Below are 144,179 nucleotides of genomic sequence, written 5' to 3'. Positions count from 1 at the left end.
TCTGGTAAGAGTATTCTACCTACCTTCTAGATCACTTCAGACAAGTTGATATACCTGGTTGCACTTGATCAGTGAATTCCCCGATTCCTTTGTGAGGAAGATCCACCACAACATTTGTGCATTAGTTAATTCAAGTGGACTTTTTTACTGTGTTTCACTTATTATAATTATATTATCTTTTTATCTTTTTATACAGATTTGTTATCCAATTTAGCGCTACACTATTTGCTGTTTTATATTTGTGTCTGTAGTATGCCTGTGAAGGGGCGCATGTTTCTGGTGCTTAGAACTGTCCCTGCACAAAGTGTCATTTGTGCAGGAAAAAAAGTCTTTTAAAATCACTAGCGGCTATATTGTCGGCTCCCTGTAATACAGAGAACACTCAATGAGCGTTCTCTGTATTAGCGGACAATTCATTCATTCATTGTAAAAAAAAAAAAGCGTGGGGGTTCCCCTAAATTCAATTACCAGGCCCTTCAGGTCTGGTATGGATATTAAGGGGAACCCCGCATCAAATTTAAAAAGAAATTGACGTGGGGGTCCCCCTAAAAATCCATACCAGACCCTTTATCCGAGCATGCAACCTGGCCGGCCACAGGAAAAGAGGGGGGGACGAGAGAGCGGCTCCCCTCCCTCCTGAACAGTACCAGGCCACATGCCCTCAACATTGGGAGGATGCTTTGGGGGTCTGTTGATGGGGACAAGGGCCTCATCCCCACAACCCTGAGCGGTGGTTGTGGGGGTCTGCGGGCGGGGGGCTTATCAGAATCTGGAAGCCCCCTTTAACAAGGGGACCCCCAGATCCCGCCCCCCCTGTTTGAAATGGTAAGGGACCATTTCACAAAGAAAGTGTAAAAATGGTTAAATAAGACAAACACACTTTTGAAAAATTACTTTGTTAAAAATAAAAAAAATTAAAAAAAAGATTCCAGTGGTGGTAATCCACTCTTGCTATCCAGCGATAGATGATCATATCCAGCGACAGGGGATCTCTTAGTCCAGCGCTGTCCATACATCCGTCTTCTGTCTCCACTCCGGAGACACTGCGGGGATCCCAGCGCTGACGTTTGTTATATTAGGAGGGCGGGGCCACCCGTCACCTGGTCCCCTCTGACGCTGGTGAGGGAAGCCAGGGGCTCCCCAGTGGGGTATGGGTGACCCCGCCCCCTCTGATGTAACGCAGGTTTCCGCTCTCTCGTCCCCCCCTCTTTTCCTGCGGCCGGCCAGGTTGCGTGCTCGGATAAAGGGTCTGGTATGGATTTTTAGGGGCAACCCCCACGTCAATTTTTTTAAAAATTTGACACGGGTTCCCCTTAATATCCATATCAGACCTAAAGGGCCTGGTAATTGAATTTAGGGGAACCCCACGCTTTTTTTTTTTTTATCAATGAATGAATGAATTGTCGGCTAATACAGAGAACACTCATTGAGTGTTCTCTGTATTACGGGAGCTGACAATATAGCCGCAAGTGATTTTAAAATACTTTTTTTCCTGCACAAATGACACTTTGTGCAAGAACAGTTCTAAGCACCAGAAACATGCGCCCCCTTCACAGGCATACTACAGACACCCCCCAGGTACCACATTTAAAGGAATATTACACTTTTATTGTTTCACTTTAATCATTATTAAAATCACTGGTAATCACAGGCAATTTTTAAAACTTTTTTTTGCATTGATCCATGTCCCCTGGGGCAGGACCCAGGTCCCCAAACACTTTTTAGGACAGTAACCTGCATATTACCCTTTAAAATTAGCACTTTAGATTTCTCCCATAGACTTGTATAGGGTGTTCCCGGCTTTTGGAATTTGCCGCGAACAGCCCAAATTGTTCACTGTTCGCTGAACAGGCGAACAGACAATGCGACTCGAACTCGAAGCTCATCCCTAATGTGGAGTATTTGTTTATTTTCTGGCAGTATCATGTGAGTATATGGGGAAGATTTGGGCCACATCAATTTTAGAAAATTGTAGTCATATATTATATAGTGTGTATTGGGTAGATGATTAGTAGTTATTATTATAAGTACTCTTCCGCAGCAACACACTGAGGCCGCGTACACACGGGCGGACTGTTCGCCCAACTTTGTTTGTCAAACAGTTTCGGCAAACAGTCCGCTCAAAATTAGCATGGACGGACATGGCCACACACGGCACTTTTTGAGCGGACTGTTTCAGCGAACTGTTTGCCAAACAGTTCGCTCAACTTTTGAAATGAACGGACTCGCCCACGTAAGGCAGAGGCAAATCCGCCCATTTCGAGCGCGTGTACAGGTAGGCGGGGCCCGCGAAGGAGACGTCGCGGGCTCCGCCGCCTGGAATGTACTTAAAGGGGAACCCCAACGCCGAAAAATTCGGCGTGGGGTCCCCCCAAAGTCCACAACAGACCCTTGTCCGAGCACGCTACCCGGCCGGCCAGGAAAGGGGGGCGAGCGAGCGCGCCCCCCCCTCCTGAGCCGTACCAGGCCGCGTGCCCTCAACATTGGGGGGTGCCTTGGGGAAGGGGGGGCCGCGCGGCCCCCCCACCCCAAAGCACCTTGTCCCCATGTTGATGAGGACAAGGGCCTCTTCCCGACAACCCTGGCCGTTGGTTGTCGGGGTCTGCGGGCGGGGGGCTTATCGGAATCCGGGAGCCCCCTTTAAGAAGGGGGCCCCCGGATACCGGCCCCCCACCCTATGTGAATGAGTATGGGGTACAATGTACCCCTACCCATTCACCTGTGAAATAAAGTACAAAAAAAAACACAACACAGAGAAAAAATATTTTATTGCACAGCTCCGGGGGTCTTCCGTCTTCGGGGGTCTTCTCGCCGGACTCCTCCGCTATCTTCGTGTAGCTCTTTTACTAGCGGAGGAGCCCGGCTTTCTTCCTCCCCGCCGCCGGCCTCTTCTCCCGACTTCGGGGGTCTTGTCCCCCTCTTCGGTTCTTCTGCCGGGCCACCGCGCCTTCTTATAGCTCTTTTACAGGCGGTGGCCCGGTCTTCTGTCGCCGCTGCCTTCCGTTCTTCTGTCGCCGCCTTCGGTTCTTCTGCCGGGCCACCGCGCCTTCTTGTAGCTCTTTTACAGGCGGTGGCCCGGTCTTCTGTCGCCGCTGTCGCTGTCGCCGTCGCCGCCTTCCGTTCTTCTTCTTCTTCTTGTTCTTCTTCTTCTTCCCCAGGAGATGTTGACACGTCGCTCTCTCCGGCCGGAATGCCAGAGCCGCGCTGTGCGGTCACTTATATAGTGACAATGGGGCGGTGTCACATGGTATATGTCACATGGGTTGGTCACATGGGTTGATGTCACATGGGGACTATGACATCGTAAGGGGGCGGGGTCACCATGTGACCAACCCATGTGACATATACCATGTGACACCGCCCCATTGTCACTATATAAGTGACCGCACAGCGCGGCTCTGGCATTCCGGCCGGAGAGAGCGACGTGTCAACATCTCCTGGGGAAGAAGAAGAAGAAGAACAAGAAGAAGAAGAAGAACGGAAGGCGGCGACAGCGACAGCGGTGACAGAAGACCGGGCCACCGCCTGTAAAAGAGCTACAAGAAGGCGCGGTGGCCCGGCAGAAGAACCGAAGGCGGCGACAGAAGAACGGAAGGCAGCGGCGACAGAAGACCGGGACAGAAGAACTGAAGAGGGGGACAAGACCCCCGAAGTCGGGAGAAGAGGCCGGCGGCGGGGAGGAAGAAAGCCGGGCTCCTCCGCTAGTAAAAGAGCTACACGAAGATAGCGGAGGAGTCCGGCGAGAAGACCCCCGAAGACGGAAGACCCCCGGAGCTGTGCAATAAAATATTTTTTCCCTGTGTTGTGTTTTTTTTTTGTACTTTATTTCACAGGTGAATGGGTAGGGGTACATTGTACCCCATACTCATTCACATAGGGTGGGGGGCCGGTATCCGGGGGCCCCCTTCTTAAAGGGGCTCCCGGATTCCGATAAGCCCCCCGCCCGCAGACCCTGACAACCAACGGCCAGGGTTGTCGGGAAGAGGCCCTTGTCCTCATCAACATGGGGACAAGGTGCTTTGGGGTGGGGGGGCCGCGCGGCCCCCCCTTCCCCAAGGCACCCCCCCATGTTGAGGGCACGCGGCCTGGTACGGCTCAGGAGGGGGGGGAGTGCTCGCTCGCCCCCCTTTCCTGGCCGGCCGGGTAGCGTGCTCGGACAAGGGTCTGTTGTGGACTTTGGGGGAACCCCCACGCCGATTTTTTTCGGCGTTGGGGTTCCCCTTTAAGCCCATTCCAGGCGGCGGAGCCCGCAACGTCTCCGTTGCGGGCCCCGCCTACCTGTACACGCGATCGAAATGAGCAGACCTTCCTCCGAGCGGGAACAGTTTGCTCATTTCGAAAGTAGCCTACACACGGGCGGACTGTTCGCTCAAACACAGTTTCAGCGGACAGTTTTTCGGAATTTCCGAAAGACTTTGTCCGTCAAACTGTCCGCTGAAACTGTCCGCTGAAAGCCCACACACGAGCGGACTGTCCGCCCAAACACTGTTCAGCGGACAAGGTTGGGCGAACAGTCCGCCCGTGTGTACGCGGCCTGAGACAAGACTGAACGCCATGTCATATCCCCAACACACTGAATGGCTGAGCGATTTGATTGGCCCTTTCCATTAAATGCTTTGAGCTCCATGTGTCTTTCAGAGTGACAGAAGCTGACCCCTAGCCGTGAACAGCTGTAGTTATAAACTGCCCTAATCCGCATTCTTGCATATTAACATCAACAAGTTTCCTTCAATATGCACAATTAGATTAATAGATACCACCTTAACAACCTTTTGGTCAACAAGACCCCTTTGATAGGTGTAACTGATTGGCTCGGACAAGTCACTCAGTCAACTGAAATCTGACCTGGTCAATCTTGTACTGTATGTGTCCATATAACACCATATATAAAATACATGGACATACACACACACACACACACACACACACGTACATATATATATATATATATATATATATATATATATATATATATATATATATATATATATACACAAAACACACTACATATACCCCCCACTTGGGTCAGTTCTAACTACTAGAACTGACCCATATCATTTAAGGTACTGAATGCTTTTGTCATGGTTATGCAATAGAGTTTGCCTGCTTACCTGTTTCCATGTGTTCATCTCTAGAGAATGGCCGACCCTCACCTGACTGCTTTTGTAATCCTTCCTCTGGCATGGCTCCACCCTAGCTCCTATCAGAGAACTCTATATTAACCTGTGCACTGCAAGCCAACCCTGCTGATCAACTTTTGTGTGTTTGGCTTCCTGTTACCTGCCGTGTGCTCTTCTGTTGTTCCATTACCGACCTTGGCGTGTCCTTGACTATCCCTGTTTGCCTGTGATCCTGACCTATTGGCGTGTCCCTGACTATTCCTGTCTGCTTGTGGCCCTGACCTTGGCTTTATCCCTCACTATCCCTATCCTCCTGTTGCCTACTGTGGGTGCGAGCTGGGGGACCCTGGGGTTCGCGACCTGGAGCCAGTTGCAGCCCAGTCCATCCTCACCACTAGAGGCTCTGGTGAACACCTGCTGGCTCTTAGACTCCGCGCCCCAGGGAATCTTGCGCTGTAACCCCGGTGAGATCTGTCTTGGTGTTCTGGCGGCCCTGCCTTCCTTATCACCTTGACTCCCGTTCACAGCAGTCAGCCGTAGGGTCCACAACCTCGCGGTGCACTCCTGATCCCTACGGTGTGCATCTGTCACCTGTCCTCAAGGTGACCTGACAGCTTTACAATGGCTCATATAAAATATGAAGTTGATACTGGTTACATCTCTCTTCATCCGAGTCACGGCACCAATGTAGTGATATATTATATAGTGTGTATTGGGTAGATGATTAGTAGTTATTATTATAAGTGCTCTTCCGCAGCAACCCAATTCTTCCAGAGAGATACACTTTATTGAATTCCAACACAGAACAAAGTCTTGCAACAGATGACAAAATCCAACAGAGTACTATGACATGTCTCCTAGACCTGTGCCTTCATAATCACACACCCAGACAAGACTGACTGAATGCCAGTTTGATTGATTATAAGCCATAAGGATTTCATCTCTTTATTTAGAGCCACTTTAACACTTATTTTTCACTTTGTGGACTATGTACTTGTTCACAATTATGGACACATATGATTATGGTTATGATTCCTATATGATTATTTCACTATATTCATGTGTGATGTTCAGTCATGCACAAGTCATTAGAAATCAGTAGGGATGAGCCAAACATCCCCCGGTTTGGTTTGCAGCAGAACATGCGAACAGGCAAAAAATTTGTTCAAACACGCAAACGCTATTATGCCTTGTACACACGGTCGGAAATTCCAACGGAAAATTTAGGATTGGATTATATTGTCGGAAAATCCGATTGTGTGTGGGCTCTATCGGACTTTTTCCGTTGGAAATTCCGATGGGAAAAAATTTGAGAGCAGGATCTCAAATTTTCCGACAACAAAATCCGATCTGACTTTTTCTGATCGTTTGTAGAGAATTACGATCAGACAAAGTGCCACGCATGCTCAGATCAAATTACGAGACCAAAGCTATTGGCTAGTAGCCTCAAAGTAGTCCCGTCGTAACGAACGACCACCATCACGTTCCGAATGATCGGATTTTCTGACAACTTTGTCCGCCCGTGTGTATGCAACACAAGTTTAGGACAAAATCCGTCTGAAAAAATCCAATGGATTTTGTTGTCGGAATGTCCGACCGTGTGTACAAGGCATTAAAGTCTATGGGACACGAACGTGAAAAATCAAAAGTGCTAATTTTAAGGGTTAATATGAAGTTTATTGTCATAAAAAGTGTTTGGGGACCTGCCCCAGGGGACATGTATCAATGCAAAAAAAAGTTTTAAAAACGTCAGTTTTTTGCGGGAGCAGTGATTTTAATAATGTTTAAAGTGAAACAATAAAAGTGAAATATTCCTTTAAATTTCGTACCTGGGGGGTGTCTATAGTATGCCTGTAAAGTGACACATTTTTCCCGTGTTTAGAACAGTCGCTGCACAAAATGACATTTCTAAAGGATCTCGGGTCTCGGCAAAACAGATAAAAGTCATTGAAAAAAATGGCATGGGGTCCCCCCAAAAATCCATACCAGGCCCTTTGGGTTTACGTACCCGGGTGGCCCTGTCCATCCTCTGATGCCACGGGGAAACCATTGGGAAATCCCTGTGCATCAGAGGGGGACGAGGTCACCTGGGTACGTCACCGAGTGGCCCCTCCCTGAGTTATAAAAGAACTGTCATCATGCTGAAGAGTCATAAGGCAGGTGTCTCGCATGGAGGCGGATCTTTTTTATTTATTTTTTCGGTCCGTCGGCAGAGTGAGAGAAGAAGATGAATGGACTTTGTGGAACATTTTTTTTATTTTCTAATAAAGGACTTGTCGCAAGATGTGTCTTGTGGTTTTTCAACATTTTGACACTTTTTTTGAGAAATTGTATGGGTACAATGACAATAACATTTCAACAGGGGGGCAGGATCTGGGGGTCCCCTTGTTAAAGGGGGCTTCCAGATTCCAATAAGCTCCCCATCCGCAGACCCCCACAGGAGGGGGGCCCCCCTGTTTTCCTGCGGCCTGCCAGGTTGTGTGCTCGGATCAGGGTCTGGTATGGATTTTTTGGGGGACCCCATGCCATTTTTCTTTTAATTTTGCCATGGGGTTCCCCTTAAAATCTATACCAGACCTTAAAGGCTTTAAGACCTTTATTGTTTCACTTGAAGCATTATTAAAATCACTGCTCCCAAAAAAGGCAATTTTTAAAACTTTTTTTTTGCATTGATACATGTCCCCTGGGGCAGGACCCAGGCCCCCAAACACTTTTTTATGACAATACTATGCATATAAGCCTTTAAAATTAGCACTTTTGATTTCTCATATAGACTTTTAAAGGGTGTTCTGTGGGTGTTTGCCGTGAACATTCCAAATTGTTCGCTATTCGGCGAATAGGCAAACACCCGATGTTCAAGTCGAATTTACGTTCGATTCGAACATCGGGCTCATCCCTAGAAATCAGTAGTCTATTGGTTTTCAGTTCCTGTGTATATACAGTGATGTTTCACATTAGCGCTGCATGTATTTCCATTACTGCTTGTTTGAACTTGTCTTTCACTGTGCTGGCTGCTGCTTACCATTTAGAGTGTCGGGGTGGTATTTCCCTTTAAAATAGTTTTTTCGTAGCTGCAATGTACTTGTGCTTTCCCTCAGAAAAAGCAGCAAACCCTAGAAGGATTACAAGTTTAACAGAAAATCTAAAGAAAGATACAATCAGCGCAAACACACACCTATATGACAAATGAATGATATTGCAAGACTAGAAATAAAATCAAAGCAGTGCAGGGCAATCTTATATAAGCATCCTCTTATAAAAATAATCATAATCCAGGACTAGATCGCCAGTTAGTAAAACACTTCAGAACCAGATACCAAAATAATAAAACAGTCAATAGTACAAAAGAGGTCTCCATGTGAATGTGAAGGCATCCACTTGCCCCCAGGGTGACTAAACCCACCATCAACAGGCAACATGCTCGCTACCCTCATAAAATGGACCCCTGAGCAAAACAGGATGGTCAGTATGTGCTTGTCCCATTTCAGTGTATACACATAGAGAAGCATTGGTTCACAATGCTGAAGCAAATCCCAGTCACATGTGGATAGATAAAATAGACTGCTCTCTGCTTAACCTAAAATGTTATCTTTAATATCAAGTAAAACACTCACAAATGATCCTCTTGACTAGATGTGTACAGCTAGTAAACACTCAATGAATCAGGATAGCAGCAGATGAGCTCACACATTGTAGCTCCTCCTCCCATTCACGTCATGTCTTACGCAATTCTCCGGCCCTTTGTCCATTGACTACAATGTAGAGAATATCTGTTCAAAGTGGAGCAACCCACCGCGCCGCCTCGGGCATACCGCATGGACTGGACTACGGGCGTTGCCACCGAGGAATCTGTTGTGTATTCTCCTGTGGCGAAGCCTACAACTTCTACGCTGATTACTACAACCAGTGTCCCGGAGGGAGATGCTGTCACCACCGTTACCGGAGAAGCCACTCCAGATGTCATGGACACTACCTCATCTACCATTACCACAATTACTGTGCCTGCTTTGAAGAAAGTGGGCTACATCAAGGCCTCCTGCGGCTGTAGTAGAGGTCCATCCCATAACGGAAACCTGCGTTACATCAGAGGGGGACGGGGTCACCCGTACATCACTGGGGAAGCCCGGCTTTCCCCTTGCTTCAGAGGGAGGGCAGGGTCAGGTGATGGGTGGCCCTGTCCTCCTCAGTTAAGATGTGTCAGGCTGCTGGGATTCCCGCAGTGTCTCCGGTGGAGACAGAATGGATGCGCTGCGCTGGACGATCGGGAAAGATCACCCATCGCTGAACCATCGGGAGGGATCACCCATCGCTGGATAGCAAGAGTGGATTACCACCGCTGGAATCTTTCTTTTATTTTTTTTATTTTTAATAAAGGACTTTTCCCAACTGTGTCTGTGTGTTTTTTAACAATTTTTTACACTTTCTTTGTGAAATGGTAGGGGTACTTTTGTACCCCCTTACCATTTCAAACGGGGGGTGGGATCTGGGGGTCCCCTTATTAAAGGGGGCTTCCAGATTCTGATAAGCCCCCCATCCACAGACCCCCACAACCACTGGCCAGGGTTGTGGGGATGAGGCCCTTGTCTCAATAAACTTGAGGACATGGTGCGTTGAGGGGTCACAGACCCCCAAAGCATCCTCCCAATGTTGAGGGCATGTGGCCTGGTACGGTTCAGGAGGGGGGTGCTCTCTCGTCCCCCCCTCTTTTCCTGTGGCCTGCCAGGTTGCGTGTTCGGATAAAGGGTCTGGTATGGATATTTAGGGGGAACTCCACGTCATTTTTTTTAAATTTGATGCTGGGTTCCCCTTAATATCCATACCAGACCTGAAGGGCCTGGTAATTGAATTTGGGGAAACCCCACGCTTTTTTTTTTTTTTTGAATCAATGACTTTCAATGACTGTTCTCTGTATTAAGGGGAGCCGACAATTCATTATAGCCACGAGTGCTTTTAAATTACTTTTTTTCTTCCAGAAATGACACTTTGTGCAGGGACAGTTCTAAACACGGGAAACATGCGCCCCTTTACAGGTATATTATACACACCCCCCAGGTACGAAATTTAAAAGGAATATTACACTTGTATTGTTTCACTTTAAGCATTATTAAAATGACTGCTCCTAACAAAAACAGCAGTTTTTAAAACTTTTTGTTGCATTGATACATGTCCCCTGGGGCAGGACCCAGGTCCCCAAACACTTTTTATGACAATAACTTGCATATAAGCCTTTAAAATTAGCACATTAGATTTCTCCCATAGACTTTTACAAGGTGTTCCGCGGCTTTTTGAATTTGCCAAATTTCCCAAATTGTTCGCTGTTTGGCGAACAGGCAATGAACTCAAAGCTCATCCCTACTAGTGACGTGTGGGACTACTTGGAAGTACCTAAGCCCTTCAGGAAGCAAGGATATTCCCCTGCTATGTACAAACATTTCACTGGGTGTCTTCAGCATTGGAGCTTTGGGAGACACATATACTCTGACAAGGTTGTCATTTGCCGGCTGGGACGTACCTGTTCGCCCCATTTTCCCAGCCGAGCCATTGTGCCGATGTACATCGACGTGCGCTGGTCAACATGTGGTTAAATAAGGAACACAAAATTAAATAAAAAACATGCCTAATGGGGGCCCTAATTATGCCTGTGAAGGAGCACATTGCTGTGCTGTACAAAAAGTGTTATAGCTGCACTGGCATTTAAGAAGGAAAGTGTTTACAATTTATAACAAATGGCACTGACCAACTGAAGTCATTGACCTTATATGGTTATGTCCATATATGGTCAATAATGTCAGCTGGGAAACCTCGCCCCCTTGTATATAGCAGCTGTCATCCACCAGACTTGTCATTCAGTGAGTGGCAAGTGAACACATGTTCATGTACATGTCTCAGAGGCAACATTTTTTTTATTTCAGTGGGTTGGTGGGATCAGGCATCATGATTGACAAGCATCTGCTTTGTTGAATGATGTGATTGACAGTGGAATTACAAGTGACTTTTTGGGGGATTTTATTAAAGGATAAAAGGTAATATCTAGGTAATATCTAGGTGCCCCTTATTGTTAAAGGGGGCTTACAGACTATAAATACATATTTTTATAAGTGCAAACTATTAATTCCCCTTCAAATCTGTATTAAATCTAGTTGCATACAAAAGTATTTGGTTGTGCACACATGCAAGTCCTGGTGTGGGGTCCCCCCCCCCAAATCCATATCAGGCCCTTTGGGTCTGGCATAGATTTTAAGGGGAACTCCATGCCAAAATGTAAAAAAATTGGCGTGCCCCCCCCCCAAAAAAAAATCCATACCAGGCTCTTTGGAACTGGCATGGATTTTAAGGGGAACGCTACACCAATTTTAAAAAAATCGCGTAGGGTCCCCCCAAATTCATACCATGTCCTTGACTTGTAAAGGTATGAGCAGACACCTTTTGTTTAAGAGGCCTGCTGATATATTACTTTTAAATCTTTGGTGCTGTGCCAGGTTCCCTATAAACATTTTAAAAACAATGAAACATAGTACTGAGGAAAAACTGTTAAACTGTGTTGGTTTAAATATATTGTTAGCATACTGGAAACAGATGTGGCCAGCTAGAAACAACTTAAGGAAGCAGCAGCCAAGGCAGAATGACAGATGCCTCCCAAGGAGAAATGGTATTTGAAGTCAGTATCTTCTGAAGGAGTCATCCATTTATTTGGAATACAAAAATATTTCTGCCTGAGTTTATGGCAGGAAGATGAACTGGATACCCCGTATAGTACACATGTGTCTTCTGTGCACCAGATGTGAGCTGTAATATAGCAGCTTCAGGGCAACTATTCATAACAATATTTTTACATTGCAAAGAACATGAATTAGTTATGGCCCCCAAATGAAGTGTGACATTGGTTCAATACAGAAATAAAAAAGACATAGGAAATGTTGTCTTACTTTGTATAACAAATGTTTGTACAAATGGTTTAGCTAATTTTTTGGCTGTTGACATTTCCCTTGGAGTCATTGTTTTACTGGTGTGTTCTGAATGGAAAAATAAATGTCCATAGCCATAGCGACTGCTTGGGTAATGTCATGAATACTATTAGTACACTAGGAACAGATTTTAGAAAACAAATATGAAAAAATTCAGAAGTGGGACGATCTAGAAAACTATTTCATGGTGGGTAGCACTCTCCCCTACCAGTAAAAAGGGTCACTGGTTCAAAACCCAACCACAACACTGCCCGCCTGGAGTTTGCATGTTCTCCCTGTGCCTGTGTGGGTTTCCTCCAGTTACTCCAAAGACATGCTGGTGGGTTAATTGGCTTCTGTCCAAAAAAATAATAATAATTGGCCCTAGTATATGAATGTGAGTTGGGGACCTTGGATTGTGGGCTCCCTGAGGGTAGGTACCATTGATACTCAGGTTTAACTGGATGGACTGGTGTCTTTATTCAACCTTACTAACCATGTAACTCCTGTAAATAGCTCAAATTTCCCTGCGTGTTCAACTGATCCTTACCCTCAGCAAGGGAAAAAAAGAACTCAGCATGTGTGATGTCGTGAGCAGCTCTGTCAGAAGGTGCAACATCTCCTTCTTCACATTAGCTGGCCATCCTAGAGAATTTATGGACTGCCCATCTACTTATTTAGCAGCTTTTCTATTACTTGAAAAGTACTCTATATTGTGCTACATGAGGCAGGACCTGAGGAACAGATCTTATTTAATGCGGCTGGTGAATAGGCATGAGCAACAAGACAAATCATCGGCCATTTTGGGGATCAAAAATAAGGATGCTATTATGCAGGTATAATATGTGGTTGGGATTATCATTTTCTTTATATTCTAGGTATAGTGTTGAGACAAAAACAACCTCTTCTGGATAATCTATGTGCACTGCAAGTACTTTAACAAACTTTTTTTCCACATCCCTCCTTTTTTCTGTTCTGAAAAAATTTGCTATTTTTTCACCAAGTGCTTTCCATCATTCATTCCTGAATAGGAGGGTCTGCACATATTATAATCTCCTGGTGCTGTATCATTTGCACCCTTTAGCAGACAAGCTTAGGGTAGTATTTCACCAAAAATGTAATTCCTATTGCAAAGGGGTGCCAAAATTTTAAGTTCTGACTGTGTGGGAATCACAGAAGGAGGACATTACTTTTTTAGGGGCATTCTGTACACCAATGGAGTACAGAAGACCTCCAGGTTGCCATTATGCATCACATTTTTTGACATTTAAAAAAAAATTACAATAGCTGCAGGTTAAAATGTAAAAAGAACTTGCAATAATACTAAATTACAAAATGGCAGACACCTTTTCAGCTCCAAATCTCCAACCCTAACCCTTGACAACCTCACAGCCTTTGAACACCTTTGCGCCCAGGGTCCCCACCAATTACATCTAATCTCCTCTATCCACCGAATCCTCCATGAGTGGACCCCCTTAAATGAATCTACACATCTGTATATGAGTAAATGGTCTCAGTTGTTGGATAAACATATCCCCCTACAGACTTGGGATAAGATTTGGGCCTCTACTTTTAAATCCTAAAGTGTGTCACGCAAAGGGAAACGGCAATAAAAATTCTCATGTTCTGGTATAGGACCCCCGATGTCATCCACAAATTTGATCCCTCAGTCTCCCCGCGCTGCTGGCGTTGTGGGCTTGACGTCGGGTCACTATTCCACATCTTCTGGAAGTGCCCCCTGATACGTCCTTTTTGGTTGGAGGTGGAATCGTTGGTGATGGAGGTGATGGGGGTGTCCCTTCCGATCGACCCCCTACACTGCTTATTAGGTCTCCCTATCCCAGGCCTACCCAAAAATACAAACTGGCTGATCTCCTATATTCTATTAGCTGCTAAGAGGCTTATCCTGTTATGCTGGTTGTCTGGCGCAACCCCCCCGGCCTAGATTTCTCCAACTGGTGTCCGAGATATGGAGAATGAAGTACCTGATGGCCTCGGTACATGACTTGGTTTCCCAGTTTGATAAAGTCTGGCAACCCTGGGATCGGTCGGAATATGGTGCTCCCCCGTCTGTACACCCTTAACGGCCGCAGCCGCTGGTAGGAGCACCTCCTTTCCGGCTTCTGCTCCCGTCCTTCCCTCTCCCATTAACCCTCGTTATGTGTTAGTCCAGGTAACCCACTCCCCCCTCTGAGATTCACCATGACGATCTTATGGATGTTTTGTTGCTTTGTTTTTCTCTGGCCTCCGGCCTATTGTCATATGGATTTTTTTGTCATTCATAAACTGTTTGTTATTTATTTTAACTGTTATATTTATACAGTTCACTTTTGTGCCTGCATTTGTGGACATTAATATCTAACTTCTCTAGTTAACGTTTATGTTATACGCTATGTTTACTTCTGCTTATCGAGTATCTCATTGCTCGATTATATTGTACTTGCTTTGAAATTTAATAAAAATACAATTAAAAAAATAAATAAAAATTACAAAATGGCTTGTGCAGCAATAAGGCAATGGCTTGTGAATAAAAATTGTCCCCTCAAACAAAAATATGGTGAACCACAAAATGCACTTACAGTGGATATAGAAAATAATCACCCTCTTTAAAATAATCACATTTTGTTGCTTTGCAGCCTGAAATGAAGACAGATACCATTTTTGTTTCATCCAGCTGTATTTACTGGTGCAACTTATAACATTCAGTGAAAGATACAGCACCAACACGTCAGGAAAAAAAAAAATTAAAACCAGAATCTCTGGAGTTGGAACAAGGATCACCCCTTATGTCGGTCCTTTGTTGAACTACTTTTTGCTGTAATTACAGCCTTTAGTTTGTTGGGGTATGTCTCTGCTGACTTTGCAAATCTTGATTTTTGCTATATTTGCCCACTAAAGACTAAAATTTAATTATTTGGCATGAACACTAAACAATATGTCTAATGAAAATCCAATACAGCTCACCATCAAAATAACACCATTCCTACAGTAAGCATGGAGGTGGTAATATCCTGTTATGTGGGTGTTTCTTTGCAGCAGGGACTGGAGCACTTGTCAGGATTGAAGAAAAATGGATGGGGCAAAGCACCATCAAATTATTGAGGAATCTGCTGCCCTCTGCCAGAAAGTTTGCAATGGGAAGAAAGTTTACCTTCCACATGCCAATGACCCAAAGCACACAGCAAAAATGACCACACTGACCACACAGTGGTTAAAGGAGTAAAAGGTGCATGTCCTTGCATGGCCTAGTCAGAGCCCAGACTTAAACCCTATTGAAAACTCATGGAATAACTTCAAGACTGCAGTCCACAAACCATCACCATAATTTTTTTTTGTTTAAGATTTTTAATTAGAAAAATGAATTAAGATGGTACAATATATATAAATGGAAAAATGTACACATGGTAATTCTGTGCAGGAATGTTAACATTACAATAAACACAATATAGTCAAGTCCATTATAACAATCACTGTGAAAGTAACTAACTGCAGGAACATAAAAATCTAAACTCTGCAGTGCTTATATTACAATGTTTCGACCAAAAAGAGCAGAGTGAGTATTGAAAATGGGGTAGGATCCTGCAGGGAAGAAATGAAGCACTATATACTGGGTAATCCAGTGGAGGCTAAAAAGCTGAGCCAGTACCATGGATTACCATGGGGACGGAAGAGTTTAGAAGTGAGAAAATTACCACCTTGGACATGATATCAGACAACATGCTACATAGTTGAATGAATCCGAGCCCAAGGTTTGGGGGTTTAAGAGAAAAGAAGAGAAGAAAAGGTAGCAGGAAGGGAGGGGAGGAAGGGAGTGGGGGACCCGCAGGTGTGACCCGACAACTGACATGGATGTGGGCAGGATAGATGCAGTGGCTAGTTACCATTGCATGAGGATCAGTCACCATCAAATTTAACTGAGCGTGAGCAGTTCTGCAAAGAAGAGTAGGCAAATATTGGAAAGTTTAGATGTGCAAAGTTAGTAGAGAAATATCCCAACAGACTAAAGGCTGTAATTAATGTGATCCAACAAAATACTGACATAAGAGGAGGGTGATCTTTTTTCCAACTCTGACATGTTGGTTTTATATCTTTCACTTGGATGTTATATGCTGCACTAGTAAATACAGCTACACAAAACAAAAACTGCATCTGTCTTCATTTTAGGCTGCAAAGCAACAAAATTTGATTATTTTAAAGGTGGTGATTTTTTCTATACTCAATGTATCTGTATACTGCACAATATCTATGAACAAAGAACCATATCATCTGGCTCTATATAGAGACAAAACCATCCACTGTATTATAGAAGACTTTGACAGCAATTAGCCATCAAATATCCTCCTACAACAAGCTGCTGCTACAGGCTTTCCCCCACCAAGTAAGAACAAATGAAAACTGTCTGTGATACCTTTTTATTTGTACTAACGTTTACATATTCAGCTTTGCTGCAAACTGACCTCCATTTGCTAAATTGACCCAGACTCACCAGTAAGCTATCCCACCTTCCTGGAGAAAACCACACACATGTAAATTGCAAGCTGATACTCCACCTCAGAAAAAACAGTTGATCTCCTTTATCTCCTCCCCACCACCACATCACCAGAAGAGTGACAGGCAACAAATTAGAACAACATGATGTATATTCTGTACATTATGGAACCTTGAAATTTTAAGTCTCAGTATGACCAATATACATTACATTGTGCATTTATGACTGGGATGCAGTAAGTCTCCTTATAACTTGTATACACTGTATATTATGTGACTAGGATGTCTACCAGTGGCATGTACTTTACTACTACTACATTATGTGACTTGAAGGAACCGTGATGTCCGAATACCGGTTTTTCCTCATCATGAAGTATTTCCACTTCACAAACAATGAAGAGTTTGATGAGGCCACGCATCCTGCACCCAAAACTAAAAAAAATCTGGGAGGTATGCCAAATTATCGTGACCTATTTCCAGCGGACCTACGTGCCAGAAAGGGATGCCAGCGTGGATGAAAGTTTGATGGCATACAAGGGACACCTAAGCTGGATGCAGTTTATTGCATCCAAAAGAGCACGGTTTGGCATCAAATCCTACATGCTCTGCAAGTCATCCACTGGGTACATCTGGAATTCGGTCATTTACACCGGTAAAGGCACCAAGTTCAACCCCAGGTACAGTGGCTATGGGATGGCCACATCATCAGTCCTTACACTGCTGGAGCCATTGCTGAACCAGGGATACTGTGGGACCATGGACAATTTCTACACATCTCCGAAATTGTTTGAGGTTTTGCTACAAAACAAGACCGATGCGTACGGTACCATTAGGCCTAACCGACGTGACATGCCATCTATGTTTTCCAAGAAAAAAATAAAACATTGAGAAATGGTTGCCTGGCAAAAGGGTAAGATGATGGCAATGCGATGGCGAGACAAGAAGGAAGTATGTCTCATGAGCACTGTGCACAATACCTCCACTGCCATGGTCCCAAACAAATGTGGGAAAGATGTGCTGAAGCCACAAGTCGTGATAGACTATAATTGCACTATGGGAGGGGTCGACAGAGCCGATCAGGCAATGATATTTTATCCGGCTATGCGCAAACAGAAAAAAAATATTATAAAAAGATTTTCTGGCATCTTCTGGAACAATGCCTTTGGAATCCATATATTCTGTACAGAGCAAAGAGTAAAAAGCCTCTTGCTCATTCTGAATTTATCTGAAAGGTGGCTGAGCAGATTTTTGTCAAACACCAGACGCCATCAGTAGCTGTCAACAGACCTGGACGACGTGCTGTTGACGTTGCCAACCCAGAACAGGTCATCACTTTATGGACTACATACTGCCAACCACAAAAAAAAACAACACCTACCAGGATGTGCGTGGTTTGCTGTTCAAAGAGAGATAGCAATGGAAAGAAAGTCTGAAAAGAAAGCCGGTTCCATTGTATGGATTGTGATGTTGGACTGTGTGCTGTACCTTGTTTCAAAATGTATCACACTCAGGAAGTTTACTGAATTTTCTTTGTTTGACCAATTTCATTATTTTGCATTACATTATTGAATAAAATTATATTATTTATTAGATTATAATTCATGATTTTGTATTTCAATCTTTATCACATCTGGGATGTCTACTAGAGTCTTGTTTGGTCAGGTTTAAGTAAGTAATTACTAAGAATTGCAGGTCTATAATACATAACACCAAATTTCCATGCAAAACATTGTACGGCTTTTGGTACAAAATTCCTGACATAATCATACCGCAAGGGAGGTTAACAATAAATCATTAGAAAAAAGAAACCCTGGTGTTGGTGACTTTCTTCATTTTGGTTAGATTATATTTCTTGGCATGTCAGATGCCCTCTCCTCTACTACTCTGTGTGGTTTCATCCACCAGCCCCTACACCAATACAGGACACATCTGATCTTATGCTCTTCTGTTGTAGACTGCTTTTTAAAGAAAAAAAAAAAAAAGAAAAAAAATGCTGAGTCGCTTCTAGTGGTATAGCTTTAATAAACAGCTTTCATACACATACTGGTGGGATCACAGTCCCCGGTTTAGGATGAATTATAAATTATAATGAAATGAATGTATTTTTTTATATACCGTCTAGAGTACCCATCACAAAAATTGTGTCAGAATTTCAAAATTGCACAATAAATGCTAATTTAATTTACAACTGACACTTGTAATAACATATTAATACAATAAGTTCAGGCAAGCATTCATATAATGAAATGTATTTTGACAAACAATGAGTGACCGTAACAATGAATGTCAGAGTCCATACTCAATGGCTATTGTCATTTTGCTATTACCTGCTTTATTCATGATGTCATGGTAACAAAAAACAGGTCTTTGTACAAAGTTTATGTAGCTTCCTCGTAGCAGCATTCTATACAATTAGCTGTCATGTTAACTTAACATTTGTCATGGAGTTTTGTTACAGCGGACCACCTAGGAATTCTTAAGAAAAAGACAAGTTGTCTTCCTTCTTTTTTGTGCATTGCAGTTCTCATGAGAAACAGAAGACAGTGTAGGCCATACCCTATACCAATTATAACATATTTTTGTTTATTATTATTTATATGTGATCTTTTTCTGTGCAAGCATACATACAGAATCTCACAAAAGTGAGTACACCCCTCACATTTTTGTAAATATCTTATTATATCTTTTCATGTAACAACACTGAAGAAATTACACTTTGCTACAATGTAAAGTAGTGAGTGTACAGCTTGTGCACATTTGCTGTCCCCTCAAAATAACTCAACCCACAGCTATTAATGTCTAAACCGCTGGCAACAAAAGTGAGTACACCCCTAAGTGAAAATGTCCAAATTGGGCCCAATTAGCTATTTTCCCTCCCTGGTATCATGTGACTCGTTAGTGTTACAAGGTGTGAATGGGGAGCAGGTGTGTTAAATTTGGTGTTATCACTCCCACTCTCTCATACTGTTCACTGGAAGTTCAACATGGCACCTCATGGCAAAGAACTCTCCTAGGATCTGAAAAAAGAATTGTTGCTCTACATAAAGATGGCCTAGGCTATATGAAGATTTCCAAGATCCTGAAACTGAGCTGCAGCATGGTGGCCAAGACCAGACAGCGGTTTAACAGGATAGGTTCCACTCAGAACAAGAGTCGCCATGGTCGACCAAAGAAGTTGAGTGCACGTGCTCAGCCTCATATGCAGAGGTTGTCTTAACCACTTAAGATTTGGAAGAGTTGGCTGCTGAATGACCAGGCCATTTTTTGCAATTTTTTTGCGATTCAGCACTGCGTCGCTTCAACTGACAATTGCGCGGTCGTGCAACGTGGCTCCCAAACAAAATTGACATCCTTTTTAATAAAAAGGACAAATAGAGCTTTCTTTTGATGGTATTTGAACACCTCTGCGGTTTTTATTTTTTGCACTATAAACAAAAATAGAGCGACAATTTTAAAAAAAAATTGTCATTATGGCAGATAAGGCTTTTGGACATGTGGATAACTTAACGCAGCACTACAGTGGACATAAAAAAAAAAAAAGACATTCAATTACCGACTGAGTTGTGTCCGTTTAGTAGTTAAATGTGAATTTGGAGTCTCGACTGCACAGTGCTCCACAGTGATATAATTGACAATGAAAGAAACACAATTGAACCTTCACCCAAAAACCCTGCACAGAATGTACAGTTTATGGACTTTAGCCTAGTACTGCTGACCGAGTGCTGATCGAATGCAGCTCGGCAGACCTTTTTTGGACTGACTGCCGTACATATGGGCCGAATGTCAACCGGTTTCTACTGAAGTGGCCGATACCACCCAATTTCAGATAATGCGAATTAGAAATCAATTCACTGATTCTTTTTTTTTCACCAGAAAAGTTACATTGGCAAAACGTCTCCAGATGAAAGTTGGCTTTGAATTTATGCTAATGTTTTCTTGCTTAAAATAATATATTTTTTTCATTGGAATAACGTTTTTAAAATAATGTTTGTGTGTGTTGTTTTGTTCTCATCATTGTGTATGTATGTATTATCTGTGCACAAGCGTGTGAATAATTAAAGCATGAAGTAAAAAAAAAATCACTTTATAAAAGAATAAATGCTGCACTATCACCAATAGTTTATCTGTGAGTAATATTCCATGTCAGTTTTGTCAATGAAAACATTTTCGTCAATTTTTGTCAGCAGCCTTTTTACAGTGATGAAAACTAAATGAAAAGTACAGGCATACCCCACTTTTAAGTACACAATGGGGTTTATTTACTAAAGCTGGAAAGTGTAAAATCAGGCTCACTTCTGTATAGAAACCAATGAGCTTCCAGGTTTTATTACAAAAGCTAAATTGAACAAGCTGGGGTTAGAAGCTCATTGGTTTCTATGCAGAAGTGAGCCTGATTTTACAAATTTCAGTTTTAGTAAATAAACCCCATTGTGTACTTAAAAGCGGGGTATGTCTGTACTAGCCAAATGCTCAATAATAGAAGTTATTTTTTTCTTTTAAGGACATTTTTTTCAGATAGGTAGCATGTTTTCTTATATTTGTTTTTGGATAGTGAAACCAATTTGGAATACAGTAGAGGAAAACATTATTTTAACAGGTTGATACAAGAAAAATATACAGCATACATTATTCGTCTAGACAAATACAGGAGGAACACAAAACTGCATTCCCTTTTCAAAAAATTGGGTTTGCTTTCTAATATCCAGGAATAATTATTTTAATATGGTTTGTTCTGTTCCAGTCTACTGAGCCCTTAAAGCAGAGGTCCCCAAACTGGGCCTAGGCAGCTGCCTAGGGTGCGCTGCTGCCTAGGGGCACAGCTGACCCTTTCCTCACCTCTTCCTCATTGCCCCGCCCCCAGGCTCCCAGCAGGGCTGCTGAGAGGGGGGCCCAGACAGCAAAGTGTTTGGTGCAGATGGCTGGTGGTAGCCTTGCAGAGCAGGGTGCGGCTTTCCACCTCTCCCTTCCACCAGCTTTCAGATGCTGGAGGGACAGACCAGAGCATGACTGCTAATTTTCTTCACCTCCCGTCACCTCCTTAGCCAATCAGATTACCCAGTCTGCCACATTTGACCAGAAGATGCTAGTGGCCAGAGCTGGACAGGCTAGAAACGATCCAATATACCAGAGCATGTCACAGGTTCACTGGTAATGCCGGCTGCAGAAGTTTAATCATTAGTGAGTTCTCCCATCCTGTGTCTAGAATAGAAAATGCTCACACTGATCAAAGGAATGACTTCCCTCTGTCTTCTCACACTGCTTCTTATCTTTGTTTTTATTTACACTGCATACAGGATAGGTAAATGATGGTTAGATTTCTGCAAGACGTTGCAACTTCAGCTGTTTCTATAGAGCGATTTGTGAGTCCCGTGTGAGAATTGACCGTTAGTAAAAGTTTTTTTTTTTTTTTTGCCACTTTGTTATCTTGTAAACTCCTGTGTCAGGAAGCTAGTAATTTAGACAGGGTATAATCCCCAATCCTCAATAAATTGGCAGGTACGATGCCTGGTGGGTGTGGAGATGCGACTTGGTGTACATCTTGCAGGATGTATGTGTTCCTTGATTATCTGATCGAGGGCGAATACTGCTGTGCAAAATGTAACCTTGTTTCCCTGGAAGCCCAGGTTCTGAATCTAGGGAAGCAACTGTCAGCACTGAGAAGACCCTGCATACTAAAGGAGAGCCGGGAACATACCTGGCAGGTGTCGGCAGGGGCCAGCACAGAGACGGGTGGAGACAAAGAGGTGTAGGCCCCAGAAAAAAGTAGATGGGTGACAGTCAGGAAGGAAAGAGGGAGAAGTGCCAGGGAGGCCGATCCAGGGCTGGAGCATCCCAATACGTACACTCCATTGAGTGACATTGGTGAAACCAGTCAGGGACCAGCACTGCTGGAGCTGAGGGACTCTCCTAGCTGCCAGGGGAAGAACTCCTTCAGTAAAAGTGGGGGGAAGAGAAGGGAAAGGATAGACAGATTCTGATAGTAGGGGACTCAATTCTTATAAGGACAGAGAGGGCAATCTGTGACAAAGACCTGAAGCGCCAAACTGTATGCTGTCTACCAGGCACTCGGGTTCGGCACATCATAGATCGGGTGGACAGAATACTGGGAGGGGCTGGGGGAAGACCTAGCTGTCATGGTGCACATTGCACCAATAACAAAGTCAGAGGAAAATGGAGTGTCCTAAAGAACGATTTTAGGGACTTGGGATCTAAATTTAAGGAAAAGGACCTCCATCGTAGTATTCTCAGCAATACTAGCGATACCTCAAGCCACACCAGAAAGGCAGAGGGAGACTAGGGTAATAAACAAGTGGCTGAAGAGCTGGTGTAGTAAGGATGGGTTTGGGTTCCTGTAAGACTGTGACAACTTCTCAGTCAGTCACTAGTACTATAGAAGGGACAGACTATACCTAAATGGGGAGGGTGCAGATCTGCTGGGCTAAAGAAGGCCAAAAATGTAGAGGGGTTTTTAAACTAGGCGACCGGGGGGGGGGGGTCCAGAGGTAGAAATAGTCAGCGCCGAGGGTAATATTGGGGGCATTAGTAGTAGGTTGATTAAAGCACATAAACCCAAGGTAAGTATAGTAGCAAGTCCTAGTTGCAATCTCGGAACACCCAATAAGAGGATAGTATGCAACCAGGCTAAACTATGTGGGATGTTCACCAATGCCAGGAGCCTGGCAGACAAGATGGGTGAATTAGAAATACTATTGTACGAGGAGGATTTGGATTTTGTGGAAATTTAGAGACCTGGTTCAACAGCTCTCATGATTGGCTGGCAATCATTCAAGGGTATTCCCTTTATCACAGGGATAGAGAGGGTAAAAAAGGGGGAGGGTCTATATATCAAAAATAATGTACAAGTGAATGTGAGAGATGACATCACTAAGGGAACTAGGAAGGAGGTGGAATCCTTATTGATAGAGCTCCAAAGGGATGAAGCTAAATGTAAAATAATACTGGGAGTATGCTATAGGTCTCCTGACCTGAGGGAGGAGGTGGAGGTGGACCTCTTATCACAATTTGGATTAGCAGCAAAGATGGGAAGTGTCATCATAATGGGGGAGGAACCAAGCATTCGTCTAATTCTTGCCAGTTCCTAAATGTCTTGCAGGATAATTTCACGGGCCAGATGGTAGATGTACCAACTAGAAATAAAGCGTTACTAGATCTACTAGTACAACAATACAGACCTTATTAAGGATGTGGAAATGCAGGGCAATTTAGGTAACAGAGATCGCATGTCAATTGGCTTCAGTATAAATCACACAAATAGGAAACATAAGGGGAATATAAAGACACTGAAAAGAGCCAACTTCCCTAAACTATGAACCTTGCTAGAAAGCATAAATTTGGATAAAATCTTAGGAACAAAGAACACAGAGGAGAGATGGGTTCACTTTAGGAGCATATTAAATAAGGGCATTAGCCAGTGCATCCCATTGGTAATAAAATTAAAAGAGTGAACAAAAGTCCTGGATGGCTTAACTCCAAAGTAAAAATGCTTGAGGGATCATCATCAACATTCAGACTTTATAAAGAATGCAAAAGTAAAATCCACTTTGCACTACAAGTGCAAACTACAAGTGCAAAGTGCACTTGAAATTGCACTGAAAGTGCACTTGGAAGTGCAGTCGCTGTAGATCCGAGGGGGACATGCAAGGAAAATAAAAAACAGCATTTTAGCTTGCGTGTAATTGGATGATAAAATCAGCAGCGCTTCCCCTCATGTCAGAGGTAGTAATACAAATATAGAACTATATTAATGATATTAAGATCAACAATGTGACCAAAAAGCTGGATTAGATAAAAGAAAAAAGAGAAAACAGATACTTACTATATATAATGTATTAAGATGGAGAATTTTTAAAACCAGAAATAAGAGCAAGAACATCCACAAAAGCGGTATGTGAGACGCTGAATATTGGGATAAACAAAATCTGTAGCATGGTCCGGTATCAGCACTAATATATAGACTACCTATAAAAAGACATAAAGAGTTATAGTAATGGGTAATAGCAATAGCCTTTAAAACATATTAGGAGTTAGTAGGCTATAACAGACTCACCAAATTAGAAGGACATTTAAAAAAAAATGCTGTGAACGCAGAGGAGGGAAAAAAAAAATATCTAATCCAGCTTTTTGGTCATATTGTTGATCTTAATATCATTAATATAGTTCTATATTTTTATTACTACTGGGCCCGTCAATTCTGGCCACTTCAACGCTATATACTAACCAGTTTATGAGCATTTCCCTACCTATACATATTGATATGATGTTATGTACGCCCCCGTAGTGACTATGTTTTCTCCCCTTTTTTGCTTCTCTGGCGCTGCTTGATCATGGCCTCATAAGGGTTCCTTAGCTGTGACAACATATTAATGTACATTTTTTGTTAGATTATTTTGTCCTATATTAATTGTATTATTTTGTTCACTTTTTGCTAGCCACAATATTCCATGCTCCTGAAGAAGCGTGAATGCACGCGCAACCTGTTGAGCCTACGTGAATTTTGAACAACAATACTTTACCGTCTGTCTGTCTTTTAGCCATAGTCTCAGACACATGTTATCATGGAATCACGTTCACATCTTCCAAGATTTCCTGTAGTTGTATGGTCCTGTACAGCAGCAATTGTACTGCGTATATGTGTATATAGATCTATTGTGTTTTTTTATGAAATTGTATAATTTTTATATTTTTCCTCAATAAATATTTTTATATTATTTTGTGTTACTGTGCCTAAAAAGTCCAAAAGTCCCTCCCCCTAACTATACAGCTGTCAAATGATAACATGCATTGTAAATTGATGGATGATCCTAGTCAGGTTTAAGGTCAAGAGTAAGATTGGTGCATTGGTTCTATAGGCACACTCAATGAGAATAACTGAAAAAAAAAGTAATTCATGTTTAATATGGAATATCCATTAACCTCCCTAGCGGTATCCCCGAGCGTGACTCGGGTTAGGTTTTCTATTGTACTATCGGTAACCCCGAGTCACGCTCGGGGTAACATTGCAGAGCGGCGAGCGGAGATCTTACCTTCTCCCTGCGCTCCAGCGATGTTCTCCGCTGTCCTCCGTGTCCTCCCCGGTGATCGCCGACGCGATCGCCGGCGAGGTCACGCCATCCTCACTTCCTGGTTCCGTTCTCTGCGAGCAGCAGCGGCGCACGGGAGCGGAACTGGGCGGGAAATTCAAAAAGTTACACAACACAAACACATAAATAGAGGTGATACATTGTAATCTGAGAGGATTACACTGTATCATCTCTATCTGACAGATAAACCATACAGTGCCCCTTGCCTCCAATAAAAGAATATCTAACATGGCATCAAAAAAGCGCCAATTCGCTAAAAAATCGCCATTGGACCAGCTGAGTGACAGCGATAGCGACACGGAGTTGCTCGCAGAAATTAGCGACAGCGAGTCGGTGGGAGATTTGTCGTCTGACACTGACACGGATCTGACAAGTGACAGCGGTGATGATCCTGCACCTGACCTCAGCGATGTGCGCAATTGGTGCCCTATCGACTGCGATACAGACCAGGTAGCGCCGCCAAGATTCCCTTTCACTGGATCACCTGGGATGAAGGTAGATGTCGAACGTGACAATCCCCTGGCATACCTGCAATTATTTCTCACTGAGGATGTAATTGAAAAAATTGTCACAGAGACAAATCGCTACCAGGTACAGCAATCCGCTACACTGCATGCCAGGTTTTCCCGAAGCAGAAAGTGGGAACCAGTGACCAAAGAGGACATCTGGCAGTTCCTGGGACTCATCCTTCTTCAGGGAGTGGTGGGGAAACCGCTCCAAAAATGGTACTGGACCACCAATAAATTATTGGCCACTCCATTTTTTGGCACCGTGATGTCGGAATACCGTTTTTCCCTCATCATGAAATATTTTCATTTCACGAACAATGAGGAGTTTGATGAGGCCACGCATCCTGCACCCAAACTCAAAAAAATCTGGGAGGTATCGCAAATTATTGTGAGCAACTTCCAGCGGACCTACATGCCAGAAAGGGACGTCTGCGTGGACGAAAGCTTGATGGCCTACAAGGGACGCCTGAGCTGGATACAATTTATTGCGTCCAAAAGAGCGAGATTTGGAATAAAGTCCTACATGCTCTGCGAGTCATCCACCGGGTACATATGGAATGCGGTCATTTACACCGGTAAAGGCACAAAGTTCAACCCCAGGTACAGCGGCTATGGGATGGCCACATCATCAGTCCTCACACTGCTGGAGCCATTGCTGAACCAGGGATATTGTGTCACCCTGGACAATTTTTATACGTCTCCGGAACTTTTTGATGTTTTGCTAAGAAACAAGACCGATGCATATGGTACGGTTAGGCCCAATCGGCGTGACATGCCATCTCTGTTCTCCCGGAAAAATCTAAAAACCGGAGAAATGGTTGCCTGGCAGAAGGGTAAAATGATGGCAATGCGATGGCGAGATAAGAAGGACGTTTGTCTGATGAGTACCGTGCACAATACCGCCACTGCCATGGTCCACACCAAACGTGGGAAAGATGTGCTGAAGCCGCAAGTCGTCATAGACTACAATTGCACTATGGGAGGCGTGGACAGAGCCGATCAGGCAATGACATTTTATCCGGCTATGCGCAAGCAACAAAAAAAATATTATAAAAAGATTTTCCGGCATCTTCTGGAGCAATGCCTTTGGAACGCATATGTCCTATATAGAGCACAGAGTCGCAAGCCTCTTATTCATGCGGATTTTACCTGGAAGGTGGCGGAGCAGATTTTCCTCCAACACCAGACACCATCAGGATCTGGGATCAGACCTGGACGACATGCTGTTGACGTTGTCAACCCAGAGCGCCTTACAGGTCGTCACTTTGTGGACTATGTACCACCAACCACAAAAAAGGCAGCACCTACCAGGATGTGCGTGGTTTGCTGCTCAAATAGAGATGGCAGTGGGAAAAAAGTCCGAAAAGAAACCCGGTTCTATTGTCCGGATTGTGATGTTGGACTGTGTGCTGTACCCTGCTTCAAAGTGTATCACACTCAGGATGTTTATTGAATTTTCTTTGTTTGACAAATTTCATTATTTCACATTACTTTATTGAATAAAATTATATTATTTATAAGATTATAATTCATGATTTTGTGTTTCTAACTTTATCACATCTGGGATGTCTACTAGAGTCTTGTTTGGTCAGGTTTTAGTAAGTAATTACTAAGAATTACAGGCCTATGATACATAACACCAAATTTTCATGCAAAAGAATTGTACCGCTTTTGGAATGGAATTCCTGACAGAATCATACCGCCAGGGAGGTTAACACCTCTATTCTATTGCCTCCCTGAGATTTTTAAAAGCATACAGAATATTCCAGGGCATCCTATTGTTGCAGGGACTGAATCTGTTTTTCAATCCTTATTTATCTTTCTGGACCAACTTTTATGACCTAAGGTGGTGGGTATGTGATATTTTCATCCTAATACCACACATTTTTTTAACCACTTCAGCCCCGGACCAATTGTCAGCCTAAGGACCAGAGGTCTTTTTCCAATTTCGCACTGCACTGCTTTAACTGGTAATTGCGCAGTCATGCAATGTTGTACCCAAACAAAATTTGTGTCCTTTTCTTCCCACAAATAGAGCTTTCTTTTGATGGTATTTGATTGCCTCTGCAATATTTATTTTTTCCGATATAAAAGGAAAAAGATTGAAAATGTAAAAAAAAAAAAAGATATTTTCTACTTTTTGTTATAAGAAAAATCAAATGAACTAAATTTTAGTCATACATTTAGGCCAAAATGTATTCAGCCACATGTCTTTAGTAAAAAAAATGTCAATAAGCGTATATTTATTGGTTTGCGCAAAAGTTATAGCGTCTACAAACTAGAGTACATTTTCTGGAATTTACACAGCTTTTAATTTATGACTGCCTATCTAATTTCTTGAGGTGCTAAAATGGCAGGGCAGTACAAAACCCCCCAAATGACTCCATTTTGGAAGGAAAGTAGACACCCCAAGGAAATTGCTGAGGGACATGTTGAGCCCATTGAATATTTTTTTGTCCCAAGTGATTGAATAATAACACAAAAAAAATAAAGTTTACAAAAAGTTGTCACTAAATGATATATTGCTCACACATGCCATAGTTATATGTGGAATTGCACCCCAAAATATATTCTGCTGCTTCTCCTGAGTACGGGGATACCACATATGTGGGACTTTTTGGGAGTCTAGCTGCGTACGGCACCCCGAAAACCAATCACTGCCTTCAGGATTTCTAAGGGTGCAAATTTTTGATTTCACTCCTCACTACCTATCACAGTTTCGAAGGCCATAAAATGCCAAAATAACACAAAACCCCCTCAAATGACCCCATTTTGGAAAGTAGACACCCCAAGGAAATTGCTGAGGGGCATATTGAGCCAATTAAATATTGTTTTTTTGTCCCAAGTGATTGAATAATGACACAAAAAAAAAAGTTTACAAAAAGTTGTCACTAAATGATATATTGCTCACACATGTCATAGTTATATGTGGAATTGCACCCCAAAATATATTCTGCACTTCTCCTGAGTACGGGGATACCGAAAACCAAGCACTGCCTTCAGGATTTAAATATAAAACGCTGCCAAAAAAAACTGTTAGCGATCGCAGGGATCAGGCCTGACTCTGCAAACGCTGCAGTTATGTGTTTAGTGTTTTGTAAGTGACAGGGATCGATCGATACTCCACTTAGATGGGCTGGGCGTAGGGGCAAAATGCAGGTGCTAGCAGGTATCTGGGCTGATCCCACTAACAATGCGTTTTTTTACCCCTAAACTGCTGGGGACGCTAGTATAGATCTGATCAGATCAGATATTGATCTGTTCAGATACTATACCACTACAGGAGGTGTCTGCTTTGCGCGTGGGTGTTAGCGGTACTGGCACTAACCTAGCTCTGCCTGGGGCGACGCAGACCCTGACCCTAAAACCTAATTGATATCACCCACTGGGTGATCAGGGGGTTAAACCTTTATTGGGTAATAAATAGTGGGTGCCCTGATGCTATAAAAAGCAAACTAACTAACCAGAGTCACCCGTAACACTTATACAGTGATCACTGGTAAAAGGGTTAACTCTAGGGGCAATCAGGGGGTTAAAATCTTTATTAGGTAGTATATGGGGATACCTAACGCTATAAAAACCTGGCGGTGAACATAAAAAATAACTAGCTACCTAGCGGCACCAGTGACACTAATCCAGCGATCAGAAAAACGATTGCTTAGTGACACTGGCAAAAGGGGGTGAAAGGGTTAACTAGGGGCAATCAGTGGGTTAAAACCTTTATTGGGTAGTATATGGGGGTACCTAGCGCTATAAAAACCTGGCGGTGAACCTAAAAAAATAACTAGCTACCGAGCGGCACCAGTGACACTAATGCAGCGATCAGAAAAACGATTGCTTAGTGACACTGGCAAAAGGGGGTGAAAGGGTTAACTAGGGGCAATCAGTGGGTTAAAACCTTTATTGGGTACTATATGGGGGTACCTAGCACTATAAAAACCTGGCGGTGAACCTAAAAAAATAACTAGCTACCTAGCGGCACCAGTGACACTAATGCAGCGATCAGAAAAACGATCGCTTAGTGACACTGGCAAAAGGGGGTGAAAGGGTTAACTCTAGGGGCAATCAGGGGGTTAAACCTTTATTGGGGGGGTAGGGGGCTACCCTGGACCTAACATTAACTGCCCTGACAGTTTTTACTGTCACAACTGACACTAAATGCAGTGATCAGTAAATAAATGATCACTGCAATCAGTGACATTGTGACTGGGAGGGGGATCGGGGGGCGATTGGGGGGGTGATCGGGGGGTGATTTGTGTGCCTATGTGTACCTACATGTCAGTGTAGTGTTGGTGCACTTACTTTCTCTGTTCTCCTCGCAGTCCGGTCAAAAAGACCGCCCCAAGGAGAATGACATCACTTCCTCCCTGCCTGTGTTTACACTACACAGGCGGGGGAAGCTTCTCATTCGCCAGGAGCAATCGAGAGGGGATGGCCAGAATGCAACGGCCAACCCCTCATCCCGGATCGCTCCTGAAGCGAAAACGGACCGCCGCAGCCCCTCCCTCCAGTCAGTCATCTGGGACACGTGACAGGTCCCAGATGACTGTGCGGCCAATCACGGCGGGCGGGCCGCTCGCGCATGCGCAGTGGGTGCCCAGCTGTGAAGCCACAGCCGGGTGCCCACAGTTGTAATGTCGGCGCTGCCGAGAGGAGGGGGGACGAGCGGGGCTTCATTCCCCCGCATCGCTGGACCCTGGGACAGGTAAGTGTCTGATTATTAAAAGTCAGCAGCTGCAGTATTTGTAGCTGCTGACTTTTATTTTATTTTTTTAAAGGAAACTCCTCTTTAAGTGCACTGTGTTCAGATGCTGGACACAGTCTGACGCCGGACACAGTACACCTATGGGAAGTGCCACGTCTATGCAATCACGAGATTGCAGACGTGGCGCTTCATTTGCTGGCGTTTAGCCCACCTTGCTGCGCTTTCTGAAGCGCCGAGTAGCTTCCGCCCATTCGTAGTATATATTACTACGGCCAGGCAGTTTGATTGACATCAGAGTTTGACGTCACTTTCTGTTTTCTCTCTCCAATTGCGCCCAGGAGAGAGGAAACAGGAAGTATGAGAGGACGGACCTCTCCACACAGACATCGCTGGAGACACGCTGCAAGGTAAGTGGGGAGTGGAGGTTTGATGCAAGCCTGCTGCAACTTGGTGGGACACATGCTGCTGCAATTTGGTGGGACACATGCTGCTGCAACTTGGTGGGACGCGTGCTGCTGCAACTTGGTGGGATGTGTGCTGCTGCAACTTGGTGGGACGCGTGCTGCTGCAATTTGGTGGGATGCGTGCTGCTGCAATTTGGTGGGACGCATGCTGCTGCAATTTGGCGGTGAAACATGCTGATATAATTTGGTGGGATGCATGCTGCTGCAATTGATGATGACACATGCTGCTGCAACTTGGTGGGACACATGCTGCTGCAACTTGGTGGGACACATGCTGCTGCACCTTGGTGGGATGCATGCTTCTGCAACTTGGTGGGATGCATGCTTCTGCAACTTGGTGGGACTCATGCTGCTGCAATTGATGGTGACACATGCTGCTGCAATTTGGTGGGACACATGCTGCTGCAACTTGGTGGGACACATGCTGCTGCAAGTTGGCGGTGACACATGCTGCTGCAATTTGGTGGGACGCATGCTGCAATTGGTGGTGACACATGCTGCTGCAACTTGGTGGTTACACATGCTGCTGCAACTTGGTGGGACACATGCTGCTGCAATTTGGTGGGACGCATGCTACTGCAATTTGAAACAACCTTTGGAAAACAGCGCTGTCCAAAAAAATAACTCAATTCATCAAAACAAGGCACGAGCCAGTGAAACAAACTCTAAAATGTGAAAATATAAATACCAGTATAAATTCTTGCTGCAGCCTAGTGTGAGATACCCACACTAAACACAAACCAAAATAATATAGCCGCGCTAAAACTTATACTTTAAAATAATATTGTGACATAATAAATTCTAGTATTAAATCCTAGACCATGTGTGCTATCCAAAATTTGTGTAGAAAATCATCCAACTTAAAACACATAAAAATCCAAAAGGAGGGAAGCACAAAAATATGAATTTAGTCCATTGAAGTGACTCTTAACAGACACCATTCAGATATGTAGCAGGTGCGCCCAAAGGGAAAGTTCTATCCACCACCTATTTCAATAAGGCTTACCAGCTGCCAAGATCTCTTTTTAGGGAGATTGTACAAGCATGAAGAAAAAATGATTGCTGCAACTTGGTGGGACACATGCTGCTGCAATTTCGTGGTGACGCATGCTGCTGCAATTGGTGGTGACACATGCTGCTGCAATTTGGTGGAACACATGCTGCTGCAACTTGGTGGTGACACATGCTGCTGCAATTGCTGGTGACACATGCTGCTGCAATTGATGGTGACACATGCTGCTGCAATTGATGGTGACACAGGCTGCTGCAATTTGGTGGGACACAGGCTGCATGTAAGGAGGGACTCCGCTGGGGGCACCTGATGTAAGGACGGACTCCGCTGGGGACACCTGATGGCATCTGACGGCAGGCGACGTGGCTAGTGACGCACTCAGGGCTCCCACTGATTCTGCATTATGTTGAGTTGAATGATTTAATTTTATATTACAATGTTATAATAGAAATAATGCGCTTCAATCATCCTGACACCATAACAACCATGGTGCCGGGATGATTGAAGTGCTAACACCAAGTGTTTGGAATATCTTTATCTGCTGATTGCTAAACTTTCTAGAATACACATATTTATATTGTTGTGTAGGATCTGGGCCTGCTGTCCCTCCACCCCTCTCTCCCTTCATCCCTCGTTCATCCCAGACACTAACCACACCACCTTGGAGCCACACCCACTATTTCACTGAAACCACGTCCATTTTCACCAAGTGGGAGGGGTCAAAAAGGAAGGGCGGGGTCTGGCGCGCCCCATCCTAAAACTTCACCAGCTGCCACTGTCCTGTGGTCTGATAAAATCAAGATAAACTTATTTGGTTTAGATGGTGTCAAGTGCGTGTGGTGGCAACTGGGTGAGGAGTACAAAGACAAGTGTGTCTTGCCTACTGTCAAGCATGGTGGTGGGATTATCATGGTTTGGGGCTACATGAGTGCTGCCGGCACTGGGGAGCTACAGTTCATTGAGGGAACCATGAATGCCAAGATGTACTGGGACATAGTGAAGCAGAGCATGATCCCATCCCTTGTCATGGGAGGGATGCCTAACACAGGCATCCAGCACAGAATAAACAGATCAATGGGCTGCACTGAGGAATGAGGCTCGAAAGGTAAGTGAAAATATAAATATTTATTAAGGAAAAAGGCACACGTGCAAACCAAACAAACACAGCAAACCATAAACAAGCAAGAACACAAATAATACACAGCAAACCATAAACAAGCAAGAACACAAATAATACACAGCAAACCCCAAAACCCTAAACTAACTAACTAACTATATACATGGAAAGGGAACACATATATAACAAGGCAGGGATGAGAGACAAGGGGAACAGGAGGCCAGGTGGAGGAAGCGGAAGGGGAGCCAAGGCAGGGATCAGGGGACAAGTCACAGGTATAGGGAACAGAGTCCAGGACAGGAAGCAAATCAGGAACAGGTCTCAGGCAACAGGTCAGGCAGGGACAAGGCTAGCAGGAAGGATTCTGAAGCAATGAGCCTCAGTGAAGGGCGGGCTTATATACTTCCAAACCATACCACTTCAGGTGCAGCTGGATTATTAGAATGTCTGTTTGCTGGGAGATACCCGCTGGTGACCACCAGAACTGCAACCTTTGATGGCAAAAGCAACAGTGACACCAGCAGGCGATCCCAGCAACAACACCGTTCCTGACAGTTCCCCCCCCTAAGGAGTGGCCTCCGGACACTCCATTCTGCCCTTGACCTGACAGTGCATGTAAATGGGGAAAAGTCCAGAAAGGTATCCCCTGTGATTGCTGACTTCTTTGCGCTCTCCGGCCAGAGTCTCTTAACCTACTGGGAGGCATGCCACCCAAGTCCGACAATGGAACATGTATCCCACCACCAGGGTCTGGAAGTTTAGATCTGGAAATAAAAACAGGCTGGGCAACTTGCTTCGGATCATCGGGCCGGGCAGCAGGCTCCAGGTCATCAGGCTGGGCAGCAAGCATCGGGTCATCAGCCTGGGCAGAAGGCTTGGCAGCGAGCTCCGGGTCATCAGGCTGGGCAGCGAGCTCCGGGTCATCAGGCTGGGCAGCGAGCTCCGGGTCATCAGGCTGGGCAGCGAGCTCCGGGTCATCAGGCTGGAAGGCCGGGACATCAGACTGCAAGGCATCGGACTGGAAGGCCGGGACATCAGATTGCAAGGCATCGGACTGGAAGGCCGGGACATCAGACTGCAAGGCATCGGACTGGAAGGCCGGGACATCAGACTGCAAGGCATCGGACTGGAAGGCCGGGACATCAGACTGCAAGGCATCGGACTGGAAGGCCGGGACATCAGACTGCAAGGCATCAGACTGGAAGGCCGGGACATCAGACTGCAAGGCATCAGACTGGAAGGCCGGGACATCAGACTGGAAGGCCGGGACATCAGACTGCAAGGCATCAGACTGGAAGGCCGGGACAGCAGACTGCAAGGCATCAGACTGGAAGGCCGGGACAGCAGACTGCAAGGCATCAGACTGGAAGGCCGGGACAGCAGACTGCAAGGCATCAGACTGGAAGGCCGGGACATCAGACTGCAAGGCCGGGACATCAGACTGCAAGGCCGGGACATCAGACTGCAAGGCCGGGACATCAGACTGCAAGGCCGGGACATCAGACTGCAAGGCATCAGACTGCAAGGCCGGGGCATCAGACTGCAAGGCATCAGACTGCAAGGCCGGGGCATCAGACTGCAAGGCATCAGACTGCAAGGCCGGGGCATCAGACTGCAAGGCATCAGACTGCAAGGCCGGGGCATCAGACTGGAAGGCCGGGGCAGCAGGCTGGAAGGCGTCAGGCTGGAAGGCCGGGGCAGCAGGCTGGAAGGCGTCAGGCTGGAAGGCCGGGGCAGCAGGCTGGAAGGCGTCAGGCTGGAAGGCCGGGGCAGCAGGCTGGAAGGCGTCAGGCTGGAAGGCCGGGGCAGCAGGCTGGAAGGCGTCGGGTTGGAAGGCCGGGGCAGCAGGCTGGACAACAGGCAGAGACACTGGCACAACAGGCTGAACAGCAGGCATTGGAACATCAGGCGTGGAGGCAGAAGTGGGTGATGACAGAATGGTATGGGTTGGGAAAAACTTCCGTTTCTTTTTGGTTTTAGCAACTGAAGATTTGTATGTGGGTACAGGGCTGTAGGTAGTGGATGCAGCTGGTAAGAGCGAAGAGTGGAAGGATGGTAAAACAGAGGGAGCAGATCTTGAGGGGAGATTCAATGGAACTGATGAAGGCAGCTGAGAAGTAGCAGAGGGGTTAAAGGCTGGGTAGGTACAGCAGGAGGAAACAGGGTACTGGTACTTCATTGGTAGCAGGGTGTATTTAATTTAATTTACAAAAAAGAACCGCGCTGTCCTAAATGTGAAATTAGGTCGTGTGAAATCCCAAATAAAATTAGTTATAAGTCAAATGTTTGTATAACCTTAATTCGTGAAATTATATCTCAAAAATTAAATATAGTGATAGATACAATATATATGTAAAGTATCATCCATAAACACAACAGAGATAGGTGTAATTGAATAACCCACAAGTATTAGTTCACAGATAGTGATAGGCAAAAAAATACATATAAAAAAACATATATTAGATGTTGTTAACTGAATCGCATAAATTGTCCCAATAATTAAATCAGTCCATGGAGAAAGACCACCACCACGTGTCAACAATGTGATTATCACTTATTCTGAATTTCCAACAGTTCGATAACTGTGAACGTGCACCACCACCATAGGTAAAGATGGCTCCTTACCCGATGTTCAAAGGTTATGCACTCAAAACATCAGACCAGGTTGTAACCAATCCTCAGACCTCCATAAGTTCCGCCATAGATCGAATGGTTAAGGAGTCAGGTTCCAGTATTCAACAATAACCGGTCAGCCATAAAGAGGAGGAGAAAGCTCCAAATAGTGTAAAAACGTTTTTATTACAATATTAAAAACAAGAAATGCACTTACAGGAAGTCAAGTACAATAGGGCATGTCACAGCAGGAAGCGCCGGCCGAACGCAAATCCTCCACTCCAATACCCTTTTTATCCAGTTCGTTCCTTAAGAGGCAAATGAATAGCGTGTCACACCGCCCGACGCGTTTCGTGAACGAGGGTGTATTGGTCAGAAATTGTGGTTGTTGGGGGTAATAGAGAGGAAGATATCCCAGCAGGCTGGTATCTGGACACAGAAATGGGTGGTTGGGAGCTGACAGAAGCTGAGTACAACAAGCTAGACCAGGCCTGTAATAATGGTTGCACAAAATCTGGTTTGCACACGGTTTGTCTGACCAGAGACTGCACTGAATCAATACATGCTGCAAGCACCTGTTGAGGACAAGCTGAGTATTGCTCAAAGAAAAAGGCCGAGTCATCTTCCAACAGCCACACCAAAGACTCTACCTGAGCTGCACTAAAAGGGGGTTTATAGTCATCACCTCCACTAGAGGCATCAGACAGGGCCAACTCTGTACAGATCCGAATCAATGGCTGCACATCCTCAAACAGGAAACTGCCCTGATCAACAAAAACATGGGCTATACGGATACATTCCAGCAGTTGCTCTCTAGTGTATTCACCTAATGTCTGATGACAAAAATCTCTGTCATCTGTTGCCAGAAGCGAAAGATACAGGATATCTTCCAGATGCATTTTTCTTGGCAATAGCAAGTGTCCAGACCCTATTCCCAAGTGCAGCCGATCTGTTAGTATGGCTTCAGAATTCTGTCATGGGAGGGATGCCTAACACAGGCATCCAGCACAGAATAAACAGATCAATGGGCTGCACTGAGGAATGAGGCTCGAAAGGTAAGTGAAAATATAAATATTTATTAAGGAAAAAGGCACACGTGCAAACCAAACAAACACAGCAAACCATAAACAAGCAAGAACACAAATAATACACAGCAAACCATAAACAAGCAAGAACACAAATAATACACAGCAAACCCCAAAACCCTAAACTAACTAACTAACTAACTATATACATGGAAAGGGAACACATATATAACAAGGCAGGGATGAGAGACAAGGGGAACAGGAGGCCAGGTGGAGGAAGCGGAAGGGGAGCCAAGGCAGGGATCAGGGGACAAGTCACAGGTATAGGGAACAGAGTCCAGGACAGGAAGCAAATCAGGAACAGGTCTCAGGCAACAGGTCAGGCAGGGACAAGGCTAGCAGGAAGGATTCTGAAGCAATGAGCCTCAGTGAAGGGCGGGCTTATATACTTCCAAACCATACCACTTCAGGTGCAGCTGGATTATTAGAATGTCTGTTTGCTGGGAGACACCCGCTGGTGACCACCAGAACTGCAACCTTTGATGGCAAAAGCAACAGTGACACCAGCAGGCGATCCCAGCAACAACACCGTTCCTGACATCCCTTCAGAGACTGGGCTGCAGGGCAGTATTCCAACATGATAACGACCCCAAACACACCTCCAAGACCACCACTGCCTTGCTAAAGAAGCTGAGGGTAAAGGTGATGGACTTGCCAAACATGTCTGCAGACCTAAACCCTATTGATCATCTGTGGGGCATCCTCAAATGGAAGGTGGAGAAGTGCAAGGCCTCTAACATCCACCAGCTTTGGCCCATTCTTGAAGGGAAAAGTGTTCTATTCCGGATGGACAACAAGGTGGCAGTAACATATATACAGGGACAAGGAGGTACCAAAAGTAGTACATTGTTGGAGGAAGTCCATCCCATCCTAGAATGGGTTCAGATATTTCTATTAGATCTGCAAGCAGTATATGTCCCAGCAGCTCAGAACCTGCTAGCCGATTGTTTGAGCAGGGAGTTCTTATCAAACAACAAATGGTCCCTGAACCTACAAGTCTTCAATCTCCTGACCCAAACTTGGGGAATTCCGGAAATCGATCTGGCAGCAACACCCTCAAACACAAAGTGTCAGAGGTTCCTTTTGAGAGTGGCATACCCATCTGTGGAGGGAGTGGACTGCCTTCTCCATCAGTGGAACTTCCAATTGGGGGTACATATTTCCACCAACGCCTTTGATTGCGAGGTTCATATCGAAGCTCAGGAGATCTTCAGCATCAGTGATAGCAATCATTCCATTTTGGCCCAGGAGGCCTTGGTTTACGACTGTGCTACAGCTCAGTCTGGGGGACCCACTACCTCTTCCATTTTCACAAGATCTTCTTCACCAAGGTCAGTTCCTCCATCCAGCCCCAGAGAAGCTCCATCTGATGGCCTGGATGTTGAGAGGATTAGGTTCCTAGAGCAAGGTTGCTCACAGGAGGTTGTTTCAACATTACTCCAGGCTAGGAAATACATGACTAATGTCACTTATGACAGAATATGGGACAAGTTCACGTCTATGGCCCAGCAGAATGGTTGGGATCCTTTATCTCCGGAAGTGCCACAAGTTTTGGAATTCCTTCAAGCAGGTTTATCCAGAGGGCTCAATTCAAGTACAGTCAAAGTACAGGTTTCAGCTCTTTCAGTTAAGATGGGTGTCAAGTGGGCCAATCACCCTCTTCTTATACAATTTATAAGAGCATGTGTCAAGATCAGGCCTCCAAGAAGACTGACTTTCCCAGCATGGGATTTATCGATAGTCCTGAAAACCCTATCAGAGTCTCCTTTCCATCCAGCTGCTTTATTCACACTATGGAACTTAACTTTAAACTAACATTTCTTATAGCTATCACTTCTGCTAAAAGAGTTTCGGAAATACAGGCGTTAATTATTTCAGAGCCATACATGGTCTTTTACCCAGACAGGGTGGTACTGAAACCATCAGACCAATTCACTCCAAAGGTTTCATCATCCTTCCATTACAATCAAGAAATCAGTCTTCTATCATTTACAGATAATCAAGGTCAACCACACGCTTTGGATGTTAAGACTACTTTTTGAAATTGTCTATAAGCTACAGTCTCTTTCAGGAAGACCAAAAATCTATTAGTGATTCCCCATGGGGGGAAAGAGGCCAGATGGCATCATCCCGCACCATCGCATCTTGGTTATTCAAGACAATCAAGAAAGCTTATGACATTCAGAATCTGCCGGTACCCGGAGGCATCATGGCTCATTCAACAAGGGCAGTGGCAGCTACCTGGTCCTCCAGGCATACTTTCATGTCCCACTATAGAGTGAAATTGAATCAGTTATCAGTGGTAGATTTTGGAAGAGCCATTGTTCGAGCCATTTCTTCAGCTATATAATAAACACTACTACTTTAACTTGCACCCACCCGACTGGCGAGTTATTTCCCAGTGTGTGTTGCCATAATGCGTCAGGAAATCCGAAAATTGTATACTCACCTTTCCGTAATTTTCCTTTCCTGATGCATCCCCATGGCAGCACACAGCCCTTCTTTAGGATGATAGTTACAGGGAATGAAGTGGGGTGCCTCTCCTTCAAATTTATAGCTAAACAACCCAGCGTGTGCTGCCATGGGGATGTGTCAGGAAAGGAAAATTACAGAAAGGTGAGTATACAATTTTCCGCTTTATAGACATTAATATTTGTGATATTTTTCAGCTGAAATAAAGATTTACAGGGTGATTGAGTTACTGTGAACTCAATACTCTGTGAATAATGCTTTTAAAAGCAATAAACAGTAAGCCCATGTTTTCATTGTCTAGTCATCTTATAGATCTTTTAATAAACTCTCTGACTCTTTAGCAGAAAGTCTCTTGAGGTCAAGAGTTTGTTTTAGTGTTGTGTAACTGGACACTGAAAATAGTTGCTGGAAACACATTTTTGTAACATATTGTTAAATAAATACAAGCACTGAAAGATTCAGCAAAACATACTAGTTTCTCTAAAAAAAAAAAGGTGCTAAAGTTCTGTAATCTTGTCCATTTAACTTGTAAAACGTTTTTCTTTATTACCAGTAGGGTATTTGAACCCATCATTCCCTGCTGTTGCAGCTAACATGGTAGAAGCTGTTTCCAAATGATTTTCGCTATACTGCATTATATGAAAAAGTAACACTAAAGCTGACCACGCACAACTCATTTTCTTTTATTCAACATGCTGGATGAAGGAAAGAAAATTACCCTATTCCCTCCTTCTTGGTAAGGCCGGTACAGCCGGCCCTCCTGTACCAGGCTCCATCAGTTCAAAAGGGGAACCTGGCCACCTACCAAGCTGGAGGTCCAGCTGTACTGCCCTATTGCTGACACTGATCCTCTTGTGGCTCCACATGCAGCTGCCAGTTTCTCCTCTCCCTCCCACTAACAGCTGCTGAGGGCACACAGGGGTATTATTTCAGGTGGAGAGCTGGGGGGTCAGTAAATATATCCCATTTACTGGGCCCTTACTTTTCTGAATGGACACAGTGAGTGATCAGTACCAATGACTCACTGTGTCCATTCATCACTGAAGCATAGGAAACTGTGTTTACTATGCTTCCGTTTGTGAATGAACAGGAAGCCTCTGAGTGCTTCCTATTCATTCATCTGTGCAGCTGAGACTGTAGAGAAGGAGATGGAGCAATCTATGTCCTCATTCGATGTATGATATTTCACCAAAGCCTCCCCAACAGAGCAGTGAAAAAAAAAAATATAGAAAATTCTAAAAAAGAAAAAAATATAGCATAAAGCAAAAAAAAAAAAAAAAAACATATAGCCTCCTCACCACCTGTTTTAACTCCACACTGGCACACCGTAACCATGTTCTTTGCAATTCTATTCACTTCAATAGGTCTTAATAGACTGTAATAATTTCTGCCATGGCTGTAAAGCACAGCATTAAGGCTGTGACATGTGTACACCCCCTATTCACTGCCTCCGTTGCTGAAGGAGATAGCAGTTGGTGGGTGGTAAAAGCACAGCTCAACCGTAGGGTTTTACCAACCTCACGTGTGAATAAGCCCTAAGGACCTATTCACACAGGTACTCTGGCTGTGCATTGTTCATGCGGTTGGAGTCACCTGTTAGCCCCAAATGCCCACTATCTGTGTTCAGGACTGTACACTGCCATCAACACACCTGTAAAACTGGGACCTGTGGCTGCTTTTGTATAGCTGCTGAGTAACATAGTATGCCTGCCCACAGCTCCAGGTGGAGCTGATATACACTGTACAGGCCATAGCACCTATGTGAATGAGCCCCAAGACCTCATTCGCACAAAAAGCTTTATTAATTAACTCAGTACAGTTTTATCTTTTAGATTTAGCAGGAATTTTGTTGTGCTTGTGTCAACTAATGATTGCAGATTGGAACTTGTTTATTTCATACCTTTTAGGTTTGGACATTGCCCCTTACAGTGGCAGACCATAAAGCAGAGTGCAGGGGTGTCACCCCTCTATCCATGCGTCCGGTGCCCCACACGTAGACATAGATTCCAATGTGTTTTTTTTTTTTTATTGAAGCACATGATTAGAGTCAGAGGCTCTAAAAGGCTTCAAAAAAAGGTGGGTTTGGGGCACAGTGCACACTGCACCCGGAGCTCACCCAGTTGTGTGGCAACAGCGGATGAATATTCACTATTGTCCTCCTGATTCTCCTCCCATCCAATCAGGAAGCGGGTACTGAAGCCTGTCACATATGGTGGAAGCTGTCGTAATACTGAGGAGGAAGAGACGCAGGGGAAGCTGTCACCCAGAGAAAGCGCTGCCCGCCACCTAGATGGGGTAAGTGCGGGGCTGGTGACCGACGGGGGGGGGGGGGTTTGGGTGACCCGACCGACATGGGGTGGGTGGTTGTTGGTGGATTGTTTGCCACCCCCCCATCCCAAAAATATACCACCAGCCACCACTGGCACCTTATTTATTAACTCGTTCCTTGCATTAAAGGGGTTCTGAAGGAAAAAAAATTATCTCCTAATTAGCTTCGTATTACCTAATGTAGTGCTGGTTCACTTACCTCCTCTTTCATTTTGCCTTGCAAATGTCCTTTTTTCTTCTTAGAATTCAGTACTTCCTGTCACTCTGTATGTAACTACAGTAACCACCACCAGGTGAGCCGTTCTTCCTGGTGGTGAGTGTTGTGCTCGCCCCCTCCCTAGGACTACAGGAGTGCGTCAGGACACTCTCTACATTCATAGAATCAAGTCCTGTGTCTTAGTGGGTGTGTATACCAATCAGCAGCCCCACCCCCTTTGGCTTAGTTTCTTTTCTTCACTGTCCCGCCTTGACTCTGCCCCCTTGATGCCTGGAGATTTGTAATCGAATGCTCAGCTATTGGAAAGTACAGCAGCAACATTATTTTTTGATTATTTTTAATTCATCAGCTATTCCATAACTGTAAAATGAAATATAATCCGGTATATTACACAGGCTTTACTATTTCATCAGTATAAATATGTTTCAAATACTGTACCATTGTACAGTCCTGCTGCGTAGGCTGGGGAGGTGCGAATGTGTTTAGAATATGGGCGTAGTTTCGTTTTTTTTTTTTTTTTACATGAAGGAGGGCGTACATCATTTTAATAGGTTGGCGGGTGTCCGAGAACTTTGCTCCTTCTCGATAGTGTTATTATTGAAAAAACGGCTCTGCGCATGCGCGATGCCACTAAGCATAGTGGGTACTGTAGTTTCATTATTGTGGTGACGTCGCTACAATGAATGCGCACCGCAAAGCAGGAAATAGAAGGTAGAATGATTGCAGGACAGCTGGAGGCTTATATAGATGCTCCATTTTAAAAGGTAGATACATCATTTTGATGAAAAAGAATACATTTAGCAATGTCAGTACCTACTAGAGATTAGTTAGACAAGAAAAAAATGTTTTCTTTACAACTCCTTTAAGGCACAGATAATATACATTTCACTTTAGTTTGAACAAGTGGATGCATTTATTATGTGTATTGGATTCTTTTTTTTTTCGATCGATAAATCAACTTATGCACAACCAGCCTGTTCATACATGGATTCAAATTCGGCCAGTCTCCACTGACCAATCACAGCAGATCACATGACAATTGTAAACAATGAATGGTTTTGATTCATGCCATTCATTGTTTAGACTAGTATTGTTTAAAGAATGCTTCTGTGCAACAAGTGAAACCAACCAGTAAACTGCTAAATCTAAACGGTAAACACAAAGATCACACGACCCCTGAGATTAGTCAGAAGTCATGACCGAGAGCTGTCAGAGACAAGCACATCACCTCAGACCACAATGGACGCATATTTGTGGTGGCTGGGAGTTGGGATTTCTAAAGAGACACTAAATGATTCTCATTATCTAAAGCTACTCATATATTAATGGCCCTGTAATCTATTTTTCCTTGTGAACAAAATTTTATTGCATGTACAAATGACATACATATTAGATACAATAATGATTATACAATTAAGGTAATGAAGTTTACTAACACAGATCCAAAAGTATTATTATCCTTATCTGAATTCATTTAAAGACATAAATGGTAAATTATTAATAAATCCTTAACTAATAAACAATAATATCATTAATAATTTGTAATTCAAGGACCTTGCACAATTTTGATGCAATACTCGGAACTATAATAAGATAGAAACAACTTGTATGCATATTTTTATAATGATATGTGAGTATGAGTATAGTAAAAGAAAAGAAGATGAGAGAGAAATGAAAAGATATAAAGAGAAAAAAGGAAAGGAAGAAAAGAAAGAGGGGAAGGGAAGGAATCCGCAGCATTGGGCCGAGAGCCGCCGCTATTTCTGAAATGAATGTATTCAGGATGATATCTTCTCAATCAACTACCATGGCAAAAGCACTTTCAAGTCAAATGATGGAGATAACAAGTTATATATCCATGGCTGCCATATTATTTCAAATTTAGGGATCGTGTTCGACTCAAGAGCATGAGACATAGTATTCTTCATTCTATTCACAGCTTTGTTAGCCACCAAGTCCGGAGTTCTCCAGGCTTTTGCCAGTGCTTGTTTGGCTGCTGTGAAAAGTGTACCAGCAGGTTAAATTGGTAATGTGTTAAGTAATCCGGTTTTACATTAAGGAGAGTCATTACAGGATCAATAGGGATTTTTTTTTTTTAAACAATTTAGATGCCATATTGAATATTACCGTCCAAAAAAGTTTGTGCTTTAGGGCATACCCACCAGGTGTGGAAATATGTGCCCAAATCCGAACAACCATGGAAACATTGTGCTGAGCAATTCTGTGCATATTTAGCAGTTCTAACTGGTACAAGGTACCATCTGGTTATCACTTTGTAGTTTGCCTCAACCGCCAATACATTGGGGGAGTATTCTTTTGTTACTGACCAAATTTGGTTCGATTCCGCATTTTCTAAGGTTCTTTCCAGATCCAACTCCCATTTTTGTACATAGGAAGGTTTTCTCAATTCAGGATGTGTTAAAATCTGGGAGTATAATAGTGATATTATACCCCTAGTATGAGGAACATTCTTACAGAATTAGGGTAAACCATAAGATTCACATAGAGACGGAAAAATGATAAAGGATGAGGAGTTTACGAATTTATGCATCGTCAAGAGGTTAAGGGATACCCATTCTCTAAAGGATTTGGGAGAAACCCATGCAGGATAGAAAGCTGGATTTTTGTAGAATGAGAGAGGATTGTACATTGATTGTAGACGGCTCCCAATTTTAGTTTTATCCCATAGAGAAAGAAAATGCTTAGTAATAGGATTACGCAATTCTTTCTGGTCTTTCGGGGAAATCCAAAGTAGGTTGGAAATTGTCAATGGGTCACATTCTGCAGCTCTTATGTGTACCCATAGAGGAATCTCGTAATTTGCTTGATATTTGGTGAGACTAGCTAAATGTGCTGCCTTATAGTACTGCGCAAGGTTCGGACATTCCAAACCCCCGTTTAATTTAGGGAGAAATAACATGTATTTTCGGTAATCTATTTTTCATGATTTGTTTCTTACTGTGCATTTCTGCCTCCTTGTAATATACTCAGTGAGCTATCACAACACTCCTTTTCTCCTTCACTTGTTTGGAGGAAGCGACCGAGAGAGGATATTCCTACATACAGTTGGTACTTTAAAGAAAAAATAGCCACCCTCTAACACGAAGTAAGGTCACAGCAGCAAAAAGAAGAAAAATGGATCTTGGAGATTTGGATGAGGCTCAGAGGAATAGAAGCTACTTTTTTAAATTAAAATATGAATAAATAAATGTTTTTTTTAAACAAAATTTAGTGTGACTTCAAAATTTTTTTTGGGATGCACCTGAGTGAGATATTCAACAAAGTTTTATATCTTATTTTGAGATGAAATATGTAATTAAACAACATGATAAAGAGAATGCTAGTGAATATTTTGTTGTTTGTTGCTTTATGCAAGCTAGTTCTTTTACCAATCCTGTATACTATAGATCCTTAAAATTTAATTCCATATTTAGTGAACTGCTATGGTATTTATTTGCCCACAGCGTGATGTATTAATTAACTACGTATTGTCAAATGACAGCTGGGTGGGACATTTGTCGTTCTGGGTGGATGTTACATGATGTCCTCCAGAAAACGGACCACGCTGCAGTCTGATCTGTCACTGGCTGTGTCCACCACACACAGCCGATGACTAATTAGTGTACCGACCAATCACAGCAGAGCTCATGACAATTGTAAACAAAGAATAGCTTTGATTCATGACATTCATTGTGTGCAACTGTGTTGTTAGCTGTGATTGGTCACAGTGATCACATAGTACAGACAATCATAGCCCATCTGTACCATGTGTGTGGCCAATCACAACAATAAACACTGAATGAATCAATTTTATTCAGTAAAAATGGTTCCTTATACCAGTGAGACTCAGTGGTATAAACCATCATAATGGGTAAAAAAAAAAGAAAAGAAAAAAAAGAATCCTGATGACTTCCACAGAGTAGTACAATGTTAGTATGGTAACACGGTATTGCCCTGGTCACAGCGTGTTAAAAATAAAACGACGATCATCCCCATCTTTTGGAAAACTGACTGAGTGTGTGTATATATATATATATATATATATACATACACACACACACATATATGTGTATATTTCCTCACTCACCCCCCCCCCCCTTTTTTATTATTTTATCTCCTTTTTTTTGTTTTCTTCTCCTCCCCTCTCCCTTCTCTTCTTTTCTCACTCACTTTTCTCGCTCACTGCCACCTGTTTTTTCCATTTTCTGATAAATTGGATTGCTATATGTCAATTTTAGAACTACCTTGGTAGTTACTATAACATGACAGTCTATTGTCCCTGGGGGATGTTTCTTTTATGTACCCCTGGGGGATTCATGCCTCCTTCGACATGTCTCAGTTGAAAATGTTACCTGATATCATTATATAGTATGTATATTACCCATATTTTCTTGTATGTGCATGTATATTTTAAACCTTTGTATTGCTTATTTACTCAAATAAAAACCTTGAAATATGTAAAAAAAACAAAAACAAAAAAAGAGCAAAAATGTATTAAAAAATAATAGACATTTAAAACCAGTCAGTGCCTCTGATCACTGGCACACCAGCTAAATGATTACTCTGTACTACAATGGTGGCACTTTGTCAAAAATTGTGACAAAAAAAATGACAATTTCAAAAAGCTCGCCATGTCTCTTACTAAATACATTAAACTGTCTACTTTCCAAAAAGGGGTCATTTAAGGAATATTTGTACTGTTCAGACAGTTTTTGGCCTCAAGAAATGAGATAGGCTGTCATCAGGATTGGTCAATTTTCGGATATATACCATAGTTTGTGGACTCTATAACTTTCCTACAGACTAAATAATAAACACTGATTTTTCACCAAAGAAATGTAGCAGAATACAGTTTGGACAAAATGTATGAAGAAAGATTATTTATTTGCAAAATTGTATAACAGAAACAAAGAAAAACACAATTTTTCAAAGTTTTTGGTCTTGTTTTCCTTTATTTAGCACAAATTAAAAAAATCTGTAGAGATTAAATACCACCAAAAGAAAACTCTGTGTGGAAAAAAAATGATAAAAAGTTAATGTGGGCATAGTGTAACTGGATAGTACCAGGAAAGGCAGCACAGCAAAAAATACTTCAAAGTGTTACTAAACCCAGGACCCTCAAGTTCCATGTATCTGAGTGTGTCCTTACAAAGGTTGCGCTAAAGGTGTCTCTCTTTGCCATCTTGGGAGTTATGAATGCAGTCACCCCCACAGCTCTGCATAATTAAAATGACCTTATGTTAAAGCGGGATTCCGCTGCTTTTTTTTTTTTTCTTACCTGTGTCACAGGTGGGCGATTACTACCGTCGGTTAGCATCCACGATCGGCGTGTTTTTGACCACCCGGCGCGACGATTCTTTTGCTTTGGATAAGTTTTAAAAAAGTACTCAAGCGTTTTCCATTTTAAGTGTGGGCGTCTGAAGCCCACAGGCATTTACTCCCTCTATTCTATGACGCTCGGCTCTCAGCATGCTCCAGTGGTAATGGCAGATACAGCTCACGAGATTTCGCAATTTCATTGTCCCCCATGGATTCTTGGGAAATAGCTTAGAAATTTCCCAGGGACCATTGCGCGGATGATAACCACGCCTACTCCCACGGGAGGACAGCCCGGAAGTCAGCACAAACATCTGAAATATAAGGTAAGTAATGAATATTTTTTTTTTCAGGGTTCATTTAGGTAAGTGTGCTATCATGTGCTTTTAATAATATGAAGTAAAATTTTTAGGTACAAAACCGCTTTAAGTGGGACATGTTAACCATACCCAATCATTATGCCAGGCAACCATGATTGAGTTATTATAACAACCGGTGGCTGCTAAGAAGCAGGCCATCATTGGAACCATGTTCTAGGAGAACTCTTTAGCAGGGTTACCAAGCTCCCTCAGCATTTTTTACTGACAAAACATGGACAATTTATTGGCGGAGCACATTTTTTACTGACAACCTGAGAAATTACAGAACTCCTATTGAAAACTAACTAATATTTGAACAGTATAAACATGATATGGAAACACTGACAATACCTGTAACAATTTAATTTGCTTGATTTACACTTAAAAAGTCAACACAGCATGAAATTATTAGCCCCTGATATTTACTGGCAGTTGTAAAAAAATCACAGATTTTTACAAGCTGTCAGTATATTTTTCTGGCGGTTGGCAACCCTGCTCTTTAGTATAATTAGAGGTCATACACGCATAAATTTGTCTATTTGTAGCTTCCATCCCCTCTTAAGACATATTGGAGAATCAACAGTGCGCAACGCTATGATAGTTATATCGATCAGCACAGGACAGGACTGGCTGCATATGAGGAATATATAAGGTAAGGATGGAATTCAGATTTAATGAAGTATTGATGATGATAGAGCTGCATCATTTTGTATCTTTTTAAATCTCCCTAAAGTTCAGGTTTAAGGGGTAACTTCTTCACTTTTGTGGGGGAAAAAAATATATATATATATATAGCATAAACAATTGCTACACAAATCATATTGTAATTGAATGTTATTAAAACTTGCCTTTCCTTTTCAAAATCTGCAGCACTGTAATTTTTTGTAAAATGCAATGCAATATGGTATATGGAATGCCCCCAGAAATGTTGTTCCCTGCTTGGATTACTGATTTTCCCAGATGTCTGCACTAAGACGTGAGTTAGACTTTGGGTATCCCCTGAAGCAAAAATGTAATTTGTGGTGAGAAACTCCCAAAGGCAAATTACATCTAAAAGGATTCAGAACCTGCCATTTTCCTCATTAGAATCCTGTAGGTGCAGCAGCTGATGATAATTATAACGTCACCTCCGTTCACATTCACTTTCCACATGGATACAAACAAACAAACAGCTATTTCTTCAGAATAACAAAAGGTAGGAATCTGCAAGGGGGGGTGTTTTTGTTTTGTTTTTTAAACAGTGGGCAGCTGTAGAAAAACTTTTTTTCAAAATGAGGATTTTTTTTTATTTGGTCACATTTGGTTAATATCTATACTTTTTACATAGTAATTTGATAGCATAGAATCACACATCAAATTATTATATAATAAAGAGAAAATATGGTAAAACAAATAGAAAATATTGTTGACTATAGCAATGCAATTGTGTCAAAAAGACAGTTATTAGCGGATGTTTATAATAAATAGGCCCCCTAAATCATTATAAATCTGTTCTCTAAAATACATGTATATCTTACTGGGTTCACAAATACTGTATATACAAGCCGTGTTGCTTTCAGTCTGTGAAACATGCTTATTACAACTCCAAAAACACACTCTGTCTCTGTTGTTAAAGCAATTACCTAATCTGCATGTACAGGTTATTCAGCCATCTGTGAAGAAAGTAAAATGCATAAAAAGTGACAGTACCAAGAGAAAGGATTACTGTGCTATTTTCTCATGCTATAAAATTCTTAAAAATTCTACCTCAAAGGAGAAAAAAAAATCTGAAAGTGATAATACTTACTTTTATAATAATGACCTCCTAGACTATTCCAAGAAGTCGGATGATTGGGCAGCAAGCCAACATACCTACCAACCAAAATTGTAAAACTGTTTAAATTCTAATTTAGTTAATCCATCACATTGTGGTCTCTGAAACAACATGTTCTCAGGTTACAGACATGATTTCATAATTTGATACTTAAAGTGATTGTAAAGTCTTTGTTTTTTTTTCTATAAAAATAACAAACATATTCTACTTACCTCCTCTGTGCAGTGGTTTTGAACAGAGCAGCCCGGATCCTCCTCTTCTCGGATCCCTCTTCGGCTCTGCTGGCCTCTCCCTCCTGTCTAGTGCCCCCACAGTGAGCAGCTTGCTAGCGGGCACTGAAGCCGAGCTGCAGCTCCATGTGTCCAGTCAGCCCCTTTCTCTTCTGATTTGCGAACTGACTTTGATTGACAGCAGCAGCCAATGGCGCTACTACTGTGTTTCAGCCAATCAGGAGGGAAGGTCCCAGATGACCGAGGCACTCGTGGACATCCCTGGATAGAAATGGGGCTCAGGTAAATATTAGAGGGTGTGCTGGGGCTGCTGCTGCACACAGAAAGCTTTTTATCTTAATGCATAGAATATCCTGAGAGGGCTAAAGAATATGGCCCGAACAGCATGGACATGTGGCTGCCCTCCCGGACAGATAGAATATTTCATTTTATTTAAATATAAATAAAGAGTCATGTTACTTTAAGAAAAAGGTACAGTAGGTCAGGTGGGAAAATAAGGGTCAGGAAAAACTGAGGTATAGGTAGGGAATGTAATTGATCCAATCAGGAAAGGTTAAAAAGGTCACGCGAACAGTGGGAACCTTCTGGAAGCAGGGCAAGGCTATATAAAGGGGTCCTCTGTGGAAATCTCCTCACAGCTGGTCAGATTATAGCAACAAGCTTCCCCCCCCCCCATCCTTGTTGCAGGCACTTTATGTGGTTTGTCACCCTTCAAAGTTAAAAGGGGGGACTTATTTTTTGAGATACGATATTGCTCGAGTCCTGAAGACTGAGCTATTTATATTTATTATTTACGAGTGAGAATTTTATGAATTAATAAAATGATTGGATGGATTAAAGTTATTTACAGTTTACACCAATAAACGTGCCTCGGCCAATTATATTCCAAGTAAGATGTGAGTGTGTTTATTTATTTATTAAGCCCTTTACGACCAGCGCACGACGATGTACGTCCATTTTTTGAAGAGGGCTATCTCGGTAACGGCAGCAGGTGCTGCCACAACCAAGATATCCATCTCTTCAGGCGCCGGTCGTGTACGATAATGGTGGTCTCTGTGGCAGGTTCGCTTACTGGAGCCGTCAGTAGCGGCGGAGGTGATCAGGACCTGCCTTCTCTGTGGTATGGAGATGAGTGAGGCTAAGATGGCCCCCACCAGTCTCTATACCATAGCAGGGCGGAAGCGACATCAAAACGTCACTTCCGCCCATACCTCTTAAAGGCACATTTTTTCAATGTAACTTTTTCAAATAATTTTTTATTTATTTTTTCTATTGCATTTAAGTCCAAATATGAGATCTGAGGACTTTTTGACCCCAGATCTCATATTTAAGAGGACCTGCCATGATTGTTTCTATTACAAGGGATGTTTACATTCCTTGTAATAGGAAAAAAAGTGATCCATTTGTCATGTTGGGTATCAATTTACTCAGCATAACATTATCTTTCACAATATAAAAAGAAATTGGGCTAATTTTACTGTTGTCTTATTTTTTTATTCAAATGAGTTTTCCAACAAAAAGTGCGCTTGTAAGACCACTGCGCAAATACGGTGTGAAAAAAAGTATTGCAATGACCGCCATTTTATTCTCTAGGGTGTTAGAAAAAAAAACAATTATAATGTTTGGGGGTTCTAAGTAATTTTCTAGCAAAAAAAAATGTTTTAAACATGTAAACGCCAAATCCGAAAAAGAGGCTCGGTCCTTCAGTGGTTAAATGTAAATTGAGTATAGAAGGAGGGATAGGTGCGGCCTAAATTTCCATGTATTCTGCCTTTACAATCACTTTAAGGGGGAATTCAAATAGTGCAATGACAGGTTTTTAACTGCATTATAAAACACCTGTCACACAAGGACACACAGAAAACAATTGTTTCCTGTGTGTCCCATTCATACTGCAATGCAGCCCAGAGTTGCACTAAAATGCAGCATACTGTACAGAAGTGCTTGGCACTGTACAGCAGCACAGAGTATCGCTATGCTGTACAGCAACATGAATGAAGTGTCCTTTTGTAAACTGCAAAAATAAATTGTAGAAAAAAATAGGGGGGGGGAGCTGTGTGATGCACTTAATCGCGCATCACACCTACCACCTTCGGGAATGGACAGCTTATGTACAAAGAGAAGAAATGGCTGCATGCCACAGTAAGATAGATGCCTTGGGGTGAAGAGTGAGGTGAACAGCTGCCGGTGAGGTAAAACGCTCCTGTAGCTGTACGTTTTAGTGAGGATTCATCGTCATTGACAACATGCACTACTGCAGTACTAACAGGATTAGTGATGGACGAACTTCCGACGGGACGTTTCACAAACGGCCGATAGTTCGCAAACCGTAACGTTTGCGGCGGGCCCCATTGACTTCAATGGGAGGCGAACTTTGAAAACCTACAGGTCAAATTTGCAGCTACAAAATAATTAATAGCTGTGCAAACATAGTCCCACCACATGGCCAATGACATAACACATGTATGAGGTGAATCTGGGATCGACAACTACAAGCATTCTTTTTTTATATGTGAAATTGTTGTGACAATTCAGGACTGTGGAGCGCATGAAGGCAATGGAGGAGAAAGGAAGGTCAGGGTAGGCAAAGAAGAGGGTGCAGGAGATGATCACCAGCAGCGTGACATACAGCAATGGCACCTGCACCGTGATAGAGTGATCTGACACCAGCACCGTGATACAGAGCACTGACATCAGCAGCGTGACATACAGCAATGACACCTGCACCGTGATAGAGTGATCTGACACCAGCACCGTGATAGAGAGCACTGACATCAGCAGCATGACATAAAGCACTGACACCAGCACCGTGATATACAGCACTGACACCAGCACTGTGATAGAGAGCACTGACATCAGCAGCGTGACATACAGCAATGACACCTGCACCGTGATAGAGTGATCTGACACCAGCACCGTGATAGAGAGCACTGACATCAGCAGCATGACATAAAACACTGACACCAGCACCGTGATATACATCACTGATACCAGCACCGTGATATACAGCACTGACATCAGCAGCGTGACATACAGCAATGACACCTGCACCGTGATAGAGTGATCTGACACCAGCACCGTGATAGAGAGCACTGACATCAGCAGCGTGACATAAAGCACTCACACAGCACCGTGATATACAGCACTGACACCAGCACCGTGATATACAGCACTGACACCTGCCGCGTAAGCAGCCCCAGGAGGATGTCAGCATAGCACAGGGATGGTGGGAGCCCCTCATAATGAGCATAGCACAGGGATGGTGGGAGCCCCTCATAATATGCACAGCAGAGGTACAGCCCCAGGAGGAAGTCAGCACAGCACCCGGATGGTGGGAGCCCCTCATAATAAGCAGCCCCAGGTTTAAGTCAGCACAGCACAGGGATGGTGGGAGCCCCTCATAATAAGCAGCCCCAGGAGGAAGTCAGCACAGCACAGGGATGGTGGGAGCCCCTCATAATGAGCATAGCACAGAGATGGTGGGAGCCCCTCATAATGAGCATAGCACAGGGATGGTGGGAGCCCCTCATAATATGCACAGCAGAGGTACAGCCCCAGGAGGAAGTCAGCACAGCACAGGGATGGTGGGAGGCCCTCATAATAAGCAGCCCCAGGAGGATGTCAGCATAACACAGGGATGGTGAGAGCCCCTCATAATAAGCAGCCCCAGGAGGAAGTCAGCACAGCACATGGATGGTGGGAGCCCCTCATAATGAGCATAGCACAGGGATGGTGGGAGCCCCTCATAATATGCACAGCAGAGGTACAGCCCCAGGAGGAAGTCAGCACAGCACAGGGATGGTGGGAGGCCCTCATAATAAGCAGCCCCAGGAGGATGTCAGCATAACACAGGGATGGTGAGAGCCCCTCATAATAAGCAGCCCCAGGAGGAAGTCAGCACAGCACATGGATGGTGGGAGCCCCTCATAATGAGCATAGCACAGGGATGGTGGGAGCCCCTCATAATATGCACAGCAGAGGTACAGCCCCAGGAGGAAGTCAGCACAGCACAGGGATGGTGGGAGCCCCTCATAATGAGCATAGCACAGGGATGGTGGGAGCCCCTCAAAAAAAAAGGACAGCAGAGGTACAGCCCCAGGAGGAAGTCAGCACAGCACAGGGATGGTGGGAGCCCCTCATAATGAGCATAGCACAGGGATGGTGGGAGCCCCTCATAATATGCACAGCAGAGGTACAGCCCCAGGAGGAAGTCAGCACAGCACAGGGATGGTGGGAGCCCCTCATAATAAGCAGCCCCAGTAGAAATATGACACCGCTCAACCTCTTCAAACAGGAGGGTACGTGCATATAGTACGGTGTGCTTTTTTTGGACAAGGAAGTGAGCCAAATGAAGAAAGAAGGTCTGTGTGCTTGATTAAAAAAATCGTTTATAGACATATACATGGTCTACTGGTCACATGTGTTGAATTCCTCCGAGATCCATGCCTCATTCATTTTTAGAAATGTTAGGTAGTTAACACTGTCGTGAGCTAGGCGAGTACGCTTATCGGTCACGATTCCCCCTGCTGTGCTGAACGTCCTTTTCGGACAGGACACTGGACGAGGGGCATGCCAACAGTTCGATTGCAAATTGGGCAAGCTCTGGCCAGAGGTCAAGCCTGCCCACCCAGTAGTCCAGGGGTTCATCACTCCTCAGAGCGTCCACATCTGCTGTTAACCCGATGTAGCCGGACACCTGACGGTCTAGGCGTTCCCTGATGCTGGATCCGGATGACACCTGTCGATGGGTCGGCTGAAAGAATGACCTCATATCCGAAGTCACCAACACATCTTCAAACCGGCCTCTTCTTGCAGGCGCTGTTGGATTGGTACCCGCAACTCCTTCTCTGGGAGTGGGAATTGCTCCTCTGCCAGCGCACACAAAAGCAGAATGCAGCATTTCTCGAAGCAAGGCCTGGAAGTGCTCCATTCTGACAGCCCTCTGTGACGGCGGTAACATTTCCGCCATTTTGTGTTTGTACCGGGGGTCCAAGTACGTTGCCACCCAGTACTGGTCCTTGACCCTTATGCTTTTTTACGGGGTCCCTATTAAAACACTGGAGCATGAAGGCCCCCATTTGCACTAAACTGGAAGCGGTGTGGTGGCCTGGCTCCTGCTCATCATCCAGGATAATGTCGTCCTCTTCATTCTCCTCTCCCCATCCACGCACAACAACAGGGATCCCAGAAAGGTTTAAAGCATGCTCTTCTTGCTCCTCCTCATCCGCCCTGGCACCATCCTCCTCTGACTCCTCTTCAGACTCCTGTTGTTCACTTGTCTCAGATAGAATAGCCCCCCCTAGGAATTCATCCAGCATTGCGACTTCCTCATCTTCCTGCTCCTGCTCCTCCACAGCTTGATCAATGACATGACGCAATGCACGCTCCATAAAGAAGGCATAAGGTACCATGTCACTGATGGCGCCATGGCTGCGACTGACCAGTTTGGTGATCTCCTCAAATGGCCGCAGAAGTCTGCATGCGTCGTGCATTGGCAGCCACTGGCGCGGTGAAAAAAAAAACAGCTCCCCAGAACCTGTTCTGCCGCAGAGTTCATAAGGGTAGACGTTAACTGCACGTTTCTGCTGGAGCAGCCTATCAAGCATATAGAAAGTTGAGTTCCATCGCGTCGGGCAATCGCAAATAAGACGTCTGACCGGCAGATTGTGTCGCCGCTGAATGTCAGCAAGCCATGTAAGATCTTCTGAAATGGGCCGAGATTTTCCTTGCCTGCCGCAAGATGTCCTGGACCCCAGGGTATTTGACAACGAATCGCTGCACGACCAAGTTTAAGACGTGTGCCATGCATGGCACGTGCGTAATTTTGCCTTGTTTCAATGCGCTAAGCAGATTGGCACCGTTGTCACACACCCCTTTACCAACTGTCAATTTGAGCGGTGTTAGCCACTGATCTGCCTGTGAACGCAAAGCTGAAAGGAGTGCCGGGCCAGTGTAGCTATTGGATTCCAGGCACAACTGACGCAGCACGGGATGGCAACGTCTCACCTGGCATGTTGAATAGGTTCTGGGGAGCTTGGGTGGCGCAGCGGAAGAGACGCTAGCAGCGGAAAAGGAGGAGTCAGCCGAGGAGGAGAGGGAGGAGGTTGGAGTAGGAGGAGGAGGAGAAGAAGAGCCAGGCCTGCATGCAATCCGTGGCGGTAAAACCAAATCTACACGGGTGCCACGGGCTACATGCTTGACGGCCGTCAGAAGGTTCACCCAGTGGGCAGTAAAAGTGATATACCTTCCCTGCCCATGTTTGCTAGACCCCCTGTCTGTGCTCAGATGTATCTTGGCACCGACACTGTGTGCCAGAGATACATTCACTTGCCGCTGAACATGGCCATAGAGCTCTGGGAGGCCCTTCTCTGAGAAATACTTCCTTCCTGGGACCTTCCATTGCAATGGCCACAAATTTTCAAAAGGCCTCCGAGTCCACCAGTTTATATGGCAGTAGTTGGCGGGCTTTCAGTTCTGACAAGCCAGCCGTCAACCGTTGGGCAAGAGGGTTATCCGGCGTCACCTTTTTTTACGCTCGAACATTAGGCCCACGGAAGCCTGCCTTTTTGCAGAAAACCGTGAGCTTGGCGTGATGGAAGGTGGAGTGGAGGACAATTGTGAGGAGAGAGGAGAAGGAGAAGTAGAAGACGAGGCTGGACGGTGAGAGCCTGGAGTGTGGCTTTGTGTGTTCCGTTGCTCCCACTGGGCTTGGTGATGGCTGCTCATGTGCCTTCTTAAGGCGGTCGTCCCTAGGTGAGTGTTGGGCTTACCACAACTAATGCGTTGACTGCAAAGATTGCAGATGGCAACACTATTGTCAGCAGCGGACACGTTAAAAAAGCCCACACTGCAGAGCCATGTGCCGGCATCCTGGGAGAGACAGATGTGACTGTACATGGTCGATGACTCGCTCCTGATACATCAGCAGTCTGCTTTGTCCATCCTGTGCAATGTAAGTTATTCCTGCTTCTCCTCCCTATCTGCTGGTCCATATCTCCCTCTGAAATCCCCTCCTCTTCCTCTCTTGGGGGCACCCACGTGACATCACTAGACACGTCATCATCGACGTCACCTTCCCCACCGCTATAAGTAGAGATCTCGGAGTAGGCAGCAACACCGGGGACCAACCTCCTCCTTGGGCTGATCTGGGTACTGTCGTCAGACTGCTGAGTGGCGGTTGTTGCTACCTCCTATTCCTGATCCAATGCCAAGAGTGGCTGCAAATCAGAAATGTCTTGATATGGATCAGAAAATAATTCCTGTGACTCAAGCGGAAGGTATGTGGTGGTGGTGGTGGTGGTGTTGTTGGTGGTAGTGTCTTTGGGGGTGCACATAGCAGAGAGTGAAGATGAGGGTGCAGATCGAGAGGATGAGGAGGGTGCAGAAGAGTAAGACTGAGTGAGCCACTCAACCAAGTCTGGTGCGTCCTTTAAAGTAATTGAACGCACCTTCTGCAACTTCCCACTTTGGCTCAAGCCTGTTGCTCCTGCCTTTTCCTCTGCCTGTCATTTTTTAAATGACCCTGTGACAAAACTCTCAGTCCCTATACTGATAAAGGACTGCTGCAGTATAGGGCAGCAGTCAGCAGTAGTGCAACTCAACCCTATATATTGTGGACCTATACCAGTCCTTAAGGAATAGCAGACTGTACCTCACTCAACCCTATGTACTGTAGTACCCTATACCTTACCAGTCCTTATAAGGACCTTTGTGGAACTAGTAGGTTGTGAATGATTAGCAGACTGTACCTCAGTCCCTATACTGATAAAGGACTGCTGCAGCAGAAGGGCAGCAGTCAGCAGTAGTGCACCTCAACCCTATATATTGTGGACCTATGCCAGTCCTTAAGGAATAGCAGACTGTACCTCACTCAACCCTATGTACTGTAGTACCCTATACCTTACCAGTCCTTATAAGGACCTTTGTGGAACTAGTAGGTTGTGAATGATTAGCAGACTGTACCTCAGTCCCTATACTGATAAAGGACTACTGCAGCAGAAGGGCAGCAGTCAAGTATAATATTCTTTCTATATTTGGAAGAAAGAATATTATACGTGTACAAGCATATTACCATACCAGTCCTGAAAAGAACCTTTGTGGACCTAATAGTAACAGCTACTGATTAAACTGACTGTCCCTCACTGCCACACACAGCTTCCTGCCTGTCTCTATTTAAACTGACAAAACATAGGCTGCTGGAACAATAACTTGAATAGCACTCAAAACTATATTCTGTATTACTTTACCATACCAGTCCTGAAAAGGACTTTTATGGACCTAATAGTAACAGCTGATGATTAAACTGACTGTCCTTGCTGCACACAGTGTCCTGTCCCTCTCTCTCCACTGACAAAAGACTGCTGCAACAATCACTAGCACAGCAGTGCCTCAAACCTATATCCTGAACTACACCTAACACCTATACCAGTCCTGAAAAGAACTTTTGTGGACCTAATAGCTAGCGATTTGGGTCACTGCAGTCTCTCCCTGCTCCACACAGCAACCTCTCCCTATAGTGACATACGAAAGAATGTAAAATGGCCGCCGGATCGGGTCTATTTATAAGTTAGGGGGAATGTCCCAGTGTCCATGTGCTGTAATGTCTCAATTGGCTGTCATCATAGGTCAAAGTTCTTTTACACAGTAAACACGGAAGTCCGCCGGGCGAACGGCGGCAATAGTCCGCCGATCGGGCGGACCGCGAACAGCCGAAATTCGCCGCAAAACGACTGTCGGGCGAACCGTTCGGCCATCCCTATACAGGATAAGCACACTTTCACGTGAAATACACTTATGCCCCGTACACACGGTCTGACATTCCGACAACAAAATCCATCTGAAAAAATCCAGAATTTGGCCCAAACTTGTCTTGCATACACACGGTCGCACAAATTTGTCGGAATATCCGATCGTTCAGAACGTGGTACGACGGGACTATAAACGGGCCAGTAGTCAATAGCTTTGATACTGGAAAACAACACACGGCCACAAAGGGCTTGGAGGGTGCTGCTTACCCCACACGAATGAAAAAAATGGAACAAGTTCCCCCACAATCGGGGTTTTTAGGCAGCAGAAAACAATAATAAATGCATATCAGGGTAACATGAGAAATATTTTAATATTTATTACCATGAAAAAATAGCAACATGGCACAGAGGTAAAAACATAAGCTCCACCTGAACAGTTAAAAGAGACTCCTATAGAAAGAGTACAATAATAACAATGGATGTGCACAAGCAGACACAACTATAAATGACACTGTACAATATAACAACAGTAGAGGTATAGCTCTAACGCGTTTCAACCCAATCAAGGGGTCTTCTTCAGAGAAATGGTCTGTTATAAAACAAGGTATGGTAATAAATATTAAAATATTTCTCATGTTACCCTTATATGCATTTATTATTGTTTTCTGCTGCCTAAAAACCCTGATTGTTGGGGAACTTGTTCCATTTTTTTGTAGTCAATAGCTTTTGTCTCGAAATTTATTCTGAGCATGTGTGGCACTTTGTCCGTTGGAATTGTCTACACACGATTGGAATTTAAATGATTGGATTTTGTTGTCGGAAAATTTTAGATCCTGCTCTCAAACTTTGTGTGACTGTCGGAAATTCCGATGGAAAAAGTCAGATGGAGCCCACACACGTTCAGATTTTCCGACAACAAGATCTGATCGCACATTTTCCGTCGGAAAGTCCAACCGTGTGTACAGGGCATTATCCTTCCAATCTAGCCTCACAGACTGAATGCAACCCACCCAACCCCACCAGGTGCAAACTGTATCTAAATCTCAGAGCCACAGCCTGCCTTAGGGCCCTTTCACACAGGCTGTCTGATTAGGTTCACCTGTTAGTTTTTCAGGCGGACCTGGTCAGATCCTCTATTCACCTCTATGGAGTGTCGGATGTCATTGGTGACACGTGCCGCTATCTGATCTGATCCTGTCTGCAAAATACAGATGGAAGGTGGTCCTATTTTTCTCATCCGTCTGGCGGATCGGATTGAAAATGATCAGATGAAAATGTACACCTGATCTTCCCATAGAAGAGAGCAGGACTGTGTCCGTCTCCACTCTGCACAGTGAGCGGAGACAGACCTGTCATCCATCTGCTCAGTGGGGATCAGCAGGGCGATCCCACGCTGAGCAAGTGGATTCCGACCCGCGGAGGTCCCCGTGTGAAAGGGGCTCTAAAGAGATTGTAAAGGCAGAAGGTTTTTTTTATCTTAATACATTCTATTCCTTAAGATAACCATCCCTTGAGTGCCTGCAGCCTTAAGAGTCAGTCTATAAGTATCAAGTATGCAGGCAAGAGCATTTTAGCCATGAGATGTTAAAATTGAAGCAGGGAAGAACGTGGGTAGGAGATTAGGCAGGCAGGATAAGAATATTGTATTCCAAGGTGGATGCTTGACCACTAATACCGTGCATTTTTACCCCCTTTCTGTCCAGGACAATTTTAAGCTTTCAGCGCTATTGCATTTTGAATGACAATTGTACGGTCATGCAACACTTTACCCAAACTACATTCTTATCCTTTTATCACACAAATAGAGCTTTCTTTTGGTGGTATTTAATCACCACTGGGTTTTTTATTTTTTGCTAAATAAATGAAAAAAGGCCAAAAAGTTTGAAAAAAAATGAATTCATCTTTGTTTCTGGTATAAAATTTAGCAAAACAATATTTTGTCTTCATGAATTTAGGCCAAAATGTATTCTGATACATTTTTGTTGTGAAAATAACCCAAACCAGTGTATATTAGTTAGTCTGTAGGAAAGATAAAAACAAAAACAAAGGTATACATCTGAAAATTGATCAATCCTGATGTACTGATCTCATTTCTTGAGGCTCAAAAAAATATATTCATTTTGGGAAAACCAAAATCATAATTTTTTTGGAATGTAGACAGTCCAAGATATTTAGTAAGAAGCATGGCACGTTTTTTGACATTGTAATTTTTTTGTCATAATGTTTTGGAAAATGAAGAAATGTATTTAAAAAAAATGTATATACTGTCACCAGTACAGTATAGGGTCATCATATAACAATGATCGGTGATCAAAGACACTGAGTGGTGACAGTGCGAACAAAAAAATAATAATAATGATTTCTTTTAATTGTAATGTTATTTTTGTTATTATTTTTGTTTATGATTTTTTTTAACACATTTTGACCAGAGCAATATAATGTTACCATTGTAACATTGTACTACTCTAGGGAAGTGATCAGTATTTTTTTACATATTTTGTTTGCATATAGCAATAAATTTCATTGCTATATGCAAGCATTTTACTAAATGAAATCGACTTATTCAGTTTGGTTGTGATTAGCTGTGATTGGCCACAGCTGATCACGTGGCACAGATGGGCTGTGTTTAGCCCAGTCTGTACCATGTGATCACTGCAGGACGCAATCATATGATGTCCACCCGAATTGAGGAGAGGTTTGTGCAGGTGTCATCCACCCATAGGCCGGGCAGGTACAGGTTAAGCTTAAAATACTTAAAAAGTAATATAAAAAGCTTTTGATATGGAAAAAATTTATACATCCTTGGTCAAATATGGTATTTCTCCAGAGGCAATGCTAGAACTTGGCACTAAGAATAGACAAATCTGCCCATATTCGATTCTCCAAGGGGTTTCATAAATGCTGTTTGAAATTCGGCAAACCCTAACATAGCAGCAAGGCATATTATAGTCTAAGGAGAGGTGATTGTTATCTGCTTGAATAGGCCAATATCCCTTGAATATAGAAATACTATTTTACCCCCTAGGAGTGGGAATTTAAAGGCACAGGAGGGTGACAAATTTTGTAGTAAAATATTACATTTTAATAGTATCAAAAAAGTACAGTAAAACAGACACGTGTTAAAACACAATTATATGCTTAAAATTAATCAATGTTAAGCATATAATTGTGTTTTAACATGTGTTTGTTTTACTATATGTACTTTTTTAATATTATTCAAATTGTATATTTTACTACAAATGTTATCACCCTGTTGTGTCTTTAAAGTCCCACCCCTAGGGGGTAAAATAGTATTTCTATATAAAAGACATGGGAAGCTGAGTACTGCCACGAGGGACATGTGACAGTGAAAACATTGTGCAAAAAATACTGTACAATGGTGTTACCATATAAAGTTTAGCTTGTGAAATATATTCAATAGATATTCTGATATTTGGGAATATATTAAAACAATTTAGTGTATTTCTCCATTATACCACTCCTAACTTCCAAATCAGTGTTACTGTGAAAATTTCCGCTACAAAGACCTGGCCATTGTTTTTCCTTATCACATCTCACTTGGATGGTACACAAAAGTCCTATTTAAATCCTCCAATCTGGCCTGTCATGGTTATGCAATAGAGTTTGTCTGCTTACCTGTCTAGAGACCAGCTGACTCTCACCTGACTGCTTTTATATCCCTCTTCTGGCATGGCTCCAACCTAGCTCCTATTAGAGAACGCTATATTAACCTGTGCACTGCAGGCCAACCCTGCTGATCAACCTTTGTGTGTTTGGCTTCCTGTTACCTGCCGTGTGCTCTTCATTTGTTTCTGATACTGACTTTGGCGTGTCCCTGACTATCCCTGTTTGCCTGTGACCCTGACCTCTTGGCGTGTCTCTGACTATCCCTGCTTGCCTGTGACTCTGACCTTTTGGTGTGAACTTTGCTGTCCTTGTCTGCTTGTGGCCCCAACCTTGGCTTATTCCCTTACTATCCCTATCCTCCTGTTGCCTACTGTGGGTGTGACCTAGGGGACCCTGGGGGTCGTGACCTGGAGCCAGTTGCAGCCCAGTCCATCCTCACCACTAGAGGCTCTGGTGAACACCTGCTGGCTCTTAGACTTCATGCCCTAGGGAATCTTATGCTTGAACCCCGGTGGGATCTGTCTTGGTGTTTGCGGTGGCCCTACCTTCCTTATCACCTTGACTCCCATCTGTAGCAGTCAGCCGTAGGGTCCACTACCTGATCCCAATGGTGTGCATCTGTCACCTGGCCTCAAGGTGACCTGATAAGGCTGCACCCAATATTCTTTTTCTAGGTGTAGTGGCCAATTTGGATGCATTATATTAGCCACTGTATAGAAGGGAGTGAGTGGGGGCACACTAAATTGTTATCAAGCTGTGCTCTTTCTTTATCCTGGACACAAACACTTTGAGTATTACCAGACCTGAAGCTGAGAAGTAAACTAACTCTGTAATTGTCTTCTACTTTGAATTGTAAATATGTATTTGTGTGTACTTTGTAAATATCAAGTAGCCCACTGTACTTATAGGGTACGTTGTGTTGTAAATACTGTTTAGTGTATAATTATCAATATCAATAAACGTATATTGCAGAAGAAACAACTTCTTTTGTCCAAGAATCCTCAGATCTAGCTGTGCTTATGTAAATCCTCCCATAATGATTGAAGTGTATTCACATGTACACTTAACCTAGTTAACAGTGGAGAGAGGGTCCTTTCATGTGGTTTCAAGGGCAACATTGAACATTTGTAAGACCTTTAAATAATATGTCTGGGTATGTCTTCAATTCCTTCAAGCTATATGCAGTGTTACAGAATAGCAAGATTTTAAAGGACAGGGCATATTTGACTTGCTTTTTTCTTTTTTTTGTTTCTTTTAGAATCAGTGTAGTTTACACACAGAATGAATAAAAACATCAAAATAGCACCCCTGAAATAAAAATCCCCTTTTATATGTGTAATCAATTTTTATTTTGTCATGAAAGTAAGTAGAAAAAAATATCAAAAGAAACATTACATGTTCTATTACATTGTTACATGTACACTGATGTACAGGCACAAAGTTTTAAAAAGCAAAATAGTACAAGATACTGTAAATGTATAATTGTTACAATCAAAGATATGAACAGAACAAATTAGGGTCAGCATATATAAAGGATCCTGAAGTGAAAGATCCAAGTTGTTATGTAGTACTGTCCTCCATTCCATAATCCATCATTATGTTGGAACCATGTACTCCTTCACATGAATTCCACAAACAGGGTGAACTGGGAAAATGTTCAAATGTAACAACCAAATAGAAGGGGGAGAAGGAAAGGGAAAAAATAGAGTAGCAATTTTAAAGGAAGGGGGGAGTTTAAAGAAAAGGAGCAGTGGGAGCTGGAGGAGGAGAGACAATGGAGGCAGTAGAAATAATGAGGCTCTACTGCTGTCAGAGATAGGAGGTAAATTCTGCCAGGGACTTAAAGTGGTCCTATTGGTCCCATGTAATTTATTAAAGCTAATAGAACTTGATGTTTCAGTCCTTTTGATAAGTCAGCACTCTTGATGTTGTAAATGATGTGTAAAGGGAGAGGGTAGGTATATCATTTAGGTCATTAGGTGAGAACAGTCCTTCTTTTTTATGTTCTGGTTATGAAATGACTCTGTCTCCAGAGTGCTCAACGGTCATACTCAACTGCCCAAGTACAACCCCTTCTTTCCATAACCTCTTGTCTCATTTTGCAGTCCAGTTTAAGCCCAAATCCAATTGCTGCTTTTTTATCTATTGCATTGATAAGGACTTTATTGCTTGTTGGGGGGAGTAATTCAGAAGGCTGGTTGTACAACATGTTGCTACTAAACCCCTGCAATTCACTTCTACAGGCTATATTTTGATCTTCAAGCCATTCTTGCCAGCTTCAATTGTCAGTTCCAAGTACTTTTTTTTCTCTCAAACTTTTTAAATACTATCTTTCCATGGTACTCTCAATTCCACAACATCTACCAGTTTGGTTGGTGAGGACCACATGACCATGTCTGACTTCAGTGTTGGCACAATATTTGTGGGAAAAACAAGTTTTGTTTTCCCTAATCCATATCCATTTTCCAATCACAAGCAGTCTGCAGGATATTTGTATCCTTTGATCTTTTTTGGTGCTCTGGTTGACCTTCTGGTAAATATCATGTGATGGTGGGAAAACATTTGTAGTGGTTCACCTTTATTCCAAGATGGATGCCAGGTGTCTGAGAAACGGATTATGGCACCAAGTGTAGTGCCCTTGGTTTAGACTCACAGATCATCAGTGTTTCCAGAAAGATCTCCCCACTACTGTTTCATGTATCAGGAAATCATAAGTAGACAAAACGTAGCTGAGATCTATCTCTCGGATGTCAAGCCACCTGAATTTCCTTGTTTTCAGACACTCCAAGTTAGCCTATTGGCCCAGCTTGGTCATTAAGATGGCTTTGGTGTGTCTCTCTTCTCCATCAAATGTCAACTCTTCTGAACTGAGCTTTTGGGACAAGAAAAACACAGTCACTTCCAGCACTATGGGGTGTTCTAAAATGAAGGGCTACAGGAACATCGGTATCTCAAGACTGAGTGGATGCTGTCTTCCTCAGATGGGGTGATCCAATGGAAGCTACAAAAAAAAAAATGGAAGGCACGCACACCTAGTGCGTCCTAATGACAATTTAATGATTGATAAAATCCATAAAAACTGGGTACTCACAAAAGGCAACTCTTAATGAGCCATTAAAATCACACAGTATATGGACATGTGCAGGACCATATCATGGGGTATATCTGATGCATTTCAGGGGCATACCCCTTTGCTCAGAGCTAGGCTAATCAGGACCACCATAGGCAAGCGCTTTTTAAATAGAATTAAATAATTGAAAAAGAGCCCAGAAGAGACAGGGAAAAAAATCTCATCCCTCATACGTGCAGCTGGCAGCAGCAGAAATGGCCCCTGAAGGAATCCATGTGTCACTCAGGGGGACAAGATGAAGGGCAACATATCCAACCCAGGAAAGCTGGAGAAGAACGGACCTTTGACCAGACGCCAGCAAAGACCCTCTCACTGTGGCTCACTAGTCACAGGCACCATGACAACACACAGGCAGAGGGCCGAAGCATCAGACCTGTGCATAGCGTGCAGTGCAACGCCAGTGAAATTTCACATTCCTGGGTGTAGACGAAAACAGCAAATGACGTTGCTCCCGCAGCGGAAACAGCACAGCGGTGTTCCCATAGGAATAAAGTCACAACGGAAGCTAAAACTCTACACATATTAAGAAGATGAATAATAATACTATATATATATATATATATATATATATATATATATATATATATATATATATATATATATTGTGAGGGGGTTAGCTCGGCAGCGGGTGTGTGTGACCCCCTGGATGGGTTCACAACACAAAATTAGGCACAGCAGACAGCGTTGTAGGTGCAAAAAAACAAAAGATGCAGTTTATTTATGCTACATGCAGTGAAACATATAACAGCCAAACAAAAATAAAACATGAAAATAAATCCTGGTCAGCTTGACCTCTAATTTCACACTTAGACTCCCTGTATAACAACTGAGTGCAGCCTTGTGCTGCACCAGTCCCTGTCTCTGTTGTAGAGGTTTGCCACACAGGCGTTAACTCACCGCACAGAACAGGTGTCACACTCCCCAGTCTATACAAACACAAAACTGGTTCCAGGATGGAGCATCTCCCTAAGCATGCTGGGGTTTTTTGTAGAGGTCTTAATGAGCCCACTTACTTCAGCTGGGCTCATTAACTCTTCCCCTCTAGTTGTACAAGTCTGCATAAAGCCTGAATCTAGGGCATACATATTTCCCATCCTGGATACAACCAGGTGACTTTACCTGTGTGCTGCCACATACCCCCCCCCCCCCTCTTGTTTCAACCTTGGGGTTGTAACACAAGCAGTCAGACACGCATGTATCCGAGACAAAGCATCCACATTCCCCATTTTAACACCAGGGCGATGCTTAACTGTAAAGTTAAATTCTTGTAGGGCCAGGAACCACCTATTTACCCTTCTATTGGTCTCCTTGTTCTGAGCCATCCACTTTAAAGGAGCGTGATCAGTCACCAGGTCAAAGTGCCTACCTAGCAGATAGTACCGAAGGGAATCTAGAGCCCACTTCACTGCTAAACATTCCTTCTCAATCGTGGCATAATTTACCTCATGGGACTTCAACTTCCTGCTGAGGTAAATGACTGGGTGCTCTTCCCCGTTCCAGACCTGGGATAACACTGCTCCTAACCCAACGTCTGATGCATCAGTTTGTACAACAAAGTCCTTAGAGAAGTCTGGTGAGTACAACACTGGCTGGCTACATAAGGCTGTTTTTAAGGACTGAAATGCTTCTTCAGCCTCTGGGGACCATTTAACCATAACAGACTCTTTCCCTTTTGTCAGGTTGGTGAGGGGCACTGCCTGAGAAGCAAAATGGGGAATGAATCGTCTATAATAGCCAGCGATTCCCAGAAAGGCTCGTACCTGTTTCTTGCTGTTGGGACGTGGCAAAATTCTGTATGGCCTCGACTTTATTGACTTGGGGTTTTATCACCCCCCTCCCAATAGTGTACCCAAGATATTTGGCCTCCTCCTGTCCAATGGTACACTTCTTTGGATTGGCCGTAAACCCAGCTTCCCGGATAGAGTCTAGGACTGCTTGTACTTTTGGCAAATGTGAGACCCAGTCTGTGCTATGGATAATCACATCATCCAGGTAAGCTGCAGCATATTTCTGATGGGGCCTCAGAATCTTATCCATTTTCCGCTGGAATGTTGCCGGTGCATTCTGTAACCCAAGCGGCATTCTCTTATATTGGAATGCCCCATCTGGGGTTACAAACGCAGTTTTCTCCTTGGCCGACTCGGCTAGGGGAATTTGCCAATACCCTTTGGTGAGATCAAGAGTTGTCATATATCGGGCTGTTCCCATCCGGTCAATCGACTCATCTATACGTGGCATGGGGTAGGTGTCAAATTTTGTAACTTTATTTAATTGTCGAAAATCGTTACAAAACCGCCAGCTCCCATCAGGTTTGGGCACTAGTACGATAGGACTGGACCAGTCACTCTGGGACTCCTCTATTACACCCAATTCCAGCATCCTTTGTACCTCCCCACGTATTGCCTCCCGTCGGGCCTCTGGTATTCTATAAGGTTTTAGTTTTACCCTTTCTCCTGGCGGGGTGATAATGTCATGCTCTACGCCAGATGTTTGTCCCGGAAGCTCAGAGAAAATCTCTTTGTTACGAAGTACAAACTCTTTAACCTCCTGTTGTTGGGGTTTCGATAAGGTGTCTGCTATTCCAACCTCAGGAACTAAGCAATCAGGCTGTACTTGTGACAAAGTCTCTGTGACTAGGGATTCCCTATCCCTCCAGGCTTTCAGCAGATTGACGTGATAGATCTGCTCCGGCTTTCGCCTTCCTGGCTGTCTAACCCTGTAGTTCACCTCACAAATTTTTTTAATTACTTCATATGGACCTTGCCATTTGGCCAGAAATTTGCTTTCAACCGTTGGGACTAGCACCAAGACCCTATCCCCCGAGGAAAAAGTACGGGTCTTGGCCCCCCAGTTGTACACTCTCTGCTGTGCTAACTGCGCTTGGGTTAAATGTTCCTTTACAATTGGCATTACCTGTGCAATTCTATCTTGCATCAGGGCGACATGCTCAATCACACTCCTGTGAGGAGAACTCTCATTTTCCCAAGTTTCCTTGGCGATATCCAGCAGCCCTCTTGGGTGTCTCCCATAGAGCAACTTGAAGGGTGAGAAACCCGTAGAGGATTGGGGTACCTCCCTAATAGCAAACATCAGATAGGGTATTAGACAGTCCCAATTCTTTCCATCTCTATCCACCACCTTCTTTAACATTTGTTTTAGGGTTTTGTTGAATCTTTCAACCAAGCCATCTGTTTGGGGGTGATACACAGATGTACGCAATTGTGTCACTTTGTACAACTTGCATAATTCTTTCATAACCCGGGACATAAAGGGTGTACCTTGGTCCGTAAGCAGTTCCTTACAAATACCCACGCGGCTAAAAACAAGAGATAGCTCTTTGGCTATGGTTTTGGCCAAGGTATTTCGAAGAGGAATTGCTTCCGGATAACGGGTGGCATAGTCCAATATAACCAAAATGTACTGATGCCCCCTGGCGGACTTCATTATCGGACCTACCAAATCCATTGCGATCCTTTCAAAGGGGACCTCAATGATAGGAAGAGGTACCAGCGGGTTATGGAAATGTGGCATAGGTGCCGACTTCTGACACACAGGGCAGGAGGAACAATAATTTTCTATTTCCTTCATGACCCCAGGCCAATAGAATCTCTGCAATATCCTCTCTCTGGTTTTCTCTGTCCCCAGATGACCTCCCAGAATGTGCCCATGGGCCAATTCTAACACCAACTTCCTGTAAGGTTTGGGCACTACAAGTTGCTCAATGGTTTCTTCTGCCCTTTGAGCCACTCGATACAGCAGGTCCCTTTCCATAGTGAAGTAAGGATAAGTGCAAGTCTTATCTGGGTTCACTAACTCGCCATCTATTTTCACCACATTTTCCCGTGCCTTTATTAGGGTGGGGTCTTTTAACTGTTCTGTGGCAAAATTTTCCCTGTGAACCTCAAGATCTGAAAACTCCACAGACGGCATGTTTTCATCTGAGGATGTTGGCTCCTCCCCAGTTTCTCGAGTTTCCCCCGCCAATACCGACAAGGGAAATTCAGGAGAGTCCTCACCACTCCCAGAGGAATTCTGGTCATCTTCCTGGTTTATAGGGGCACCAGTGGGGGGCTCAGGACAATCCTAGAGTTCCCAGAATTTTGGAAAATCCCTTCCCACAATAGCATCATGTGGTAAGTGAGACACTAACCCCACCTGATGAGAGAGGTTACCATTGGGGGTCTCAAAAAACACTGAAGTTACAGGATACTCTCGGGTGTCCCCATGCACACAAATAACAGCCACCCTGTTCTTCCCAGAGACCTCTGTAGTAACTAATTCAGCTTTTATCAATGTTACCAGGCTACCTGAATCCAGCAACACATCAACATTTCTACCATTAATACACATTTTACATAAATGTTTCTCAGATCCCCGAATGGCAGTGCATGCAACTGTCGCAAACAGCGACTGACGTCTCTACCTTATAAAGTCACATTGCATAGGCTCATCCACAACGGGGCAATTGGCTGCAATATGTCCCTCTTGCCGGCAGCGGTAGCAAATAATCTTTTTCGCTGCCTCTTGCAGCATGGGCTTCCTGGGCTGCTCCCGCCAGACCTTAGGAAGAACTCCCACTCTCTCACTCCCTCCACCCTCCACCCTTGGAGTCATCTTACCCGCCACTGGGAATGATCTGGTCTTAGGGTGGAAAGTCCGTGAGTCCCTGGAAGAGGTGGTCAGGTTCTCTGTAGCCAAGTACCTCTCAACCAGATCCACAAGTTTATCTGCATTTTCTGGATCTCCATGGCTTACCCATTTTTGGATGGCAGTAGGAAGAGCTCTCAGGAAACGATCCATAACAACACGTTCCACAATGTTTGGTGCGGTCAAAATCTCTGGCTGCAGCCACTTCCTGCTCAGGTGAATGAGATTATACATTTGAGACCTGGGGGGTTTTCCAACCTGAAAAGTCCAATTATGCACACGCTGAGCCCGGACGGCCAGGGTGACACCCAGCCGTGCCAATATTTCTGTTTTTAGCACCACATAGTCTTTTGCTTGGTCAGGCTCTAGGTCATAATAAGCTTTCTGCGATTCCCCAGTTAACAGAGGGGCCACCAGTCCAGCCCATTGCTCCTTAGGCCACTTTCCCCTTTCAGCAGTCCTTTCAAATGTGGTCAAAAACACCTCCGGATTATCCTCTCCAGTCATTTTTGTCAGTAAACGGCTCACACCAAAGGATGCGGTATTAGTGTAACCACTTGCCTCATTGGTCTGCGGACGTTGCTGTATTAATGTCTCTATTTGCTGTTGAAAACTCTGCTCTTGCTTCTGCAACAGGTCTATGAAGCGGGCTTCAGATCGCTGCTGGGCTTGTTGCTGAGCTTCCAGACTCTGCAGGCGAGCTTTCTGCTGAGCTTCCAGACTCTGCTGGTGAGCTTTCTGCTGAGCTTCCAGACTCTGCTGCAAAGTTGCATTTGTCTGCTGCTGGGTTGCAAGGCTCTGTTGTTGAGCTGCAAGGCTCTTTTGTAAACCTGCATTTGTTTGCTGCTGATTTGCATTTGCTTGCTGCTGGTTTGCATTTGCTAGAGCCAGCTGTCTCAGTATCTCCTCCATGCTGGCCTTAAAAAATTAATTAAAAAAAACTGCCAAAATTCTCCACCAACTGTGAGGGGGTTAGCTCGGCAGCGGGTGTGTGTGACCCCCTGGATGGGTTCACAACACAAAATTAGGCACAGCAGACAGCGTTGTAGGTGCAAAAAAACAAAAGATGCCGTTTATTTATGCTACATGCAGTGAAACATATAACAACCAAACAAAAATAAAACATGAAAATAAATCCTGGTCAGCTTGACCTCTAATTTCACACTTAGACTCCCTGTCTAACAACTGAGTGCAGCCTTGTGCTGCACCAGTCCCTGTCTCTGTTGTAGAGGTTTGCCACACAGGCGTTAACTCACCGCACAGAACAGGTGTCACACTCCCCAGTCTATACAAACACAAAACTGGTTCCAGGATGGAGCATCTCCCTAAGCATGCTGGGGTTTTTTGTAGAGGTCTTAATGAGCCCACTTACTTCAGCTGGGCTCATTAACTCTTCCCCTCTAGTTGTACAAGTCTGCATAAAGCCTGAATCTAGGGCATACATATTTCCCATCCTGGATACAACCAGGTGACTTTACCTGCATGCTGCCACAATATATATATATATATATATATATATATTTCAAAATTATATGTGTTTATGGAGGGAAATGTATATAAACAAAGAAAAAATTCAAATTAATAAAAATTTCAAATATATATGCAATTTTTTTAAATTAAATAATAATCAAAAAAATATTGAAAATAAATGACATAAAAAAGTAAGTAAGTAGTAAAAAATAAATATTAATACAAATATCCCATAAAGCGCTGAGCTAAAGGTGCCTGAGTGCCAACCCTCAATGTATACCTATTAGGCTAAAGGTATACTAAATACCTAATAATACATACAACAATGATGATAATAATAATAAAAATAAATATAAAGAAAAAATATATATATATACATAAAAATACTTGAAAAGCAACATACTTGGATGAAAAAGAAAAATATTGATAATAATATTATATATTAAAATATATATATAAATAATATGAATATTAAATATAAATGTGGAAAAAAATGGAAAAAATAAAAAAGGGGAAAGAAAGACTCAAGAATGATGAATGATTTCTTACTCAATACACCACACTGTTCATCATAATCTTTAAGACAAGAGCAGGTCCTTTGGAACCAACAGAACTGACCAAGAGGTCATTCTTGATCCATCTGGGATGGTGATTACTCTGAGCACGGAGATAAGAATTTCCAACTGATGACTTGAAATGGGTACGAGAGAAAATACAATAATCATCCACCATCAGGTCAAGGTCTAGGAATATCAGCTTCTGACTGTCCAATACATGGGTGATTTCAATCCCGAAGGGATTGTTCTGGCAATGGGCCAGAAAGGCTTCCAACTGGCTGTCATCACCATCCCAGATGATCAAAATGTTATCGATGTAATGGGCATATAGCACTAGGTTCGCCCCGAAGAGATTGTTGGACCAGATGTGGAACTGCTCCCAATATCCCATATATAAGTTAGCATAACTCGGGGCGAACCTGGCCCCCATGGCTATGGCCTAGTTTGTCTGTAGTACACATCCTGGAACACAAAGTCATTTTGTGTAAGAGTATACTCAATAGAGCGCACAATAAATGAGGCTTGCCTGGGATGTAGATGGTTTTCAAGTGTCAGAAAATACTGGACAGCTTGTAGTCCAAATTAGTGCTGAATGGACGTGTACAAGGAAGCCACATCCAGTGACAGCCAACTGTATCCTGTTTGCCAAGGATAATGGGCCAAAATGTCCAGCATGTGCCCTTAGTCACGAACAAATAAAAATGACAATAAAAATGACAATAAAAATGAAATATTCCTTTAAATATCATGCCTGGGAGTGTCTATAGTATACCTGTAAAGTGGCACATTTTTCCCATGTTTAGAACAGTACCACAGCAAAATTACATTTTTAAAAGGAAAAAGTGTTATTCAAAACTGATCTGAATTGTCGGGTCTCGACAATATAGATAAAAATCATATACAAAAGAGAATGGGATCCCCCCCAGTCCATTACCAGGCCCTTTGGGTCTGGTATGAATATTAAGGGGAACCCTGAACCAAAATGAAATATAAAATGGCATAGAGGTCCCTCTCAAAATCCATACCAGACCCTTATCCGAGTATGCAACCTGGAAGGCCACAGGGAAAGAGGGGAGAGGAGAGAGCGCCCCTCCTCCTGAACCATACCACTCCACATGCCCTCAACATGGGGAGGGTGCTTTGGGGTAGCCCCCCCAAAGCACCTTGTCCCCATGTTTATGGGGACAAGGGCCTCATCCTTGACTGGTAGTAGCGGGGGGCTTATTGGAATCTGTAAGCACCCTTTAACAAGGAGACCCCAGATCACGGCCTCCCCCCGTGTAAATTGGGGTATGATTCACAAAAAAGTGTCAAAATGGTTAATACGACAATAGCTGGTGTTTGACAATTCCTTTATTAATAATGTCTTCTTCTAATGTCTTCTTCTTTCCCTCCAGTCTTCTCCATCTTCCTCTGGCTTCTTCTTCCAATGGGAGGCTCCTGCCATCTGACGCTTCTGTGCTTGTGATAGTTCTTATATAACGTAAATGGGTGACCCGTCCTCCTCTGACGCCATGGGAAAGCAATAGGGAAGTCCCTGTGGTGTCAGAGGTGGGGCGGGCTCAGTTATATAAGAACTGCACAAGCACAGAAGGATCAGATGGCGGGAGCCTCCCATTGAAAAGAAGAAGCCAGAGGAAGATGGAGAAGACCGGAGGAAGAAGTAGAGGAAGATGGAGGAAGAAGCGGGGGAATGTGGTAACAATCAACTATTCTGATAAGAGTGGCTGTGTGGTTACATCATGAAGAGCAAGTCTGCCTCTCTTTTTGGACCTAACAAGTGTTTGTCTTTGAATTTGAAACATTTTGTGCTACCAGATAAAATCACAAATGGCACTGTTAACACATTCGAAGAAAGTTTTTGGGGACAACACTGGTATACCTTTAGAAGAGGTTGAGTATTTAGGGCAAGATATCCATTTTGATGATGTTGACCCTGCCTAGCCGAAAGAAGGAAGTTTATCATAAGAGCTGAGGCAATTTACTGTAAATTAATTTGTTGAAGGGATTGACACACTGGCTAGTTTAGAGAAGTATATTGAAATATAAATTCTAAATAATTTATTACAGAAAACGGCCCGCTGAGTGGAAAAGTAGTTTGTAGGTGGTAATTGATCATTGGATGGAGATAAACATTAACGGCTTCAGTTTAATCACAACATCATTTACAATTACCTAAGAAGTCAAATTGTTTAAATTCTTTCATAATTAGTGGGTACAGTGGGAGAAGTGACATATAAAAGCATCTGCACCCCCAATGTGTAGCCCACATTTTTCCGGGGGGGGGGGGGGTGTCACCTACCTGAAATGAGCTTGCCACCTCCTAAAACTTTATAATATTTAAATATGTAATATTTTAAAAGTGGATTCATTTTGGATCTGTCTTCTCCAACTATACTATAAACTATATATAGTTATGATCAGGGTTATTTTGAAATCCCATTTAATCTAGTATTTGAGCTATTAATGACTGCAACAAACAATATAGGGAGTAGAGATGTAGCTGATAATTAGCACAGATCCTTTCATTGCTAAAAAATATATTAATTTCATATTACTAGCTATAAACTTTAATAGGAGCATGTTTGTTATGCCTAGATGTTCTAAGATTGTTACAATGGTCCCAGAACAAATTTAAGAAAAAGATCAGTAACCACTTAAGTCCCAGAAGGTTTACTCCCCTTCATGACCAGGCCATTTTTTGATGACACGGCACTGCGCTACTTTAACTGACAATTGCGCTGAGGAGCGACACTGTACCCAAATACAATTTTTTACCACAAATAGAGCTTTCTTTTGGTGGTATTTGATCACCTTTGAGGAATTTATTTTTGCGCTATAAAAAACTATATTTTTTACTTTCTGCTATAAAACATTCCCAATAAATAAATGTAAAAAATGTAGTCATCAATTTAGGCCAATATGTATTCTGCTACATATGGTAAAAAAATCTCCATAATAATTGATTAGTTTGCGCAAAAGTTATAGCGTCTACAAACTATGGGATTTTTTTTTTATGGATTTTTTTTTAACTAATAATGGCAGCGATCAGCAATTTTAGCAGGACTGCGACATTGCGGTGGACAAATCCAACGCTAAGTGACACTTTTTGGGGACCAGTGACACGAATAAAGTGATCAGTCCTAAAAAATGCACTCACACTGTACTAATGACACTGGCAGGGAAGGGGTTAACATTAGGGGTGATAAAAGGGTTACATATGCTCCTAGGGAGTTCTTATTAAGTGTGTGCTTAGCAGAAACCCAAGATCTCCATCTTCCTCTCTGACAGAAAAGCCTTTCTGCCTCTTCTTTCAATGCTTGGGATGTCCCGGCAGACATCGCATTGGGTGGACCCACTGATCGGCAGGTCACTGGTGGCACGCACGCGCCCCAGACTCTGTGCACGTAATTACGTACAGGTACCTGATTTCACACAGGAGGGCTGCCCTGCTGCAGTATATCTGCAGTCCTAAAGTGGTTAAATAACAAAAGCTTGGAGACCGGGTTCCCTCTTGTTTGGCGTGAATGTGTGCCTCCTGAGACCTGATTTTAACACAACACACATTTTTAGGTTTGTTGTGCGGTATGTTACAGACCATTATATGTGAATGTACCATCATTACTATGTTCCTTTGATATTGTCCAATACAAGTTGTCTTTTCTTGTTGTGCACTTGGATAATATATTGTTATTTTCCTAAAGAAGCAGGCGTTCACCTGTGAAACTCGTTGAATATGAAGCTCTCAAGTTGTTTCTGTTTTACAGCTTGAATGACAAACTCCAGCTGTGCTATGTTTTGTTTTAATGATGTATTTCTAATACAATGTAATAAAGTTTGTATTTTTATAATAAGGATGTGGTACTTTTAAAGTCCCTTTAGTTTATTGGTTAGGGACTTGTTTTGCTATGAATAATTTTGGGATGCGGTACCCACAATTTAAATAATGTTAGGCAATAGCTTGCCAATTTTCCCCAAGCTTTTGTATTGTAAAGGACCTGTCAGGCATTTGGGTGTTTTTATTTCTAAGTAACATATTTTTGTGAATGAGTAGGGGGAAGTATCTGGGGGCCTCCTTATTGTTTTATTGTTAAAGGTGACTTACAGATTTCGATAAGCCCTTCACCCACAGATCCCCAAAACCACCAGCCATTGTTGTGAAGAAGAGTGCCTTATTCTCATCAACAAAGGCACAAGGTGATTTGCCGGGGGTCCCACCTGGCAGGGTTCCCCTCCATGTTGAAGACATGTGGCCTGGCATGGGGCCCACAATCGAACCTTCATGCTGTATGCTCGGATTAATGGTCTGGTGTGGATTTTTAAGGGGGGGGCTCAATATTTTTTTTCTGACATGGCATCACTCTTCACATCTGTACCAGACCCCAATATTTCCTGTGAGACCTCACACTTTTTTTTTACATGGTACCCACCTTAAAATCCATACCAAACTGACTCCAAGAGTGTCTAATATGCACTTTGGGGGGGGGGGGGGGGGGGGGGGGGGGGGGGGGGGGGGGGGGGGGGGGGGGGGGGGGGGGGGGTTGCGCACTTATGCAACCTTTTTTTTACATTCTTGTAGGATGTGCTACAGCAAAAGTGATTTTTACGAAGAAAAAAAATTATACAGTTGAAATTTCAAATTAAACTTTGTTGCCAGCTTCTTAGAAAAATAAAAACAGCACAGAAACGCCATCCAAAGGTCCCTCAAAATGCAAAGACCCCCTGTGAGTCCCTTCTCTTACATCCTCCAGGGATACATGATAGGGATATCCCAAGGGGCTGCAGATACAGGAGACAGAGGGGTAGGCTGGAGTAAAAAAATATAACCAAGCAAACCAACAAGCAAACACGTTTTCTATATGGCAGGGTTCAAACCCGTATTTCAAATTGTTGCTCCAGTTACTGTTTTCTAGATTGTTGATGGAGGACAAAATGTATTATTCAGTCAAACAAATTTTCATTCCTGGATATCACAATCAGGATCACCAAGTTGGTTCCCTATTTCCCTAATTATAAGTTTTTTTTTTGTTAAACTTTTTCTTGAGAACTTACAAGAGCCTCAAATAATCCTATGTGGGAAATATAAGTTCAAACTGGATGAGGGTGTGTCCCTATGCACCAAAAGGCCACTTGGATAAAATGTTACCTTTATTTCCGTAATCTAAACGTATATTTAATGATCATATTTGTAAATTCCTATAGACGGAGGTAAATGCAGATATATTGCCCTTGTTATGAATACCTCAAGTAGAATATATCTATGTGGATTTCAACTTATATGGACAACTAACTATCCAGAGCTGAGACCTTTTTTATATAAAGTATATAGGCCAAAATGATAGCAAAATCTCAATATCACCAACATAAGGTACTATCATATGTATACTCGAAACAATTGTAAAAATGTATAACTGGGCATACTTACCAATATGACCTTTAAGGATGCGGATGGGGGCTATCCCTGTTTCCCTGTCCCACCGTGATATCCATGTTTGTTAAAGAACAAAAAGAAAAGTATATAGAAATCCTATCTTCCAGGGAAATTAAAGTTATATCTCTGAAGGCCTATAAAGACCTGTTTCTCTCAGATATGTAATGTGGGTACACTCATCCATGTGGACGCAAAACACCACTAATGGACGAGCCCCATATTCAACTTATCCACAAAAATCCTTCTCTGGTTAAGAAAGAAAAAGACAATTTAATGTTACCAGATTGATAACTAAGAGAAGAGAAACCAAAACCAAGTTTAAGTAATCTTGAACAAATACTGGTACTTAACTGCTTCCCATCCACCCATTGTACATAAATGGTGGGACAAGAGTAGCGCTGTTGAGGGTTGATGTACCCATATGTTATCCTGCATCAGAAGCTCATGCGTGGCTCACAGAGTGTGCACCTGTGAGCCCAGTGATCGCTGTGTCTCTCAGACACAGCGGATCACATTACCGGGTACAGGACTAATGAAATTGGTCCTGTCCCATGTGGTCGCTGTATCCAATCACAGCAATCACATAGTAAACTTTGAAACTGAAAGTAAACATCGGTTCTCCCTTCTCTCAAACAGAACAAGTGTCCTGATCACTGTCCCCAGTAAAATAAAATAAAAATGCTGCCAGGCCCCTGTCCCAGTGTCACCAGTGCTCACAGTAACACCACCATACCCCATATAGGTGCCCAGGTCATTACCATAGCCCCATACCAGCATCCTGACCACTTCCATACCCAATAAAGGCATTCTGATCACAGCCATATCAGTGTCCTGATTACAGTCATACCCCATACTGGTATTCTGATCATAGCCATACTCCATACCACTGCCCTGACCACAGCCATATGCCATACCAGCTTCTTGATCACCACTATACCTCATACCAGAGTCCTGATCACCACCATCTATCACATCAGCATCCTGATTACCACCATACTTCATACCAGTGTCCTGATCATTGCTATACCCCATACTAATGTCCGGATCTCTGCCATATCAGTGTCCTGACCACGGCCATAGCAGTATCTGGATCACCTCTATAACAGTAACAGAGACAGCATAGCCAATGTCCCCAATTGTTTCTACTGTCCTGGTGCTCCAGGGCCTCCAAAAATGTATTAGGTAGTCAAAAAATGAGATAATTAATTTATGCCCATAGAAAGCAATAAGGTGCTGTTTGGATTTCGGGACTCTTTGGCTAGGCTGTGAAAAAGTCTCACACATGTGATACACCCATACTTGGTAGAAGTAGCAAAATGTGTTTTGAGAAGTAATTCTAAGTATGTCTGTGCTTTTAATTAAATAAGAAATAAATTAAATGAGAGCTTTGTGTAAAAAATACACCATTTCTTTCCAAAAACGTATGGCAAACATTTTAAAGACTCTTAGAAAATAACATTGGGGTGTTTTATTTCTAAAATGTGGTAATTTTGTGGGAGTTTCCACTATCCTGGTGCTCCAGGGACTCCAAAAATGTGATAGATAATCAGGAAATTAGATGTGTAATTTATTTATGCCCGTGGAACAGCTTAAGGTGCTTCTTGGATGCTAGGCCCCTCATTGTGGCTAGGCTGTAAAAAAGTCTCACACGTGTAGTATCTTCACAATCGGAGGGAGTAGAAGAATGTGTTTGGGGAGTAATTCTAATTTCAAAGAATTTTTATTTCAAAATGCAGTATTTATACAGAAAACATACATGTTACAAGGGAAACCATTAGCATATGAGTAGAGGCCTGTAAACTCTCAAAGGTTATGGCAGGTAGAGCCAAAATTGCAGGCAGATCCGGTGCTTTGGGTGAGAGTGACATTCCGTATCTCCCTTGTGAGTTTGAGACAGTCGGAGGTTGAGATCCGCTCCCACCAGCACCCCGAAAGGGAACAAGCTGTGCCGGGTGGATGGACCACACCTCCACCTGCATTCCTAATTCCTTCTTCCAGGGAGATGCATATACCGGGTCAAGAACGACAGAGCTTAATCAACTTAAGTAATATTAAAACAAAACGATAAACAGGCCGTAGGTATTGCGCTGTCGGGAACGCTTGAGGAACGGGCCACAGCGAGTTCTCTGCTCCCCCACAGGAGATTGTAATCTATGTGGCGATATTATCGGTGAGATATCTGCTTGATTATGCCACTATTTCTACCATTTGAGTGACGCTTGTGGAATTTTACTCTTGAATAAGAGGGGTCTAATGGCAGTGTGCACATGCAACTGACCCTCGGCTACTAACACCTCTATAGTGCTTTTTGCTCGCTTACCAGCAAGCTGACAAATATTTACAGACCGCTATTTTTAACCCTACGTGTGAACTGCTCCTGAAGAAGCGCTATTTGAGCGCGGAACATGTCGAGCCACTTTAGATAAAAATCTGGACCCTCACGCCTGACACCAATCAATGGCTTTGTATTATATATTGCAGTACTATATATCTATATATCTAATTATGAGCCTTATTGGAGAATGTTAGTGTTCAGGCAGTGTGGGCCATATTAATATCATCTATTTTTTAATGTTATGAAACTGATCTTTGTACTATATACACGTTATTGTCTAATCTTTGTCAATTTGTGTAAATCAAATAAAAATTCTTATTATCTTTTAGACAGAGTACTCATGTGCCTATAAACAGTCAAACTCAGACTCTACCTGAGACCTAAATCTATTGACCTCTAGACTGAGAAAAACTTGATTAGAGACAAGGTGAGAAGGAAAGGAAGAAGGAAAGCTCAGGGCGAGCAGAGAGAAGAAAGAAAGAGGAGCATCGCCTAATACTCTTAAAATGGACTAAATCGACCATGAGGGAGGCCCTAAGGAAATCCCCATCTGTTGGGCCCAGGGTTCCCATACCTTTTCAAAATTTTCCGTTCTGTTTAGCAGTATACTTGAGAGCTTTTCCTGCGAAATTATCCAGGATATTTTATTTTTAGGTGCAGAAAAAGACACTGTCGGTTGCTTCCATGCTCTAGCCACAGTGAGCTTAGCCCCCAGAAATATGAAATGGATTAACCTCCTGAAGGATTTGGTCAGTAATGGGATCTTGTCATTCAAGAGGGCAATCATCGCGGTTCTGGGAATCCGACCTCCTACCAGCTTGTCGATTAAGTTGAAAATACGTTTCCAAAATGATCGGATTCTTGGGCATTCTCACCAAATGTGGGCCATCGTCCCCATATGTTTGTATCCTCTGAAACAAAGAGGATCAGCTGTTGGGTAGATTGAGGCCAGTCTGGATGGGGTGTAGTACCACCTCGAAATTACTTTCAGGCTGGCCTCTGTCAAAGCAGTATTCAGGATACCTTTAAAGGATTTGAAAGAGGTGATCTGCCATTTGTCTAAGTCCCATTGGAATTGGAAGTCGGATTTCCAGGCATAGATATGAGCTTCTTGGGTGGTCGCGGAGGCAAGAGAAGAGTAGATTAATGAAATACCCCTCTGTTGGACCATGGCCTGTCCACACCACAACTCATATTCAGTAAACTTCGTGGGAGAGATGTATCCCTCCAGAGAGATTTTAGGAAGTGTGCGATTTGTTGAAACAGGAATCTTATCTAGCTTTTTGACACAGTGAGTTAGGGTGAAAGGGCTTGCTGCTGTGAAGAAGTGACCGATTCGGTACAGTCCCTTCTCCAACCACCATTTGAATGCTAATACATCTCTCCCTGGAGGGAAATTCGGGTTGTTAAAGAGATGAGATAGGGTTCTGTATGAGGAGACCAATAAAGGTGAGGGGCATAGCCTATCCCAGAGGGCGAAGGAGTAGGACAGGGTTGGGGCTAAGATTGGGGGCCTGTCTTTTGGTAGAAGCCACAATAGGAAGTCGAGTGTGTGTCGTGGAGTAGCACGTTTTTCTATGTGTACCCAATCAGGTTTTTCATACCTGGAATAAACTACGGACAACTGAGCTAACCTGGCAGCCTGGTAGTATTTGTAGAGATGGGGTAAACCTAGACCGCCCTGCTTTCTATGTAGATATAGCACTCTTTGTGGTATTCTATATGCTGCCTTACCCCAGGTAAATTTCAGCACCTTACTCTGGAAAGATTTTAAATGATCTTTCCTTAAGGGAATGGGGAGAGCTCGAAAAAGGTATAACAACCTAAGGAGTAGGGTAATTTTTATTGAGTTCACCCTCCCCAACCATGACAGGCTGTTCTTAGACCAGGTAGTCATGTCTACACCTAGCTTCCTTTACAGAGGGGGGTAGTTATTTACATAGAGGGATTCAGTTCTAGAAGTCAGGTTGATGCCCAAGTACTTAATGGAAGATTCACTCCAGGCGAACTTGAAGGTTTGATTTAGAAAGAGCAACTGTGTCAGTCTGAAGCAAAACATTGAGGGCTTGGGATTTGGCGTAATTTACTTGTAGTCCTGATATCTGTGCAAAGTCTTCTAGGGTCTTACGTAACGGAAACCTGCGTTACATCAGAGGGGGGCAGAGTCACCCATACATCATTGGGGAAGCCAGGTTTCCCCACTTGCATCAGAGGGGGGTGGGGTCAGGTGACGGGTGGCCCTGCCCTCCTCATATACGAAATGTCAGGCTGCCGGGATCCCGCAGTGTCTCCACCAGTAGAAACAGAGGAAGAATGGATGGACTGCTGGAGGGAGAGATCACCCGTCGCTGGATCAGATCAGCCATCGCTGGACCCCGGAGAGATGATCATCCGTCGCTGGATAGCAAGAGTGGATTAGCACCGCTGGAATCTTTTTTTATTATTTTTTTTATTTTTAATAAAGGACTTTTTCAAAAGTGTGTTTGTCTTTTTTAACATTCTTTTACACTTTCTTTGTGAAATGCCAGGATCTGGGGGTCCCCTTGTTAAAGGGGGCTTCCAGATTCTGATAACCCCCCGCCCACAGACCTCAACAACCACCGGCCAGGGTTGTGGGGATGAGGCCCTTGTCCTCATCAACATGGGGACAAGGCGCTTGGGGGGGACCCCAAAGCATCATCCCAATGTTGAGGGCATGTGGCCTGGTATGGTTAGGAGGCGGGGCGCTCTCTCATGCCCCCTCTTTTCCTGTGGCCTGTTCGGATAAAGGGTCAGGTATGGATTTGTAGGGGGAACCCCACGTCATTTTTTTTCAAAATTTGACACAGAGTTTCCCTTAATATCCATACCAGACCTGAAGGGTCTGGTATGGATATTTAGGGCAAACCCAAAGTCATTATTTATTTTATTTGACGTGAAGGGCCTGGTAATTGAATTTGGGGGAACTCCACGCTTTTTTTTTTTTTATCAATGACTTTCAATGAGTGTTCTCTGTATTACGGGAGCCGACAATTCATTATAGCCGCGAGTGATTTTAAATGACTTTTTTTCCTGCAGAAATGACACTTTGTGCAGGGACAGTTCTAAGCACGGGAAACATGCGCCCCTTTACAGGCATACAAAAGACACCCCCCCCCCCCCCCCTACGAAATTTAAAGGAATATTACACTTTTATTGTTCCACTTTAAGCATTATTAAAATCACTGCTCTCGAAAAAACTTCAGTTTTTAAAACTTTTTTTTTGCATTGATACATGTCCCCTGGGGTAGGACCCAGGTCCCCAAACACTTTTTTAGGACAGTAACTTGCATATTAGCCTTTAAAATTAGCACTTTAGATTTCTCCCATAGACTTGTACAGGGTGTCCTGCGGCTTTTCGAATTTGCCGCGAACACTCCAAATGGTTCACTGTTCGCCGAACAGGCGAACAGGCAATGTTCGAGTCGAACATGAGTTCGACTTGAACTCGATGCATATGTGGACAAAGAAGGGGAATTCCATCATAGCGCAGCACCTTTTTATTGAAATAATAAAATACACAGTAGTATACTCACTTGTTACAATTGCAAGTAAGCTAGAATAGACCCAGAAACGCTGCCACAGCGTGCGCTCCACGGGCCGGATGTGACGTCACTAAAAAGCTGAAACCAGAAACTCCTCCAAACATGGTTTACCCCTCCTCTGGGCATCCTCAGGAATGGAAGACCACAGTCTTGGCTACTCTCTTATATTACCAATCTCCACCTTCTCCACCAATTGCTTAATTCACTCCCACTTTCTATACAACAGCCACTACTCTATCAGTAAGGGATATGTGACTCCACCATTGTATTTAGTACTGTAGCTCCTCCATCCATATTAGTACACCCTATGCAGGCTATAAAAAATGTAAAAATCATGAAGCAGTACCATGAGTTATCATCAAAGTATTATTGGAAATTATTTGTTCGCCTTCCCCCCCCCCCCCCCCCCTATACAACTATATTCCATCTTTTGACACTGTAATCGCTCCCTCTTGGTTAACCTCAGAAACAAAATTCTTGTAACTTGTTATTTACTTATATGGGAACCTGAAACTTTAAATACATACCCTATGTCATCTTCCTTTAAAAATATACTCATGAAGAAATAAAATATATTTAATAAATGGAATTTAAATATTCCTAATATTAAAAATAAGAATTGAAACAATGCATATATATTTAGATATTGAGACCCCTGGGGGATAGTGTACCCAACTTATATATCCATCTTGTTTTGTTCTGTGAGACAAATGCATTGGGTTCCCTTGAAATTCATACCAGACCAGAAGAACCTGGTATGAATTATGGGGAAACCCCATGTCTTTTTTTTGGTGGGGGGTCCCCCAAATGACAGTGTTGCCTTTGGTTGTATTCATTACATAAATGTCTCCCTTCACAGGCAGGGTCAGGGCATGTTATTTAACCACTTCAGCCCCGGAAGGTTTTACCTCTTCCTGATCAGAGCACTTTTTACAATTTGGCACTGCGTCGCTTATAGCATCTACAAACTATTGGAAAGATTTATGGAATTTTTATGCAATTTTATTTTTTTATTTTATTTTTTTATTTGTAATGGCAGTGATCTGAGATTTTTAGCGGTATTGCGACAATGTGATGGACAGATCAAACACTTTTGACACATTTTTGGGGCAATTGACATTTATAGAACGATCAGTGCTATAAAAATGCACTGATTACTGTGTAAATGTCACTGATAGGGAAGGGGTTAACACTAGAGGGCAATCAAGGGGTTAAATGTGTGTTCCCTCAGTGTGTTTTAACTGTATGGGGATAGGACTGAGTAGGAGAGGAGACATTTTGCTGTTCCTACTTACTAGGAACAAATGACATGTCTCCTCTCCTCTGATAGCACAGGGATTTATGTGTTTACACACACAAATCCCTGTGCTGGCGTTCGTGCATGCATCGGGACCCCCGTCGTGCAGCAGGCACTAACACTAACAGACAAACAGGAAGATACTGTACATGTAAAATATAGACAGGGCTTTTACAGTTGCAGGTTAAAAGTAAGGTTTTCAAGCACACAGCTGAGCAGGGTGATGGTCAAATAGTTAGAATAGTCATTGATGAATGCAAAAATGCATCCATATATCACAGCAGAGCAGGGCCAGGGTTAATAGTTACCTGGGAAGAAACAGAGATGAGATGTGCTAAAATGCTAGCACTACACGTATGTGGAAATTACACTTTGGCATAAATTATAATGGCAGATGTACCAGTGCCCCCTGGCAGAAGTATCAAGTAGGGGTTTAAAATCCCAAATATGTAAGTAAATCTTAGATATTCATTTAACTTGTTTGGACATAAAAATCCCAAAATGTGTGCCACAGATAAAAAAAATAACTGGCTGTTCTGCTGGTTTTGTAAGACCAATCATCAGCTGGAAGTCATTACCCTGACACCAAGGTGAGCTGGAATTTATAGTGTGGTATAAAATTCCCTTATGTTCCATCTGGACAATAAACATAATGTAAAATGTAATTTATAGTCATTTGGTAATATTAAAACAGAAAGGAGAAGCTGTTCAATTTCTCAGAATATCAGTATTATTTTAGAACATCTTCGAACTGGAGAAAAAATGAAAGACAGAGGTCAATTGCTCCAGCCGGCCGATTTTAAAAACTATACAAGCAAACATAAAAGTTGCACAGTAAATGTCAATAGACCTAGTCCACTGACATAGAACATGTATATTTGTGCAATCAGCAAATTCCTGAATCAGAATACAGTATCTATAAACCCAGTATTTTATAAAGCCATTAGAATATATTCCAGGGACCTATGACAGTTCATGTGCTCAAAGGAACAACAACTGCATTAACATGCAGAAGTATTACTGTGACTCTTGTAGAGTAACATTGTTAAATACAGTGTGAGGCCACACTGTAGCAGCTGTAATGTATAAAATGCAATCAGAAGAACCTCCTTTAGATTCATAGTGAATTTGAATAACTTTATATTAATGCAAAGAAGATACTAAATATTTACCTCTATTGCTACCAGCACCACCGAATGCCACTTAAAGTGGAGTTCCACCCCCCCAAAAAAAAAAAAAACAATTATTACTGTGCTTAAAAAAATAAAATAAAAACATTTGGAGAAAAATTTTTTTTTTTTTACTCACCTTTAAATGCCTGTTGCTAGGGGGTCCCTCATAGTCTGCCTCCTTCAGCATCTGGGCTCCTGACGTCACTTCCCTTGGCGCAGGAAGGGAAATCGCCTCTCTCCCCTACCTCTTGTTAATCATCTGGGACACGCGACAGGTCCCAGATGATTGTGTGGCCAGTCACGGCACGCGGCGTGGCTCACGCATGCGCAGTGGGTGCCCACAGTTAAAATGCAGAGGGGGGAGACGAGCGGGGCTTCGACACATCGCTGGACCCTGGGACAGGTAAGTGTCCGATTATTAAAAGTCAGCAGCTACAATATTTGTAGCTGCCGACTTTTAATTATTTTTTTTTTTTTTTAAGCAGAACACTGCTTTAAAAGCCATTAGTCACCTCCTTAAGCTGGCTCTAGATTTGGCATTTGGAATTGAAAATTTGGCCGATTCAGCAGGGACCTGGCCGGATTTTGTTTTGTTATGGCCATTCCCCCTCAACATAAGTTGATATATTGCTTGTCTCAATTTATTCAGAATCTCCCACAGCCCATTCATTCATTAAAAGAACCGAATCCTTTTCAAGCAATTATGCAATATAGAAATCAACCACAAAATTGTATTTTTCTTTTTCTCAAAGCTTTGATAAATCTTCAATACCCTAGATACCCAGATTATATAGATTGTTGGGAAAAAGATTTGCAAATTACACTTACTGATAAACAAAAAGATAAGATTATACAATTTTCTTATATGCCCGTCACCTCGAGTAGAATGATGGTGATAAACGTTAAACTTTTATCTCAATGGCATTATACACCAGTGGGGATGAGCTTCGTGTTCGAGTCGAACGTACGTTCGACTCGAACATTGGCCGTTCGGCCGTTCGGCGAATTCCGAACGTTTTGGCCGTTCGCGTCAAAATTCGAGTGACGCGCGCGCGGACCACAATGCACTGCGTTGGCGCAGTGCATTGCTGCCCGATGATTGGCCAAGCATGCACTGTGACCCCGCATGCTTGGCCAATCGCAGCGCCGGCAGCGAGGAGAGCCATGATTGGCCACAGGCATCCTGCCTGTGGCCAATCATAGCTCAGGCTGTGTAGTGCACGCCCCACACTATATAAGGCCGCCTTTAAGGCGGCCTCCTGTAGTGTGTTACTTTGCATCTGAAGCAGTGGGTGTTCTGTGTACCTTCAACACAGTACACACCAATCGTTTTTGGCTGATTTCCTATCTTGCTGCTGTGTAGTGGTTGTTGTCTGTGCCCTGACTGCAGTATACACCACTATATTCACATCACCTATATAGCTAGTGATCTAGCTTTAACCACTTAACAACTGCTCATTGCCGATTAACGGCTTCAGGGCGGTTGTTTAACTCAGAGAGGCCGTTAATTAACGGCCTCCCAGAATTCTGCTCTCGCGTGCCCCGAGGTGTGCGCACTCGAGAGCATCCGTGACCGCCGGGTCCATAGGACCCGGCGCATCACGGTAAACGGCCGCTCATAGCGGCCGTTTACCACGTGATTGCTCCGTCAAATGACGGAGTGATCACTTGGAAACAAACCGGCGTCATGTTATGACGCCTGTTCCTCCCTCCCCTTTCTGTACCGATCGGTACAGCGGAGGGGAAAGAGATCGGTGTCAGCAGCGATGTGGGCTGCATCTGCAGTGCCCACATCGCTGCTCACCGAATTTAACCCCTCAATTCCCTGCCAATACTCTACAATACCAGTGCATACTCTGCAGTACCCTGCCATTACTCTGCAGTACCCCGCCATTACTCTGCAGTACCCCGCCATTACTCTGCAGTGCAGTACCCCGCCATTACTCTGCAGTGCAGTACCCTGCCATTACTCTGCAGTGCAGTACCCTGCCATTACTCTGCAGTGCAGTACCCCGCCATTACTCTGCAGTACCCTGCCATTACTCTGCAGTGCAGTACCCTGCCATTACTCTGCAGTGCAGTACCCCGCCATTACTCTGCAGTGCAGTACCCCGCCATTACTCTGCAGTACCCCGCCATTACTCTGCAGTGCAGTACCCTGCCATTACTCTGCAGTGCAGTACCCTGCCATTACTCTGCAGTGCAGTACCCCGCCATTACTCTGCAGTGCAGTACCCTGCCATTACTCTGCAGTGCAGTACCCTGCTATTACTCTGTAGTACCCCGCCAATACCCCGCCAATACTCTGTAATACCCTGCCATAAATTGCCATACCCAGCCATACTCAGAGATACCCAGCCATACTCGGTGATACCCTGAAATACCCAGCCATAGACGCCCCCCACCCCTCACCGCCCTCCGGTGCTTCTACCAACTCGCCAGTACGATCAAAGCCAGAATCTTTTTTTTATTTTTTATTTCAGGCTTCCCAGCCTAGAGGTGAGATGTGGGGTCATATTGACCCCCCAGATTTCACTGTAAAGAGGACCTGTCACCCCATATTCCTATTACAAGGGATGTTTACATTTCTTGTAATAGGAATAAAAGTGATCAAAAATATATTTTTGGGAAAAAAAATGTCAAACTAAAATAAATAAAGTAAAATGAACAATAAAAAAATAAAATAAAAATTAAAGCGCCCATGTCCCCATGTGCTCGCATGTGCCACACATGTGAGGTATCGCCGAGAATGTTAGAGCGAGAGCAATAATTCTAGTCCTAGACCTTCTCTGCAACTCAAAACATGTAACCAGTAAAAAAATATTTAAAGCGTCGCCTATGGGGATTTTTTAAGTAGCGACGTTTGGCGCCATTCCACGGGCATGTGCAATTTTGAAGAGTGACATGTTTGATATCTATTTACTCAGCATAACTTCATCTTTCACTTTATGCAAACATTGGGCTAACAAGTGGTTAATAATAGAGCTTGCAGTCAGTAGTGTTAGGAGTGCGTGCTGTCTGCGTGCTCTGTACCCAGTACATACCGCTATAATATAGGGCAGGCCCCTACTTTCAAACATCCAACTTACAAACATCTCCTACTTGCAAACGCAAGGAGACAGCAGCAAGTGAGATGAAAAAAGATGGACGACAAAACAAATTATACAGGGGTGATAACCCTTCCCTATGTTTTCCAAAAAGCTTAAAAATAGTTTTTTTGACTGGAGCTACACTTTAAAAATGTACCGGTTGAAAATGACAAACAGATTCAACTTAACACAACAAACCTACACAGTCCCTGTCTTGTTTGCACCGCCTGTATACTGCTGTTCTGAGTATATAGGGCCTGGGGGCCACACGCATTTCCTTTTTTTAATATGGGTACGGGGTTCCCCTTAATATGCGTACAAGACCCAAATAGGCTGGTAATGGGCAGGGAGGGCTACCCATGCCATGTTTCTCAATGATTTTCAACCATATTGCAGGAACCAGATATAACATTAAAACCGCAAGCAGTTTTAAATGGTGTTATTTCCGTTTAATGTCATTTTGTGCAGGGACTGTTCTAAACACGGGAAACACGTGGCACTTCACAGGCATACTACAGACACCCTGCAGGCACCATATTTAAAGGAATATTTCACTCTTTTTTTCACTTTAATCGTCATTAAAATCAGTGCTCCCGCCAAAACGGTAGTTTTTAAAACTTTTTTTTGCAGTGACCCATGTCCCCTGAGGCAGGAGGCAGGTCGCCAAACCCTTTTTAGGACACTATCTTGCATATTAGCCGTTAAAATGAGCACTTTCCAATTCGAACGTTCGAGTCCCATAGACTTCAATGGGGTTCTAACGTTCGTACCGAACGCGGGGGTCGTTCGCAAGTTCTGGTGCGAACCGAACCGGAGGGTGTTCGGCTCATCCCTATACACCAGTAAAATTAAATGCAATGTCAGACTCAACCTCGCCCCTGTGTTAGAGGGAATGTGGAGAGTGAGCTACACATAGGCACAAATGATGATTCTGCCCTAAAATCTGCCCATTTTTTGGAGAAGCGGCGAAGGTGATCTCTCTGATACTGAACCTGAACCGTTAACGCTTTTACTTTATTGTATGAATCAAACAACAGAGCAATGCAAGACGTCTATGACCCCATATTTGTTAAATGCTTTGATTCCACTATACTGGGGAAAAAGTTTAAAAAAATGTACTACCTACTATCTCACAGTGGCTATGAAGGGTTGACAAGCTCCGTCTAATGGGAGAAATAACCTGTAGAAATAAAGGGCTGACCAGAAAATATATTAAGACATGAGCAAAATGGTTTGAATTTAAGGAAACTAAACTATATTATGAAATAATATCAGTTCTGATAGTAAATCAGAGTGTGACTTATTAATTAATATTGATTAACCTTATCGTTTTTGTACCTCCCCGATTGTGCTATATTTACATTTGTCATAGGTTCCCCCAACCTCCCCCTTCTTTTTCTTCCTTTGGAATTTTTTTTTTTTCCTCTTTCCCTCTTTTTTTCTTCTTTTTTCTTTTTTTCTCTCTTTTTCCTTTTGTGTGGTTCCCACCCCCTCCCCTCTATTTTGCTCTTGGAGGGGAGAGGATGGGAACTGATAAGATAAATTGCATTTGTATATGTGTTTCAAGTTAATGTTTGGAATTAGCGGGGGTTAAAACTACCCCGCTAGCAGACGAATAGCGCCGCTAAAACAAAGGTCTTTTTAGCGCTGCTTTATCGCCAATCTCCAGGCGCTGTGAGTGTGAAAGCACTCTAAGGGAGTTGTAAGCCCTCAAGGTTTTTCACCTTAATGTATTCTATGCATTAAGGTGAAAAACCTTCTGTGCTGCAGCTGCCCCCCAGAGTCCCCCTTGTACTTACCTGAACCCAATCGTCCCAGTGATGAGAACGAGCCCAGCAGCTCCAGCCACTGTCTCAGGTCCTCATTGGATAGAATGATAGCAGCAGGAGCCATTGTCTCCCTCGGTTGTCAATCAAATGCAGTGACATGGGGGCGGGGCAGAGTCCTGCTGTCTGTGTCAATGGATGCAGCAGCAGCACACGGGAGCGCACTCACATGAGTGCCCCCATGGAAATCGGCTCTCTGTGGAGGCACTTGATGAAGAGGAGTCAGGAGCACAGCCTGGGCACCCCAGAAAAGGAGGACTGGGGCCGCTCTGTGCAAAACCCTTGCACAGAGCAGGTAAGTATAACATGTTTGTTATCTTTATATAAAAAAAAACAAGACTTTACAATCACTTTAACCACTTCAGCCCTGAACCAATTTGCTGGTCAAAGACCAGACCACTTTTTGCGATTTGGCACTGCATTGCTTTAACTGACAATTGCGTGGTCATGCGACGTGGCTCCCAAACAAAATTGATGTCCTTTTTTTCCCACAAATAGAGCTTTCTTTTGGTGGTATTTGATCACCCCTGTGGTTTTTATTTTTTGCGCTATAAACAAAAATAGAGTGACAATTTTGAAAAAATGCATTATTTTTTACTTTTTGTTATAATAAATATCCCCCAAAAATATATAAAAAAAAATGTTTTCCCTCAGTTTAAGCCGATATGTATTCCTCTACATATTTTTGGTAAAGAAAATTGCAATAAGCGATTATTGATTGGTTTGCGCAAAAGTTATAGTGTTTACAAAATAGGGGATAGTTTTAAGGCATTTTTATTAAAAAAAAAATTTTTACTAGTAATGGCTGTGATCAGCGATTTTTATTGTGACTACAACATTATGGCAGACACATCGGACATTTTTGACACATTTTTGGGACCATTGTCATTTATACAGCAATCACTGCTATATAAATGCAGTGATTCCTGTGTAAATGACACTGGCATTGAAGGGGTTAACAAGTGGGTGGCAGTGTAGGGGTTAAGTGTTCTTAGGGGTGTGTTACTAACTGTTGGGGGCTGGGCTTTAATTTAGTGAACACTGATCTCTGCTCCAATCACATGGAGCAGAGATCAGCGTCACTAGTTGCTAGGCAGAACGGGGAAATGCTGTTTACAATGGCATTTCCTCGTTCAGCCGCCCCGTGAGATGATCGCGAGTCCCGCGACTGGACTCACGGGGGTCCCAACCAGCACGTTAGCGCACCGCCGCCGGCGAGCTCGTGATGGCAGGGCGGCATTAAAGATTGGACGTACCTGTACGCCAATATGCCTGCCCGTGCCATTCTGTCAACGTACATCAGCGTGCGCTGGTCGGGAACCGGTTAAGCAACGCAGTGGCCTAAATATTGCTCACTGGCTTTATGATTAGCAATGGTCACACCAAGCCCAAGATGTATTTCCAGTGTAGCCACATATAGAAAACAGTAAGCCCTTGTACACATGGTTGGAAATTTTGGCCGAAACTGGTGTTGCATACACACGGTCGGGCACAGTTGTCGGAAAATCCAATCGTTCGGAACGTGATGACGTTCGTTACGACGGGACTACGTTCAGCCTAGTAGCCAATAGCTTTGCTCTCGTACTTTGATCTGAGCATTCGTGGCACTTTGTCCGATCGGAATTCTCTACAAATGATCGGAAAAAGTCTGATGGGATATTGTTGTTGGAAAATTTGAGATCCTGCTCTCAATTTTTTTCCGTCTGAATTACCGATGAAAAAAGTCCCATAGAGCCCACACACGGTCGGGTTTTCCAACAATATAATCCGATCGGACCGTTTCTGTCGGAATTTCCGACCGTGTGTTCAATGGCTAAAAGTCAGATTACACCATTTACCCTTTACAATAAATCTATCAAGATATATAAATATGGGGCTTGCAAACTGAACTTGCTGGTATATTGTCTGTCTCAATGTGGACATGGACCAGAAAAATGAGTAATGGACCAAAGAAAAAAATGCAAAAGTAATGCCCAATTCAAAAATCCTGATCTTGCATACCTCTAGGTAGCATGACCTAGAAAGCTAGAGGATCAACAAAACTGCCAGGCAACTAGGATTTTGTTAAGGCAATGTCAGCCTACATATTTTTCCCATAAAAAGTTTTAATAACTATATGAATTTTTATAGCCTAATAAGAGTTTTAGATCAGCAGTGTTATATGCCTATATACTGCACCTGGTATCCTGAGCAGTTCTTTCACACAAAAAAACTACGTTTATGAGGTATATCATAACTGCATAGCCCCAAGTCCACGAGATCTGGTGGTCATGCCTTATGACCACCAGATCATTAATGTTATTCCATTTGAAATGGAAACTGACAAAATAAATGCTAATAGTTTTACCCCATTTATAGTCAACTTAAATGTGCCTAAAATCATTTTATCAGCCACAGCAATTGACCCTTGGGCCTTATTCCCTAAAAAGTGCAAATTCTTAACTGCAGTAACCCATAGCAAACAATCTGCATTAATGCCGTTGTCTGCTGGTTTCAGTACAATTCTGTTTGGTTGCTATAGGTTGCTGCACTGAAAAAATAGCAATCTTTATTTTGCTTTGTAAGTATTTTATGTAAATTTGTGATGTTCGTTTACCTCAGCTGGAGTTGCTTCAGAACTTCTTCTGCTTTTTACCCGCTTCTAATTTACTTGGTCAAAAATGCTGTATGTTCATACAATTTTCTTTCAAGCCTTCAAAATAAAAAAATAAAAAGAATTAAGTATATATTGAAAAGTAGCCAGTTTTCTATTTTATGCTCACTCAGCTTTGTCTTACCTTCTAGACCTAATAAATTGCCCTCTAAAACGAAACATTACAACACATATAAAGCATAAGTTGCAGCAAACAAATGAAATACAATTTCAGAGCTCACCAGAGATTGGTAGTTACTTGTAGTTTAGTGTGTCATATTTAAAAAGAAGATTTATTTTCAGAAACATCTGGATCTTGTATTATTTCCACGTTTCTTACACTATACTTAAATATAAGCTTTTGTTTATGTCCTTCCGGACTCCTTACCAAGAAGATAATTCTAAAAAACACATAAAAAGATTTTAAATTGCTGGGCAATTTCCTCATGCTAAGTCCAATGGGTATTACGCCAGTAAAATATTTCCTTACAGACAATAGTATAGGCTGCCTGTACACTTGCAATAAATTCCAAGACCAGCAGTAAACATGCTTTTTCAGCAAACTCATCATTTAATTCCTGGATTTTGACAGTTACTCGCTAGTATAATTTTCACTTTTTATTTTATGGTACATTTTAATTTCCAGCGTTTTCTTCTAAAGACTTTAAATCACAGGATTAAAAGTGATATATAATGACAGATATTTTCAAAATTATGGTTATAGAAATACAAAAATTCTAATGAAAGTTAATATGTAAATCATGAATAACGTAACTCAGCAAGATTATCGTGCTTGCAAAAGCCGTAGGAGTGGCTATAAGAAGGTTCTATTAAGATCAACTTAACAATTTGCTATTTTCAACTTTAACGCTAAGGTTATACGGCCAATTAATTTTTCTTTGCTACTGAGAGATTTAACAGCTTGTTTGAAAGTCACCTAATTTAAATCACACTGAAGTCAATGTGCTGTGAATGAGAGGATTGTCAACAGCTCAGTGTTAAATAGATGTATTCACCCATGTAACCCTGGACACGTTATCTCTAGCCCTAGACAGCTTAAGCGAATTTTCGTATTCCAGGGTGTGAAATTTAGCTTCAAATGGGGAATTTTTCCATGGATTCAATTCACAATGTTCAGGCTTCAAGCCTGCAACTGTGATTTATAATGACAATGAGCAAACATCTCTGAACTCCCTGGCTATTTGTTGCCAAACTCTGTTTATTTCTTAAAACAGAGCTGCCCCAGAATTGCCTCTCTGCTGAACTAGTTCCTTCAGTCATCAGACTTGTCCTCTAGTCTGCTCACATGCAGACTGCTGCTTGCTTAGCTTGCACAGATTGACCTTGCGCACAAAAGACCTTAGGTATGAAAGAGTTATTGCTCCGAAACGCATTACCTTCCCTTTCCTGATGTCACTTCCGTTGCGTGAATTCCATGTACCCAGCATGTGTTCCACGGTGGTTCAGGAAGACCTTGACTCTACTTTTACCTCCCCCTGCAGCTGCTGGTCAGTACAACGAGATCAGAGACAGTCAGGGCAGCAAGCAGCAAATTACTCGGCGGCCTTAGAGTCTGTAAGAGCTCTTGCAATTCAGTATTTTTTTGTTTGTTTCAGTGATTTAGTTCTACTCATAATTGCTCAAAATTGCTGAATATGTCCCCATTTGAGAGCGTTCCCTTCACTTAGAAGTGAGTGGAAATCTAATAAAAGCAAGAAAATGTTGTTTTAACCACTTGCCGACCAGCTGCGGCCATTATAATACGGTAAGTTGGCTCTATTACGTGAATCGCCGTAGCTGTACATTGATTTGTTTAATAGATACAGTGCGCACGCACAGCGCCAGAGCCCATGGGTGGCCCGCAATGTCTGCGGGCCACCCACAATCGCTCCACTCCACAGAGTGCCAGAACGGGGATCTGTCAATGTAAACAAACAGATCACTGTTCTGTCAGTGAAGTAGATAGGGATCGTCTGTTCCTATTGATCAGGAACAGGAATCTCTCTCCCCCTCAAGTCAGTACACTCACCCCACAGTTAGAAACACCCCCCAGGGAACACATTTAACCCCTTGATCACCACTAGTGTTAACCCTTTTCCATGCCAGTGCCATTTATACAGTAATCAGTGCATTTTTATAGCACTGATCGCTGTATAAATGTTACTGGTCCCAAAAAAGTGTCAAAAGTGTCTGATCTGTCCGCTGCCATGTTGCAGTTCCACAAAAAATTGCTTATGAATGCAAAAAAAAAAAATAAATGGCATAAATCTATCCCCTATTTTGTATACCCTATATTTTTTGTGCAAACCAATCAATATACGCTTATTGAAATTTTTTTCTTTATCAAAAAGAATACATATTGGCCTAAACTGAGGAAGAAATTTTTTTTTATATATTTTTTTGGAGGATATTTATTTTAGCAAAAACTAATAAATATTGCTCTTTTTTTTACAAAATTTATAGCGCAAAAAATAAAAACCGCAGAGGTGACCAAATACAACCAAAAGAAAGCTTTATTTGTGGGGAAAAAAATACAAACATGTTGTTTGGGTACAACATCGTATGACCGCGCAATTTTCAGTTAAAGCGATGCAGTGCATATCTCAAAAAAATGGCCTGCTCATTAAGAGGGTAAATGCTTCCGGTCCTTAAGTGGTTGCGGTTATGCCTTTTGGTAGACCTTTCTCCTTCTGTCCCAGTGACAGCTGTACAGTTCAGATTTATCCTTACTTTTTTATATGAGTGACATTCAGGAAGAGTGAATCCCCTTATTGTGTAAACTAACAAAAAAAATAATAGTAATAATAATAATTCTAATATTTGCCAATTTTTTCCAAAACCAGAATAAAATGTTTATATTTAATAACACTATCTTTGTTCACACAAGATGCACATCAGTGTTGCCACCCGTAAATTTAAACCCTTTTTCAGGCTGCCCGTTAAAGTCCATTGCGGCACCGGTGCCCGTAAAAAAGATGGCCGCGAGCCAATCATGCAACTGTGCATGTGCCGTTCCGAAGCTGGCCGGGCTCGGGAAAGCTTGTACACGCTCGGCCGGGCGGCGCATGCATAGTAACGTAATAGCACCTCCCGGAGCCATTTTTGAACCACGGCAGCTGGTGACTCTGTCCTGTCCTGCATATTATCTAATACCAGTTAAGATAGAGTGTGCACTACTATGTGGGTTTTTGGGCTGGTCAAAATCAATTCTTTCTCTTGTCAACTGAGCATAAATCCATATTCAACTGTGCTCGATACTAATGATGAAGAATTGAAGATGAGCGAATTATGAGACTGGCTTTATTCTAGTGTAAATACGTGGCATGTTTTGAGTTGATGAAAATTAACTATTTTGATCTTTTCTTTCTAAGTGTCTTGCTTGGCCTCATATTCTCTTTTTTGTCTGTCCTCACATTCCCACAGCCAGGAACTGGTTTTGTAGGAGCACAGGGGGTCACAATTTTTAGAGTGTTGGACCCAGGGACTTTCCCTTTATAGCTGTTTATTCAATGAGTAACAGAGCTCTGGAATCTACATCATCAGTGTGCTGTGTCCTCCTCCTGTGCTCCTTTCACCTCTTGACAGGTCAGGGCAGCACTGTGCTGCCCTAACCTGTGGAGAGGTGAAAGGAGCACAGGAGGAGGACACAGCACACTGATGTACAGAAGTAATATGATGGTGGGCAGAGGAGGAGACTACTGTGAGGGGGTGAGCAGCCTCTGTCCACCTCCTGTAGTATGTCTGCAGCCTCTGTCCACCTCCTGTAGTATGTCTGCAGCCTCTGTCCACCTCCTGTAGTATGTCTGCAGCCTCTGTCCACCTCCTGTAGTATGTCTATGGCTCTGTTCACCTCCTGTAGTATGTCCACGGATCTGTCCACCTCCTGTAGTATGTCCGCAGCCTCTGTCCACCTCCTGTACCTGTAGTATGTCCACAGCCTCTTTCCACCTCCTGTAATATGTCCGCAGCCTCTGTCCACCTCCTGTATCAGGTTCACAGCATCTGTCCTCCTCCTAGATCAAGTTTCGCAGCCTTTGACCATCTCTTGTCTTTTATCATGTCTGCAGTCTCTGAGGGGATCCTAGAAAGGAGTTTAGAGTGGGAGTGCCGATGGGATGGGGGTTATGGGAAGAGACAGACATGTCTGGACTGTGGAGAACAGAGCCGCCAGGTCAGTCTGAGGGGGGTCACTGATGTAAAGAGGGAGTGAATATAGTAATGTCGGGGGGTACTGATATGAAGGTTCTCCCATATTAGTAATCCCCCCTTAACTTAGTGTATTCACTCTGCGGAAGGTGAGCTCTGGTCACTATCCTGCAGACTCTGATGTAAGGGAGAACTCTGTGCTGGCTGGGTTATAGTATCCTGACCTTCATGTAAAATGAGAAATATTTTTTTTAACTTTTGTTTAACTTAAACACATTGCTAATAGCACTAGCTATGTGTTTATAGTTCAAATATTGATATTTGCACTGTTTAGCACTAAAAACAGTAATTTTAGGTACTTTTTTGCAGTGCCAGTAAAGAATGTGGATCAGTCAGTTAATTCCATGATTTTTTGCCAGTAAAAAATTGGTGCCGTTTGTAAATTTTGGCGTTCTGCCAGTAAATTTAACTTCGGAGGGTTGGCAACACTGATGGACACTGTCGCTGTCACTTCCAGCTACACCATAATACAAAAGCCAAAATGTTCTAACCCATTCCATCTGTTTTAAGATAGTTAGGTTGTTTCACCTTTGGGAAAGAATCATCAATACTGTGAGACAGTTGGATTCTATATGGCTAATTACTTGCACATTGTCAGATATGAGTCACTTGTTGTTTCTATCCCGAGTACATTCTAAACAAAAGATAAGACAAAGAATATAGTCAAAACAATAAGATCTAAAGGAAAGTGTGATTGGGTCTTAAAACATGTTAAAAGCTTTTAAAAGGATCTCTCAGAAAAAATTGTCATCAGTTTGTTTGTGTTTGATGCCTATAATCACTGACTGTAACTTTAGATATTAAAGCGGGTTCCCATTGAAAAAAATAAAATAAAAGTCACCAGCTACAAATACTGCAGCTGCTGACTTCTAATAATCAGACACTTACCTGTCCCAGGGTCCAGCAATGCGGGGGATCAAAGCATCGCTAATCTCCCCCTCCGTTTGGTGGCACCGGCATTGCAACTGAGGGTGCCCGGCTGTGGTTTCACAGCCGGGCACCCACTGCGCATGCCCGAGCGGCACCGCATGCCGTGATTGGCCGTGCAATCATCTGGGACCTGCCACGTGTCCCAGATGATTGACAAGAGGGAGGGGGCAGAGCTGAGCCCTTCCTGCGCTGAGAGGAAGTGATGTCAAGAGCCCAGGCACTGAAGGAGGAAGACTACGAGGGAGAGGGACCCTCTAGCAACAGCTATTTAGAGGAGAGTAAAAAAAATCAATTTTTTTTTTTTTTAGGCAAATTCATGATTTTTTTTTGGGGGGGGGGGTGGAACACCCCTTTAAGGACTTAAGCTAGTGTTGGGATATTTGACAAAAGGTACACACATGGGATATTTGACAAAAGGTACACACATGGCTAGCCTGTCCTGGTAACACATTGCTAGTCTTGTAATTCAGCAACATTTTGAATCTGAGGCCACGTACACACGCGGGGACTGTTCGCTCAACTTTGTCCGTCAAACAGTTTCAGCGGACAGTCCACTCAAAATTAGCATGGACGGACTTGCCCACACACGACGAACGAACAGTCCGCTGAAACCGTGCGCGATGACGTGAACGGCACGTACGACGGGACTAGAAAACAACGTCCTATACCCTGCAATGCAACCTTCGGCGTGTAAATTCTTTCTGAGCATGCGCGAGACTTAGTTCGACGAACAAGCCTACACACGGGCGGACTGTCCGCTCAAACCAAGTTTCAGCGGACAGTTTTTCGGAATTTCCGAAAAACTTTGTTCGTCAGACTGTCCGCTGAAACTGTCCGCTGAAAGCCCACACATGAGCGGACTGTCCGCCGAAACACTGTTCAGCGGACAAAGTTGAGCGAACAGTCCCCGCGTGTGTACGCGGCCTGAAAATCATTATCTGCTTGGAAAAAACAAATATAAAACCGATGAAAAATTAATATATATTTTTAGTAATATGAACGCTAGAATTTACACGTTATTCTTTCTGCTTCAGAAACTGTACTATTTCATTAAAAAAAGATACAAAAAAACATATTTTTAAATTATAATGTTGCCTAACTGTATGATAGCATATAGGGGTTACTGTGTTTTTATTATATGAAGAATTATTTGCCAAAAAATCATGTAAACTAGTGTGAACATGGAAAATATTCAGCAAGCTGGTAATACAAACAGAATGGGAAAAGTATGTCCCTTAATTTCCATTGTAACATTTTGCAAAACCATTTGTTGTACAGAGGTTTTCTGGCAACTTGCTGACAGAACATAACTGCAAGCTTCATTGAATAAATGAACTCTAATATGTACTATTGTTTAATTTATAAAGGCTACATACCATGACACCAATAACAATTGTACTTTCTGTTAAAAACACTACTGCAGAGTACAACAATAAAAACACTACTGCAGAGTACAATACCCCATAGCACCCAATTAGAGTCTACTTTTCTAACACCAGAGGAAATCAAAACTGATTTTTTATATGTAGGCACCATACTTGACACTTTACATTTAGCTTTTTCTAGAGTTTTGCTGAATATGCCTGTTACTGTTTATGATATGGTCCCAATGGCTATAAGAATCAAAATATATAATAATAATAATAAAAAAAAATTATATATATCGGTGTTGTTATGCCTTCTCAGTATGACATAGCTGTTAGCCCCTGTACACACGATCGGAGATTTCGACAACCAAATCCGTCGGATTTTGTCCGTCGGATTTTGTCCGTCGGATCTTGTCCGAAACTGTTGCATACACACGGTCGGACTAAGTTGTCGAAAAATCCGATCATTCAGAACGTGATGACGTAATTTCGTTGTGATGGGACTATGTTCAGGCTAGTAGCCAATAGCTTTGATGTAGGAATTTGATCTGAGCATGTGTGGCACTTGGTCCGATCGAAATTCTCTACACATGATCGGAGTATGTCCGATCGAACCAGTTGGTCGGAAAATATTTCCAACAAGTTGGAAAATTGGGTCCGACGGATATTCCGACGGAATCAGTCCGATGCATACCACACACAGTCGGATTATCCGACAACACGGTCCGATAGGACACATTCAGACGGATTCTCCGACCGTGTGTACAAGGGCTTAGGGATTCACAGACAAAATTTATCTTTCAAGAAACCACTTGCAGAGGCTTCAGCCTATTAAGAAATTGACTGACAGCAGTATTGTGGTCGACTCTTTTGGGCACAAATAAACAATAAGGGGTCAGATGGAGATAGGCCTTCTCTGATACACTTCCTAAAGGTTCCCCTCTTCTCCCTTTTCTGTGGCTTCCTTAGCTTATATTGTTGCTATTAGTGGGACTTGTTGATCATTGGCTTATGCTTCTTCCTCCTACGTTGTCTCCTCTGGGTCTTCAGGGACTCCAGATTGCCTTCTGTATCCACATATGCACCATCATTTTCTTTATGTCCTCAGACATGTGGTGTGCCTACAGGGACATGATCATACCACAACAATCAGTCTGGAACCTTCACTATCTGCTGGTCATTACCTAGCACTGCAGCTCAGCTCTCTATTGTGAACACCTTTTCCTACTTGCCCTCATTAGTGGACTTTAAAGGGAAACTACATCTACAAGACCATGGGGTTGATTTACTAAAGGCAAATCCACTCTACACTTCAAGTGCACTGCAAGTGCAGTCACTGTAAATCTGAGGGGACGATCTGAAACGAGGGGAATCTCTGCTGATTTTATCATCCAATCATGTGCAAGCAAAAATGCTGTTTTTTATTTTCCTTGCATGTCCCCCTCATATCTACAGCGACTGCATTTCCAAGTGCACTGAAGTGCACAGTGAATTTCCCTTTCCCCTTCCCTGTTCATCAAGTAACTCTACTCCTGCTCTGTAAAGAGTCTGTCCCTAAATTCAATATGGCTGTTCATACCTACCATTATTAAGATTATTCCTGTGTATTTTGGATTGCCTTTGTATTTAGCTAGTCTGTGCCTATCTTGGTCACCCTATTGTCTGTTTTTGTCCCCTTTACCTCTCTGGAACCTGGACTCTGTTTGTCTGCACCTTACCTGCCCATCAGTCTGCAGACCATGTTACTATCTGCTGTTTTCTCTGGACAGCTTCCTGAAGACACCCATCCAGCGTCTGCCCTGCCTACTGTCAACTGTTGTTTTTGGCACTGAACTCTTTAACAAAAATACACACTTGTATCAGCAGTCATTCATGTATGTCTTTTTCTGGCCCCTAGGGGCTTCCTACGCACTTTTTTTATTTTGCATACTGATTTTCATTATCACTATACATGGTAAATATATGTATGTCAGAAATTCCAGGCAGTAGCCTGGGTAAACAACTGCTATGAAAATTCCTTTACAGAATCTCATGAAGCCTGCTTTGCTTTCCAGATCTGTGCATATCTTGAAAGAAAAAAATATTATGTGATACATTTATTTTCAGTGAATCAGTATGGACTTAATAAGAATAGGTTGGATGTAAGTGCAGGAAATCTAAACAAAGTTCAATAAATTTATTTTAAATAATCCAGTATATAAATGTCTGCTTTAATATTTGGTACATTTGAGTTTGATGTAAAGACTTACACAAGTAAAGTGGCCTTTAGAAAGCAAATGCTTGTTATGATTTCAATATGAGTTTTCTTTAACCAGGCATGGGCAATTCATGTCTTAAGTGTCTTAAAGAGGAAGTAAACCCTGATGAGTAGGGATGAGCCGAACATCCCCCGGTTCGGTTCGCACCAGAACTTTCGAACGGACCCCACGTTCGTTACGAACGTTAGAACCCCATTGAAGTCTATGGGACTCGAACGTTCGAAATGGAAAGTGCTAATTTTAACGGCTAATATGCAAGATACTGTCCTAAAAAGGGTTTGGGGACCTAAATCCTGCCTCAGGGGACATGGGTCAATGCAAAAAAAAGTTTTAAAAACGGCCGTTTTGGCGGGAGCACTGATTTTAATGACGATTAAAGTGAAAAAAAAAAAAGTGAAATATTCCTTTAAATATGGTGCCTGGGGGGTGTCTGTAGTATGCCTGTGAAGTGCCACGTGTTTCCCGTGTTTAGAACAGTCCCTGCACAAAATGACATTAAACGGAAATAACACCATTTAAAACTGCTTGCGGTTTTAATGTTATATCTGGTTCCTGCAATATGGTTGAAAATCATTGAGAAAAATGGCATGGGTAGCCCTCCCTGCCCATTACCAGCCTATTTGGGTCTTGTACGCATATTAAGGGGAACCCTGTACTCATATTAAAAAAAGGAAATGCGTGTGGCCCCCAGGCCCTATATACTCAGAACAGCAGTATACAGGCGGTGCAAACAAGACAGGGACTGTGTAGGTTTGTTGTGTTAAGTTGAATCTGTTTGTAATTTTCAACTGGTACATTTTTAAAGTGTAGCTCCAGTCAAAAAAACTATTTTTAAGCTTTTTGGAAAACATAGGGAAGGGTTATCACCCCTGTATAATTTGTTTTGTCGTCCATCTTTTTTCATCTCACTTGCTGCTGTCTGATGTTTGTAAGTTGGATGTTTGAAAGTAGGGGCCTGCCCTATATGCTCTGCAGAAATGGCGGAACAAGGTGTTGGTTTTGCCACAACATTGTAAGCCCTCAAAGTGACTCTTGGTGGGCGCTGGAGCGCCCTGCTGTGAACGATTATATCAAGAATTGTAATTACATGCCATTGTTGAACAGTGGTAGAAAAATTGACCTTTGGTGGTTGTGGTGCTGGTGCCACAACACTATAAGTCCTCACCGTTACTCTGGGTGGGCACAGGAAGGGGCCCTCCTGTGAAATATTATATCAAGAATTGTAATTACATGTTAAACAGGGGCAGAAAAATTTGGCCTTAGGCACTGCTGCTGGTGCCACCACACTGCAACCTCTTCCATATACTCTAGTTTTTTTGCTGGAATTAGCCCTGCTGCAAAGCATTGCATCAAAAATTGTACTTAAACGCCCCTGTTAAACAGGGGCAGAAAAATTGGGCCTTAGGCTGAGGTGAATATCGCGGTGTATACTGCGGTCAGGGCACGCAGACAATAACCAGAAAACAGCAGAGATAAAGGGGTATATACAGATGTATACTGTGCTGTGCTGGAGGCACACACAACTTCCAATAACTCCTGCAGATGGCAATTGGGCTCAAATAGAGAACAGCTATGTAGGTGGATTATAGCGGTATGTACTGGGTACAGAGCACGCAAACAGCACGCACTATCTCCTAACACTACTGACTGCAAGCTCTATTATTAAAGATGGATCACTAGCTATATAGGTGAGGTGAATATCACGGTGTATACTGCGGTCAGGGCACGCAGACAATAACCAGAAAACAGCAGAGATAAAGGGGTATATACAGAAGTATACTGTGCTGTGCTGGAGGCACACACAACTTCCAATAACTCCTGCAGATGGCAATTGGGCTCAAATAGAGAACAGCTATGTAGGTGGATTATAGCGGTATGTACTGGGTACAGAGCACGCAGACAGCACGCACTATCTCCTAACACTACTGACTGCAAGCTCTATTATTAAAGATAGATCACTAGCTATATAGGTGAGGTGAATATAGTGGTGTATACTGCGGTCAGGGCACAGACAATAACCACTACACAAGAGCAAGATAGGAAATCAGCCAAAAACGATCGGTGTGTAACTGTGTTGAAGGTACACAGAACACCCACTGCTTCAGATGCCAACACACTACACGAGGCCGCCTCAAAGGCGGCCTTATATAGTGTGGGGCGTGCACTACACAGCCTGAGCTATGATTGGCCACAGGCATCCTGCCTGTGGCCAATCATGGCTCTCCTCGCTGCTGGCGCTGCGATTGGCCAAGCATGCGGGGTCACAGTGCATGCTTGGCCAATCATGAGCCAGCAATGCACTGCGCCATCGCAGTGCATTGTGGGCCGTGCGCGCCACACGAATTTTGACGCGAACGGACCAAGAGTTCGGATTTCGCCGAACGGACGAACAGCCAATGTTCGAGTCGAACGTACGTTCGACTCGAACACGAAGCTCATCCCTACTGATGAGTTTACTTCCTCTTTCATTCCCTGCAAAGGCAAAGCATAATGGACTACTATGCATCGCCTGACACAGGAGCCAGCGAAGTCGGCGCTGTCTCCTGTAGTCCGCCGCATCCATCTTGTTGGTGAGGTCTCGCAGCTCCGCCACTGTCATTCGGCGAAGCCGCGATGACATCACTCCCGCGCATGCGCACGGGGGCCGACATGCGCGGCAGCTCAGTCGCTGAGAATGCCGCGCTCAGTGCGCCTGCGCGCCGCTGTCTACGGCGCATGCGCCGTAGACAGCGGTGTCCGTTTTCGGGCAACTATCTCCTAAACCATATAGGTTTAGGAGATATTGATTGGACCTACAGGTAAGCCTTAATCTAGGCTTACCTGTAGGTCAAAGTGGTTTGTAAGGGTTTACAACCACTTTAACTATCCATACATATTACAGATGTTCTCCTGCCTTAGCAATATAACAGAACTGTTCTGCTGTTGAGGGGTTGGGAGATCCAGGGGTGAGTCATGACGTTTCTATTATGATTATTTTTGGCTGTATTTTTATGTATGCACTACTATGTTTTTGAATATGTTTATTTATGGTTGTATTTTTATTTATGTACTTATGGTCATAAATTTTCACATTATTATATCTATTGAAAAATCATATTACTTTCTTTATATACATTAGATTTGTAAGTGACGTTCCCTGAGGAAGCGGCGTTTTCAGTGCCGCAAAACCGGTCGGATTTATACGTCAACTTTACACTCCTGCAAAAAAACTCTTTTTGTTGGGAAACTTTCAAATTATCCCTGAATTTATTCTGTCCTTATAATGGATTGAGTATATACTGTTTATTTTGATTTTTTGTTGTATATATGTCTTTTTCTCGTTATTATTTGAGTGTATTTATCTATAATAAAATATGATTGAATTTTATTGATTATTCTTTTAATTATTACATGATGCCGTAATAGTCCCTATTGTTCCCACTAAACTATTAGGAAATTCTCTTTTTGAGTCTTTTCCTTTATGTTTTGAGCTCTATGCTCAGCTTTTCTATATACATTAATTGGGACGATGGTATCCTGTTTAAACTTGAGGCTGTCACATTATCCATTCATTACACCTATCACATATTTAACATTGCACAAATAAAAAAACTAGCAAAAAAAAGAAAAAAACAAGGAAAAAAATATAAAAGCTGAAACCCCAGACTCTTACTAATAAGAAATGCTGATAATAAAAATTATAACTAACTAGTACTATATCTCTATCCCGTTGAGCCTAATAGGCTAACAACATTAGAAGCATTCTGCTATTGAATGAACAGTATAATGGAAAAACCCTGCTCTTAGTATAGCTATACAAAATCGTGCCGACTATTCTCTTTTTTGCACTGTGCAGCATACACCTCCGATAGTTCAAAATTCACCTCTCTTCACTCTACAAGAACAAATCAGTGCATATATTACATAGGATGTCTGACAGGTATGGAATCCGTGGATATAGTATTTCTTTCGGGTTTCAGGGTGTGTGAAACTATCCCTTTTCTTCATAAGTTTGCATTGCACACAACAGAAACATGGAAAATTATCAATTTTTCTAGGTTCCTAGAAATGTTATGTTCTCTGTGTTTTTTTGCATTTTTATGTTCAGAATGTACTAACATGTCACTTAGTGTTTGATTTCTATGGTATGCTTTTAATAAGTACTTCATGGAAGTATTCTATCTCAGGGTATACCCATTGCAAAAATCTCCAATGCTTTTTAACAATCCTAAATTTCTCCTCACTGTAATTATTATATTGCATGGAGAAAGGAAGCCGCCTAAAGCCGGCACTTTTAATGTTTTCATTTTTTTTGTTTGTGTCCATTCCAACTTCCTCAATTCATGCCTTATCATATTTTTCTGGATATCCATGGTTTCTAAATTTCTCACACATTTCTGTTGTCCTCAGGATCCTTTTTTCTTTGTTACAATCCTTTTTACTCAACTGACTTCGTATAAGCGATCTAAACACGCGTGGAGGATGAAAACTATCAAAAAATAGTAATTTGTTCCTATCTGTAGGTTTCCTAATAGATGTCAGACTCCATTGTCTTTGTCCATGTAGATTGTGGTGTCCAAAAATGACACAGATTTCCCACCAATATTCATACTGAATTTAATATCACTGCTGACTGAATTTTGGTATTCATCAAAGATCTGTAAACTTCCAATGTTGCCCTGCCAAATCACAAAGATGGCATCTATATAGTGCCACCATTTGATGCAATGTCCAACAAACATCTAATTTTCATATATAAATCTTTTCTTTCAAAACTGTGCATAAATGCACATGTGAATGATGGGGCAACATTGAATCCCATTGCGACACCTTTTAGTTGCTGTACAAACACATCCTGAAAGAGAAATAATTATTATTCAAAATTACAGTCATCAATTTTTCTATCAGTTCAATCTGTGCTGGAGAATATAACCCGTTCTCATTTATTAACTCTATACTGGCATCAATCCCTGATTTTTGGGGGATGGAGGTATATAAACTGTTTACATCCCAAGTCACTATGATGTCATCCTCCTGACATTTGGGTAAAGATTGTAGTTTGTTCAAAAATTAATTGCTATCCTTAATGAAAGCTGTAGTCTCTATTACAAGGGGAGGGAATCCTGTCTAAAAATTGTGATATGGGAACAAAGCTTTAGTCTCTACCCGACACGATTGGACATCCAAAGGGATTTTCTCTATCCTTATGGACCTTAGGAAGGATATATATAGGACCGGAATCCTAGGCTGGGCAGGTAACAAAAATTCATATAAATCAAGTTTAATAGTCCCTTCCTTTAGTGCTTGTTTGAGGATGGCCTCTAGTTGTTTACGTATACCCCATGTGGGATGACTACTTAGTTTTTTTATATACTTCTTGATGCTCTAGTTGTCTATGCCCTTGTACACACGGTCGGACATTCTGATGGAAAATGTCTGATCAGACCGTGTTGTCGGATAATCTGACTGTGTGTGGTCTCCATCGGACTGTTTCCGTCGGAGTATCCGACGGACCAAGTTTTCCAACTTGTCAATAAAATTTTCCGACAACATGATCCGATCGGACATACTCCGATCATGTGTAGCCTACTCCGATGGACAAGGTGCCACGCATGCTCACAATCAAATTCAGACACGGAAGCGCTCGCTCAGGTAAAACTACTGCTCATAATCGATATAGCACATTCGTCACGCTGCAATGTTAAAAATTCTTTCATGCAGCGCATTCTCTTGTTCTTACAATGCTGCAAGAATGAACTTGTTTTGATGCTCATATTCACACACACTTCTCCCGAATGTATTTATTTAGTCTTTTTACTCATTTCAGCAATACAATATTTTAAATCGTCACATCTACACAATCTTTTTTTTTGTTTTTTTTGTTTTTTTTAATAATTTTTTTAGTTGGTTTTTTTAATCAACATCTCCTTTTTGTCATTTTGCTAATTTTTGCATTTTTTTAGGTGTGTTTTGTGTGTCAACTTACCCCAACACCATTATTATCTTTTTTGAATTTTCTTTTTCTTTTTTAATCTACAGGAGGTTGTTTGGTGTTGGTGCCCCTTGTTATTCCTTTCACTTCGTTTTTTTGAAATGTACCTGCCTGCTCACAAATAAACTGTCCTTTTTTAAGTCAAACACATGCGCAAGTATTTCTTCGAACAAAAAAAAACTTTATTTAGGTGTCAAACAACTAAAGAGGGAGGCAGCGCTGGAGAAACTTGTCAATTTGGCGAAGCTTTTGGCCCCCAGGGCAGCCATGAACTAATTTGAAAATGCAAAATTGGTGGCCTGAGGAGTACATATCTCAGGGAGAGAAGTCTGGTCCAGAAGACCGAGAGATCAAGAAGAGCAGATGCCATCTATGTCCCCAGGATGTGGTTCTTCAAGAGGCTGCCAGACCTTCTGTCAGACCAGACTGAACCCAGGCCATCACTCTCTCGTCTTCCTTGGGCACTTCCTTCCAGGCTTCCTTCCAGGCTGTGGCCCAGCTCCTGTAGTTGTGGCAGGAGGAGGAGAAGGAGGGCTGAGGTCTTCCTGTGTATGAAAATGGGACATAGTTTTAGTTTTTTGCTCATCAGTCACACCATTTTGTGCTCATGACTGTTGAAAATTGAATGTTACCAAATAGAACAGACTGTCATTCTGAGCCCAGCATTTTTCATTCTTGTCCCAATCATTTTTGGTCACGACTGTCTATTAATATGTAAACTACTTTGTTAAATCACAACTTACTGATCAATAATAACATCTAGTTAACATCATTAAATGTACGACAAGAAATATGTTCAACAATGCTATACCTGTCTCAAGCTGGGCCCCTCCACATGTTGTTGCCTGGAAGGCCCAAGTTGGACGTTGGAAGCCTCAGCTGGGGGTGAAGGAAGCCTTAAAGAAACACAGTAAAGTGGTGGCCTGGGTTCCCCCTGGTCTACCAGAAAATGCAGCCTTTCGAAGTACAACATCCTGGGGTAATAAATGGCATCTGGATCTCCTGATCTCAGGGACTCCAGGTGCTTCTTTCTCTCCCTGAGATACGTACTCTTCATGGCACTAATTTTGGCCATCACATAGGTCATGTCTGCCGTGGGGATCATGATCCGCACCAAAGCAAGAAGTTTCTCCAGCGCTGCCTTCCTCTTTCTTTGGTCATTATAAAATGGGTTGTTGATCTGCCACAGGCAGTGCACCTCCCTGAACAGTTCAAGGAATAGCCCCATAAAATTTGCGTTTTGGAAGGGATCCATCTTGTCTGCAAGACACAACACAAGACAAATCCTAAAATACTAATAAAGCCATGCTAAACCCTCCTAATCTTGTCCCAACATAGGCCTATATAGAAGCAGTCTAGGCTAGTGATGTACCAAATTAAAAATTGTAACACGTGTTGTGTTTTATATACAGTGCGCATGCGTGAATCTCCACCCACCCCTGACGTTCTTTCTAGACTATTCCCGCCCCTTCTCTTTCGGTGTAGTGGGGAGAACACATGGCGGAGAGAGCACAGGTGCGCAATCAGAGTTCCACTAACGAGGAGGAGGGCGAGGAAAGCCCGGAGCCTGAAACGTCCCGATCCTGGAGGAGAAGATTTAAGGCCTCAAATATGTCTTTTGGAGAGATGTTGGAGATGGTGGACATATTGAAGAGGACCGACTATGATGGGAAGTATGGACCTTACCCAAACCCAAATATCAGAAAGGCCAAGATCATGACTAAAGTTGTGAAGAGTCTTCAGAAGAATTTTGTGGTACGACGATCCAAGGATCAACTGAGAAAACGCTGGTCAGACCTGAAACTGAGGGAGCACGATCAGTACAGAAGGATCAAGCGTGTTCTTCAAAAATGTAGTTGTCGTGTGTTCATATGATTATTCTTGCTTGCATACTGCTCCATGTGCTTTGATTTAATGTTGTACAGTTTAAAATGGCCACTTTCAAGTTCATGGTTTCAATCGTTCGTAAGAAACATCGTTCGTTAGGCCACTTCCAACACAATGTTTTCTCAAATTACACTTCACTACATTTCTTCACACTGCAGGTAAGTATTCCAGCTTTAGAAAGTGTCCAAAATAATGTTCTCACCTTTGAACTCGGCCAAAAAACACAATTGTACGACACTTCCAAGCAATGTTTCATATTCCTATTTCTGCCCTCTGTGTGCTAAGTATTCCTTCCTTTATTTACATTCTCACAGGGGAGAGAAGACTCAGGAAGTCTGAGGACACCAGGGACCCCACACCTCCCAAAGAAGGCAAAATTCCAACACAAGAAGCAGAGGAGGAGGAGGAGGAAGGAGAGATCGTTGAAGTTGGACAAATTGTCACCACAACAGGTGAGTGTCGGAGACCACAGCTTCCGGTAATCTAATCAATGTATGTCGGCATATTTATAATACATGGTGTGTTTTTTTGCTTTTTTTTTAGGTGATGTGGAAGAAGCATCACATTTTACCAGTGAAAGTGCCCAGATCCTGATTGGGGAGATAATGGGGTGCAATCGCGATTTAGAAAATATACAGAAAAACATCAATGATGTTCAAAATAAAATGAAGAACATCATTGATGTTTTTGGGAGAGTCTGAAACACCCCAAACTAGCTAGGGTTTTATTTTTGTGTTTTTAAAAAACAACTTTTGTATTTTACAAAAAGCAAAAATTGGAAGATGCACACAGTGTGTCAACATGCCCTATCTCCCATCACGGGGTATCAATGTACGTGTTTTGTGGAAAGTGGCTGAGATGAAGGGGTTGCATCCCCAAAACATGTACATTGATCCCCCATGATGGGAGATAGCACATGTTGACACACTGTGTGCATCTTCTAATTTTGCCTTTTCCAGGGGTGACACCCCATGGGATGAAGGCAATATCAGCCCAGTTTGTACATACTCATGTCTGATATTGTCTTCACTTTTAAAAGTTGAACTTTGTAAGTTCCTGTGTTCTGTATGTTACGTTTTGATACATGCCAGTTTACACAAAAATGCCAAGTTACAAAAAAGTTACCTAAAAGAATGTTTTTGCTACACCCAATATGTTGGTTTGTTGTAAAACCCTTTTCTAAATGCACATGTGAATGTGCTTTGATTAAAAAGTTAAATTATCAACAATGTGTGGCTTCCTTTTTCAATGCGCAAAAACAGTATTTGGAGCAAAATTGTTGTTTTTGTTGACAATGGGTGTTATTTACTAAAGGTAACTCCACTTTGCACTCCAAGTGCAGTTTCAGGTGCACTTTTGCAGTGTACTTGTAGTGCATAGTGGATGTGCCTTTAGTAAATAACACCCACAGTAATGTGTAAATTTTCCCAATCACGCCATTTTCCTGACCCCACATATTTCTGCCATGGTGCTGCAAATGAGCAAGATTTTGGTCAGTAATGCACTACATACATTAGTAACAAAAACAAGGTGTGTGTGTGTGTAGCAGACCCACAACATAATAAGATTATGTGAAGAAGAGACTGTCCCCTCATCTCGCTCAGAACTTGGGTTTGCACTGTTGTAGAAAAAGGCCCAACAAAAAAAAGCTAAAATACCTAGGAGACACCTAAAACCAAGCCAAGCAGTAAATGAAAACAAAGATTATTGTAGTTTCAAAGAAAAATTTATTACAAAAATGCCTCTCAGACATTGTCTGACATATCAATGGCCCCCCTACCCACAAAGTACTCCATTTATTGGGTTCGGACCTCGCGGGCGCTTTGGGGGGGCAAGCCAGGATGAGCAGCTTCAAGGGCCGTGAGATTCTCATTTTCTGGCAAGTCTGCATCTGGGCCAACTGAGACCACATAGTTTGCTGAATGTCTTTTCAAGAAATTGTGCAGAACACAGCAGGCAAGCACTATGTGATTGAGTTTATATTCAGCCATGTGGATTGGCGTTAAAAAAAGGTGGAACCGGCTGGCCAGTATTCCAAAAGTGTTCTCCAAGACCCTTCTGGCTCTGGCCAGCCGGAAATTAAAGGTCCTCTGAACTGGGGTGAGGGTCCTCATCGGGAAAGGCCGCATCAGATGGTTTGCCAGGGCAAATGCCTCATCCGCAACGAATATGAACGGGAGTCCTTCCTGATTCTCCTCTGGGGGTGGCAAGCCCAGACTGCCACTCTGGAGACGCCAGTAGAATTCCATCCGTGAGAACACTCCACCATCCGACATCCGGCCATTTTGCCCCACGTCCACATACAGGAAGTCATAGGTCGCTGACACCACCGCCAACACGATACTATTAAACTCCTTGTAATTATAATAGTACGACCCCGAGTTGGGCGGTGGGACGATGCGGACGTGTTTCCCATCAATTGCACCTCCACAATTGGGAAAGTCCCAATGACTGGCAAAGTGGGAGGCCACAGTCTGCCATTCCTGTGGCATTGAAGGAAACTGTGGAGTGAAACAAGACAAAAATTTAGTAATTTGGCACATCAACATTGCAAGCAGATTAGACACCAACATTTTTGGCCAAGATCAGTATAACATTTTGGGAAATGAGTATTTAAAGCCTAAAGTATAAGGTCACCTTATCAGAGTCATCACCCCCTAACCCCACCATCCCCCCATCTGATGGGCCCTTGCAAAAAATGAGGGGGGATGTTTTGGACAGGTAACCCTCTCCACTTGATTGAGAGCTGAATGCATAAATAATGTGTGATACTTTGGGCAGCCCCTCCTTACTTACACTATTGGCAGCCCACCAGACAGGTAAGAAATGTCATAATACCAAAAATTGGAAAGAATGTAAGCACAATTTGATATTCTGCTATTACCTATCAAGATAAAAAAAATATAGCATTTGAAAGTATTGCGGCAGGCCCTTTCACTACATGCTTTGGTGAATTTGTCCATAAATCTGACCAGAAAAAAGGTAGGTATAGTGTTAGCAGTTAGGGGGAGAGGGGTTCCTAATGAGTTAGGCCCAACCAAAAAAAAAATAAAAAATGTCACTCTGCATGAATTTAAGCACACATAACATTTGTACACATTTTAGGGGGTGTTTAGGGGAAAGCAATACTGTGGAGCTGACAAAAGACATTGCTAAGTGACTAGACTATAGTTTTATGGGCCCAGAAGAGCATGGTGAGGAAGTTAGTGAAGGCAAATATGCATGAAGGACAAAAAAGGAACTTGAAAAGCTTCCAGCATGCATGAGGACAAAGGGGCAGAACATATGAATTAGAGCATATTGCAATCATGGTAATTAGGGAAGGAGGAAAGAAATCCAATACATTAGCAATCATTAAATACATAGAATGTGGTGTTAAAGGAGAAAACTTACCTTCATATAGTCCTTCTGCAGGACCTGAATGATGGCAGAAATGGTCTCTGGAATAATGATTCCCAGAGCCTGGAGGGAGATGCCTGTGGAGAACTTGAGGTCCTGAAGGCTTCTCCCTGTCGCCAAGTAGCGCAATGTGGCGATGAGCCTCTACTCCGGAGTGGTGGCTTGGCGCATGCAGGTATCCTGCCTGGTGATATAAAGGGACAGAAAAGCCAGCAGACGGTGAAAAATGGGGTCCGTCACCCGGAGATAATTCCTGAAATCATCAGGATTATTCTCCCGGATCTCACGGAGCAAAGGCATGTGCGAGAACTGGTCACGCTGGCGCAACCAATTCTTGGCTCACAAACGCCTCCTCTCCCTGTTCATAGACCAGGCTTGTGTGAAAGCTAAAAGCCCAACACCAAGCCCCTGCACAGCACAAACTCTACGACGAGTACGTACACGAAACATGGTTTAAAACGGTCGGCTGGTCAGAACGGACAACAGAAAGCACCAATAAACAGCAATGCCTGAAAGAACGACCTGAAAAGCAGAAGCAAGCAGACAATAAGCAATGCAAATCAAAGCGTACTATACCAAGATATAGTCCACAATGAAAAACAAATGCTTACTGACTACATGCACTGATAATCAGATACGCAAAGACAAGCACAAACTGAAGAGCAGTACCGAACTGAAGCACAAATCTGAAAATCATCTCTCACCAAACTTCTACTAGCATGCGATAAACACGAGATCAGCAGAAGGAGCCCAAAGGGTGCCGGACGTGGTGCTGAACTTCCCTTTGCTAGTGCTGTCGGTGGTGCTGAACTTCTTTTCTAGTGCTGTCGTACGCAGCTTACTTCACAGCGTTCTTGGCAACCAGAAATTCCGACAACTTAGTCCGACCGTGTGTATGCAACATCACTTCTGGACCTCTTCCGGACTAAATCCATCGGAATTAATCCGACGGATTTGGTTGACGGAATGTCCAACTGCGTGTACAGGGGCTATTAATTTTATTCCCATACATTTGTCTGGCCATGATCACAATCAAAACGAACTTTGTTTTAATTCTTTTAAAGCCAATTTTTCTTTAAACAAGAAATTGTTAGGTTTATGGTCACGATAGTCCAACTGTGAAACAAAATCCTGTACATCCCTCATGACTTCTTTAGCAAATGTTTCCACTGGTCCACTGGTACGTATATTACCTAAGAACCTAACCAATTCTCCAGTACAAAAACCCTGAATATTTTCTCTAGCAAGAAAATTTGAAACACATGCTATATATAAGGGGGGAGTTAGTAAACCAGTTACCAGTATAAAATGTACACCAGTTTTGCACACCAGAGAATGATTTTGGTACACAGGTCAGCCAATTAAAAAAAGATAATAGTTCTAGCCATATGTGAATGGAGGAACTATGTCATTGTTTCTGGGTGTACTTATTGTGCATAGGTTCTACACACCAGACGACGCACACATATATGCTTTGCAAGATGGATGGGTGCTCCTGCCCATTTGATTCCCTGTTGGGGGGTTGTCAAATATGTGACCACTTGCAAGCCTCACAGATCGGGGGCACCCCCTTGGGTTGAGGACGTGGACAGGCTCTCAATGGGTCCAGGATCACACTAATTTGTCTCACCTTGTATATACCAGAGCTCATATTTTAATTAATTTTATATATATGCTTTGTGTCTAACAATTTTTTGAAATTAAAAATTTGTGATTTTTACAAAATATTTGCTGCTAAAAAGCCCCGTGGGGAACTTTCCACTTTTTTTCTTTTCAAAGACTTTAATTGGGGTGTAGCCCTCTCAGACTCTCACATATGTGTTGCTCTATGATAAGGCTCTACACTAACCCTTGAAGACAAAGTGGATTTTACTCAGATTATTACAGTTGCTATTTGAGGACTGCTGGAGAACTGTGACATGAAAACGGAGAAATAAAGAGCTTACCACAGCCTCTACACAACAGTACTCTTAGTTGAAATAGCAGAAGCACCAGCATGGGTTACTTTATGCAGATTCAAAGCTACTGCAAGGCATTTAACTTTTGTCTTTTGAGTCACTCACTATAAATAGGAAAGGATCACTGCTACCCCCAGCCAGTCCAGGTGAATCAAACAATAAGGAGAAGCCCCAGCCTAAATGTCTTCACCACACACCCTGATGCATTTCCCCCTGCCCACCACCTCTGTGAGTGGGGCAAAATGCATCAGGGTGTGTGGCGTGGTAGAGATATGCAGGCTGAGGACGGTCCTTATCGTTTATTCACTTGGACTGGTTGGAAGTAGCAGTGTTATTTTCTTTTTAAACTTACTAGCCCCCGGATTGATATCAGGATAAACCTGCTCCCCATTTTCTGGGACACAGATATGCTTTCACTTCTACTTTAAGTGGCACCAAAATCAATATACTATAACAGGACATTTTGTGCCACTATAGTTTTACTTTGGACTTGTGTTAACCGCTTGCCGTCCAGTACACGACAATATACGTCAGCAGAATGGCATGGCTGCACAAATGGGCGTACCTTTACGTCCCCCTTTAAATTGTGGGCTAGCAGGCACATGCGCACCACGGGAGCATGTCCGCGGGTCCCGTGGATTTAATATCTGCTGGGGCCCACAATGTAAACAGGGCATTTCCCTGTTCTGCCTAGCAACATGACAGAGATCTACTGCTCCCAGCGATCAGGAGAAGTGATCTCTGTCATGTTCTAGTGAGCCCATCCCCCCTACAGTGAGAACACACTGAGGGAACATATTTAACCCTTTGATCGCCCATAGTGTTTAACCCCTTCCCTGCCAGTGACATTTACACAATAATCAGTGCATTTCTAAAGCACTAATTGCTATATAAATGTCAATGGTCCCAAAAATGATCTAAGGGAGATTAGTCTCCCTCTGCTATACTCAGCGTCAACCACTATATTGGTCCTGGGCCTGCAGGTTGGATAGTAAAGATGGGGTACATGGCAGGGGTCCCAGGTTTCAGGGCTCAGTGGAAGCGTTTTGGAAGGGATTTAATCTAAAACCAAACAGTTATGTTTGTGATATTTACACCCATTACCCACAGCTATAGCAGCCAGAACTATATGTAACACCCCCTGCTGCTCCATTGGTAAAAATGCTTACATTTTGTGCAGTGTGTTCATGAAAAATTTCTGGTCTTGATTGTGACATAATAAACTGATTTTTATTCCACAAAATATACCTCAGCTCTTTCTATAACATAAGCAAGTACCAATTCTTGCATAATGTACAATGGGTCTATACAATATCTGTGTTCAGCTGCATCCAGTTATCCGTCTGTCCTGCTCTGCATAGTGCCTGCTGATGCTGGTCCTACATTTGCTGTGTGTCTACAGCCACTGTTCTTGTTGCCATCCACTGCTTTAGCTATCCAGTTCAGCTCTGGTGATGCAGCTGCCAAACACCGCTGCAACTGGAAAGTCTTGCAGGCACTCTTACGTTACCGTGCTCTCATGGCCACTTTTGCAACACCAGTAGCCCTTAAGCCATGTCTTCTTCTACATGTCAGGCTCTGCCACAAGGTGCGTGACTCTTCTATTTCCAGTGCTTAAGTATAATCTGTTACTGCTACTCATAACAATTGTTGTCTCTGAAAAAAACGACCTAATAAAGATTTTTTGACTTAGAAATCAATCATATTGGGTTGCTGCTACAGTATATAAGTCAACGATGTAAAAGTAAAATAAATGAATACACGTGCAATTTTATGATGCCCCAGTACCATGTTGTTGATGTTGTTGTTGTTGTTGTTGATGTTGTTCTTGTGAATCACAATGTTCTTTAAAACTTCATACAGATTTGAGGAATCCCCAACGCTTGTCATTTAAAGTGGTTGTAAACCCCATTCATGAATTCTGACCTTGGCACATATATCTGTAGTGTTTACTTACCTCTCCCCAATTGCTGTGTCTTTCTGCTGCTTGGTTCCTCTGTTATCAGAATGATAACTTCTGACAAGTTCTCCAACACATGAGATAAAAGCTGATGAATATTTGTGTTGGGGAGGATGCTTAGAGGTAGATTAGCAGAGAGCTTGTCTATTCAGACTGCAGCTCTGCATGTTTCTTCATTCCTCTGCCTATATGGAGTGGGGGTGTGTATCTTTCCTCCAATCAGCTCTCACACAGTGTATGCCCAGACACCACATCCACTGCTGGAAGAGGAAAAAAGATTTATAACACAAACTGCACTTTCTGGAGAGTGTAGAAAGGGAAAGACTGCATATATACATGTAAAACTTATGTAGGGAGATTTGTTTCAGGGAATTGCATATTTTTAATATTCACCTAAAAGCCACCTAAAAATATCATTTTTGCTAGCACTGGTTCTCAAAAAAACAAAGCTGTCAAACAGATATTTTATTTTATAAAAAAGTAAGCAAAAACCTAGACAAAGGATTGGCTTTGGGTATAATATGCCTGGACATTGCAAAAGCATTTGACACAGTTCCCCACAGATGGCTAGTGTATAGTTTAAAGTATTAGTTCATCTTTTCAGAAAAAATGAATAGGTAAACTAACACCTAACACCCTTCCAACCCAATCGGTCCCGCTGTACTTACCTTGTGTGGATGCCCACACAGCTGGTGTATTGGTCCAGGAATTAAAATCCCTTATCTTCTTTCTCTTCAATCTGCAGGGCTTTCAGGATTGCTCAGAACATTTCTGATTGGTCAAGCTGGCACATGTCAGTATTGGGCAATCAGAAGTACTCTGATCTGTCCCAAAAGGACCAAGAGATTGAATAGTTGAACTAATACTTTAAGGCAGGGGTCTCAAATTGGTGGCCCTCCAGCTGTTGCCAAACTACAAGTCCCATCATGCCTCTGCCTGTGGGAGTCATGTTTGTAATGGTCAGCCTTGCAATGCCTCATGGGACATGTAGTTTTGCAATAGCTGGAGGGCCGCAAGCTTGAGACCCCTGCTTTAAGGTCTATGTGCTTAGAACATTTAATCAGTAATATATTTATTATTATATGCATTTGGATTGGTCAAGCTGAGGGTGTCATCTTTAGTTGTATTGCACTAATTGTGGTTATGCTATTTTCATAACAAACTTGTATTTTATTTGCATTTAAACTTGTATTTCTATTTGCATTTATTCACATTATTATTATCTTATTGAATATATGTTCTTACATATTGTTTTCATTGTTTTAAGCAAGCTTTGGCACTATAGAGCAGCACTACACTAGGTTATTATGTATTTCTTTTGGATGTGGGAGCTCATAGTAGGTGGTAGCAGCAGCACATAATAACATCATAGTTCAGTTGGGCTGATAGAGCATTAGGTTTCTATACACCTTTTAGATGTACATATCACGCAGCCTAAGTGCTGTCAGTCATCCCAGTATGGATAGATGTCAGCATCTGGTGTATTGGAGGCTGGTTAGATGTTGCAGAACCAGCCTGAAGTACTGATGCCAGCTTGTAATCCTGTGTCCCAGTGGCTGAGCAAGCAATGCAGGGAACCCGATGAGGGTATGACATCACACACTGCTCAGCAAGGAAGGGGCATGGCAACACATTTTATGGGTACTCCCATTTCTCAAGCATCCTTGGTGGAGAGTCATGGTTGTTACCCATATGAACTACACACAGGTCCGTATCTCTTCATCTCTGTCACATGGTGGGGGGCAGAGCAATTGGAAGATAGCTATGATGGAAGATTTTCTTTTTTGCAGCACAAAGTGAAAGACTCTGAATTTGTAGCAATATCAACATTCATTTTCTGTATTTGCTATAAATGTACTTAGCTTGAAATAAAAAATAAGAAAACTAAAGCAGCCACCACATCTGAGAACTGTAGGCTACAATATATTGCATTTTTGTTCTTGGGTTTAGTTACCCTTTAAAGTGGTCGATCTCAGGTAAGTAATTCATAATGAGCTAGTATACTATGCATACTAGCTCATTATGCCTTTGTCCTGCAGGGTGTTTTTGCTTTGACAGGGTTTACTTCCTCTTTCCTGTCCTCTCCTTTCCCAAACAACTGACAAACAAACATTATTAGGCATCATAGCCAATCAGAAAGCAGTTGTGGACAAAAGAGAACCTTGCCCCTTGCAGTGTTAGTTAAGCGTTACCATAGAGAATTTAATATGGCTCTTATCTACTGGAATGTCTCTGTCTGTGTATTAGTCTGGTAGACTCTACAGTCCACATGTAAACCACAGATTTTGAGTGTTTCTTTGTGTCTGTCCAATATCGTACTACAAAGTTCAACATTAAACATCAGGATCTCAGCAGTCTATACTTCCAAACATATACAATAGTCTCTTAAAGGGAAGCATTAATGGTTTTGGGTAAATTTATTACCCTTTTTTATTATTATTATTATTATTATTATTATTATTATTATTATAATACACGATTTATATAGCACCAACAGTTTACGCAGCATACCCTTTACAACTGATATTTATGAATTTTTATTTATACAGTCTTTGTTTTAAATATATTTGTGACAAATGATTCCCAGAGCACTGTGAGTCAAAACTTTTTCATTTAGCAAAAATGTTAGAATCTCTTTTGATATTTTGTAGCCTTGTGAAGAGTTTACCTCACTCCCTGTTGTGCCACTGGAACAAGAAGCCATGAAAATCTCAACAACAAGGATAGAACTTGTTCCATGGTTTTACCATGGTCTGTGCACTTGTTAGGGAGACTTGTTCTTTGTGTTGTATCATCAGAATTACAAAATTACAACAAAACAAAAAACATATTCAGAGACAGCAATAAAAAAACTGACTTAAAATGTAAAATATCATCAAGATAAATTTTTAACCATTTTGCCGCCAGAGCTATTTTTCTTTCTTCTTTCTTTTTTTCCTCTGCACACATGTTAAAATGCACATTTTAGGCCTAAAGACTAGTTAAAACTCCAAAAACAGTAGTGCATTTCTAAAACCAGGGATCCTGTAGAAAAAAATAGTGTCAGTTGCAATATATTATGTCACAAGATATTAGTGTAGCTGTTCATCAAACTCACTGAAAAAATATAAAAAATTAGTTTTAGTGCACACAAATACAATATAATACCTAGTAAATAGATACCAAATGTGTTAAACCTTAAAATTGCACATACCTATAAAATGATGAAAAAAAAGAGTACCTGAAGTTGTCCATAGATGACACTTTAAAAGCAGTTACAGCTCAGCAATTTAGAGTTAACAACAAATGATGTCTTGTAATTATTGTTCCCACTCTAGCATGTAGGGTGATTCTCAATATGTATGGCAAAATCCTTATTTTAATATGTGAGCACACCAATGCATGCACCTGCATTTGTATGTGTGGGTACATGGGGGGTGAGGGTTAATTTGTTTTTTTTTAACTTCGTTTTTTTTAAACGTAACTTTTTTTGCTATCCCAAGGAGCTGATAAGCCTCTGATAGCATAGAGTAGGTGACAGATTCTCTTTAAGGAGATTTTAGAGGTCTATTAGACCCCTAATGTCACGTCTACATTTTTTCAAAGTTCACCAAGCACAGATAGTGCAAGCTCAGCTTGTTCCCTGGCCAGAGGGGAAGAAGAATGACAGTACCAACGAACATGAAAGTGATCAGAGCTGATCACTTCTGTTGTCATTCTTAACAGGAGAGATCAGCAAACAGGTGTTCACTCATCTCCTTCTGCTCTTTCTGCTGACACCCATCACGATGGCCCTGAGTAGCCAGTAGGGCCATGTGAGCCTGGGACACATGGTGGGGGGATTAGATAGGGGGAGCAGCTTCTTCCACATCATGTAGAAGTGATCGGGCAGCTCTACAGCTACTCAAATCACTTCTACAAAAAAAAGTCTACAGCACCATGAAAAAGGTAAACAAACTCCTGACTGCTTCTTTTTACAAACTCCCATTTACAGGTTGGTGCTGCGGCCGACATAATGGCCGCAGTGAAAGGGTCACAACAAATCTGTGTTTTGCCCAGCAAGTATGCTGTGATGTCCCTTCTGGGTTTGGATGAGAATTTGACTCACTTGCCCTTAACTTGTGTGACAAAACTGGTGCTTTATGGTTGACCATTGCCGGCCCGTTGCATATGAGCAGATTTTTCCCAGACCTGTGTATGCTCTTACTGGAGTGACTTGGAACTGACAAAGAACATTAAAGTGAATATGTTGCATTGCCCTGCATGGTCTGCTTAAATCTTAAGTGTCAGTTTTTGGCTGGTGGGTAAGGAAACCTTATACCTCATCAATCTTTACTTGTTGGGGATTAGGAATACAGAGAAGGAATGTAACAGCAGCAGTTTACACGAGCAGTAAAAGGTTTGTTCTTAGAAAGCTGGTGAGGTTACAGTCTGTATGATGCCTGTGTCTGGGGTCATCTAAGAAGATGACATGGTAACTTTATTAGACTTAAATAGGAAAAAAGTTGCACTTTTAAACTTGTGTTTATCTATGGTCATATGGCAATTTCTCTTTGACATACAGTACATACTTTCAATAGCTTAGTTTATATAGATTGATAACATGTATTGTACATGCAAACAGAGTAACAATTACATTGCGCAGTTAGCAATACAATTTGGTCTCATCAAATACAGTTTTAGCTCCCTCTGGTGTATTAGAGACAGTAAATACAGTATTAAACAGTGGGGTTTTGTTTCCTGCTAATGATTCATAAGTGCATGTTTATGTGTGAACAGTTGCAACAAGCATTATCTCAAAAATAAATAGTTTGGTTTCCAGGCAGAATTTACACTATTAAGCAATAGGTAGCATTAAGCAAGTATTTCATTATGTACGTTTTAGCTGTTACATCTGTAATAGTAGTACACTTCCTCCCACATAGTCATTGATCAAGACAGAATGAGAGTGAAAAAAAGCAGTATGGTTTCTTCTTGAATTCTTTGATATCTGTATGTAGAGGCACACAGTTGTAAGCACAGGGCTGCACTACTCCTGGGATAACACATGCACATATCCTACTGTAGGATTCTCTAACTAGTGTGCTAGATGTTTATAGGTTTGTTAGTGTATGTAAATTGGTCTGGCTAAAAGCCAGGCCTGGGTTGAATCTGAGTCAGGGTTGAGTGACTGGATGACTAAGCAAGCAGCATGTTTGGTGCATCCCCCTGTTTCTGGATCTTGGAGAAGTTTCCAGGTGTTATGGATGAAGGCTAGAAAAAACTGGTTGGCATATTTACTGCCAATCCCCCGAAAATTGGCTGGCAGGGGGCAGGCAGCTCATAAATAGGCACGAGTCATGTCAGAAGGGGAAATCCAGTGTAAGATGGAGATGGAGTGCTGAGGGGGCCCTTGAGGTTGCCCCTAATCTGGGGGGGGTGACCTTGGGCCTGGGGCTTGAGTGCTGGAGGGACCCACTACAACACATAGAGGAATCATACCCTGGAGGCATGGGAGCAAGGAGAAGACAGCAGGAGCAGGTCAGCACTTCTGGGAGATCTCCTTAGAAGTCAGCCAGGTAAGCTGGAGAGTGTCAGTCTGGGAGGACTGTGGTGAAGCCAGGAGGGCTTGTGGAAGAGGCAGCTGTAGCCAGGTGGGCTGGCATGGCCCAGAAGCGGTGGGGCTGGGATCAGTAGCCACATGGATGTACTGTATGCTGGACACTGACTTTTTCTTTACACACCAAAGGGGCCTTAGTTTCTTGCCTATAACAGGCTATTGCTCAAAATCTGACTGAGTGCTGTGTCAGACCCTTTTCAGTGTGCCATTGGAGTACTGCAAGCAAGCTAGTGCTGGAGAAAGTGGAGGAGTGTATATAAACTGTATATAGGAAATGTTGTCCCTGGAATTGTTCTGAAGTCAAATGGGCATCCCATAATTCTAAATTCCCATCCAAGTTCTAATCCCTCCAATAAATAACAAAAACAAATTACTGGACTGTTTTCTGACTCTTAGTGACTGTAATAATTTGGTGTGGCTGGCTCTGCAGGGTGGGGGATCCCAGTTAACCTTGGGCCCTTAAGGGGGTACACTACTTTTCTTACCCTTTCTTAGCTTTCAAAACCTGAAATGAAAGTAGGTGGGACATTGTACAATGTATTTGTTAGCCTATAGTAGTAGGTATACCACAGGTGCAACCTGTGCAGTCCCACAGGGGTCTCTAAAATCCTGGGGCTGACTTCTGTCCACCTTACTCCTTGGGCAGATTGATCATTCACTTAAAAAATCTAACATAGTTCTGGTGCTGAAATCACTCTTATTTGGTAGGTAATTAATGACACCAATGTAAGAAAGCTCTTCTCCCACTAACCACCAATGTAAGGGGGCACTTTTTCCACTGACCACCAATATAAGGGAGAATTTCTCCCACTGATTACCAATGTAGGAGGGCCCCTTTCCCTCTGGCCATCAATATAAGGGGGTACTTTTTTCACTGACCATCATTGTAAGTGAGGAACCAACTAGCCCTCAATATAAGGATGTATTTCTTCCACTGAACACCAATGTAAGGTAGTGCTTTTTCAACTGACCACCAAAGTAAGGAGGTACTTCTACGACTGGTCACTAATGTAAAGGGATCTTTCACTTTTTACCATGTCAAGATTAGATTGTTTGGTTTTCTGGGGGGCGTGGCTTGTGCGCTGAAGAAGATGGCTGCTTAAGCCTAGAGCTCTCCACAGCCGGCCATTTAACAGCAAAAAACAGGCAGGTATTTTCCTCTAAAAACATACCTAAATACTCTGCAGTACTCCTGGGACAGTAGGGGCATGTGAGTGGAGGACTCGACGAGGCAACATCTGAAGAAGAAGAAGAAGAGAAGAACAGAACAGAAGGCGGCGGCGGCGACAGAAGACCGGGCCAGCGCCTGTAAAAGAGCTATAAGAAGGCGCGGTGGCCCGGCAGAAGAACCAAAGAGGGGGGACAAGACCTCCGAAGTCGGAAGAAGAGGGCGGCGGCGAGTAAGAAAGCCAGACTCCTCCACTAGTGAAAGAGCTACAAGAAGATAGCGGAGGAGTCCGGCGAGAAGACCCCCGAAGACGGAAGACCCCCGGAGCTGTGCAATAAACTATTTTATCTTGTGTGTTGTGTTTTTTTTGTACTTTATTTTACAGGTGAATGGGTAGGGGTACATTGTACCCCATACTCATTCACATAGGGTGGGGGGCCGGTATCCGGGGGCCCCCTTATTAAAGGGGGCTCCCGGATTCCGATAAGCCCCTCGCCCGCAGACCCCGACAACCAACGGCCAGGGTTGTCGGGAAGAGGCCCTTGTCCTCATCAACATGGGGACAAGGTGCTTTGGGGTGGGGGGGCCGCGCAGCCCCCCCTTCCCAAGGCACCCCCCATGTTGAGGGCACACGGCCTGGTATGGATCAGGAGGGGGGGGGCGCTCGCTCGTCCCCCCTTTCCTGGCTGGCCGGGTAGCGTGCTCGGGCAAGGGTCTGATGTGGACTTGGGGGGACCCCCACGCTGATTTTTTTCAGTGTTGGGGTTCCCCTTTAAGTCTATACCAGGTGGCGGGGCCAGCGACGTCTCCTTCGCGGGCCCCGCCTACTTGGAGACGCGCTCGAAATGAGCGGACTTTCCTCCGCGTGTGTGGGCGAGTCAGTTCATTTCAAAAGTAGGGCAGATAGTACGGCGGACTTAGTACGTCGTATTAGTCCGCTGAAAAAGTGCCGTGTGTGGGCAAGTAGCCCATTTGGAAAGTGCGACGGACAGTCTGACGGGAAGTCCGCCAGACTAAGTCCGTCGAACAGACGGCTACGTGTGTACGCGGCTTTATCCTTTAATTATGACATATGTGTTCAAGGGACACATTTTGCTAAAGATGCATCTCCCAAATGTCAACATAAACATTTTCCTCATATTTTTCAAACAAAATTCTCCAAAAAACAAAGAGGGGTGTTAATAGCTATTAGAAATACTATTACATTTCAATTAGATAATTGTATCACTGACCCTGAAGGTCGCTATATTTTTTTGATTTGTACCATTAACAATATTCAATACACCCTTGTATCTATTTATGCTCCGAATATGAGGCAAATGCATTTCATAAAAAAAACTATAGAGGAGGCAAAGAAAGTTCAAAAAGGACACCTCCTGATATGTGGAGAATTCAATTTGCGCAGCGCGACTTATTGCGCAGCGCGACTCGCGCATGCGCAGTAGGGAATTGGGAAATGAAGCCGAAAGGCTCCACTTCCTGATTCCCATACCCAAGATGGCGGCGGCAGCACCCGAGAGACGATCGAGGGGTCAGCTTCGGGTGCCGACATCGCGGGCGCGCTGGGCGGGTAAGTGTCACTATTTTAAAAGTCAGCAGCTGTAGTATTTGTAGCTGCTGGCTTTTTTAAAAAAAAACGGCGGAACTCCCGGCGGACTCCCGCTTTAAGCCTTCTTCAATAGCTGAAGCATTTAGCTCATATTATAATAATTTATATAACATTAAGAATGATGGCGATACCCATCAACCTTCTCAGGAGGAGATTGACACCTTTTTGGAGAGTGTCAAACTTCCACCTATTTCCCCACAACAATTAGAATTTCTCAATTCTCCCTTTACTATCCCTGAAATTTTACAAACTATCCGTATTCTTCCTAACTTGAAATCACCTGGTCCAGATGGCTTTACAGGGGAATATTTAAAAAAAATTCAAAGTACTCTAACACCTATACTATGTGACATTTATAATTTAGCAGCCAATTCTTCATCATTTCCCAATGAAATGCTGAATGCTCTTGTTGTAACTCTTCCAAAACCAGATAAGGAACCATCTTCACCTAAAAATTTTAGACCAATTTCCTTACTCAATTTAGATGTTAAAATTTATGCGAAACTTATAGCCAAAAGACTAGATAGTTTGTTACCCTCTCTTATCCATAGAGATCAATCGGGTTTCACCAAAGGAAGACAAGCATCGGATGCTACTAGAAGAATGATAAATATAATACACCATGTAGAACTCACCAAATCGCCATCCCTGTTTCTGTCGCTTGACGCTGAAAAAGTGTTTGATAGAGTTCATTGGGGATACCTGTCATCCGTTCTGACTAAATTTGGCTTAACAGGTCAAATCAACAAAGCAATATTAGCCCTGTACTCTGTCCCCTCGGCTCGAGTGTATACTACGGATTCTTTATCACCTCCATTCCCAATAATAAATGGTACACGACAAGGATGCCCCTTATCCCCCCTAATTTTTAACCTTGTTATTGAACCCCTAGCTGAGAGTATTAGGTCCAACAAAAAAAATTCTAGGAGTTACCATTGCTGAACAAGAACATAAAATCAACCTTTTTGCAGATGATGTTGTTCTTATGATTACTGATCCTGTGAAATCCTTACCGGAAATTCAGGAAACATTAAAAATGTTCAGCAAAGTTTCTTATTACAGGCTTAACGCAAATAAATCTTGTATATTGAACTTGGGGATAGATGAAAATACTACTAAATAGTGATGGACGAACTTCCGACGGGACGTTTCGCGAAAGCGAAATGCGAACGGACCCAAACGTTCGCGAAACCGAACGTTCGCCGCGGGCCCCATTGACTTCAATGGGAGGCGAACTTTGCAAACCTTCATGTCGAATTTGCGGCCACGTGGTAATTATTAGGGGGTAAAACGTAGTCCCACCATCTGGACAATGACATAATACATGTATGAGGTGAATTTGGGATCGATAACTACAAGCATTTTTATTTTATTTGGGAAATTGTTCTAACAATTCAGGACTATGGAGCTAATGAAGGCAATGGAGGAGAGGGAAGGTCAGGGACCAGGGTAGGCAAAGAAGAGGGTGCAGGAGATGATCACCAGCAGCGTGACATACCGGAATGACACATGCACCGTGATAGAGGCATCTGACAGCAGCACCGTAATACAGAGCACTGACAGCAGCACCGTGACATACAGCGCTGACAGCAGCACCGTGACATACAGCGCTGACAGCAGCACCGTGACATACAGCGCTGACAGCAGCACCGTGACATACAGCGCTGACAGCAGCACCGTGACATACAGCGCTGACAGCAGCACCGTGACATACAGCGCTGACAGCAGCACCGTGACATACAGCGCTGACAGCAGCACCGTGACATACAGCGCTGACAGCAGCACCGTGACATACAGCGCTGACAGCAGCACCGTGACATACAGCGCTGACAGCAGCACCGTGACATACAGCACTGACAGCAGCACCGTAAGCAGCCCCAGGAGGAAGTCAGCACAGCACAGGGATGGTGTGATCCCCTCATAATAAGAACCCCCAGGAGGAAGTCAGCACAGCACAGGGATAGTGTGATCCCTTCATAATAAGAACCCCCAGGAGGAAGTCAGCACAGCACAGGGATATCATAAGCAGCCCCAGTAGAAATATGACACCGCTCAACCTCTTCAAAGAGGAGGGTAGGGGCATATAGTACGGTGTGCTTTTTTGGGTCAAGGAAGTGAGCCAAATGAATTAAGAAGGTCTGTGTGCTTGATTAAAAAAATAGTTTATAGACATATACATGGTCTACTGGTCACATGTGTTGAATTCCTCCGAGATCCATGCCTCATTCATTTTTAGAAATGTGAGGTAGTTAACACTGTCGTGAGCTAGGCGAGTACGCTTATCGGTCACAATCCCCCCTGCTGCGCTGAACGTCCTTTCGGACAGGACACTGGATGAGGGGCAAGCCAACAGTTCGATTGCAAATTGGGCAAGCTCTGGCCAGAGGTCAAGCCTGCCCACCCAGTAGTCTAGGGGTTCATCACTCCTCAGAGCGTCCACATCGGCCGTTAACCCAATGTAGTCGGACACCTGACGGTCTAGGCGTTCCCTGATGCTGGATCCGGATGACACCTGTCGATGGGTCGGCTGAAAGAATGACCTCATATCCGAAGTCACCAACACATCTTCAAACCGGCCTCTTCTTGCAGGCGCTGTTGGATTGGTACCCGCAAATCCTTCTCTGGGAGTGGGAATTGCTCCTCTGCCAGCGCACGCAAAAGCAGAATGCAGCATTTCTCGAAGCAAGGCCTGGAAGTGCTGCATTCTGACAGCCCTCTGCGACGGCGGTAACATTTCCGCCATTTTGTGTTTGTACCGGGGGTCTAAGTACGTTGCCACCCAGTACTGGTCCTTGACCCTCATGCTTTTTATACGGGGGTCCCTATTAAAACACTGGAGCATGAAGGCCCCCATTTGCACTAAAGTGGAAGCGGTGTGGTGGCCTGGCTCCTGCTCATCATCCAGGATAATGTCGTCCTCTTCATTCTCCTCTCCCCATCCTCGCACAACAGGGATCCCAGAAAGGTTTAAAGCATGCTCTTCTTGCTCCTGCTCATCCGCCCCGGCACCATCCTCCTCTGACTCCTCATCAGACTCCTGTTGTTGACTTGTCTCAGATAGAGTAGCCCCCCCTGGGAATTCATCCAGCATTGCGACTTCCTCATCTTCCCGCTCCTGCTCCTCCACAGCCTGATCAATGACACGACGCAATGCACGCTCCAGAAAGAAGGCATAAGGTACCATGTCACTGATGGCGCCATGGCTGCGACTGACCAGTTTGGTGATCTCCTCAAATGGCCGCAGAAGTCTGCATGTGTCGCGCATGAGCAGCCACTGGCGCGGTGAAAAAAAACCCAGCTCCCCAGAACCGTTTCTTTCGCAGAGTTCATACAGGTAGACGTTAACTGCACGTTTCTGCTGGAGCAGCCTATCAAGCATATAGAAGGTTGAGTTCCATCGCGTCGGGCAATCGCAAATAAGACGTCTGACCGGCAGATGGTGTCGCCGCTGAATGTCAGCAAGGCGAGCCATGGCCGTGTAAGATCTTCTGAAATGGGCCGAGATTTTCCTTGCCTGCCGCAAGATGTCCTGGACCCCAGGGTATTTGACAAGGAATCGCTGCACGACCAAGTTTAAGACGTGTGCCATGCACGGCACGTGCGTGATTTTGCCCTGTTTCAATGCGCTAAGCAGATTGGCACCGTTGTCACACACCACTTTACCAACTGTCAAATTGAGCGGTGTTAGCCACTCATCTGCCTGTGAACGCAAAGCTGAAAGGAGTGCCGGGCCAGTGTGGCTCTTTGCTTCCAGGCACAACAGACGCAGCACGGCATGGCAACGTCTCACCTGGCATGTGGAATAGGTTCTGGGGAGCTTGGGCGGTGCAGCGGAAGAGACGCTAGCAGCGGAAAAGGAGGAGGCAGCTGAGGAGGAGAGGGAGGAGGATGGAGTAGGAGGAGGAGAAGAAGAGTCAGGCCTGCATGCAATCCGTGGCGGTAAAACCAAATCTACACGGGTGCCACGGGTTACATGCTTGACGGCCGTCAGAAGGTTCACCCAGTGGGCAGTAAAACTGATATACCTTCCCTGCCCGTGTTTGCTAGACCACGTGTCTGTGGTCAGATGTATCTTGGCACCGACACTGTGTGCCAGAGATACATTCACTTGCCGCTGAACATGGCCATATAGCTCTGGGATGCCCTTCTCTGAGAAATACTTCCTTCCTGGGACCTTCCATTGTGGTGTTCCAATGGCCACAAATTTGCGAAAGGCCTCCGAGTCCACCAGTTTATATGGCAGTAGTTGGCGGGCTATGAGTTCTGACAAGCCAGCCGCCAACCGTTGGGCAAGAGGGTTATCCGGCGTCATCATTTTTTTACGCTCAAACATTAGGCCCACGGAAGCCTGCCTTTTTGCAGAAAAATGTGAGCTTGGCGTGATGGAAGGTGGAGTGGAGGACAATTGTGAGGAGAGAGGAGAAGGAGAAGTAGAAGACGAGGCTGGACGGTGAGAGCCTGCAGTGTGGCTTTGTGTGTTCCGTTGCTCCCACTGGGCTCGGTGATGGCTGCTCATGTGCCTTCTTAAGGCGGTCGTCCCTAGGTGAGTATTGGGCTTACCGCGACTAACGCGTTGACTGCAAAGATTGCAGATGGCAACGCTATTGTCAGCAGCGGACACGTTAAAAAAAGCCCACACTGCGGAGCCATGTGCCGGTGTCCTGGGAGCGCCAGATGTGACCGTACATGGTCGATGACTCGCTCCTGATACATTTGCAGTCTGCTTTGTCCCTGCTGTGCAATGTAAGTCATTGCTGCTTCTCCTCCCTATCTGCTGGTCCATATCTCCCTCTGAACTCCCCTCCTCTTCCTCTCTTGTGGGCACCCACGTGACATCACTAGACACGTCATCATCAACGTCACCTTCCCCACCGCTATAAGTAGAGATCTCGGAGTAGGCAGCAACACCGGGGACCAACCTCCTCCTTGGGCTGATCTGGGTACTGTCGTCAGACTGCTGAGTAGCGCTTGTTGCTACCTCCTCTTCCTGATCCAATACCAAGAGTGGCTGCGCATCAGAAATGTCCTCTTGATATGGATCGGAAAATAATTCCAGTGACTCAAGCGGAAGGTATGTGGTGGTGGTGGTGGTGGTCGTGTTGTTGGTGGTAGTGTCTTTGGGGGTGCACATAGCAGAGAGTGAAGAAGAGGGTGCAGATCGAGAGGATGAGGAGGGTGCAGAAGAGTAAGGCTGAGCGAGCCACTCAACCAAGTCTGGTGCATCCTTTAAAGTAATTGAACGCACCTTCTGCAACTTCCCACTTTGGCTCAAGCCTGTTGCTCCTGCCCTACCCCTACCACCCCTGCGGAAGGGCCTGCCTCTTCCTCTGCCTGTCATTTTTTAAATGACCCTGTGACAAAACTCTTAGTCCCTATACCGATGAAGGACTGCTGCAGTATAGGGCAGCAGTCAGCAGTGGTGCACGTCAACCCTATCTATTGTGGACCGATAGCGGTCCTTACAGAACAGCAGACTGTACCGCACTCAAGCCTATGTACCGTAGCACCCTATACCAAGTTACCAGTCCTTATAAGAACTTTTGTGGACCAAGCAGGTTGTGTATTAGTGTTTAGCAGACTGTACGTCAGTCCCTATACCGCTGAAGGACTGCTGCAGTATAGGGCAGCGGTCAGCAGTGGTGCACGTCAACCCTATCTATTGTGGACCGATAGCGGTCCTTACAGAACAGCAGACTGTACCGCACTCAAGCCTATGTACCGTAGCACCCTATACCAAGTTACCAGTCCTTATAAGAACTTTTGTGGACCAAGCAGGTTGTGTATTAGTGTTTAGCAGACTGTACGTCAGTCCCTATACCGCTGAAGGACTGCTGCAGTATAGGGCAGCGGTCAGCAGTGGTGCACGTCAACCCTATCTATTGTGGACCTATAGCGGTCCTTACAGAACAGCAGACTGTACCGCACTCAAGCCTATGTACCGTAGCACCCTATACCAAGTTACCAGTCCTTATAAGAACTTTTGTGGACCAAGCAGGTTGTGTATTAGTGTTTAGCAGACTGTACGTCAGTCCCTATACCGCTGAAGGACTGCTGCAGTATAGGGCAGCGGTCAGCAGTGGTGCACGTCAACCCTATCTATTGTGGACCGATAGCGGTCCTTACAGAACAGCAGACTGTACCGCACTCAAGCCTATGTACCGTAGCACCCTATACCAAGTTACCAGTCCTTATAAGAACTTTTGTGGACCAAGCAGGTTGTGTATTAGTGTTTAGCAGACTGTACGTCAGTCCCTATACCGCTGAAGGACTGCTGCAGTATAGGGCAGCGGTCAGCAGTGGTGCACGTCAACCCTATCTATTGTGGACCGATAGCGGTCCTTACAGAACAGCAGACTGTACCGCACTCAAGCCTATGTACCGTAGCACCCTATACCAAGTTACCAGTCCTTATAAGAACTTTTGTGGAACAAGTGAGTTGTGAATGTTTAGCAGACTGCAGCAGAAGGGCAGCAGTCAAGTATAATATCCTTTCTATATTTGGAAGAAAGAATATTATACATGTACAAGCCTATTACTGTACCACTGATACCAGTCCTGAAAAGAACCTTTGTGGAACTAATAATAACAGCAAGTCTTTAAAATTACCCTCACTGCCTGACAACACTGCTTCCTTCCTGTCCCTATACAAATTGGCAAAAAAAGAGAACGATTAGTGGTTACTGGAACAGCTCTTTTGTGGACCTTGATAGTAACAGCTAATGATGATGATGATGATGATGATGATGAAAGACTAATCTGGCTGTCCCTGTAGCATACACCGTCCTTTCCCTTTCTCTAAACTAACAAAAGACACTCAGGCTGCTGCAAGAATCAGCAGCACAGCAAACCTATCAACACCTAACACCTATACCAGTCCTGAAAAGAACTTTTGTGTACCAAATAGCTAGTGGTTTATCTCTCCCTACTCCACACAGGAACCTGTCCCTATCGTAACAGAAGAAAGAATGTAAAATGGCCACCGGATCGGGTGTATTTATAGGTTAGGGGGAATGTCCAAGTGTCCATGTGCTGTCATGTCTCAATTGGCTGTCCTGTATCACATGATAAACGTGTCACCAAAGGTTAAAGTTCTTGTATACATTAAACACGTAAGTCCGCCGCGGCGAACGACGGAAAAAGGCGTTCGAACGTGCGGACCGCGAATGTCGGAAATTCGCCGCGAAACGACCGCCGGGCGAAACGTTCGTCCATCACTACTACTAAACATCTTAAATTAAAATTCCCTTATACATGGACTGAAAGTGCAATTAAATATTTGGGTATTCAATTATCAAATTCATGTAAACCACTGTTCCAATATAATTATATTCTACTTCGTAATGCATTACAAGAAAATCTCACTAAACTAGCATCCCATGAATTTTCATGGATGGGACGTTTGGCAGCATTTAAAATGCTTCACCTTCCACAAATCTTATACTTTTTTAGAACTCTCCCGATTCCATTTCTGTTAAAATATTTCCAATCCCTTCAGACTCTGTTTTCTAGATTCATCTGGCAAGGTAAAAAATCTAGATGTGCTCATTCAAACTTAGTGAAGAAACGTCAAGCTGGGGGAACAGGGTATGTGGATTTCCAAGATTATTATTTAGCCTCGGTTCTTACACAGTATAAGGAATGGTTTCTATCTCCTCCATCTACAATTTGGGGGAAGATGGAAACTGCTAAGATCCCAGGAAATAATCTATCAATATGGATTCCTTCCATGGCACTTGGAGCCAAGATACCTTCTTGCATCTCCCCAACAATATTAGCGACACTTAAATCCTGGGTTCGATTTCTGCATCTAACTTCCTCACACCCTCTTCCTACCAAAGTCCAAATTCCGCTAAATACTCTACATAATTTCATGAAGACAACCTCATTTACACCATGGATAGAGAAGGGAATTAAATATCTATCTGATCTACTTGATAATGGGGTGATCAAACCATTTCCTACACTTCAAAAGAAATTTCAGTTGCCAAATTCAGATTTATTCCTCTACATCCGAACTAAGAATTGCATTTCCAACCTCCCATGATGAACCTATAATGTTCCCCAATTGGCTTGGTCCTTCCTTAAGATCCCCATACATCAACAAAAAGGGATCTCTCTTCTCTATAATCTTCTTCAACAAAAAAGTGTGTTTACAAAGACTATCCCTTTAATTAGATGGGAAGAAGACTTAGGATACACCTATACAGTTGAAAATAATTGTTGGACTCATGAGCTGTGGCATGTTATTGCCATCATCCCGGAAATGGTAAATACAATTGAATGACACCTCAAATTTATTTGGGATTTTTAAGGCAATATGGAAAAAATATTATACTAAAATGTATATGAAAAAATATAAATTTTATTACAAATATCAAAAAACATTACAATAACAAAGAAATCCATAAAATGACAGTGTTGTGCTAACATATGTATATAGCATAAAATAATACTACATGCGTGGACTTTATGCAACAAAACAAGCGGCTCTTTTCCTACGCGTTTCGAAAAATATGTATTCATAATTTCTTCTTCAGGGAAGCCACTGTCTGTGAACACACAACAAGCAATAAATATTTCAAAAAATACATTTATACACATAACATAATACATTAAATCCCAATACTTGAATACTCACATGCTGATTTTTTATGCCAAAGTAGGCATTTTCTCTTATTTTGGCGACAATCCCAAAGACGGAAAAACAAGCCAAAAGGGAGAAGATTGAACCAAAAAAGTGAAGATGGTAAAGATGGTAGGGATCTGTTACAATGTCACCGCATTCAAAGCCCTGGAGTCAAACAGACTCAGCAAAGGATGGGAATAGAAGATTCCTTTGCGTATATGTCCAATGGCCCATCAGATAGAAAAATGTTATATTGTATGAACCTCAGTCTTGTCTAGGGAATCTAAAACAAAGAGAACCAAGGAATATTTTAGTCTAATCCCTGTCGTTGCATTTATCATAGAGAGGGGGTTCCTAAATCATAGCTTACCGCCGTATCAAGGTTCCAAGTTCCTAGATCAGTGTTTCCCAGTTTTCCTACCGATATCATCAGATCTGGAGAATCCAAAGGACATGAGGAAAATTCCCACCTGCATAGGGCTTCTGGCGTCTGCCTTAAATAGCCCCTATTGAGTGGATTGGCACCAAAAAGTCCCCCAATGGGAATAGTGACTCCTCCCATCTATCCAGCAAATCTTTCTAATAGGAGGTTCTTTAAATATTATTAGCAATATCTTTTTTGATTGGAGGTCTCACTTGGAGATTACTCCAAGTATAAGACCCATTATTGGTCTAACAGCGGCGTTATTGACGCTATTTGTCGCACTTCCGGTGCGTCATCTTCCGCCGGAACCGGAAGTGACGTCATTTTGACCCGGAACTGTAAATGACGTCATTTTCCCCGGGACCGGAAGTGACGCTTTTTTTTTTAACTTCCGGAAATAACAGCCTCTCCACATTAGGCAATGACTGTATGCAACAACCACAGATGATTTCAACATACATTCTGAAAGGAACAAATGGACATGTGTCGATGTCGTTCCCGACAAAGACGACACCATCCATTCTTCCAAATTATATCCAACAGGGGAGGAATCAAATAATGAATGATGGATCACTAAATCTATTGCAATCTACTTCAAGGGGCTTGTCCCAATCGGCTCTTATTGATGGGTATGTGGAAATTAATCCACAAAAATGACTATAAATTCACAGATGAACACCAATTGAATTTGTCCCCTGTGATATGTCACTAAGGCAAGAACTAAAACCACCGACACAGAAAAAAATTGTATAAACACTCGACCGCCACACCAGGTGGCCGTCGGGGGTAAAGCCAGTGCCCACGTAAGACATTAATTTATTTGCACATAAGGTACTTTTAAAATGTTTATACAGTAAACAACCGAAACAACAGGAAGTCATTCCATCTAATCTTACAGCAGCTGATTTCAGGGCTCTGCGTGACCTTAACCAGCTGCTGCAGGAAAATGAATCAGCTTTAGAGGATTGGAAAGAGGAGACTGATAGTGAAGATAGTCCAGAAGAAGATCTTGGCCAGAACTCTTCATCTGTGGTAAAAAAAGTGTATAAGAAAAAATCTAATAAATTTCCTTCCTTGAGCTCTAATCCAGCCCTAGCATTTTTTGTCAAATTGACAACCAAAGAAATAAAAAAAAATGAAAAAAGATAAGGGTAAACCAAAAAATCTTAACTTAGAACAGAAACATGCTTTAAAATCACTCCAAGACAATGTAGAAATTACAATAAAACAATCAGACAAGGGGGGTAACATCTTTTTAATGGATAATTCCATGTATGAAGCCATGTGCCTAAAAATCCTTGATGATCGGAAATGCTATTGTAGAATCTCGGCGCATTGTTTAGACAAATATAATCAAAAATTCTATGCCCTGGTTGATGAAGCCTATAGAGATGGTGCCATTACCATGGAGATGTGGGATTTTATACGTACCAGATATCCAAGAATACCTACAATGTACGCATTACCTAAAGTACATAAAACCATTCAGAATCCCCCGGGAAGACCTATCATCTCGGGTAATGGATGCATCTCGGAGGCTGTCAGCCAGGTCATAGACGATCATCTGAGACCACATGTCTTAGAATTAGCATCATACACTGAAGACACCATTCACTTATTGCAAATTCTGGAGGATTTGATAATCCCAGATACAGCAATATTGGTAACTATAGACGTCAAATCACTCTACAATAGCATTCCCCATGACTTAGGAATAAAGGCAATACAACGTGTCTTGCAACAAAGGTCGACTGTTGAATGGAAATTCAACAATTTTATTTTATTAATGCTTGACTTCATACTGAGGCATAATGTTTTTTTGTTTAAAGGATCCCACTACCTCCAGGTACAAGGGGTGGCTATGGGCACATGTTGTGCGCCCTCATACGCCAACTTGTACCTGGGGGAGTGGGAACAAAACTTTTTGTCTAATGATGCATGGGCCACACATACTGAAAACATCGTACTGTGGCAACGTTATATAGACGATGTATTTTTGGTTTGGAATGGCCCGGAAGAAATGTTGAAAACATGTCTGGAGATGATGAATCAAAATAATTTAAACCTTTTCTTTACAATGTCCTACAATCGGACTCAAATTGATTTCCTGGACATTACCATCATGAAAAATGCAGCAGGGCGACTCACTACAAAATTATTCAGGAAGGAAACTGCCGGCAACACGCTTTTGCATGCCGGCAGTTTCCATCCTGAGTCTTTAAAAAAATCTATTCCATATAGTCAAATGTTGCGAATAAAACGCAACTGTACAACCAATGAGGCTTTTCAAAAAGAGGTGGATGAACTCAGTAGGAGATTATTACTACTAGGGTATACAAAAACCTGCCTGAAAAAGGCTTTCAACCGTGTTAAAAATCAAGATAGACAAATTTTGCTATTTGGAAAAAATAAACCCAATAAGGTTGAGAATACAACTAGATTAATACTACGGTTCTCGAATGAACATGAAAAAATAAAAAGAGTTCTTACAAAATATTGGTCAGTATTGACAGAGGATCCAGTACTATCGACTGTTGTCACCCCAAAACCTCAAATTACTTTTCGTAAAGCCGGCTCCCTTGGAGACTCATTGGTACAAAGTGAGTACAAGGGTAACCAACGCCTAGATCCATGTAAAATCTGGGGAACATACCCATGTGGGTCTTGCACCTTTTGTGAATACATAAAGCAACGGACAACCTTCAAGTTACCCAATGGTGAGAGTTTCCGATTAAAGCATTTTGCTAATTGCAAAACCAAAGGCGTTGTTTACCTGTTCCAATGTGAGTGTGGGGCTTTCTATATTGGAAAGACCAAACAAGAATTTGGTCAACGTATAAGCAAACATCCGTCCGCCATGAGGATTTGCAACCTCTACCTCCCCTTGGGGAGACATATTGCAGAGGTTCATGCACATAGGATGCCTGTTGTAAATTTCACTGTGGTAGATCGGGTACATATACCAATTAGAGGGGGGGATTGGAACAAAATACTCTTGCAACGCGAAATGCGTTGGATTAGACTCTTGGAAGCTACAATCTATCCAGGGCTTAATGAAACAGAGTTTTAGGCCATTTCTAGAGGGCTATGTTTCAGGAAAAACTGAATAATAAGTTGGTTGGTGGACAATTGGGCTCCTCACCTAGGTGTTATTTCCTGGGATTTAGAAAGGGTTTATTTTTTTTATTTTTTTATTTTTTTCTCTGTTAAATCTAAAAATAATAATAAATATATATTTGTATTTTTGTATATAATCTCTTTTATGTGAACAATACTTGATGTCTTCAACACATGTTCATAAGTGTGACTTATGATAGGTTTGATAGGATCTGTGGTCACCGCATTCCCGGCACAGGTAAGCCCACTTGTGTGGCCTCATTAGGAGGGGGGTTGTTTTGGGGTTATATTTTACCCTTTTTTCCCCTTCCTGTTTTTTGCCCACTTACGTGGGCACTGGCTTTACCCCCGACGGCCACCTGGTGTGGCGGTCGGGTGTTTATCCAATTTTTTTCTGTGTCGGTGGTTTTAGTTCTTGCCTTAGTGACATATCACAGGGGACAAATTCAATTGGTGTTCATCTGTGAATTTATAGTCATTTTTGTGGATTAATTTCCACATGCCCATCAAAAAGAGCCGATTGGGACAAGCTCCTTGAAGTAGATTGCAATAGATTTAGTGATCCATCATTCATTATTTGATTCCTCCCCTGTTGGATATAATTTGGAAGAATGGATGGTGTCGTCTTTGTCGGGAACGACATCGACACATGTCCATTTGTTCCTTTCAGAATGTATGTTGAAATCATCTGTGGGTGTTGCATACAGTCATTGCCTAATGTGGAGAGGCTGTTACTTCCGGAAGTAAAAAAAAAAAAAAAGTGTCACTTCCGGTTCCGGGGAAAATGACGTCATTTACGGTTCCGGGTCAAAATGACGTCACTTCTGGTTCCGGCGGAAGATGATGCACCGGTAGTGCGACAAATAGCGGCAATAACGCCGCTGTTAGACCAATAATGGGTCTTATACTTGGAGTAATCTCCAAGTGAGACCTCCAATCAAAAAAGATATTGCTAATAACGAGGAGGAGTTCTTTAAAGAACCTCCTATTAGAAAGATTTGCTGGATAGATGGGAGGAGTCACTATTCCCATTGGGGGACTTTTTGGCGCCAATCCACTCAATAGGGGCTATTTAAGGCAGACGCCAGAAGCCCTATGCAGGTGGGAATTTTCCTCATGTCCTTTGGATTCTCCAGATCTGATGATATCGGTAGGAAAACTGGGAAACACTGATCTAGGAACTTGGAACCTTGATACGGCGGTAAGCTATGATTTAGGAACCCCCCTCTCTATGATAAATGCAACGACAGGGATTAGACTAAAATATTCCTTGGTTCTCTTTGTTTTAGGTTCCCTAGACAAGACTGAGGTTCATACAATATAAAATTTTTCTATCTGATGGGCCATTAGACATATACGCAAAGGAATCTTCTATTCCCATCCTTTGTTGAGTCTGTTTGACTCCAGGGCTTTGAAAGCGGTGACATTGTAACAGATCCCTACCATCTTTACCATCTTCACTTTTTTGGTTCAATCTTCTCCCTTTTGGCTTGTTTTTCCGTCTTTGGGACGGTCGCCAAAATAAGAGAAAATGCCTACTTTGGCATAAAAAATCAGCATGTGAGTATTCAAGTATTGGGATTTAATGTATTATGTTATGTGTATAAATGTATTTTTTGAAATATTTATTGCTTGTTGTGTGTTCACAGACAGTGGCTTCCCTGAAGAAGAAATTATGAATACATATTTTTCGAAACGCGTAGGAAAAGAGCCGCTTGTTTTGTTGCATAAAGTCCACGCATGTAGTATTATTTTATGCTATATATATATGTTAGCACAACACTGTCATTTTATGGATTTCTTTGTTATTGTAATGTTTTTTGATATTTGTAATAAAATGTATATTTTTTCATATACATTTTAGTATAATATTTTTTCCATATTGCCTTAAAAATCCCAAATAAATTTGAGGTGTCATTCAATTGTATACACCTATACAGTTGACCAATGGGAAAAAGCTTGTAACACCACATATAAAGCCACATGCTGCTCTACATTATGGGAGGTATCCATTAAATTGACTCAACACTGGTATCTTACACCTGAGAAAATATCTAAATTCAACGGCACATTTGACGACAAATGTTGGAGATTGTGCGGCAAAAAAGGTGATATGTTGCATACATTTTGGACATGCCCTAAACTTGGGAAGTATTGGGAACAAATCTTTCAAGTTATGTCTGAAATTACCAACACAGTCATTCCTCCAAATTCCTCAATGGCTCTATTATCCATTGATCTTGATCGATATCCTATCCAGTTTAGAAATGTGTTTACACATATTTTGCTGTCAGCCAGGATCAGTATAACGAGGAACTGGAAAAATCCTGATCCTCCTTCCATAAAAGTAGTGATAGAATCAACTCAAACTCATTACATTTATGAATCAATTCTAGATCTTCGGCCTCACAAAAAAGAACATACTCATAAAATATGGCAGCCATGGTTAAAATGGGATAGTCCCCAAAACATTGCGCGAGTTCTTTGTTCCTAGATAACTTGAATTAAAAAATTGAATTAAAAAATTACTTTAATTGCTCTAATATTTTAATCTTTGTTTTGTATCTATTAAATGACAGGTTACTATTACTGTCCCGAACACAGTTTAGCACCCATAGGGGTGTTCGGTAATGTATTTAGGTTCATCATCTTTGAATTACTTAAATTGGCAGTATATAAATATATGAAGATAATATTGATATTACTTTTGTGTATTGTCTCCACAATGGATGTATTAACAACCTCCCGATCGTTATCTTTATTATCCCGATTATAATTGAGATAATTAATATGGTTTTCTTTATATTATATTTTTTATTATTTTTGGATACAATTATCTATGTATCTAACTACTGTAACTGATCTGTTATTTAGTCATAATTTCTGTCATTTGTCTTGATAAAAATTTAAACCTTAATATAAACTATTGATTAAAAAAAAGATTACATTGTTTCACCCCCTTCCTGTCCAGATAATTTTTTTCTTTTTCCATGCTGTCACACTTTGAAAGTCACGCAACACTGCAGCCAAATTAATTTATATAATTTTTGGAGACAGATAGAGCTTTCTTTTGATTGGTATTTAATTAACTTTGGGTTTTTAATTTTTTTTTCTACATAGGGAAAAAATACAGAAAATGTATAAACAAAAAACAAGTAGGTGTATATTATTTAGTCCATGAGACATGTGTAGAATCTACAAAAAATAGTATATATATTTGAAAATTGGTCAGTCCTCATGTACTGACTGGAGGAAGGGGTTGCACCCATAAAATGCATACACTGATATCCCATGATGGGAGATAGCACATGTTGACACACTGTGTGCATCTTCAAAAATGTGGCTTTGCGATTATTTTAAAACTGTAAAAATACATACAACATAACAACTATAACATGTAATTTGTGTTTAGATTTTCCCTAAAATATTGATGATGTTGCTCAGTTTTTTGAACATCATGTATGTTTTGTTTCATTTGTTCCAAATCAAGATTACAAACCATGAGCTCCCTGATCAGGATTTGTGCACTTGCACTGCTAAAGTGAGTTTCTTCTTCCACAACATACACATCGCCTAAAAATAAAAAAAACACAATGTATTATAAATATGCAGCCATCCATCTATTACCTGAAGCTGTGGTCTCAGACACTGACCTGTGGTCGACTCCATTTCTACCACTTCACCCAGCACTCCCTGAACATCTGCATCCACATCTTAAGTTGCCTTTCTTCATTCGGTGTGGGGTTACTGGTGTTCTCAGATACCCCTATTCTTTTCTCCCCTATGTGAATAAAAAAAAGGTATACTTAGCAGACAGATATGTTAGGCTAGAAATAGTAATATGAAACATTGCTTGGAAGTGTCTTCCAATTGTCTGGCAGAGTTCCAAGGTGAATACGTGATTTTTTTTCCCTTTCAAAAGCTGGAATACTTACCTGTTTTGTGCAAGTTTCACACATGGAGAGACCCCTAGTATCCACTGGAGCACCTGCGTGGGACACCATAACAAGGGTGTTACGGTGTCCCACACTAGTGCTCCTGTGTCCAGATGCATAAACAGCTGCTGAGTGTCCTCTCCTGACACTGAATAAAGTTGACATTCATTATAGTTTCAAACACATCTAGACAACAATGTAATAAACTTATTTGAATCAAGATAGGCCTGAACAAATGTAGTTAACCTGTATCCCTTTAAAAACAACGTATTAGTGGTCAAACGAACAATGTTTAATACAAACAATTCCTGTGTCCAAAAAACTTAAACTTGGAAATTTTAAATGTACAACAGTAAAGCAAAGCACATGAACCAGCACGAAAGTAATAATAATAATAATAGGAACACACCACAAATACTTACTTTTTTTCAGCACTTTCCTGATACTGATCTTGCTCCCTCATTTTCAGGTCTGACCAGTGTTTCCTCAATTGATCCTTAGATTGTCGTAACCCAAAAGTCATGTGCAGACTTCTGAAAACTTTAGCCATGATATTGGCCTTTCTCACATATGTGTTTCTGTATGGCCCATGATTCCTATCATAGTCTGTCCTCTTTAACCGCTTCAGCCCTGGAATATTTTACACCCTTCCTGACCAGAGCACTTTTTGGGATTCGGCACTGCATCGTTTTAGCTGATAATTGTGCGGTCGTGTGACATTGCACCCAAACAAAATTGACGTCTTTTTTCTTACAAATAGAGCTTTTTTTTGGTGGTATTTGATCACCTCTGCGTTTTTTTTTTTTTTGCGCTATAAACAAAAAAGAGCGACAGTTTTGAAAAAAAACGCAATATTTTTTCTTTTTGCTATAATAAATATCCCCCAAAAATATATAAAAAAAGATTTTTTTCCTCAGTTTAGGCCGATATGTATTCTACATATTTTTGTTAAAAAAATTGCAATAAGCGTATATTGATTGGTTTGCGCAAAAGTTATAGCGTCTGGCATTTTTATTATTATTATTTTTTTAATAGTAACGGTGGCTATCTGCAATTTTTATCAGGACTGCAACATTATGGCGGACAATTTTGACACATTTTTGGGACCATTGGCATTTTTACAGCGATCAGAGCTATAAAAATGCATTGATTACTGTAAAAATGTCACTGGCAGGGAAGGGGTTAACACCAGGGGGCGATTAAGGGGTTAATGTGTTCCCTAGTGTGTGTTCTAACTGAAGGGGGAGTGGACTGTGTAAGGGAAGAGATAGATCGCTGTTCCCCTCAGAGAACCGGAAACTGTGCTTACACACACAGATCCCGGTCCACTGTGTGCCCCGAATGATCATGGGAGCCCAGCAGTGATTGCGACCGTGGGAGTCTGGCGCGTCCGCCGGGTACTCGCATTGGCTCCGTGGACGAACAGGGGGCACGTGTGCACCCCCAGTGGCCACAGGGTGAAGTAACGTTACATAATGCCATTTTGCCAAGCCGAGCCATTCTGCCGCAGTACAACTGTGGCAGCTGGTCGGCAAGTGGTTAAGATGTCCACTATCTCCACCATCTCTTCAAAGGAAATATTTGAGGCCTTATACAACTGGGGTATAGACTTTCTGGACCCTAATCTAGTCGACAAAATTTTGATTGGTCTGCAAAAAGTACTTCGGCTAACCCCCAACTAAATCTGGAGAGAAACCCAGCTTAAGATTGCCCACAGGGTTCACATTCCTTTCCTCTCCCCCCAAAACAAACCGAGACAGGGCCTCATGCCCCCCATGTCAGGAATTTAAACCACCTCTCTCTCATCGCTTCTGGTTCTGTCCCACCATCTCTACATTTTGAGATCAAGTCCTATCCTTCATCTTTGAAGTCACACTTCTGAAGCTACCTAAAGACCCCCTACTCCTGATTTTCGGATATTGGGACCCTCTGCTGTTACCTTGGTCCCTAACCTCTAGAAAGGCCTCCTCCGGGGTGACCGCCAAACACTCCTCTTCCAAAGACTGGATTCTGTTATGCTTGCTTATTGCCCGGAGGCTCATTCTCCAACACTGGCTTTCACCCCAGGGCCCACCTTTCCACCAACTAAAAAAGGACCTTCTCACCCTTCTATTCAGAGAACGACTTCTCACTGACTTCAAGCAACTCAAACCTAAAGCTCTTTTCTTCTACAGGTGGCAATCCTTCATCCTTTTGGCCCTCTCGCCAACTGATCAAGCAGCATTGGAGCAATTCACGTTCTCCTATGGCAAGCCATCCACACAAAGTTAAAGAAAGGCAGCTTCTGTGTCTCCCCTTGTGTATAAACTATGCTTCCTATCAGCTACACCATTGTGGAGCATCTAAGCGGACCACTATCATTGGGATGTC

Source organism: Lithobates pipiens, unplaced genomic scaffold (genome assembly GCF_037356315.1).
Source record: "Lithobates pipiens isolate NorthernLeopardFrog02 unplaced genomic scaffold, aLitPip1_a1.2 Scaffold_18, whole genome shotgun sequence".
NCBI lineage: Eukaryota > Metazoa > Chordata > Amphibia > Anura > Ranidae > Lithobates > Lithobates pipiens.
Note: the sequence above shows the minus strand (reverse complement) of the source record.